Source organism: Fistularia commersonii, chromosome 4, assembly GCF_037954325.1.
Source record: "Fistularia commersonii isolate RoL2024-O1a breed Wild chromosome 4, RoL_Fcom_v1.0, whole genome shotgun sequence".
Classification (NCBI taxonomy): Eukaryota; Metazoa; Chordata; class Actinopteri; order Syngnathiformes; family Fistulariidae; genus Fistularia; species Fistularia commersonii.
In genome coordinates, this window is record NC_141287.1 from 16297280 (window position 1) to 16441458 (window position 144179).

A 144179-nucleotide genomic window follows, 5' to 3' on the forward strand; every position below is an offset into this window, starting at 1 on the left:
TTGCAAGCATGCAAAGATTACAAAACTGAAAAAGCTAGTGTTGAGTCTGAAAATAAATGCTCAATGTTTGCCCGCTGAAACCGCAAGAATTGTGCAAATATCACAATCGATGTGAAAAAAAGATGCTCTTTTGAGTTCCATGTTTTGGTGTGGTTGAACTTAGCTTCACCTCCAGAGGCAGGGCTGAGACAAGGCAGAAAAAACAGGCAGTGCGCTAGGGGAAATTCCTGCCAGGGATCCATGAGTGTCTTAATACCACAGGAATGTACAAAGCAAAATTTAGTGACTGTCATGACAACTGTAGATACCAAGCGAGATCATTTCAGGTTGTTCCAGCATGTCCTGCCATTGTTACCGCTGCTGCTTGCGCTCATATTGCTTGTTTGCTGCATTTATCAGATCACTTGGTTTGTTTTCAGCCAATAATCATAAACAGAGCATGAAACTGATAGTGAGCTAGCCATTAAATTCCTTGTTATAAAATAAACTTTCTCCAAAACATATATATACATATATATGTACTATCAGGAGATTCCAGTGAATGTAATGACACAATGGGCATTTCATGGGGGGAAAAACAGGATCCCTGAATATTAAATTACAGGACATAAATGCCTGGTGTAGCTCGAAAAGAAAGAGAGAAAAAACAATCGAAGGAAAGAGAAAATCTGCCTCTTTATGAATCTTTAATAAATGTAAACCACTTGTATATTTGTCACTTAAACGATACAATAAGGAAAGAAAGAAAGACAGAAAGAAAGGAAGGCAGATAAAAAGAAAGAAATTCATTTTTCATTAGGTTTCTATTAAATGGTCTGGGGCTAGTTGCCAGGCAACCAGCACCACCTAATTTGAAGTTCCAGCCAAGAATTTGTCCAGCACTGACTGAAAATCACCTGTGACTCATTATTTGCAAACTAAGGTTTTCGGGAAAACAAGTTTTTTTTTTTTGTTTCCAAACGTTCCATCACCTTTGAAAGAATCAGGGCGCTTAAAGATGACCGACAGACAGTAATAAATATATCAATCCATCCATCAAGCACTTGGCAAGAGAGGGAAAAGTTTTTCCAACTTGTTGAAATAAAAGTGGAATGTCCACCGGGGAGATCCAAGATCCACTGTGTTTACGGTCTTGAGTTCCTTAATGGTCCCTGTTAAACAAAACCGTGTGTGGATTTTCGTCTCATTTGATTTGTTTACTGCTCAGAATTCAAAATATTTGTTGGAAGAAAAAAAACTTTCAATGACTCAGTTTCTTTAGAGACTAAGATGCTTGTCGTATTTGAAATATACCCCAATAAATCACTCTTATCTGCTAGTACCTCATTACATAACTAAAAGAAGAAACACCTTCTCACCATCAGAAAAAAAATAAGTCTTGCTGATCTTCACCTCTGGGTGGATGAGTTTTTTTCCTCACATCTCTACTGCTTTGGAGAGAAATAGATTGGTCAATGGCGTTGTGGATTTGTGGTTCACAGCACGGTGTAAAACTTCTTATCATGCCTGCATTCCCATTGATGAAGTGGCTCATGAAATCATTTGTCAGAGGGCCCACTAATCCTCGCTTCTCAGTCATGATATACAGTTTTTCTACTCCATTGTTATTTCTCAATACCATGGGATATTTCCTGCTAGAGATGATAAAACACAAGTACCTTCCTCCAAAAAACGGTTCCCCTATGTTTGCTCAGCCCCAGCAGGGGTCCAGTGAAATGCTTTATTAATCTATGAAATGTGTGCACCTCTTTTATTTCGCCTCTCTCAGATGCTACGAGGGAAAGCATTCCATTTCCGACTCCATTTTTAACATGTTTACCACATTTCCACACACGTATCTTCTTCTTTCAGCTCCAACTTTCTCATCTGATGAGTATAGCAGAATAGCCCACCCATTATTAGTCACTATACACGATGGCTGTCTGCCAGGCCCCTCTGGTGAGCCACTCAAAGGGGCCAGCACCAGCCCAAGCCTGGAGCATTCCCATGCCAAACAAAAACACATCAGTAAAGTCAATATTAGTCTTTCATACTGCCAACTGGCAGCAGGAAGAGCCAAATAAAAGAAATGAAAAGGTGATCTAAAGGCTGGATGGACAGATAGATCAGCCAGAATAAAAACAGGATTTGATGAAGTGGCTTTAAGGGTCTGTTTATCCCCACGGGGTTGTAACCTATCACTCTACTGTTCTTACTTCCGTCCATTATATGTGCTGGGATAATTGGACAGTGGGACAAAACCAGGATGCGAATCCTTGCGGTCATCAAGCAGGCTTTTAAATTACAAGCAATTTCCGGTGATATAACGGCCACGTTTCATAGCTCAACACCCCAACCCCACTCCGAACGCTCCGACATTCAGACCAACAGAAATCTGCCCTTTTATCTCCCACATTTTAAATTATATTATTATTCAATGCAAATAAGAATATGTTTTGACAGTCGGTAGAAAATGTCAGATCTGCAACAGCTCCATGGATCAAGGCTCGGAGGAATAGCACATTAAAGAACTCTGACTCATTTACAGTTGGATATCTTCATTCCCAGACCCCACGAGTGTAGCTTTACATTATCCACACTTCATAAAATCCTTTATATACACTGTTATAGGATCAGGATATTCAGCCCCTCACTTTTGACTTTTTGCTGAAACAGGGACTTTTGTTTCAGAACATTTGCCAGGATCACCAGCGATAGGGGTAAGCAACCTGTGAGTCATCAGTGTTTATCAGCTAAAATCTGCTACAAGTAAACTTGTGTGACAAGAGCAAATGTGTGTATAGAGTACTGCCGCAGCAACTGAGTCCATACCCTTGAACTCACTCAGGAACACCTGCTTAGAAACAACACAACAGTGACTGAATATACTTTAACGTAAAATATTTGGCCTAAAGGGGGTTTACTGCTCCAGACTCTTACGATAAATAATGCCTGTTTGCAAATGTGTGAGTTCAACTGGTGCCATCAGTGATTGCTGCATCATTTTAATTTAATGGAAAACACTTCTCGATTGAATGTCTTCCATAGAGTAATACTGGGAGGGCATGTTGGAACTCTATATTTGGAAATTTAACGGACACAAAGTTAACAGTGTGGGTTTTTGCTCACCATGCATTTTCAGCAGAAAACAAGAAAAGGCCAATGTGATGTTTGTATCCATATCTATTTGTAAAGTTATCAGTCTCAAATGAGTTTATAACTTTGGAAACAGCAAATATGATTACTGATACCAATAACATCAGAGACATTCAGAAAATGTATGTTCCTTACGGTGTTTTCATCATTTTATAATTTATGAAACTTATCTATAACTTTCTCAACATTGTGGAGCACTTTTTCCTACCTGGTACAAAAGTAATTTTTTGCATTCGTTTTTTCACACTTGTAAATCAGCTAGTGCAGATCACTGCACATCTCTTCCCCCTTGAGAGTCATACTGGTCACATTATGACTCGGGGGCTGTTTAGTCATAAAGACAAGATGAAACATCAAGTACACTTAGTGTGGGACTTTGTTGGGGTTTGCGTGTGTATGCATGCACACCTTGTAATAAATGAGTTGCTGTGCTTTATCATCCTAACTATAACTGAATCTGTGTAAATGCCAGTGACTCGGGTTGCACTGTGCTGCAATTGAAAACCCTAATAGTTTTCCTCGGTGGAGAAAGATTTTGGAGAATCTGTTGATACTCTGCCACAATTCAGTCCTCTCTTCAGTGGGTCCAGCAGCTGTTGGAAACACCAGATGGGGTCAAGAGACAAACTCTCACTGGGAGCATGTGATATAGAGTGACATTTTTCTTTAAAAAAAAAAAACAACAAAAACACAAAAAGCACATCTATTTTCTCCAAAGGCAGTTGCCAAGTTTTTGACGTGTTCTTTTTGGTCACAGCTGGATAATGCTCAGCTTCCGATGTTTGTGTAGTATTCAAAGCACAAGCAGCTTGTCAAGTTCTTCAAAGGAAAGTAAAAATGCTCACGATTCAGTCTTGATGTGACTCACACCTCTTTTTGACACCTTCATCAAATATTTCTTCACATCAGCTTCCAATCATTCTAGTTATGTTTCTCTGTACCTCTGGATCCAAAAGTCAATCACTGTTATGTTAAAGGTAATAGGCTCTAATCACAGGTTCAGTTTCCATTCCTTGGGCTTCATCCTGGAACTCCCTAAATGGCTGCAGCCAGAATTTTGGCTTAACATAACAAATTATCTATTTCAATACTTTATGACAAGAACAGTCTCAAATATATGACTGAGAAAGCTTCTGAAGCATGCCTTTAAATAAAATTAAAATTGAAGGATTTCAAACTTACTCAGGAAACTTTTGGCAGATGCTGTCATTTATTATATTTTCTTTAAAAGCTTTTGTTAACCACATCTCTTAAACCTGTGTCGGTCTCTAATCTCATCTAAAAAAAAAAATCAGCAGTATTCTCATCCACTTGTGTATACATCCAAAGTTTACAGTACAGGTCACCTGAGAGCCTCAACGCTAGATGGAGGCATGTTGCCATGGTAACCCCTATAGATGATTACCCCTAATAATGATACATTATTACATTTCATTAGATCTACTGTGTCTTATTTTGAAAAACAACTGTTTCCACCTTTGCCTTACTGCCGCACAATTTCACACATTAGATAACCACAAGCTAGTCCTTGAAAAAAAAATGAGCCACAAACTAAAGTCGCTGGAGTTTTTTGGGAGTAAACGAGCAAACAATGTCACAACAAAAGCATCGCAGACTGGTGGCAAAAAAAAGCTGCATTTAAAAGAAAATATCAAGATTGCTACCTAAGTAATGGGTTCATCGCAACAGGTGATATACAGGTGAATGACTAGCTAATGAAGCTATGAAACCTTAAAAACTGCTTCGCCACATTCAGACCGTTCTGCAGAAACATTTTCACGCAAAAAACTGCTTCCCTGGTACAAAAAATGGTTGGAGACCGCTGCTCTAGAACCATTGGCACCAACAGCACTGCATCCACAACAGTGAAAATATATCACACAAATGAAATTCAGTATCACTACTCACATCGTAGCGAAACCCCAGAATTCATTCCAAGTAATGATGACTGTTGGGAGCTTCTTGTGGTTCTGTGTTAGAGAACTCCATTACTGAATAGCTGTACAATTTTTTAGTTGATGTGTGATTCTAACCTGCACCGTTAGTTGTCATAATGTTGGGGTGCACTGAGAAACACCCCCTGGGTTTCCCTTATTTGGTGTTTGTTGAATTAAAACCATCTTCCAAAGAGCACAATCACAAGCACAAGTTATCTTTACTTTGCTAACCCTTCCCAGAAACCGCCCTTGACACAATTGGGATGTTTCATGTATCTTTTTCCAAGCACATATAATGCTATTCTCATTCTCTCTGCCAGTACCCAAAGATTGTGACCAAAGGTGAGAACCGGATCATAAATCATTTTGCAAACCGAGTTTCCTTCTTTGCAACAACAGATGTGCAGCACCTGCGTTGTAGCACACACACACAACCCTACTCGACCCATATCCTCAGTTGTGAAACAGTGCCAGATGTACTTCGGCAACTTCACTCTAGCTCGGGATGAATTGGACTGGTGAGATCAGAAGATGGGAGAATCCATCTTGCCAGGCTTCAGCAAACATGCTTTGCGTCAGCATTGACAGTGGTACAGTTGATCATGGTCAGTTTTAAAGATATAGCAGCAACCTGAAGTAACAGCAGATGGGACTCAAATAATGGTGGCAGTTCTTGAAGAGGTCAGTCTTAATATGTTCTTGATAAGAAGGTAAAGTGCTTTTTGTCTTTCCACAACTGACTTGGAATATAACAGACAGATGGTTGATTTAATCACATGTTCCAAATAACTCCTGAAGACTCATATGGATACGGATTGAGGTCCTTGTATGTTTTCAAATTTATTGTGTGCGGAATATTATCGAGATTTAAGTAGATTGATGGGTCATTCAATACATGCCAAAGATACAAATACAAATATGTTGGCTAAAAAACCCAGTCAGACTTCAAATAGCTGCTTTATTAGAAGTGAATCTCCTGTTGCATTAAGCAAACACTTGAGTCTAAGACCACATGCTGTGAAAAAAAAAAATAATAATTTGATCTAAGCAATATCCCTCCATTCCCAGTATTCACATATTAAAGATAAAATCAGGTGGATTTTCTTTTTATGAAGTCAGGAGTTGAGCTTCACTCAGGTATCATATGACTTAAGATATTTTGATGTAATCTGCATTTTCATTCTTTCATAAGACCATGCTATTGATTTGAAATGTCACTTGCTCCCCTGTGCTCTCATTTCCATTTGAAGTGGCACATTGTGCTCCATAAAGTGCAAATTATGACTAGTGGAAGAGTCCATCTCTCCCCTTAAGGAGATTTTCACAGCCAATTAATGTTATTAGGTAACTACTTTGCTGCTCTGAAGTGTAATGTGGTTGTGATGTATTTAGGTCCTGGATATTAATATAAAAATCTGAAAGTGTACATCAGGATTTCAATTTGAATAGGATGAGCAGTTTACAGGCTCGGTCTCAGAAAAGGACGCAGTATTTGCTTCAGAGTCAAGGCTATGTGCGTGCACGCATGTGTGTGTGTGGGGGGGGCGTCGACTGTAAACTGTACTTCTCGTACAACATTGCAATTCATTCCTACATTGAGGGAGCCACTTCTCTTTTCTGGCAGGTAATGAACTCATTTTTCATTTTTCAGCAGATTTGTAAATAGAATTGAGCTCAGCATCAGTTCACCACGAAATTATTCAATTGATGATGAATCATGCAGTTTAAAATACTGTTTCAGAGGTTGAGGTATTTTTAATAGGGATGCCTGCTTAACTGTTAATTAGCCACCTGTCATGCTGAGATTCCAAACCTCAGGGAAAAGGCTGACGTGCTGCTAAGACATGCTAAGAGGAAATTCTTCAAACACATAAATTCAACATATTTTCATTCAAAACATTCATTCAACATATATAGAAATTAATTCCTGGATGGGAAAAGACACACACTAGAGAAAGCTTAAATATCAAACTGTTTATTTTACAGATATTGTTATGAATTGGACTTTATCAGTGTTAGCTGCAAAAAAAACCTCCTTTTTCAGATAACTGAGATGGATTAGGGTATGCAACCAGAAACCTTCCATGTGGAAGCGCCTCACAGCACGAAGGACCCTGGTTTGATTCCGACAAGGGCACCTCTCTGTGAGGAGTTTGCATTTTTTCCCCGTGTCTGCGTAGGTTTCCTGCGGGTTCTCCGGTTTCCTTCCACAGTTCAAAACATGCAGCAGGTTAATTGGAAAAAGTTGGGAAAATTTCCCTGAATGAGTGAGTGAGTGGTTGTTTGTCTGTATATGCGGTCCTGCGATTGACTGGAAAACAGGCCAGGGTGTACCCCGCCTCTCACCCGATGACAGCTGGGATAGGCTCCAGCATCCCCGCAACCCTGAGTGCAAGATAAGCGGTAGGCGATGGACTGTTCGATGGATGTACCCTTTTTTAGTCATTCCATTCGCATTCAAAAATCCCAAACCTGTTCTGCATTTATGAGACGAGGCATATAACAATGAGACAAAGCTCATTTCAAAATCACAGCAACTAAATCGTTAAACAAATGATGACATCATTATGACTTACAATGTGTGTATATTTCGTAAATTCTATAAAACTGTATCATCTGGTGATTTTTGGCCTTCAAAACAAAATCCAGATATCAAAAGAAAGGGATGACGTCAACAACAATGAAGAACTTATCTTAATCTTGATGTGATGCAGCCTCCATGGAGAGCAGGCCTGTACAGAACTTTGCACAAGACTCTTGCTGCTCATAACCTGAAGGTTGTACTTAAAGTTGCAAAGGAATTTTTTTAGTTTGTTTTTTGTTGATTGGTTCATTTTACTCTCCCATACATTCTCTCTGAGGTCCAGATAATACCCTATAAAAATAATCTAAAATAGAATAGATGAATAAATGAAAACAAACCTAAATGTGGGATAGAGCTACAGTGATTGATAGATCACTCGGTTTGCTGTGAAATTAATCCCCCAGTATTTTGAGCAACAGTTATTTTGTCCCAGTCATCTTGGAGTCATGTTTTAATTGGCGCACTTCAAGTGTGAATTTATTTTTCTGGATACATTTAATTTTTGGACATCTAGAGACATTGCCTTAGATTTTAGAAAGGGGGATTTACATTTTCTTTAACTTCAAGGCAAAGAATCCAAGATCTTCACACAGAAATGAGTCGCAGATTTTTACCCTAGTGTACAAGTTAAACAGATTTTCCAAACCGTAGTGCAGTACAGCAACCTTAAATGCAACAATTTATGATATGTTTAAATTAATAGAAGGAAACCACAAAATTCTGTTTTTCAACATTGTCCCAAGACTTGCTCTGAGTATTGTGTTATTTGTTTATTCATTCTTTCCATCATTCATCATCTATCTCTCATCCTGCACAGAGTATCAGAGGAAAATGTGCTATAGAAAGGCACAAAGAACCACCAATGTATCTTATTAAAGTGTGGCGGCATCGACCCCCCTAAATACCTGAAACCCCTCATCTCTGCAACACCTAATGATTTTTACCCAAAGTCTGCTCTAAAAGTCACATCATCATCCCGTGTCAACGCATGCCATATCACCATGTTTCTGTCACTCCTGCAGTAATGCAATACACGGGCCACGCTCATAAATGCCAGACTCTGTTTACTCAGTCAGGGTGCATAAGTAAGGCTTCTTGTGGACTGGGCCTCAGAGGGCAGAGGAAAAGCTTTTTAGAAAACCTCAGCCTCCTCCTTCTTATAATAAGCAACAGCTTAAGCGCTTCTCAGAAAATGTTGAAACAACTTCAAAGAGAATGAAAAGAAACATGGTGGGAGATATCTCTGAAGAGCAACAGGGAAACTGCAGGAAATAACATTTCAAGGTAAATTTATTCAGGTGGGGTTTTGTGAAACAATAGGGACACAAATTTGAAAACATGTCCTCACCTCGAAGCCTCCCACAAAGACAATAACACTGCAGGATAATCTGTTCAACAAGACCCTGAATCAATAAGCCTATTTCTTCTAAAATGCAGCCTCTAATTTGTTATTGAATACCTGTAATCATCATAATTCAATAACTGTGAACAAGTTCTTTTATGAGGAACAATATATTCAAAGAATGTTTATGGTACGGGCACAACAGAATAATACTGACTGATACAATTGTCATAAAGGTACTAGAACATGACGCAGAGAGAATTTAAAACCAGCAAAGTGCTAGTGGCAAAGAAACACTATATTTTGTATAATTTACACAACTCCTGCTCCGGAATAGGTTATATTAAAAAGAAGGCATTTACTAAAAAGATATGATTCTTTATCCCAAAGAAATGGTCCTGTAATAAACAACCGAAATGATATTACTTGAAGAAAAATAATAGTGTCTTCTTTAGACAGATACGGTTAACAACAGATTTGCGGGATTTAGTCAATATCCGAAGGCCATGTTGAATTTATTTGTTTTGCTTGAAAGCATGTAACGGAAAGCAGTTTCTTCACCAAAGAATCAACAACTGTTCCTCTACGAGAAGCAGAGAGGAGTTCATTTCTTATATGAGAAATGCGCCATCACGTGTCGTGCAACAGCTATTGAAGGCGGAAGTTTGGGGGCTTGAACGTTTTCTTTTTCATCAGGCTAGTTGTTGTCCACAAGACAGGAAGCAATTCTTTCAAATTAAATTTACATGTGAATCGTAAGAATAACAACAATGTGCGATAGATACAACTAAATCAATCATCAAATTGATAAAAAGGAAATGGACCTTCAATAAGAGTAGAATTTTTTTTCCATATTGCTTTAAAATGAGATGTTTTTTGGCCGATCCTACATTTTTTTCAGTATGGGAATAATTTTCTCTGTGATTTAGTTTGACGATACGGAATAAGGAACAGGCGGTGAAATAATACGACTTTACACTTTATGCAACAATGGCAGAGATGTAAATATCAATAGATTGATTTTTTTTCAGTTCTTATTTTACAACTGCAAATCATGATACCTTTATCGGGTCGTGGTTAAGCTGTAAAGTATGGATTTAAAACAAAACTCGCGCATAATGCGCATAAACTCAGCCCCAAGTTTTATTTTGAAGGTTTCAGACGGAATCTGCCCAGGCTCAATACAATTCACTGTTACTCACCGCATGCCTGCCGCTGCTGCTTGGCTGCGTGTAGAAACATAAACCCCAGAGACAGACAGCATGGCTTGTGCTAAAATTGGCCCTTCCATCCTGAGCAGTGACCTGTCCCGTCTGGGCAGCGAGTGTGTGCGGATGATGGGGTGCGGGGCAGACTACCTGCACCTCGACGTTATGGACGGGTCAGTTTGTTACATTAGCTGGCATGTCAAGGGCTAGCATCTCCTACGGAAGTTTGCTACGGTTAGCTAACATCAACATGCTAAGCTAGCTCTTCAGAAGTTAAGCCGGCGGAGTCTCGTTATTAAGATTATACAACTGGATTAATGTGAGTTAAGTGTGTCAGTAAGGACGCTTTTAACACAACAGTTTCAATTCAAGTCTTTTCAGAATGCTGTAAACGAGTTCTTCCAACGTGTTTAAGCTTAAACGTCCTCTCTTATGCAACTCATTGCTGTGCTACTTCTGGACTGCACGATAAGAGTCATCACACATTCCTAGTAAAAGTCTCTTATTGTTTCGTTGAAGCCATTTTGTCCCGAACATCACATTCGGTCATCCTATGGTGGAATGCTTGCGGAAGTCAGTGGGCCAAGACCCTTTCTTTGGTGAGATTAAAATAATAATAAATTTGACATCCCTATTTAAGTCAATCATGAGTCCCTGTTGCTCAGTGGAGTGCAGTGTTGTGACTCTCAGTGTTGCAGACATGCACATGATGGTGTCTCGGCCGGAGCAGTGGGTGAAGCCCATGGCTGCAGCAGGAGCAAACCAGTACACATTTCACCTAGAGGCCACCAGCAACCCCGGAAACCTCATCAAGGAAATAAAAGAAAGTGGCATGAAGGTGAGAACGTGGTTGTAAAAACAAGAAGGTTAGTTTATTTCCTCATTGCTGTGATGACACAAAACAGGCCTCTGAGTGATCATCACTTGCAATGATGCAGTGTTTGGAGTTAACAGTTATAATGTATGAATGGGCTGTTTTACATGAATAAGCTAAATGGAAAGTAAAACCAGCGTGGTGGCAGGTTTTGTCCTCATGGTTCAATTCCCACACTTGCACAGATTGGCCTCATAAGTGTCGTTGATTGTCTGCTTGCTTTGCATGAGGTCATTATTTTGTATTTTTGCAACATGGGTCTTACAGTAATGCTATTTCAATGCTCTGTATGTGTGAACATATGGCAGTATTGACAATAAAGACGACTTTACATCATCTCCCAGTTCCTATAGTGAACTGTGTCGTAATTGTTGAGACCCAGGCAGTTTAGGCCAATATTTTCTTGAAATTCAAGAAAACATTAGGTATTGGAACCCTCCAGACTATTTCCCATGTTGCTACTCCTCAGTTCCTTTCATTGCCGTCTCTCCTTGATGTGGAGTCAAGGCACCAGGTCTTTAAACAAAGTGGGAGATTTATCCTTCGATGTGTTAATTTTAAGGAATTCAATTAGTTAAAGCACAGTTATATCATTTGTCCACTGTCTAGTTAGAGCAACTGTCCTATTAATTATCTCACATTGTTTGTCTCAAGTTGAATTTACTTTTAATTAGCTTAACTAATGAGGTGGATATTTGACAGCAAGCAATGTGACTCATTTAGATGCACATTTAAAATACATAGGCGCTAGATATCATTTATCATACACCCAGAGGTAGCATATGAGCAAATATAATTATTGATACATTAACATTGTTGTTGGTACCATCTGTTTTCAACAGGGAAAAAATAACGTGAACTATCACTGTTGACGGTGTTAAGAGATTCTGATGAGATATCAAACAAAGGTTAGAAGCAGAGACGTTTCGTCAAAACAAGGTACAACATTTCTGGCGCTTCATGATGCATGTTTGTTTGAGTTGAATAAAAACGCTCCTGTGTCAGATGATACTATTGTTAACCTTAGGTGTGTGTGCAGCCATCTGCAGCATGCACAGCCTGCCACGATATATTATTGTATATGTGTTTGTATCAGATATCATGACATATCTTAGTGTCTGATTCTGATTTTGATTATTTTTATTTTTCTGAAAAAAACATCAGTTATTACCCTCCCTAATGCCCCACCCCCACGTTGTTTGCAGCTTTAGTTCTTATTTATTGCTAGTCATATAATTGAACTAAATTGTCTCTTACAACTGTTTGATGGTCTCAGTATAATACATCAGAAATCAGCACCTTTGGTTCATCATCTATTTTTTACCATCAACTATAGACAGGTGATTGTCGTCACACTCCTGTATGGAAAATATCTTATTGTCTAACTTGAAATCTATATCATACCTTTTTTATATGCCATAAGGGCATGTACATTTCAAGACCTCCACATTCCTTATATATTGATGATCTGGTGCTTGAATGACCTCCATTGAGGCTAGTGTCTCTCCTCAGGATGCATTGAAGGTAACGAAATAGCGCTTTCGTATGGTCGGCTGAGATTGATTTCTAGGTCACAGCTGGAACTGCAGAAGACAAAGGAGACGAGAAAGTAAGACAAATTGGACTGGGGTTAAAAGCGTTGTCGAACATTGTGAGGAAATGGGAAATCATTGTATGGACCCGTTGTAACCAACCATAGAAGCACCATCATTTGTTTGTAAAGCAGCCAACTTGCCTGCTTCATTTCTGCTCTCAGGTTCTTTTCTTGTCCAGCCGAAGCATCTGAAAACCATTAATGGTAGTTATTGGGCCTGGGCAGCTTTCCCTCTACCTTTTAATGTGTCTGTGAAGCAAACAACACCAAGCCCTCACAGCCTACATGTCCCATTCTCTCATGCCCACTAATGTATTTTAAATGAAAAGAGAAAAACAGATCAGTGTTACTCACCATTGCCAAAAAATGCCAAGGGGTGTGATTGTTGGTCCTAGGTTACTGTGCATGCAAGCTGGAAGGCTCAATGATATGGGATGGTGTTGATATATTCCATGAACATTGGTATTCAGTTTTTGCTAATCATCCTTTTACTCAGTTTGCTTCTCTGGTTATTTTTTTTTAATTTTTTTAAATGTGCAAGATAACATGTAATTTAAATTAGTAAGTACTTATGTGACCGTTTTTCCATCCTTTGGTTTGTCTCTGTTGCAGGTGGGTTTGGCCATAAAACCTGGCACCACTGTTAAAGATCTCGCACCGTGGGCAAGCCAGATCGACATGGCTTTGGTCATGACAGTTGAACCTGGTTTTGGAGGACAGAAGTTTATGGAGGACATGATGCCCAAGGTATGGCTGGAGGCAGGGGCTGTGGGCAGTACTATAAACACAAACAGCACAAATGGGAGTTTTAAAGCCTCATGAACAGTGAAAGAGCACCATCAAACAGGAAATGACAATGTTCTATTGCATCCTATTGTTTCTCTCAAAAAGTATAGATTCTGACCTGTTGTTTCAGGTTGTTATGTGAATGATCATTCTGAGGTTGTGGTGAGAAGTATGTTTGGACTAGTTATAAGTAGTTATAAGATTTTCACATTTCTAGTTAGTCTTGTTGATATGAATCAGGAATTTGTAATTATATGATCACCTCTCAGTTTGATCAAGGTGTAAATTGGCAAGAGATTTGTTTGTTGACTAAACTCACTATCAAAGGTAACCTGTTATATACCACTTATTGACCCGCCACCGCTCTGGACAAGAACAAGATCCTTTGGTCCTCCTTTGACTTCAGCTTAACACAGACATTGATAAAAGCACTTAGACCTTGCCCTCCTAGCTTTTACAAGAATTTACAGTAAGTAATGTTATTTGGAAATTTGAAATGTTATTCTATTTATTTTGTACTCACTCCCAAGAACTGACAGTTTAGACTGCTGAAAAATGTTAATATTAATTTATACAACAACAGATTATAGAAACCTGTTTATATAGTGAAATACCAAATAATTTGTTTGATCTCCCTATTTATGCATTCACACAGTCTCTGTCTGCTGTCCTTTCTGTCATTGCCTGCAGCGACTGTGTAGCTTGTAGCCTGAATTATGGATTTATTCGGCTTATATTTGTGAAGGATTACTGCTTCTTGGGTGTAGAATGGGTCTTGGCCTCCCTGTGGTTGCAAATGGTCATTTGGTGACAGCAGCACCCCTTTAAATGGTCACACTTATAACTAGATGAGGAAAATGGGGGGTTGATTGAGGATGTGATAATCACCTTTGAGTCACTGCTTGCCTTTTATCATGGCTGTCAAGTGTTGTTTAGCCAGCTCACTTAGAGTTCCTTTGCATGTTTGACTTGTCAAAGCAAAGTCATTAAAACTAGGTGAATTATGGCCTGGACTCAACGGGGTTGCTTTTGTGTTTGTCCTTCTATACACGAAGTAGAAATTATCTGGCCCTTTTTTAGACTGATTTTTCATTTCTGTCTCCAGGTCAGTTGGCTTAGGAGTCAGTTCCCTTCACTAGATATTGAAGTAGACGGCGGTGTTGGCCCTGACACCATCCACAAGTGTGCTGAGGTAAGGATTTTGAACACATCTTTAAAAAAAGAACACCTGAGCCTGAAGTGGAATGTTGAAGGATAATTTATGGATTACTTGTATTTTTAAGGCAGGTGCCAACATGATTGTGTCAGGCAGCGCTGTGATTGGCAGTGACGACCCTCGGTCTGTCATCGCCCTGCTGCGCACCGTGGTGGCCGAAGCGATCCAGAAGCGTTCGCTAGACCGCTGAGATGTCACGTGTTGTGGAAGTCCTCGTGGTTACTCTTTATCTGCTCGACCCAGCAATATAATGGACCACCCAGTGGAATGGACTTAGTTTGAACATTTCGGGGGATTGAATCAAGAGTCATGGGCAGAGCAGGAGAGGGACGAGCTAATGGCCACATCCTAGGAACGAAGCAGCAATGTGCCTCTAAAAACATTTTGAAGTTAATTCTGTCCTGCCATAGTCGTAACCTCTTCAAAGTGAGCAACATTTCGGAGCAACATTTTGAACAGCTGACTTAAGGTTTTGTCCTTTTTCTCATCCTTATACATTCCCAAATATTGTTTACTTGGAATCAGTATGACTTGATTATGGAAATAAAGTGGTGCGGTGAGCTATTTGTTTAGCTTTTTTCATTTTTACAAGGCATTAAATTAGGTTTCACATAACATAGAACTGTTTTGGGCCTTTTAAAGTGTTGTAATGGGGCCTTCTAATGACAAAAACACAACATTACCTCATTTTGTTGATATTTGGACAGACTGCTAAATTCTAGGCTGCTGCTCAGTTGATCCTTCTCAAAGACTTCAGCTGCAATTAACAACAAACCCCTCCCATACACACACACACACACACACACACACACGTATATCAACAGGTTCCCTCAGTTTTAGTCATTAGAACACTCATAAGCAACACGGATAGACAGAGTAAAAACATTGGAGCCTGGATGTCTTGTCGAATCAATTTGAACTTGAAAATATGTGATTACTATTTCATTTGGACTCAAGGAAGAATACAGGTATGATACAATTTCAAAATATTCAATTGAAAGTCCGGATTTTACCTGTTTTACAAATGAGAAGTTGAGGGGATGTTGAACATTCCTTAGTTTTTTGTCTGTACATGAAATTTTTTGTTCCAGCATGTGATACAGATTTTTATTAAACCATCATTTACTCTGTAGTTTCATATCCATGTCAAATTTGCAAAATTGGCCTCTCCAAGGGGAAGGGAGGAATTCACAAGTACAATTGAATCATTGTTTTAATATGTAATTATTCATATTTATTTAAATGTATATACACAAAATAGCATTTAGCTCTGCGTTCATGGTTTGAGAATCAGCAGTTAAATAATTTTGGTGGAAATGTATAAGATTATTCTTCATATTGTTAGTAACAGCTTAGATAATTTCTTGGCAACTATTGAGGTTATTTGTACATATCAGATTGATGAAAGATTGATAATGTATCAGTAACATGCAAAAGTTTTACAATTCTTTTTTCTTTGATAAAATGTATTTGTCCTAGCATTTTTGACATGCATTATTCATTTTTGTTGCACTTCAAGTGCAACAGAATGAGAGCAGGGGTGGTTTTCTGGCTGTCCATCTGTGCACACACCACTCTTTATAGCACTGCATTTTGTCTGACTTATTTTGCCACCCAGCCAATCAAAAGCAGTGCGTTTTACAGTGAGTGAAACTAGCATCTATTTTTGCCGGTCACTATTCTGGCTAGAACTTTTCTGAATTATGAGTGCAGGTAACTGTCTTTTATGATTCTTCATGAAATATAAAAATCTTACATGGACTGAAATGCTTGTTCTTGTCCCGAGGAAACGGAAAAAAGTGTAAATATAAGCCTATAGTATGTCTCATCTCTTGCCGAAAGGATAGTTTCTGTCAATGGGAATCACTCATGACATACTTCAAACTGCAAGCAGCTAGTGCTCAATAATGCAGTGTATGTCTGGGAGGCAAATCACAGGCATTTGAAATATTGATGTCAAAAATCTGTATTTTATTTTAATGTCACATGCCTTAAGAAGGAAGTAGTTTTTTTCATAGGGTGATGTGGTAGAAGTATGGAATGTGATGGTAGTGGTGGGATTGTATGATACAGGTATTTTTGCATGCTGGGACAATCTCCTGTGACCGATTTCCATTCTAATTCATGGTGACAGGCATTTTGTATACTAGTGTCACTGTCGCCTTGCAGAAACATTGACACAATCCAATGTGAAGGCGCAGGCAGCACCTACACACACTCCACACTCATTAGGCCATGGAACACTCCTATTAACAGCACATTGACAGAGGTTCTACACACTATCCCGCTGTTTCATTATGACATTAAAAATGCAAGGAGAAATACGTTAGCCGCAGCAATTACGACATTGATAGGAACGGTGTCTTACACCCCTGCACATTTGTCACATTGTGGGCTGTAAGTCCAACATAATAGTCACTCAGAAGGGACTCCCTCCATTGGCGGCATGAAAACCATATGTGCAGGTATGGTAATTTGTGGATGAAAGCAGTGATAGACTAAGGAAGGAAGAAGACGGAGTGGAATTGTCAGGGATCCAACTGTGCGTGGCCTTTCCTCCAAGTCATACTGGTTATTACAATATATCACTACGCACATACAGATAGACTCTCACTACACACACACACACACACACACACACGAGTAGAAGTAGAAAAGAGCAAGAACAAAAACAAAGATTTTACAACAAAATTGAGTCAGACAGCTATTGTGCTTTTGATCTTCAGAGCACAGCCGTAAGGGAATTCATAGTCCCAGGTCGAGCTATGGGGGGACTTCACGGGTTGTGCAACCACACTGTGAGGGCGGATTGATCACCAAACAGCAGGCTTCTCCAAATTCTGTCACCACAAGGACTACTGTTGACACAGAAACACTCACACAGAGCTGTTTTAAATAGGTGTTAAATCAGGAAATTTTACTCAAGGGTCTACAACATTTCAATTTCAGTTTCTTTAATGATTGGTGGAGCCACTGGATGAAGAACTCTTGTATGAGTAGTCAAATATTCAACAAGCTTATCTACAGATATTGTTAAAAGTAGTTCTTCATCCATGGGGAACATGGTTTTACATTTTCCACGCCTTTTCTTCTCTTGCTCTTTCTACTGCCAATTTTTTCACCCCCATCTAACTATAGTCCCTTTGCCTTCATGTTTTACCCTATCCTATTTCTGGGATCATTATGTAGACTAGAACTATATAGTTCTACGTCCCTCCCACTCTTTCTCACTAAAGGCACATTAGCAAACTCTCTTTGCCAGTTCTTACTCATTCATAATTACTCGGCATCCCACAGGAGCAAAAAGATGCACATTCCTGATTAGCTCACCGTTGTTCCCAGCCTTACTTAAGGAGAAAGGTCTCCTCTGACTGAGTGTGGATGATCTTATTAACAATTAAAAAAAACAACTTGCTTGGAATTCATGTAAAATATTTCTGCGGTTTGCCCTGCAGCAAAGAGTACCGCTGCAACGCGAATGATGGATAACTGAGGAGTTCGTACACAGATGGGGCAGAGTGGAACCGGCCAGCTATTGCCCTCGTTGCATCTCGCGTCTGTTTGTTACATGGTTGTGTAAAATGCCTCAAGCACTTTTGCAGTTGTGATTATATTATGAGCCTTTCTTTTCGTACAGTATGAAATAATCATACTTTTGCATATTTTTTCCGATAGCAACAACTGCTTGACAGTTCAGAGATGAAAGTGAGTGTTCTATCTAAGATGACATATCAAACCAAGGGTTTTTATATTTTTATTTAATACTTTATTTAAAATTATTTATTCTGCATTTAAAACACTATAATTCTGCAAATTAGGAAAACATTTCAGAATGTTGAGACTTGACATGTTAACCCTGGCATCCCAGTGGCCAAGTGAGGCTCTGGGGATCTGTAACCAAATTAATATATAAAAATCATGTTTACGACTATACAGGTCACCACCTTATGGATCTGGTTTTCTCTTTGCCGGACGTGGGCTACTGGGATTGGGAGGAATGTGTAGTGTTTTGTTACTGGACTTATGTGCACATCATAAACTTCCCATAACAAACATCATGTTTAGACAATAAGCTGTGCACATTTGCACCTTGCACCAATATATTAGGCTGCAGTGCAATGGCCGGCTTTGTGGTTGTGTTGTCTGACTTGTGGCACGTGTTCTGAAAATTCAGATGAAGAGAGGGTTGGATTAGTCAACCGGTCACCACCTGGGGATTAGCTGGCTCCGATGGTGGGGGAGGATGACGGTCAGATCTGGCAGACCCAAAAGTATTGTGAGGGTCTGTTGGGAACATCTGACAGAGTCCCCTGTCAGAAAAAAAAGTTTCAACTCCCATTTCTGGCAGAGCTTCCACTACGTCCTGAGGGAGATGGGGACATTGAGTCTGAGTGAACCGTGTTCTGTGCTTCCATTGTCAAAGCGGCAGACCAGAGCTGTGGCTGTAAGGTGGTTGGTGCCTGTTGAGGTGGGAACCCCTAAACCCATTGGGGCACCCAATTGGCTAGGAATGCCATCAAGTTGAAAAAGGAGTCCAACCAAGCCCTTCTGGCCAGTGGGGCTCAAGAAGCAGCTGACAGGTACTGGCAGGCCAAGCAGCTTTGGTGGTTGCAGAGGCAAACACTTGGGTACGGTAGGAGTTCAGTGAAGGGATGGAGAATGACTTCCTGAGGGCTCCATGGAGATTCTGGTCCGCTCTCCGGTGACTCAAGTAGGGGAAGCGGTACACTGTCTGCATTGTGTACAGTGGGGATGAAAGGCTGGTGACCTCCTCCATCGGCGACACGCCTTACAATGAAGAGGCCGAATTAGGGGACTTCGGGGTGGACTCTCCTATTTCTGTGGCTGAGGTAGCACAAAAAGCTCCTCAGTGGGACGGCCCCATGGGTGGATGAGAGCCACCCTCAGTTCCTCCAGGTGCTGGATGTTGAAGGGCTGTCCTGGGATGATATGCCTCTGCAACCTTGCATGAAAGGTGGGGGCAGGGCCTCTGAATTGGCAAACCGGGGTGATGACTGGGTTGTGACTGAAAAAGATACAAGCGGCCAAAATGAGTTTTCTTCACAGGATGTCCAGGCTCTCCCTTAGTGATAGGATGAGGAGTCCAGCCATCTGGGAGCAGCTCAGAGTGGAGTTGCTGCTCCTCCATGTGGAGAGGAGCCGGATGAGTGGCATGGGCATTTGATCAGGCCTCTTGGAAGTCTCCCTAGTGGGGTTTCCTGGGCATGTCCAGCTGGGAGGAGGCACTGGGGAAGACCCAGGACACGCTGGAGGAACTGTGTCTAGGCTGGCCTGGGAACACCCCCCAGAAGAGCTGGACCCAGTGGCTGGGGAAAGGGATGTCTGGACCTCTCTCTCCTGACCCTAGATAAGCAGCAGGAGATAGATGGATGGAAAAGTAATGTGTGATCCTGCATGAAGATCATATTTCTCCTATATATATTTGTACTATACTCAGCTTATACTTAGGTCCTACTAATCCTTAAAGGCTGGGAATAAATTAAATGAAATTTAATGGCTCTTGAGTTTTATTGGCAGTATGAGCTAAACAGCGGTATGTTAACACTGGATAGAAAGAAATAGCTCTAGGGGACATTGAGCCAATGTTTGGCATGCTTGAATGATAATAGCCTCTTCTGAATGGGTGTTTTGTTGTTTAAAAAGCCTTTGTGTATTTGTTAATGTTCACTGCATGTACATTTCAACCACTGCCCTTATATACAGTAAAACAAGTTCTATAGAACATACTTGTACCTTAAAGGGTTTAACCGGATAAAGAATAATTCCATCCATCCATCCATCCATCCATCCACCTTCCCCTGTTCATCTGGAGTCGGGTCGCGGGGGCAGCAGTCAGAGCAGTGAGACCCAGACTTCCCTCTCCTCAGCCAAAGGGCCCAGCTCCTCTGGCAGGACTCCGAACCTCTTACCCTATCTCTAAGGAAGAGACCGGAGCAAACTCATTTCGGCCTCTTGTATCCGCGATCTTGTTCTTTCGGTCACTATCCACAGCTCGTGACCATAGGTGAGAGTGGGAACGTAAATTGATTGGTAAATTGAGACCTTCTGCCTCAGCTCCCTCTTCACCACGACAGGCCAGTACAGAGTCCACCGCACTGCAGGCGCCGCACCAATCCACCTTTCGATCTCCTGCTCCATCCTTCCCTCACTCGTGAACAAGAGCCTGGGAAACTTGTACTCCTCCACTTGGGGCTGTACCTCTTCCCTGTCCCGGAGTGGGCATTTCACCCGTTTCTGATTGAGCACCATGGCCTCGGATTTGAAGGTGCTGATCCGCTTCACACTCGGCTGCTAACTGCTCCAGTGACAGCTGGAGATCATGGCCTGATGAAACAAACAGAACCACATCATCTGCAAAAAGCAGAGACTCGATCCTGCGGCCACAAAACCGGATCCCCTTGACGGCCTGGCGCCTAGAAATTCTATCTTTAAAGTTATGAACAGAATTGGTGACAAAGAGCAGGCCTGGCGGGGTCCAACTCTCACCGAAAACGGGTCAGACTTACAACCAGCAATGGGGATTAAGCTCCGACACCGATCATATGGAGGCCGAACAGCCTGTATAACGGAATTCGGTACCCCATACTTCCGGAGCACCCCCAGCAGGATTGCCTGTGGGACACGGTTGAATGCCTTCTCCAGATCCACAAAACACATCTACTCTGGTTGAGAAAACTCCCATGCCCCCTTGATGACCCTGCCGAGGGTATAGAGCTGGTCCACTGTTCTACGACTAGGACGAAAACCACGCTGCTCCTCCTGGATCCGAGGTTCAATGACTTGGCGGACCCTCTTCTCCAGCACTGCTGAACAGACCTTACCAAGGAGGATGAGGAGTGTGATCCCCTGTAGTTGGAGCAAACCCTCCAATCCCCCTTTTAAAAAGGGCGATCGACATCCCAGTCTGCCAGTCCAGTGGCAGAATAAACAGCCTTTGCAAAAAAGCAGTACAGATTACTTGTTCATTTTGCAAGGTCAATTCACTGATAAGGTAATAAATGTTCATTTACGTTTTCAATAAAACAAATAGAAAAATGAATGACTGGAACAGATAATTAGTTCTACATATGAATCTCCAGGCCTCCCAGGTCCTGGGAGAGTAGGACTAAATACAACGTTCCTTTGGGAATGTTGCCTTGTTAGCAACTGCAAGAGTTTAATCCATCTTGCACAGAGCCAGTGTAAGCACACAAAATTTTAGTTTTTATTAATTATGGATAAGTGTGTGCGTTTGTAAGTCTTGCATGTCTGTGGATGTTTTTTTATCCATAATAGATGATGTGGGACTATCAGTGTTTTTGTTGTTTGAATGTCAGTTCAATCGGTTGAGGCACAGATGCGTGAGGCGCTCAATGTCATTATGGGCAATACAAAGAATGAGGAAAAATATGTTGTGAGCAATCTGCAATGTTGTCATATTTGGTGGAGTGATTCATGTGATGGTACAGAAGAGAAGGTTTATTTCCTTTTGGCAACTTATTTTGTTAATGAGGCTTATAAACAAACAAACACCCTTTTCTGTTGACAGCAAGAATGAAGTCCAAATTTTGCATTTGTGAACCTGTAACATCTTTGTTTGGATATGGCTATTGTTTTGTCATAAGCTGTTTAGGGAACATTTATCTTATGCCAGTAGTTTTGTTCTGCATCTTTAAGAGAACGTAACATCTATGGATCATTTCCTCTATTGCGATTTATGTTTAAATGCATTTTATCCTGTTTTCTGGTTCTTTCTTACAAAGCAATAGATGTGCCTGATGGGTTTGCATCAAAACTGATTCACTGACAACAGCAGACCTCCTATTGGGGGTTTTTGCTCTTTTTGTTGGACTAGTTTTAAATTGATACATTCTTCTTACAGCTGCTACTTGAATGAAAAAAAAATGCAGGGACAGGAAGATGGCATGAGCACAATAAATGAGATGGGGGCTGCGGGTGGAGGGGAAAATTCTCTTTGCTTTCTAATTAAACTGCAGCAGCCATCCACTTTATCATGTTTTATAACAGTCTACATTCATTCATTCATCTATTCATTCATCATGATGATAACATTAGGGGGGTGGGTTATTGGCTATTGGGTTTACAACCCTAATAATTTACATGCATTCATGAGATGTTTGGCTTACAGAGGTCGTGGTAAAATCCAACAAGTTTACTTTAAATGTCACGGTCGGCTGAATGAGTGGGAACTGTGTGAGAGAGTGTGCATCTATAAGGTCTTACCGATTGAGCTATGGCTGTGTGTCACTGAGTGCCAAAGCGTTTTCTGCGTGAATGTGCTTGATGGTTTATCCCTCTCACTAGATTCTGCACATTATATACTAATTTAGAGATTACAACCTGCTGCTGTTAGATCTGTCACCCATTTCAAGCCACAGAAGGTTCCCTTTTACTCCTTTCCCCTCTGCTTTAACCATATGAGCAGCTAACTTCCCATGCAAATGTCCCTTTTTGGACTTTCCTAATGACCTCTCTCCTATACAATATACCAATGTGGTATTTTTCATAGGTGAGTGCAATAAGCCAGTCACGCACCTTTAAAATTTACCTAGGGACGAGAGCAGCATATCCTGCGGATGTTGTTTTGGTGGTTGTGTGTTTTAGTGCCACATATTACCCATTGATATTCACAAGATATGCTGTTAGTCTCGACCCAATTTTTGGATTAGACACTGACCTTGTTGTGATGCCTCTGTGCTCACCATGCAGGCGGGCGAAGACCCATTCCAACTTTGCATTCCCTTCAGCACCTTCTCTCTCACTGGCAATAAATCATAATCTATTTGCCTGACTGCTGCGGATGGTTAAGTGCTGTCTCCATACGTTTGCCCTCCAGTGTCTGCTTCCACAGCAAGAGCTGTGGTTCTGGGACATCAGCTTACTTCATGTAAAATAGAACCAGGCTTTCCTGCTAGTAGTTGAGGAAATGGAGAAAAATACAGGAGAAACTGGGAAAGGGAGATATTGAGATATGCACAAGAAAGATTCCCTGTCATTTCATTTTATGAAGTTGCAACAGAGCTGGCTCACAATAAAATCAGTAATATCGCAAGGCCTACTATTGGCACGAAAAGCCTTAAATAGATATTTGAACATGGTAACACCAGCCAACGTTCAGCCAAGATAGATTATTTTGTTAAGAGCTGCCCAAAATCTGTTACAGGGTAACCTGCATGCATCACAGAGCTCAGATAACGAGCTACCTACTCCAGAAGCAAACACCAAACCATGATTTATCTCGCAGTGAATGCTATTTTCCCCTTGTATTACTGTGATGGAACGGGTGGCACAACATTTGTTCTTGGCTTTATTGGGTATGAGTGCATCAATATGAGTTAATATAAATTCATGGGAAAAGTCAAAGTGAGAAGAGAAGTTTATGCGTAGCATTGACCAGTGACTATTTGTAGTTTCCTCTCTGGAGTTGTGGGGGGTTAGTGGGGGGCCTTTTCATTGGATGAGGCATGCATTTTAGAAAAGTATTTCAGAGGTTTCCAACTAAGTGCTGGCTAGGAGAGTCATCTACAGTCACTTATTCTCTGACATGCTTCATGATTCTTTCACACAAACACACACATGCAACAGAATCGGTGTAAATAAACAGTTGTGTTAAAGGTCTCTGTGGCCACAATCTCACACCCGCTGCCTGCAGGGCGCTGTCCCTGATTTTTCAGTTACAGAAGAACTATATCATTGTGAAAGGTGCTCTGTCATTGCTGTTGAGAGATAAATTGACACCAAATATCCAAATTTATGTGGGTGAAATGAAAACTTGCATGTTCTCTGTATGTATTTTATTGCAATAAACCAACAATAGCAAAGTGCCTTTTTAATGGTCATGATGGCAACTATTCGACAGATTAATAGAAGAAAAACGAATCATAGTCATATAAAAATACATCACTGAGCATCACTGGCTGAACTGAAAACATCACCACAAACTATTTTACACCTAAATCTGGAGCCAGCAAATAGTCGATACATGCACCCCTTAAAATGCAGCTACAACACCATCAGAATGCCTGAATGAATCTTGGAAGGCAGCTGTGGATGTTTTATCATTAGTATTATTGTTATTATTACAACAAAAACACCAGTTACAGCATCTCTGTGCAGCTCCAATAATACTGGCGGCATTGTGACGTTTAACACACTGTGACCACTCCCTCCAATTCCTGGCTCGAGTCTACAGATGTGAAATTGTGAATAAATAAGGTCCAGTAATAAGAGAACACTTGCACCTTTGGGAATGTTCAAGGCTAATAAAGACAACCATTCAACCAACAACCAGCTCCTTAGTTTTCTGATGAAGAATCGCAATCAGATACCAATCAGTATTACTCGTCACTCCAAATACGTGACTGGACTATTTCCCCTGGAAAAAAAAATAGTCTTCAATCCTGCAATTTGATGAGGCAATACTTCATCCGTACGAGTCTAATTTCGAAAACACCCATGAGAGGAAAAACATACTGTGCAGTATAAACTCGAGAATGAAATGTCCGTCTGCATCACAGGATACAAAAGTTATTTACAGATTTATCTTCATGTATAATCACTTCAATATAAACAACTCGTTCTATTTCTAAAAATATACATGTCCTTTTTTTATCTATGGAAGTTCCTCATATTAAAAGAGATTACCAAAGTAGGGGCCACAAGACACAGTTTAGTGTTGTAATGTGTTTGATGTTCACACAAAATGTAGACGTTATTTTGAAACTGCTCATTTAGCCACGATTATTAAAAAGAGGTAAAAATCTAGAAACTAACCTTTTGGATTTTGTAATTATTCATGCCAATTTGCCATGTTTCCTTATTTTAATGTGAAACAATTAAACGTTACTTTGAAAGAAACTGAAGTTTTTACTTAACCCTTCTGACAATTTGCAAGAAAGCACAAAAAAATCCCAGGAATTTACCTAAAAACGGGAAACAAATCATTGCAAAAAAAAATGTCGAGCAGAAAATATCACATTAACAAACATGTCAAAAAGTGCAAAAACGTAAAGAGAAAAATAATTTGATTAAAAGGTTGTATTTATGCCAATGTGTTAAAAGTCTGTGTAGGTGTCTCCGAACTTGTATGCTTCAGCCTCTCTAGGTGGATGGATAGAAAAGGATGGAAACCCATTGGAAAAGTTGGAAAAGCATTGAAAATTTCTATTATTTCCTAGCTGTGTGTTTTTCTCTCACATGGGTGTTTGAATGTCTTAAAGTTCAAAGTCTGTCAAAAATCAGTAAGAACTACCTGTCAGTTTTAAGTAGATGCTGATTCCGTCCTGCACCTGGCCACCAGCTGTTGTGGCTTTGTCATCCACATCGATATCTCGGGTGTGAAAACACTTGTCGGAATCCTGTGTAACATTAGACGAATACATCTAATGAAAGCACTTTTCCTTTGAAGACACTGACAGTTTGGTTTCATCTGAAGGTCTTGTGCGCAGAACCACATCTCTAACTTTCTTGACTTAAAAGCACTAGCTGCACTTCACACAGAATTTTGTGGCGAAAAATGAACTTTTTTAAAAAGAAAAAAATAGCGAAGCAAGTTGAATAAGACAGGTATCGGTGATGTCAAAGTCAAATGGTTTCACAGGTGCAAAGGGTAATCTGGATTTTGGGGATTAAAAAAAAAAATTGAAATAAATTAGGGACTGGTGAATTTTTGACCCAGGAAGTTGGGGGTTTGGGCACCGCTCTGTCACAAACACAATGCTCAAAGAGTTTAAAGTTATAAAACATCAAAATTCCTCTTGTGATATTGTCATGCAATATACATGTTGACACGATTGAGACAACAAGTTTCAAGAGTGTTCATGTCCGGTCTGGCTGTGAAAGGGTTCGGCCCAGGTGGGGTCGCTGGCTGCTCTGAGTCGAATTGGCCAAAGAGACCCTCAGCTAGAATCCAGGATTTGTGAACATGTTTTTACAGTTCAGCTGCAGCCGTCTTTAATCAAACATCCTACCTAGGCATTACATCACACATCACAAAATAAACACGACTTAAGCAAAAAGCATTAAGTGAATCAGTTTTTGTGATTTGTCTTTTCAACTATTGTACATGTAAAGCCACAGTATTTTTCATTATAGGTATAGATATACAGTGTTTTGACACTGACCAAACTTGACAATCTGGTATGAAATGCTTCAAAACTGCACTGTGCAGGACAACTCTAGCATTTCTACATCTACCACACTGCCATCACACAGGCTATTGACATAATCTGCTTGGTGTGGTTGCCAGGCAACACCAGCAGAAAAAGTTCTTTGAGAATTTCAAGGTGGAAAAGAAACAAAAAAACAAGCAAACAAACAAAAAACAACAAATCTCTACAAAGTAGTAAAAAAAAAAAACAACAACAAAAAAAACAATAAATAGAAACATCTTTGAGATGAACAAAAAAATTCACCCCCCGTTACTTTCCATATGATCTGTGCTTTACTACGAAACTGCCATTTTTCGTGTTCAAATCTTTTAACCGATTCTGCATCTTTTCAGTCTCTTATATCCTTAAGACAGAACAAAGTGGTCTTACGGAGGAACTTAAAGAAATGTGCAAGAAATTAAAATCAATCGTTAACTCCCACAGAGTAATCTAAGTAGGACAATTCAACAGATTTAACAAGAGTGGAAAAACGACCCTCCTGCCCACAAGGACTATAAACCCTCAGCAGGACGAAAGAACACATATTTACAATCTGCCTCTGAACCGATCAGCTTCACCCAACTTAGAACTGCACGTGATGACAGCATGGAAATAAGAAGGCCTTGGCACCAAAAGAAATCCCCTCTGTGTAAAGTACGCACATCCTCAGTGGGGGGGGAGCTGTTCAATCATTCTCATTATCTTTGACTGTCCTTCCTGATTTTCTCTTGCTGTCTGTTTACGTAGAAGGGGGGGGGCAGATGAGAGGAGCGGTCTCACCGAGGTCAGAGTGTCTGGCAGTGTTAAAGTGGCGCACCAGGACCTCTTTCTGTGTGCCAAGGCAAATTCACTGTGGAGGCAGGTGGGCCAACACACGCACCCTTAGTGAGGACGCAGCTGAGTGTGTCCTTCCCTTTGTCTCTATGCAGGCTAGCAACCAAGTCATCAGCTATGGAGTCAGTGGGTGCAGAGCATCACTATGGCAACCAACATAGTGGGCCAGGCTGGGGCTGCTCTTGGATCATTGCAGAGACTTTTTTGGCATCCACTGAGTGGTAGAGTTGATTATAGAGTTCCTTCTCTTAAATGTTTTTCCCAGGTTGGACAATAATTCAGTGTGCACAGTTTGCGTTCTTTTGAAAAATAGACAAATATCCGGGATAATAGAAAACAAAAAAGCAGCTATGAGACTAAGTTTCACAGAAAACCATAATGAGAGACACTTCTGATACTCTTGAACTCTCGCTGGCACAATTAAATGTGCTAACACTGCTCATCCACACGCATGCACGCATCCATGCACTCACTCACTCACTCACGCGTGCACGCGCACACGCACACGCACACACACACACACACACACACACACACACACACACACAAAACAACAACAACGTTACACAGGCAGCCATCAAGGTAGGATTTATGAACTGAATGAGGTTGGAGTCCAGAGCCGCTCCCTGAAGTTAGTTTGGCTGGATCCATGATCTGCACAAGACTGCAGGGAGAAGCCATATTTAGTCAACGGAGCCGGGGTGCAGGCTGAGTGCAGGCGGATCCAGACAGGTGGGGGAGTAACTTAGGTGAGGCTCTTTAATCCAAAGAAGCGGCGCGCCATTCTTTCCTTCTTGGGTCTTGCTGTTGTTGCGGCTCTTGTAGCGCACCAGCAGCAATGCGATAAGGAGGATGCCAAAAATAGGGAAGGGGTAGAAGAAGACGAAGTAGAAGAGCGAATCATTGGAGCAAACGACGGACTGGACGGTTGACACTGTTGACAGAGAAAGAAGGAATCAAAGTCTTCAAATGATAGACTGCGCCATGAAATTGTTGCAAGATACCGACGGGGGAGCCTTGAGATGAAATTGAAATTAAAACCAAACATTTGTAAAAAAAAGAATTTAAATCAGAAATATCATCAGTCAGTTATTTGAATTATTACCAAATTAATTGGAGCTGATGGAGCATTAACGTTAACTCACATCTCATGAGCGCCAATTAATTTTGTGATTACTTTTTGTTGATTTGATAAATGATTTGATTTCTTGTTTGAAAACAAAAAAAATGGATGAATGATCAAAATAATATCAATAATTATAAGCCACATACATTATCACCTGGAATCTGTGTCCCCACCAAATCTAATGTAAATAAAAAAAACAATCACATTGAAAGTCTATTTTAATTACATGAATTGAAGTATAGTCATTGTCCTTCAGCCACTCGTGAAGGGTTATGGGTCCCTCTCACCTTTATTTTAGGAATTTGAACCTTAGAAGTTTAAGATAATGGTCTCTTTAACTCTTTGCTTGTTGATATATTTATTTTTATAACATTAAGGATGTATGACATATCCTAGGATTTCCTGATAAATCAAAGCAGTCTTAATGATTTCAAATATTATTGTTATTATTATTATTATTATTATACTGTTGATCAGTTGTTCATTCTCAGCAACACTCTGAAAAGAAAGGTTTTTTGACTCCTAACACACTTGCCTTGTTGCACAATGTTGACAATGGTGAATCCAGAATTATTAGTGGCCAGGCGATACCAGGCGTTGCGAGGGTTGAGAAGCCATTCCTCCACATGGCAGAAGTAGCGACCCCCGTCTGTTGGCCTCGCGCCGAGGATGGTTAGACTGTACAGATCAGAGGTCATTCTCTCAAACTTAAGGCGTGAATTTGGCCCAACCTCTTCTCTGGGGCTGCAGTTTCCATTCCCAAAAATGGCGTCATGTCCAATGGAGAAAACGCAATCTCGCTTGTTCCCCGCCGCCCCTGGCTGGTCCTCCTCTTCCTCCTCTTTAGTGTGTTCCATATACCAGGAGACAGAGAAGCGGGAGTCTCTAGAGGACTGGGAAGGAATGCTGCAGCCCAGTCGGATTGCAGCAGACTCTGGCACCGTCACATTTGACTCAGTCTCCTCTACCTGAAGCCGAATCTCTGGAAGAGTAAAAAAGATGATAAAGAGTGGAAAGACTGGGGGGGGCAGAGATAATGTATTTGTGGCAAAATATTTGTACGCACAAAACCTGATTTTGGAGAATGTACCGGTACTCGGTTTACAGCTAATGTAATGAAATTTAGCTTCATTGAATAGAAAACTCAATAGAATCTTCTAACAATAGTGGAAGAAAAATAGCAGCCGCTGGAGGACATCTTTTTCTTATGTTCAGAAACTTGAAAACTATCTGCTTCGTTCTTACATTTTTACCCTTTTCTGCTCTCTAAAGAAAAAAGGGCGATGTACAAGTTGTCCGACTCATCAGTAACTGAAAGATTTATGGGCAAAAGGACTTTTCCTCATCTACTTACCACTAGAGGAACTTTCAAATCATGATTTGATTTGATCATCACCCATTCATACAGATATGCAAATAATGTTGGTACAGAATTCATACAAAGGTCTTCATTTTGAAGTAATAGACCAAGGCTCCCAAGCCAAGGTTGGCCAGGCCTGTAATAGACCTCTAAATAAGGGCCAATCTGTGTTATGCCTGTCCAAAATCCATTGTGGAAAGTCTTTGTTTAAAAGATTATTTTTAGATTTAACCATCACAATAAAGGCAGCAAATGATGAGGCATTTGACTTGTATGTGGGGAAATAATAGGTCTGTTTGCATTTAAAGGTCGCTTTGAAAGTTTTTCCACATGCTTTTATAAGTGATATATTTCATGCTATGTTGTCTCTAAACGACAAATTATTTTTAAATGCTGGGAATTAATGTGGAAATTTCCTTTTGTTGTTGATAGTATCAGTAGTTTAAACCCTGCTCTAGGCCAGTCATTACTTTTGCAGCGTCAGTTTCAAAGAAATAGCATACCGTTAGGTGTTTCAATAAAATACAACTTGTTCTTTCTTGGTATGAACCATACTTAAATTCCTGCGAGCAACTCAAGCTACTCCAACTACAAGTTAGTTTCAGTTAACCCCCTGTACCAATGCAAACTGTGCCTGTGGACAAGAAATTCAAAACTGTCTAAACAAAAGAGAAAACGGATGCTTTTAGTTTTCCAGCAGTCTCTGGACTCTTCAACAGGGTTAGATGCAACCCAGACATCAAATGGGCCAGGGAGAGGCAATGACTTCCTAGACAAATACGTTTTAAGCACCGTGATGAATTTTTAAAGAGGAATATATTATTAATAGCTAAAATCTGTATAGAAAACACAAATGTTACACCTTCCTGACAGAGTGAGCTTCTGCAAAAAGCCACGTAACTCTTTGAAACCATCAGTGAAATTATTATAGGATAAAATGATACTTCCACATATGGGAAAAAACTCTGGGCTGAATTCAGTTATCTGTATTACAGAGTCATTTATAGTGGAAGCAGTGTTACTTTTGTTGTCTGTACAAAAGACAACCATTTTCTTCGCCCCTCTGGCTTCTGATCATCACACACACACTGGCTGGACAAATGCCATTTCAATTATTTCACTCTGTATTCACACACAGCAACTGAAAGGGAAGAGGAATTTCCGTGACCTTGGGAAAAAGAAACCTTGATACACAAATGCTTTTAACAACTGGGATTAGGGGTCCTTTATCCTTGAACATTTTTAAGGAAATAAAGGAAAACTTTGTAATTTAGAAATAAAGATTTAATTTACTTGTTTGCTCCAGATTGGCTGTCTGACTTTGATTGCTTTCGGACCATTCCAATATAATTACACGATGGCTAGTTTGATGTACGAGCAAGCTGTAACCTTCTGTATTGTGACATCTGGCACATCCTAAAACTATTTTTGCTTCCAGATCTCTGCCATGTAGATGACCATAGATGGACAGGGAGGCACGGCAAACCGAGGAGCGATTTATCAGAGGAGATCAGGTCATTAAAACCTCGAAGTAATCAAAACACGCGAGGCTAAAGTGACGGCTGCTGTTTCCCTGTAGTGCTGACAGATATGTCTCCTGTAAAAGGGAACCGGCGGTTCGTTCTGGTTACCCACCTGGCTGTCTCACCAGAACCTGTGAAAGCCCCGATGAATCCCTGGACTGTCGATACCAGGCTCCATCTGGGTCACTCAGCCATTCCTCCACCAGGCAATAATATGTCCCTGAATCACTCTTCTCTGCTCTGTTCAGTGTCAGCACAAACAGAGAGGGTGACAGCCTCTCAGCCTGCACGCGGCGCCGCAGTCTCTCCTCATCTGCATAGGCGCCGTATTCGAAGGCCCCAGATCGTTCAAGTCGCAGCAAGAGCTCATCGGCTTCCGACCCCGTAGCACGCCTCACGTACCACAGTATGGCAAACTGGGAGTCCTGGCTGGTGTTGGAGGTGATGGAGCAATTGATCCTGACACGACTGTCCTCCAGGTATACCTGAGAATGGTTGGTCTTTTGTACTCGTAGCTTGCTTTCTGCAAATAATTAGAAACAAAGAGGGATTCAGAGAGAAGAAGTCAGAGTAGAAAACCATTTTGATAGTTGGAAACAGCAGTAATGATGATGCATACAAAGTCATTTCTGTTTCACAACACAGAACTTGTAGCTGGGTTTATTTCTGGGCGCAGCGGGGCAATAAAAGATGGTGGAGTACAGGCAATATTCATAAGCAACAAAGGAAAAGGAAAGAAATGAGGGAATAAGAAAGTGCAAAAAATGTCAGACGGTTCAGAGTTTCGGAGATACAAGTTCTGATGGTACTGAGGTAGAAATATAAGGTAAGATTAAATGTAGAGCACCGGAGGAGACAAGGTTGAGTTATGCTGGGAATTGTAAGTCAGGGCATTGATATTAATAGGAAACACACAAGACAAAAGCAGGGGACGGTCTGTCTGAAAGACATGTATTTATCAAGTCATGCAAGGACAGGAAAAGAGCAGTCAATGAGGGAGGAGACGGAAGAAAGGTGTGACTGAGACATCAAGATGAAGCGGAGGTCGCCCTGAGTGCTGTGACAAGATTGGTTACAGTAACATTAGTAGTGGGATAGGATTAGCTGCAGGTACATCAGGTGTGACTGCAACCGGGGCTCCGCTGTCACATGCTAAGTGGAGGATTAGTTTGGCAAAAAGTGCAGAAAAATGTAAAAAAAAAAAAGGAAAGAGAAAAAACAACCCACATGCATTAAAGTATCCTAACAAAATAATGGCTGTAACAAGCATACACAATGGAAATGATTCAAATCTTTCCAAAAAAAAAAAAAAAGGAGAGACAGAATTTCTGAAGTCATGAGATTTAATTCGAAGACATTTTATGGTGAGAATTAAATCTGCTGTATCAGATCCTGATCAAAATGCAAACCTAATGTAGACAGTTACTTATTGGATTGGTTGTACTTTGTAGATGTTTTCTTTATTTTATGGGATGACAAGATGAATGACTTTTTGCACTGTCTAAAAACACAATTCATTTTGATTTGACCTCTGCACAGAAGAAAGACTATACATGTAAAAGACTATATGTGTACAAAGAATGCTAATATTCATTCATTTATTAATTTGTTATCTATACTGGTTTATCAAGCACCTGGGGTTGCAGGAGGTGCTGGAGCCTGTTCTAGCTGTCATTGGGCCAAGAGGCGAGTTCACCCTGCATAGGTTGACAATCCTTCAGAGGGAAGCATATTGAGACATACAACCATTCACTCTTGCATTCTGTTCTGGGCAATTTAGGGTCTCCAAACAACTTTCTTCATGTTTCCAGACTGTGAGAGGAAAATTGACAACCAGGAGGAATCCCCAAACAGGCATGAGGAACAATGCTATACTATATACTGAAAGCCCCCCCATTGGGATCACTGCCCACTCGGTCACTGTGCCCCCCTTGAGAATGAAAGTATATAAATTCAAAACAAGTTGTACAGTAATGTAATTTCCAGACTATTGAGCGAAACCTGAATATAATCCTCACAGGCTGAAAATAATAAAATAAATATATGTGTACATATATAGGCCGCACTTGTCGATCAGCTGCAGGTGTCCATGTTATAACATGAGATATTTACAACGAAAGATCTTAAACTTTTCATGAAATACATACCCATAACATCCTCAAATGTACTGGAAATGCTTTTTTCCGAACAATGCCTGTAACACGGCTGATGAAAAAGATTAATAATGAATAACACAAGGAAGTCCATCTATCCATTTTCTATCCCCGCTTTTTCCTACTCCAGCTGATTGCTATCTTGGTCTTCCTCCTGCGCACTAAAACCACTAAAGTCGTGTTCTTCAGTGTCGGAATAGAACAGCCTTAGAATTTCATGGTAATTTCCCTGGTCTGATGTGACGTGGCTAAGTGTTTTGGCGTCATGAAGCTCGTTAGCACAAAAAAAATACATAGGTGTTAAAATATGAAAAATACGCAGTGTCAAAAGCATGTGAAAAAAGTAGCGGATTTTAGTCTGGAAATTACAGTAATCTATATCATACTGTGAAGTGAAGAAAAGTATTTCACTGTGTCTGCTACTCATTTGATTTTGCTTCATTCGTTCTTTTTCATTGGCCTTTTAAGTTTAATTCAATGTCTTGCATTTATAAAATTAATCAGGTTATTAAATCTGAATTTAAAAAACTGATACTGGAACACATTCTCCGTGCACGGTCATTCATTTTTGAGATAACCAAGCTAATGAAAAGGTTAAGTTATATACATACGGTGATTTAGTATTTTTAAATCCTCCCATTGCCCATTTCATAAGTTTTTACACTAAGGTTTGTGATGACTGACTGGCTTATTGACTACTTTGGGTGAAAGCCCAGGGTCTCGCCATAACCCCTTACCCTGATCCACAGATCAGTGAACCAGCTAAAAATGGAAAGTCAGATTTGCATCAGACATAATAAAGCTTGCGCAAATCTGTTTGCATTTAAAAGGTGCATGTCTAAAAGGCATTGCCAGGCCACCCTGTTTTGCAATGGTATTTCAAGCTTGCATCTACAGTTAGTCATCTTTGTTGCCTCAGCTTCAATCTGGAAGTACTCCCTGAAGAATCCTGGCAGTCCTTTTTCCGTCTTTCCGCAGTAAATAAAACCTCTGAAACTGTGGACATGGACCCAGGCATGACTGGATTGGCATAGTACAAAATCCCTGTCATTCTCATTTGAAGTTTATTCCACGCCAAGGCGAAAATAACAAACCTTGCTGCATATTAGGGATTACAGAAATGCCTTTTCAAAGATAAAATGTGGTAATTATTCAAGCCCCATTAAGAGCATCATAAGCATAAGCTATTACAAGTTATTTAAATGAAGCCGTCACTCAAGCAAACAGGAAGACAAATAAAATTGAATGGGTAGAAATACAGTGGAGTAATGAAGCAAAATGCAACCCAGCACAGAAAACAACCTCTAAGTCCACACTCCCCGTAGATTACACTCGCTGTGAAATGTCACATTCGGAAAAAAGCTATTTCACCGAGCCGCAACTCACATCCTCCGACACGTGTCCACATAGACAGCAAAGATTGTTCACCCTCCACTTTGCAGCCTTCTTACTGTACCGCTCTCATGCATGTGCTGATGCAAGAAGCAGAAAATGAACAAAGATACTGCGTGATGCAAGTACAGTGTGCAGCGTAAAAAGAACCACTGCTTAGGAAGATGCTGCAATAGCACCGCTCACCATGCATGTGCACCCAATCAGCATCATATCTTCACAGTCTTGTCAGGCCCATCTTTGGTGTGTTCAATGAGACTCAATGGTTCATGCACAAGGGTGAAGATACATTGATCGGCACCGATACGTATTGATTAAGCAATCACACTTACCGATGGTTTATCAGTGTGCGTGAGTGGCACGGCATGTCTATGTTTGCCACTATTTCATCGCCTAACTTATTTTGGACACTTGCTTTATCCTCTGCTAAGAGGTCAAGAAAATGAAGTTAGAGGGACTGAAAAGTCTGCCTATTGTTTCAGCCTGTACATATAATTCATGGCCGACCAGGTAGAGACAGATACCCCTAATAAATTCGAAGTAACCTTGAACACCAATTTTGATACCGTCTTGTACATTTTACCTGCACTTGCTGTTTCCAGGGCAACCCAGTCATCATGAGCAGCAGGGGAGGGCAAGGATACTTTTAAAGGCCTCACTGATCTGATCTCACAATATGAAAGAGCAGACTCAATAAAACCCAGCCGGAACTTTTTATATACATCCTGATTGAATAAAATTCAATTAATAGTCAGATGCTTGCTAAAAGCGTGAAAAAAAAATATGAATGCAAAATCTAATGATATGAGTTGTATCCTTGTATTGGCTCTTACCCACAACAATCAGCTCCACAGGAGGTACTTGTGCTTCAGCAGTTTCGTGTGCATTTACTGTCATTACTGTGTACACAAACACTCACAAATCGACACAACACGGGCTCTAATTGGCTCACTGAACCCTTATCTCAACCCTTTTCCATGCAAGCCCGATTTGTCTTGTTTAATAGCAAAACAAAACTGCAGAGCTGAAATCTTTTAGTTTCCTCTATTTTTTCAGCAGAGGTTTGTACGAAAAAGGGGCAAGAAACAGCAGCCTATTGTGATCAGAGAGGAAGTCAGCAAACTGTGGACAGAAAGCTGTTTATGATGCCGAAGGGCAGGATAAATGAGAATGTATTTCAATCATTGGGGAAAAGTATATACAGTAGCTAAGATTGCAAGTGTGGCATGTCCACAAACACTGACCACTGCTATAAAACATACACACATACACACACACACATACACACGCAAACACACACAGATGTGTCTCTTTTGCCTAGCTTCAAAGTCCCTCGGAAAGTGCCCTGCCAAGTGTTTACAGGAGAAAGACAGCCAGAGATTTAAATCAAAGAGTTTTATTTTGAATTTTTTGGCAGAATAAAATTCCTTTACCCTCTCTGTTTTGGGTTTTTCATAGTCTCCTCCCCTCACCCCCCCCCCCCCCCCAACAAACACAAAATAAACTGAATTCATCTTGCACTTCCATGACAGCCTTTTGTTCTTATCAATTTTCACCTTCCCTTGATTTACTTCTCACCTGATCACATTCCGTCTAATCATCTAAAAGTAAAATGAATATTCAGTGGTCTCACCAGTTCGTGAATATTGATGAGGTCTAATGAAGTATCCTTACAGAGGAGCTGGTGGGTATATGCAACTTTTAGTTCCCTTTTTAATATAGTCTAATATGTACTTAATGACATTAATGACCTGACAACTTATCCATTCGACTACATAACCCTATATATCATATCATAACTCCCTCACCAGTTCAAAGGAGGGGAAAATCATGCAGAAAACTCAGTGAAAGAGACATAAGGAGATATCAGGGTTGAATCAAAAAGAGAGGAAGGTAAGCTGGAAGTGAGGGAGGGAAGACTTTTTAAAATAATATGGGATGAGAAAAAGTAGGATCTTTAAAAGATATATCACCAAACTAAAGAGATATTCAGAATTACCTGCCAACATAGCGCGGGGGAGTAAGAGTCAGCGTGCAGTTGGGGGGAAAGGGGGTAGACGAGAGATGTAAAAGAGAGAAAGTAATAACATGCTCCTGGGGGGGATTTTGGAAAGCAGCAGGCAGTCAGTCCAGCTCAACTCCAGAGGACTTATAGTCTTAATGGCTGCCTGCTCCGCCTTTAGCATTAGCTTTAGCACAGCCAGAGGGAAATCCCTGGCCAGGGCCCTGACCATGTCGGGACTGAGGGCTTAGACGGGCCCTGATCCCTAGCAGAACAGCAAACTTTGGCTCGCCGCCCCTCATCAACCTGTGCCACTCGATAAACAAACACACGGCCTGACCCGTCTGGACCTCAGTCACTGATGACAGTGGGACGGTTACCAGGGGCAATGACGGATAGGGTTCCCTTGGCTGAAAAAGTAGTTCGCCTGCTCAACTCCGAGGCTCATTTCTATGCTAATGATGGCGATGTATCTATGATCCCATTGTGTCAGGGAGGGATATTACGTCTCCTTGTCCCTTCCTTCAACTCTCTCCACAATATCATTAAGGCAGGGTTTGTGACGGGGCTCTGTCCAACACCAGCCTTGAACACATTCAGCCAAAATCACACACGCAACTTCCACTGGTGCACTTTCTTATCCCCGACACTGATACCAAAATAAAGTTGCATTAGCTGTTCTCTTCCCCTTTTTCTGCCCTCCTGCCTGAGAGCAGGCTCAGATTGGCCATCTGGCAGTTCTGCTAGAGGGGCCGGCCCACTTAGTGGGCTGCACTGCTGTTTGTACCAGTAATATGCAAACAAACTGTTGAGAGAAAAATGGACCAGACCTGATGTTGAAACAGCCCATCTTATCGGGACTTAAACATGTTTATGGGCCAGTGTAGAAGTTGGAACGATTACCTGTCATGGGTTTAATAAAGGATTAATTGATCTCATGACAATTGCTACGGTATCACACCTCATTTTCAAATGCATCCATTCAAGCACATTCAGAGATCAGGAAAAAAATAACAAACAACTTATAATTCAGTTTCTGCTTTGAAACAAGCACAAGGGCAAAAGTGGAAAAATGATAAAAAACTGATGCTATGAAACGCTTGCGACGACATATTTGCGATTATTTATTAATACTTTCAAACTCACTGTTGATAGTAAAGCAGCCCCTTATCCTGCAATAGCGGTATAAACAGTTCCCCTCAACATCACGAGATGAGGAAGAAGCATTTAAAAATAATCTGGGGACTAAGGTGACATGAAGACAAGTCAAGACACTGTGTCTTGGAATAATTTGGAGTAATAAAGTGAATTCACAAAAATCTGTCTCATTTTAATGATGAATGCGGATTATCTTGCATGTAGCGCGGACAAATTGGAATTGGGAGAGACTACTTTGGAAGTAATTTATGCTTGCAAATTCTTCAATGTGCTTGTAATGTGTCTCACCAGAGCTTGCTGTCTGTCAGCTATTTTGAGGCTTTGTTTGTGAATATCAGTGCGGCGATTAAATGAGAGGGCTTAGGCGTCTGAACGTCTCTCAGTCAAACGTTACCTGTAATACAACGCCTATGTAGAATTTATTTCCTGTTATTGTTGTCGGGGCCCAAATGTGCTCCCCGTTCGACCCGGTCTGAAGTAGTGAATGCTTGATAAAGGAAGGTCCGGCAGAAAAAAACAAACAGAAGAAGGGGATGAGATAAGGGGTCTGGCCAGGGAACTACTGGAGATAAATTGCCCTCAAGAAGTTCGCACAGAGTGCAGAACATAAAGACACATTAGATTGAGCTGTGTGCCTGTGTGTACGTTTGAAAAGGGTCAACCAGTGACCATAAAACACATTATGCTCATTAAACCACTGAGAAGAGGTCTTTCAGTCAGTGCAGGAAGAGGGCCGGTGTGTGAGTGTATCGTACACGTGCGTGTGTGTGTATTCAGGATGCTGCGCCACGATGCCTCTCCTGCTCTAGCTATTAGCTGCTGATTTACATGGGCGGCAGCAGCACTGGAGCTGGCTTTGAGTTACGACTTCAATTACACCAGCTAGACACACAAGAGTGTATATGCACGTGCTCAGCACACAAACACACACATGCTTAAAGCGAGATGGAGAAACACAACACAGAGAATCTCATTGTGTTCTCAAATTGGCCAAACATGGAAATGAAAACTGAATGTTTAAAGATTTGACAGAAAAATATGCTCGTGTGAGAGAGCAAGACTGTGTCTTGTGAGGAAGATGACAAAGGGAGCCAGCTTGACCTTGAATGTCTGAAACCGCTGTGATTAATTAAAAGCCTTTCATAAAATTATTTTCTGTTTCAGTGCACCCATCAAACTTTCATTTATCCCACATCACCCTGTGTGTTTGCGAGTGTAATGCAGGGTAAAGATAAAAAAAAAAGACAAAGTGCATGAGAAAGAGGCAGGCGGTACGCTGCTTGCGTACAGGCAGCCTTTACACAGAGCGATGCCTCGGGTGAACTTGTGGGCCGGCCAAACTACGTGAAGTCAGGCATGGAGAAGATTTACAACACTGTCACTGACAATACCTCTGTGGTAAAGCTGCTATTGTGTGCAAACAGGCACAGCTGCCATATCCTTATAATTAATGAAATACTGACAATGGCAAAAAAGCTATTTGAGGAAAAATGTACACATTATGAAGAAAATTACCAGGACCGAGAAATAAGGGAATTATAAAATATTGAAAAATCACAAGAGTAAGAGAGAAGCTATGGATGTGCATGGAGGCAAACAAGCAGCTAAGTGACAGTGAAGGCGTAGGAAAACATTAAAAGAGACTTATGGGTAGAGTGAGAGGAAAATATAGACAGACTGAAATGGTGGGGGCTGAGTGCTAATGAAGACAGACAGCTCCTATCCTATGTCATGATCGGCACAAATCTGTTCGCTGAAAAGGTTATCAATAAAGGCTCGGTGGCATGGACTTCACTTTGCATAAAAGGAGAGCACACGCGTCATCTTTTAGCCCATATTAGACAGAGAGATAAGCGTGAGAACTGTACGAGAGACGGAGTGAGCGTACCAGCCAGGGCAAGATAAAGTAGCGGGAAAGCGGGGTAAAAAGTAAATCCTCTACCTCAAAGCGCAACAAGAGGATCGCAGAACAAGAGACGCGAATAAGAATGAAAAGGAGAAGGGAGCAATTCCAGCATCCCAATGTTTTATCATGCAAGTGAAAGGTAGCCTGGCGAGCGTAGGTGTGTGACAAGAGATGAAGAGAATCTCTAAGTGGGACAGTCCCCTTCCCCTCCCCCGTCATCATTACCATCATCCTTCTAGCTCAGCCAACAACCAGACACTCTTAATATCCCACTCCTCATGCCAGACACAAATGTGCACATGCTCACACAAAAATGATGAGAAAAATGTATTGAACTCCCCAATCCATCATTAATCTAAACTCCAGAGCCATTAGGAAGATTCAACATAATTAGTTTTGTGTGTTTCCAGTATCTGTGTGTTTGAGTGTGTGCACTTAAAGTTATGAGTAGAAGATATTAGATTGTGTCGTGGAGGCAGAGGCTTCCCTTGTGATCATCCGTGCTGAACACATGTTCGGCTAGTATTACATTTCGGAAAGACACAAAGAGAAAACTCAATCAGGTAAAAATTTAATAACAGTGCTGCTGTATCAGGTGATTTTTTTTTTGTGTTTTTATGGCTAATATTGAAGCCTGTTCTACCACAAGATATTACCCATACAGTCAGGGAGGGAACTCCCCAGCGTGTATGAATGTACTGCACGTGCGCGGGGCCATTAGCATAATGAAGTTTATGCTCCTGTCCGGCTCTCCAGCTGATGCTGGATGATTCAAGCAGCTGCGCAAGGCTGCCCTCTCAACACGGCAATAACGCACACGTATGTGTGGATATGGCTGAGAACTCCTCTGATACGACCCAGGGGACTTGGATAGGGAGTCTGTCTTCTAATGGCAATCTGGAACAGGAAGTAGGCCTGGGCTGCGTTATGGGCACTTCTCTAGTCTCACCAATCGTCACACTGACAGGCCTCTGAGTTGGTTCACATTAGCTTTTATCTATATCCAACTTTCGCTCCTGCTGATCTAAGATGCATGGATGCCGGATCAAGGGTGCCATTTCTGACACTAGTTTTCAGTCTCCGCTTTTGAAGTCATACAATAATTTAATGAGGGAGTCATTCAGTATTTGCACACCCTTTCATGTTAGAAATATACATCCTTTCTTTCGTTCTTTGTTTCTTTCTTTTGAATTTATGATTGCTGTGTATTGGACCCCCAGGATGCTCAAAGAAACCGCGAAATGCAAAATAAGCATCGGAAAAAGCTCTCAGAGACACATCATAAGAAACATGGTTGCATGGTCATTCATGCAAAAACACAGACATGCACACACTATGCTGAAGAGGCACCTCATACATATTGAGCAGGTACCTCTGGAAGCATGAATTAGTCTCTCTCAATTATGTATCTGGTCAGTTGCTGTGTTTATTCACACCTCATTTCACACACTCCCCTTTCTCCTACTTCATCTGATAGAGGAAGTGAAAATGCCAGCCACTCCTTTAGCCAGGGATGTTTAACATTCAGGTACACAGAGAAAAAACAAGAAGTGACTCATAGATGTGTTGTACCTCACGGTACAATAATACAATCGTGCCGTGGTGCCCTTATGCACTGAGTGGTGGGTCTGGCATGGTTACTGATGGTATGGTTTTGTTACACACCTTATCGTATTGTTACGGTTACGGATGGTATTTTCAAGGTAGCTGATCATCTTATCTTTGAGAAGCTGCTAGAGAGAGAAAGACCTACATTTTTTTTCTCTCTCTCCGCAATGCCAGAGTGTTTGTTTATGGGGTGGGGGAGGGCGCAAGGATCCATAGACTTCCTGGCTATAGATAAACATAAACTGCATAGGGGGAGAGGTAAATGAACATTCAGGATAATAACTCAATTTCAAAGTATTACCTGAAGGGGCGCAATGTTCTGCCTCAATGGTAAAGGCCTGTTTACAAAGATTTTCATTTGTGTGAGCGTCTGAATCAATAGCAGCAAAGAGACAATGTCTTTATCAAACATATGACTACCGTGTACTCACACAACGTTTTAATGGTATGCGTATTAAACAGCATCATATTTATACTCCACAGAGCATAAAAGAGACCCTTGGGCAGGCAAAAAGCTTGTCGATACAGGGTTCATTTAAGGATGCCTATAACATTATACCTTCATTACACCGTCATAGGCCAGGAGCTTTATGGAGCAGAGGGTGTGTTAATACAGTATGAGCCAGCTCCTTGTGTCCAACTCAGAAATCCTGCGGTTAACATACTCAGCTCCATTGCATGGATGATTTTATCTACGGTATCATGATTGAATTTTCCATTTCAATTTGTAATGCTATTGGAAAAAAAAAAACAACTTGCAATTTTTCATAATGTAATTGACCTGCCTCCACATATGTGTCACCCTGCATGGGTTTTGGTAGATGCAGATAACGATTACCATTTTTTTCCTCCACTTGTGATGGGGGCCATAAATTTGCATGTGTTAATGTTAAAAAATACATGCGAACATAATTCGAAAAAATCTTACATGATACAAATCCTGCATGAGGTTGTTGAGAATGAACGCTCGAGAGAGTCGAGTATAATTAAATGAGAAATTGCAGGATTTCATCGAACGGATAACGAAATGCACATGATTGTTGGATCATTTCAGGTAGTTTACATACCGATACCAATTTTTTTCACTTGTTATTTCACATGATATACAGTATGTTAATTGCTTATCGGGATGGAAGCCAGTAATTCCCCTACTAATTTGAGTTGAATTTATGCTCTTGGTGCAGCTCAGGCAATATCTTTTTCTTTGACACTTTAGCAATCACAGTGCGGTGAATGCCATACTACAATGTTTTATAACAACAGGATGATCATATTACTCAGGCACATTCGACTAAATAAATAACTAATGATGTAGCATACAAGTTCAACATAAACTGCATGTGTTTATTCGTCGTAGAGTCTGCCTATTTGTTTTCTTAACTCAACCACTAATTGAACTTTTTCCTGTGTGTGTGGCACACACACCAATGAGGGTGGTGCAGACAAATTAATGCCTCGACTGGGGAAAAAAAAGTTCAAGGACAGCTCTCTGACTCTCTTCATCACACTTTCACACTCTGACTTGACTGTCTGAGTCCTTTGCTTGCCTCTACCTCTCCACTTCTCCTTTGGGATACTTTGCAATTCATGCACTGCACTCCATTAGGAGACTCCACCCTGCCATCCGCACATAGACACACATCTAAATGCACACATCTTCTCACACACTCCAATTAGTAGCTAAACCAGAGACTAAGAGCAATTAGAGCAGGCAGAAATCCTATAAGCTCTGCTGAATTCATTCAGCCTGTGTGGGAGAGTATGTGTATGTGCCAGAAACAGTGTGCTGGTCTATGTCTCTTCCAATTAGGTGTGTGTCTACCTGGCAAAGAGCCATGCAGCTTTACCTGGCTGTTTGACAGTGATGCCAAGCAGGTTGGAGGTCCGGTTGGCCACTCTGCTCCAGCTGTTGTTGTAGTTTTGCCTCCACAGGACGGCGGAGCACTGGTACTTGCCCGCCTCGCGACGCCCTGCCCTTGTCACCGACAGCCGAAAGTTTGTGTTGGAGTGATAACGGTCCACTGTTGCGCGGATGGCCAGTCCAGTTAACGGCTTCCCCCACTGGAGCGTGCCCTCTCTCGTGAAAGTCACCAGATCCTTGAACTCGCCCTGACCCTTGTGGCCAGTTTCTGTGCTATCCGGCATGAACTGCCAGGTTACCGAAGTAGGGACACGAGGGTTGTGAAGGGGTTTAACCAGGCACAGGAGGTCAAAGGAATCCCCAAATGTTACAGACGGCGTCCGTGAAGAGGCTGATACCATGAAGGAGGACTCTGGATGAAAGAAGAGAACAGAGTGTTAGACTGTCCTTTCATTTGACTAATAGGGAGATTAAGTACTTAATCAATTAAACATTGTGTGACAATAGCACCAACGTCCTGTAATGGAGAAGATATCAAAGCATTTTCTGAAAGACCATTCAAGTTTATACAAGCACAAACTCAAGCATTTTCCATCGTCAGTATGATAAGTGCAGCAGAGTGAGTGCAAGTGTAAATAAAGCACTTTACTGCATCCTGCGCACATGTTTGTATGTCTGTGTCGGCATCGCCTTGCATGAAGTGATGATTTGTGTGCACACATGATTTGTATGCTTCACCGTAAGAGTGCGCCTCAAAAATTAATAATGATGCAAAAAATACGAGGGAATGATTCCTTCTAAGCAACAATGTTCAATCTCTATCCAACTTCATGCCAAATATAAACCATCCTCATTAAACTAAAACGTTCCCCCAACTCTATGTTACTGCCAAGATACACCTACAGTAAAAATCAAGAAAGACATGAGGTGGAGACTAGATAGATAAGATAAAGTAAATCCCTGTGGGCTGCGCCAATTTGAGGGCATTTCAATAAAAGTGAATCCTGAGACTGAAGCGGAAAGAATACAATAAATAAAAATAGAGTGAGGAAATACTGAAGAGGTTTGACTTTTGCGTATTCTGTTAATTTATTTCCTCGACAATTCTCCATTATGTTCTAGTCAATAGCCTAAATCCCCCCACCCCATCCCATATCCTGCCTTTCTCTGACAGTCATCATCCCTAGTCTCCTTCAGGGTGTGTAATCAATCGCTTTCTGTCAAGACTTGGCTACTGCTGTAAAGCTGCCTGGGGTCATAATTCTCCAAGACACAATAACTCTTCTCCCTAAATCTATCTCTCATTTCCTTGGCTTCTCTTCCTTACATTCGTTCCTCTCACTCCTTTGGTGACAGTAAACATCAAAAATGGAATATACTTGTTTGTTTTTCCATTGAAGTTCTCAATGAGTGTATGAGGTCAATAAATCAAAACAATAGACACGGTAAGAGAAATTTTGCTGAATTCACATCAGTTTTGAACATACAATAACATACATTTTTTTTTACTGTCACCATGACATGACATGGATAGAAAAATGCACAACACAGCATTTTTTTCTGCATGAGATATATCAATTTCTGTCTGCAACTATCTAGGGCACTATCTTAGTTCTTCATCCCAAGGGGCAATCTTCCTGATGTGTTCATGGATGATTTCAGCTCACTGACTTGTGTGATGCTGGTAGTGGGGACAGTGAGTAGAGTGGTGTTGACATCTGCAAGCATCTCTACTGATGGGACTTTGTCAGTGACTCGGGGCAGTAGAATCTGGCTGTTGACTTTACACAGCCTCACAGCTTTCCTCTACGAAGATCGGCTCAGTTTTTTTCTAATACTTGGTTGGGCTCGCATTGTGTAGGAACTGGTCTGATGGCACCCTCCCTCGACTGACGCGAGGGCAACAAGGTACCATCTTCTTCCTGATCCAAATGAATTCCATATGCTCTACTATTGTAACATGCCTTCACTCTTGTCTCCGTGTTTGGATGTAAAGTTCCTGACATCTCATTAGAACGGTCTGGTATATATATATATATAATATAACAATACAGTGTCCAGAGGTGGATTGATGTACATGTTTGTCTGTTTATTTATTTATTTGTTTTTAAACAATAGCATATTTTCATGCCTAAAGCTGTGGCTTAATACTGCAGTATCTATTGCATGGCCATGAGTGAAAAGTATGCATATCAATTTTCAAAGAAACCACTGGGATGCACCACTGAAGGATAATAAGTGATTAATAACATTAACTATCGCCCTGGAATATTAAGGTGGCCCAGGTGTAATTTACCAATTACACATATGTTCACCTATAATTACTTTCATTATTGGTGCTGTGAGCAGGGCCAATATTGTCTCTTTTTTAATTGCAGATGAGTCTGTCCTTGGCCTCCAGTATCCCTTCTGTCCACATGCGAGCCTCCCTTTTGTTTCCCCAAACATTTTGAATCTTGAACATCCTTACTTCTTTCCAACATCCTGATATGATCATGTTTTATTTCCTGTTGTTTTTATATACTTTAGAAAGCATATCCATCTTCATTGAAAAAAGCCTAGATTCACCTGAAGGGCAAACATTATTTCTTTATAAAAAAAAAAGCAAAACAAAAACACACAAGCTATGCTTGACAGATTATGACAATGTAAAATATAATCCTGAGCATGGGGCGGTCTGTTAGTTTACCCCGAGGACAAGGCAATGTAAATCTTGTTTGGAGCATGGAAAACCAAGAGAATAAAATTTCTTCTCTCTCTTTGAAACTTTTAGCAGAAAAAAAAAGACAGACAAAAACAGCTGTGCAGTTCAAGAACAGGATCTAGTGATACTATAACTTGACCGTCACACAACATTGAACACTTAGAAAACACTTTGATCAACAAGCATAGAGAAGAGAAGTAGCGCATGTTACGGAGAGTAAAAGGGGAGAAACATGAGGCTGCGAACCTTTTTTTCCCTGATCTGCATGATCTGTTCCTTGTTCCACAAACTGTTTCTGTTGTTGCCTGGACTTAGCAAATGGCCACTTAAAAATTGACATCTCTTCACTGCAGCACATGGTGTGCTGCTACTAGGAGCTAATCCACTGGCTCAATGTGTGTACGGCTCTACGTGTGTGTGTGTGTGTGTGTGTGTGTGTGTGTGTGTGTGTGTGCGCGTAGGGGTATTGAGCACGTTGCTTCTGGCCTGCCAGCTTTTCACTGCTCTGCTCCAGTGGTTTCCTCGGCCTGCACCGAGGATGTTCCGCTCAACTCTGCACCGACAGAGGAGACCCACAGACTGTGAAACACATTTCCACTGCATTTCCATTCTAATAATTCTAGCTAATCCGTATGTGTTTGTGTCTGTGTGTGTGTTTGTGTCTGTGTGTGTGTGTGTGTATCTACCATTGGTGTCACTGAAGCATATGACACTTGATGTTTGGCAGGTGGTGTAAGCGTGTCTGTGAGTGTCATAATATTTTTTTCCCTTTGGCAATGGACGAATAAACCAAGGTTTACTACTAAATGTGGACTGCATGTTATGTTGGACCCATTCATCAGTTTTTAGCAAATAACATCTATTTAACACAATATCATATGGTGTTCATGCCAGAAGACGTGCCAGATTGAAAGTTTTCTTGTCTGGCTGAATTTAAGACTACAGGAGTAGAATAAAAAAATAGTCTTACCGACAGTCTTGACGGAGATCATCTTGGTGGCAGACTTTTCTCCTACCTTCTCCAATACATCATCCATCTGTAGCCATTCAGTAACTGTGCATCGGTATTGTCCTTCATCTCCAGGCAAGGCATTGTATAAGGATAGAGTGAGTGTGTCGGTTTGCAATTTCTCAACGCGTATCTCGCCATAGCTGGCACGCTCACTGTAGTTAGAACCGTGCCAGATAGTGCCATCCCGATCCAAAGTGGCTATCTCCTGGGCCAGACCAGTGCCTTTCTTGTCTGTCCACTGCCAAGCAACAGCCAGGGGACCTGAAGTTGACTGGACCGTGCATGTTAAATGCACCACGTTGCCCTCAAGGACCTCTGAGGAGTTGCTCGACAACAATACTGTGATGTTGCTCTCTGAGAAGGAAGAAAAAAAAAAGGAGAAAGACATCGAGATGAGTGGGAGAAGCACAGCGGTATATCTAAGACATGAGATGTTAAAAAAGGTGATGAAATAATGGAAAAAAAAAAAAAAAATCTCAAAATCAGCTCTGTTCCTAACACTGAATCCCAAAGACAACAGGAATAACGCTTCCTGTTTTAAAACATTCAAGAGAACAGGGGGGCCAGAGGCAATAAAACAATTGCTCCCTTAGCCTGTTCATGGCCATATCACACACACATGGCTGTGTTCAACTATTGTAACCTGTGTCAAAATGCTGTGTATGTATGTATGTTTGCATGCTAGTGCAAATGTGCATTTGTCTGTATACACACACACACACACACACACACACATATGCATGCATATATATATATATGCATGTATACACACACACACACCAACATATATACATACATACGTACATACACATATATACACATATATATCCACACACACATACATATATATATACATACACATAGATACATATATACACACATACATGTATATATATATATGTGTGTGTGTATGCATATACAAACACACACACACACACACACACACACACACACACACACACACACACACACACATAATCATAGAAACACGAGACGAGATGTAAAACTGTCCATTGTGCCAGTAGTTCGGTATGTACTTACATGAGGTATATATTGAGAGCAAAATGAGTACTAGTGAGAAATGATATACATTTTGGAACCCATTATCAGTAGTTCATGGGTTGTTTCAGCCATTTAACACTATACACCCTCCACAAAGGTGGTCAGCTAGAGGTTGATCAGGTGTGAGCTTGTGTCCTATCATTACAATGTTAGCTATTGAGTGAGTCAGCTCCCTTGAGCCCAGCAGGGGTGCTTCCGTTTTATCCATATCCACTGGCTGCTTCTTTCAGCCGCTTCATAGATGGATCTAAGTGTCTGCCAAATTGCCTGTCCTTGAATATCAAGGTCTTTGGGGCAGCTTGATGACAGAGGAAGCCACAAATCCTTTATATCCCACCTCAACAGGACAGACTTTTGCACAGTTTCTTGCACTCATGGGCCTCTTCAACCGCATTCTTCCAGGGAATAGTAAGTTCAATGATGTACACAGACTTCACTGATGGGGACCAAAGTATCAAATCTGGACTTAAGGTAGTAGATGTGATTTCTGGGGGGAAAAATTAGTTGCGGGCCAAGATTTTTTGGCGATGAGAGTACATCATAGATAGCTCGGATGATGAAGCTTAGGTTGTTTGCCTCCATCTCCCAGATCTCCCTCCAGCTGAGCTTTTTTCTCTCAAGACCTTTTTATTTCATCCATTGCCCCCGCTTACCAAGAGAAACAGCCTTTGCAGTTCTATTCAGGTCATTGACCAGGTCCAACCTTGTAGTTCCGGGGTGATTCCTCACCTTCCTCATAATCATTGATGCCCCGCGAAGTGAGATTTTGCCCCAGAGCCCCAGAACAAGGGAGATTGACCGTCATCTTGAACTTCTTCCTTTTTCTAATAATTCTCACCAAGCTGCTTGCTTACTGTCCTGTAGCCCCTCCCAGCCTTGTGCAGGTCTACAATTTTATCTCTGATGTCCTTACACTGCTCTTTGGTCTTGGCCATTGTGCAGAGGTGGGAGTTTGTTTGATTGAGTGTGTGGACAGGTGTCTTTTATACAGGTAACAGGTTCAAAGTGGTGCAGTTTATACAAGTAATGAGTGGAGAACAGGAGGGCTTCTTCAAGAACTAATAGGTATTGTGAGAGCCACAATTCTTACTGGTTGGTAGGTGATCAAATACTCATGACATGCAATAAAAAGCAAATTAATTACTTAAAAATCAGTCAATGTGTTTTTCTGGATTTTTGTTTTAGATTCCGTCGCTCAGGGTGGAAGAGTACCTATGATGAAAATTGCAGGGATTCACATGCACTGCAAGTGGGAAAAGCTGAAAAATCAGCAATGTATCAAATACTTGTTCTCCCCACTGTATGTATGTATGTATGTATGTATGTATATACACACACACACACACACACACACACACACACACATACATACATACAGTATATGTACATATAAATATAGAAATAGAGCATACAGAATGGCAGGCATTTATAATGCATAAAGGTCTTTTGTTGGAAAAATAAAAACTCCCATAAAGGGAGTTTCCCCAGAGACCTCTGCGGATTCTGGGCCATTGTTTTGGGCCTATTTAGCAGGAGGCCCAGAAAGGTCATAATACAGTAGCAGTGACTGCTTAAGACAAGATCCTAATTCGTGGTTATTAGGCTTTATTATGTGGGCTACAGCTGGCTTCACAAACCGTTCCAGTCCTGGAGGAAAACAGTCGAGAGGCAACTAAGCAAATGACCTGGGGTGGAGAAAGGACGTTTTCCTTCCTGTGCTTCGGTTATTTGGAGCAGGATCCAGCTATCTCATTAATCTTATTCTGAAGTATGCCTTATTTTAAAGTACCAGATATTCTCGAGGTGTTTACATCTATTTCTAATAGAATACTAATTACGGAATAGATGCAAAAAACAGTAAAAAAAAGGATGACCAATAATTAAAAATACATTGAAGATATGTCTGTTGAGGTTCTCAGTCATCCAGGTCATGGTGAATTCTTGTCAAAATCTTCTTGTCATGGGAACTGGACTTGAATTTCTCCACTTGAAGACGTTTCACGACTCATCCAAGAGGGTCCTTCAGTTCTTATGCTGAAGATTCTCGGAGGTGAAACGTCTTCAAGGGAAGAGAATCAAGTCCAGTTGCTACGAGAAGGATATTTTGACCAGAATTCATGGTGTGTTTAAGGTGTATTACATTGTTATTTACTGTATTGTGACATTTTTTTGGTTAATGTGATAAAAAAAAAACAAATTACATGTCAGTTTCTCATTCAGGGCACCACTCGTGGACTCAAATACTACTGAATGCTGTAAAAATAATAAACATTATATTAACAGTGGAATTACAGCGATTGGTTGGAAGACCGGCAGTTGCCAACCATGCTTCACCAATTTGAATAGGCCTGTCCTTGCAGAACCCATTAATTTAGTCTGAAGAACCTCTTACAGAGTCCCAGAGAACAAAGTGTCTGTGTTATTTTTTCCTCTCTCAACACTTTTATTTCATGGTTGTTAGTTCACCCTCGATGAGTCTAGACTCTTCTGCTCTCTATTATCCTAGCGTAGTAGTATAGTGCGACATTCCCCGAACCCCCACAAATGCCAACTCACAACTAAGCTGATGACATGGGAAGTACCATAAATTTGCATTACAAGTCCATAGCGATCCACTCAGAAAACATATGAGAAATAATAGCAGTATTATCTTCTCCCTATTTGCTCTCAGCTAACAACAGTGCCTGCAAAAGTAGCTATCTGTAATAAGCCACCTTGGAGAAGGGAAACAGGGAAAACTGGAGGTGGGCAAGGGAGAAACGCAGATTGACGTTCCATACAGACAATGCCTATTTGAGGCTAAAACTGCTGTTATGAATAGCTCATCATTCTTACTACAAGTGACAACTATGAAAAGGACAACTAGGCCGGTGGCCCCGAGAATAGATATCTACTCACTGAGCGGCTGGACCGTAATCTGAACATTGCGGGACCTCTTGCTGCGGTCGATGAAGTCTCCTGTGGGCGTCTTTTCCCGCTCTGTCACACGGCAGATATATTTTCCGGCGTCTTCGTTGCGTAGATGCTGTAGCTTCAGCAGGTGGATATTAGGGCTCTCTTTACGCACAGTCATCTGGCCAAGGGCCTCACGGGCGATGTAATCGGGGCCCAGGATGGGCACAGCACTGGGGCCCACCACGGCCACCGGCAAGCTGCTGAAGACCCACGACACCGAGAAGAAACGTTCCGGCACATTTTGGGCCTCGATGGTGCAGCGAAGCTCCAGCGGCTCACCGGCCGTGAAGGACCGCCGTTCCGTGCTCACCTGGATGCTGAAGTCCCGATCTAAGGGGGGGAGGAAGGGGAAGAGCCATCAGGGTTAAAAGAATGTCAAGTTAAACTATCTAGAAGTGATTGTGCTTGACTGCCAAAGTAGAAAAGAAGTATGATGCATGACATTGCTCAGTTTTGTGTAAAAAAATCCTAAACATCAATGGTAAATTAAGGAGTAAAAAGACATAAAAACTTGTGTGCGTGTTTGTGTATGGGGGATGGCATTTAAACTGTGCCAAGGAGAAAAAAAAGACACAGAGAGAATAGAAAGGAGAGTAGGTTGAGGTCACATAGTGGAGCACTCTGATAAAACGCTGATCTTTCAGAGTGCTCTGCTCTATCTCCTCCCTTGCTTTCACCTCGCCAATAAAAACAAATCTAATTAAAATTCTCTTCGGAAGGCTGAAACTGAGTCAGGCTCTCTCCTCCTCTTCCTCCTTCATAGTCTCACACACAGAACAAAGTATCAAAACCAGTTCTACCCCTTCGCTTATACTCAAATTATGCTCTCAGTCTACCCATGTGCGTGTATGGCTGTGTGTTCTGTCTTATTTGTTATATTAATTTCCAGATGATGAGTGGTTTCGGCTATGTATCGGAGACTGCTGCCGCTTTGCCCCACTGCGAGGTGGTAGCCTCGAGCTGTAATTACAAAGACTTTAAACAAACTTCCTGAAAAACACACCCAGCACTTGTGTGGAAATGTTGGAAGACTGCCGCTGGTGCCGAATATTATTAGTTACAACATCATGATGGGAGGGAGAGGGATATCGATAACAGGCATTCACACGGACAAAATATTGACATACAATGCAGAATATTCAAAAACATTGTGATGGTTTATCAAGATAACATGATATGCTCTGTGTTTGCAGATATATTTATATTCACACGTGCACATAAACTCACTGTATGCTCAGTTAGAAAAAGCTTCCATTATAATCAATAATTCAAACGACCTTTGTGTTGTGGTACTATTATAAATGGTAGCATTTATTCAGATTTTGTACCTAGTATCTCCTTCGATGTTTATATGATTATTTAAACACACACACACACACACACACACACACACACACACACACACACACACACACACACACACACACACACACACACACACACACACACACACACACACACACACACACACAGAAATGGAAGCCCATCCATTCAAATCATTGCTGTCGGTAAAACAATTACAAGGTAAAAACAACAGCGCCCAGACACAAAAAATGAAACGAGACGTGAATTTTTTGTTATTAAACCTGAACGTGACAACTTGTAAGTGATCGGTCATTGCAGGAACAGATAACCAATCAGCTGCGAGCTCCTTTATTAGGATGTTTGCTGCGAGGGACCCGGGATTAAACAAATGGGTCTCGCAAGTCCAGAGTGTGTTTGTGTTTAGGGCTAATTAGAAACAACTCAAAAGCACTGAACGCCAACAGCAGACTGGGTAAGTGAGGGGTGAAATAAAGGAACAGAAAACATATGAGGGTATCAGGGAGGGGGAGGGGGCGGCCATGATGAGATGTTCAGACTACAGAAAATTAGAGTGATGTGAGTGCAGGGGACAGGAGGAGGGAGAAAGGGAGGCGGTAAGAAGATGGTGGGAAAAGTGGAAGCGAAAGGTACATTAGGATTCCGCCTGTGGCTCCAGTCTTTGATGCCAGCTGTGGGTGATTAGCTAGTGATGGGGCTGTCTTGAAATCCACTCCATCTTTTATGATTGGGACCTAATGGAAGAGCTGCCCCTCTTTCTTCGATCCTTTCTCCCCAATGCGCAAATGACGAATGCAATGCTGATCACACGGCCCCTGGAAAGTTTTGCCCTCCGCATGTTCAAATACAGGAGGGGAAAAAAAAAAAAACCCAAAATAACAACCGGCCCCCGTCGGAAATTGAACTCTCACCAGCGAACACGCACGTCAGCATCGGTGTCTTTGTCACGCAACAACACTCCCATCTATTATAGATTACAAGGAAGACTGAGAGTGACGAAGATTGTTGAAAGGGGAGCTCTTTCTTGCTTTTGTCTCCTCCCTGAAGAAGCAGGGACTCATCTGATAAAATATCTGAGTTCCAATCCATTGTGCGCTATCTGAGTCGCCATCATGTCAGAGAGGTCAAGAGCCCGATCTGATGCTTAATGGATAATTCCGGGTATTTTCCTCGGGCCAATTATACCATGATTTGGGATTGAAAAGAATGATAGAGACTTACAGAGAACAGTATGGTCAGCAGCCACAAGAAGGCTGAAACATAATCCTATGAGGCGATTGTCCGCATCAGGCTGGCCATTAAATGTTCCTGTTTTTCCACCAAGCAGCTAAAATTATTATCATCGGTGCCTGGCAAAGTCTCCTCATAGATGCAAGTCTATCATGTGATTAAAGTCTCATTCAAAATGTTTTCTATGAAATCACATACAAGAGGAGATTCTGCCTGAAGAAAACCATTTCCCCAAAGTGGACTGTGTTTACTTAAGTCTGTGGAGGTTGAATTAAGACTTTTTGGTGAGGTAATGAGCTTATTGTGAGATACTGATCAGCAATCAGAGGAAGTCAGCCCACACGATTGTGTCTAAGACTGTGTACGCTGACGTCTCTGCATGCTCTGCTCATGTTTCATTTCAGTCTACAGATGCCCTCCTCCCTCCAGTTGATCATGATTTCCACTATTGTTGTCAATCAAAACCAGTCATGTCACCAGTCATGAGGGTGGGGTACAAAAGGGAGGGAACGGTATCATGGCACTTTGGTATTCACAAGATGGCCGACAAACGAATCCCCTCTAAATTAACTTTTAGTTTGTTTTTAATGACGTGGAGGGCTTCTGAAAAGCCTTCATTGTGGATACGCATGTGTTTACTATACTTCTAACATGATATAGCAAGAGTTTCAGTGTGTAATTCAGGGGTGGGAAAACTGCGGCCCGCGGGCCACATCTGGCCCATTGGTCTTTCTAATCCGTCCCGCCAATGATTGGTACAGAATTCATACTTGATTTAAATGATTGAATGATTGGATCAAAGAATGTGGGAGTTCAAACAGGAGATTATTTCATTTTTGGAGTTACTTGAGAACACTTGAGAATTTCCCTGAGCTGAATGACACAGATTGGTGTTTGTGATTTAGGCTTTTACGGTGGACATACCGACACACATGAATGAGCTGGATGTGAAGCTACAACGGAAAAAACACTTTTTGCATGAAATGCAAGCAAACGTCAGAGCCTTCAAAACCAAGCTGGTTCTATTTTCAAAACAATGTCAGACGATTCTGATATGTATTGTTACCAAATGTGTTATTTCTATATGTGTCGTATCTTGTGGCGAGCCGGCCCGTCTGTCAAATTTTAAAATTCAATGCGGCCCCTGAGTCAAAAAGTTTGCCTACCCCTGGTGTAATTGGTCCTCTGTTATATCTATGCTTCCATTGGCAATCAAACTAAATGAGGCTTTAGTCCGATGCAAAAATAAAAGCCTCCAATAACCTCAACCTCCTCATGTTGTCTAATAGACTACCTTCTCTGTGACTTACCGGTGGGCTGAATTTGGAGCTGAGTCTTGTCACTTTGTTTGCGGGTCATAGCGAACCAACTGCCATCGGGGTCCTGAATCCACTCAGCAGCTTGGCAGTAGAGCAGGCCTTGGTCAACCGGCTGCAGCTTGTGGATGGTCAGCCTGTACGATGTGGCACTGGTTTTGTCAAGCCTGAGGTCCCCGGCCCCCATCCTCTGTCGGTATGGCCCCCCAGACCTCAGAACAAAGTCCCTTGAAAGAGTAACTAGCTCCTGAAGCGGAGTAGCTGCATCCTCTGGGGTGCGCAGGTACCAGCCTACTGATAGATGAGTGTGTTGCATGGTGGTGCGTGACACTTCACAGCTAAGTTGCAGTGTATCGCCTTCCACCATGGACAGAGTCTGCGCTGGAGCTGTCACTGACAACGAGTCAGCAATAACTGCAAGAAGAAGAAAAAAGAGAAAATAACAGTTTAAAGTCAGCACTGTAGAGGGCAGGAGAGAATGATACATTTTGGAAAACTGCTTTCCAGTCTGAGTTTATAATAATATCTCAAATAGCTCAAATGTTGTTGTTAAAAGCGGAGGAGTAGCTTCAATAAAGTAGACTATTTTAGTCAATGCCAACTATTATGGAAGTGAGGATAAACAAGCCCTCTGCTACTTTGTGATCTTATTTACAAATCAGTTTGGAGAAAAGGTGATAATGTCGCAAAGCTACAACTATTTCCTTTTCTATTCAAGAGATTCAACAACAGGAGCATATTATCGATAAGGTTTGAAAAGAAACACAATGCCTCCATATTGGCATTTCCTATCTGCACTCCCATCTTACAAAGCTTCCTGGTAATATTTGATCACAAAAGCTAAATATACTCACAGTGAGTTAAAAAAGCTATAATGAAAATTGCTCCTATCCAAACAACCAAGAACAAAGTAATTGGAGACAAGAGAACACGGGTGATGACAGGGAGATAGTGAAATGCAAGTAAAAACATCGGCATCAAAAAATTTAAATAAAGTGATAAATTCACCCAAAGCAGAGAGGAAGCAATCTCATCTACAGAAATAACACAGACAGCTTCTAAAGCCAGCCTATATTTATGGAAGGTACCGGTATATTTAGGTCAGAGTTTTTAAAAAAAAAAAAGAAGTATATATTAGTATTACTTCAACCCTTGGTGGATGTTAAGTGACATCATCCTGTTTATAAATGTATCATCCTTATTGTTATTACAATGGCCATTCATAAAGATGACATTTCTACATTACAGTGCAATTGCAGATGAAGACAATGCCTTGAAGAATAGAACATATTAAACTACATTCACATATACTGCTTACAATAGAAGGCACTCCACTATTTAAACTCAGAGATGAATTAACTTATTTAAGATAAAGTGAACAATGCAATCAGAGGCTTTTTTCCATTACATTCTGGTAACTGTGAGCCCCTCTAAGAAGTTCTTTGTGCGGGTTAACACTAGTGAAATGCTTTGTCAAGATGTTTGGCTGTGTAGCCTCTTTAGAGGTTGCCATTGTGAGGATGATAAATCAGCATGTTTGAGTTCTGCGCCTCCCCTCAAGTCACCCTCTATTATGAATAACATATTCTTCAAAATCCCATGGATTATCAACAACAGTATTTTGTGGTTTGAGGAGAAAAGGTAACAATATTTGTGGCATAAGTCTGAAAAGTCTTTTTTAAGTACCACCAGGGCATGCATCAGCAATATATACTGTAGCTGAATATAGCAATAAGGTTATTTTTAGAAATATTCATATTTTCCCATAATTATAAAATATGTCAAAAACACTGGAAAAATTCCTTATACAATGCTAAAATATCAATGATAAATGAGGATATGAATGACATATACAAAAGTAAATGAGTAAAAACTGATAGAAATTTATTTAAGAGAATACCTGGATATTTGGAGTTTTTTACCTTCACAGTGGAAACAATTTCTAGCACCAGATTGAGAAATAAACTAATCAAAAAAGTAACAACATTTCTAATTTTATAAATAATATTGACCTAATAAATATTTCTTGACACCCTATAATTATTTAAAAAAAAATAACTTTCACACTTGAAGCAAGATTCATTTACAGGCGCTCACATTGCACAGCCTGGAGGCCTGGGTGACTAAGCAGAAGACCGCAGGCGATGCTGTAGCAATTCTGCAGGCTGTCACCACCACCACCTTACAAGGTGATGAGATGCCAGCAGGCACTTGGGCTGGGGTTGTGTTTATTGATTCTGATCAATTTGATCAGAATTATTACAAGTTACCCAGCCAAAATCCCTGGTGTGCTGTGGCACAAGCATTTTTAATTCCAAGTTGTCAATATTAATGGCTGATGTACATCATTTGTTCTATGCAAACATAATGTGCTTCAAATAAAATATTTCTGTCCTGAAAAGAGACAGAAGAAAAATAAAAGGATGGGACAGCGAGTGCAAAAAGTTACCTGTACTGACACAAACAGGGGAAGAAATACAGAGAGATCAGACAAAAGAAGAAAGAAGAGAATGTGAGCGGAAGATAACAGATGCCAGAGTTGAGCAAAACACTCAAAGTAAGAAACAGGGAAACTCTGCAAGAGTCAGGAAAAGAAACTCAATAATCAAGTGGGTCAAAGCCAGTACTTTAATGAGGTGCTGCATTCTCCTGCTGTAAAGTACACTCCTAGGCCAGACTGAAAGAAACAGTTGCAGAAGTTGCAGTTGTCAGAAGTGGTCTTGAGAATACTAAAGGGTGAATTAATATGCCTCCTAAAACACTTCTCAAATGCCTAGAGAGCTTGATAAGTTTTCCAGGATGGAGAAATGTTAGTCATGGGTATTTTTTTGTTGGTTGAATTGCAAAATCAGTAATGTGGGCCTCTTACTAACCTCATGTTTATTCTCAGATGTTTTATTTATAGCTGGTATAGCTGAGAAATTCAGCAATTGCCTCTCCTGCGGGTGAAAAAAAATTCTTCAATATTATTAATCATAAACTTTCATCGAAGTCAGAGGGTGATAAATGTTGGTTTCATAAAGTTGCATAAATAAATTAATGACTCAGAGATTAACAATCGATTATTTTGGTCTGTGACTTTTTGAGGTCTTTGTTATTTTAGTGCAGAAATTAGACTGAAATTCTTGACCATTAGTTTGATCAATGTTAGATATGACTGTGCATTCTCCTGCCTTGACGGGATACATTAAGCAAATTACCAAGCCTTTTTACAATGCATGCAACTTCATCTATTAATGGAAACGTTTGACCAAGTCCTCTCTGTGAGTGGTATCCTCACATAGACTTTTACCACAACAACACTCCTACACTACAACCTGCCATTTCCATGGCAACAAACCCAATGATGCCATGAGCCTCTTTATAAAAAGCCAGGAGTTACTATATAAAAAAAGCAACCCCCCGCCCACAGCACCAAACCAATCCCAAAGCTTACATCCCTTCTGAAGACCCAAATGAAAACAGCCAGCTGAAGACTCAAGTCCTATAGCCCATTTCTCAGAGTGGTATTTAATGCTTTGACTTCACTGTAAGTCCTCTTGGCCAATCAGCTACAAACACACAGATATGTCTGAGAGAACGCTCCAATCAGATACCACTATCCAATCTAAGCGTTTTGAAGGGTCGGCTGAGGTTGTAAACACACTGAGATCTTCCCATAGCCCCACTGACCTCAATCTGGGAAGGATTTAGACCAGAATGAAAGGCATTCTAGGGCACAAACACTCATTCCTGTCACTCAGGAGAAGACGGTCTTACTTCACCTTGGTACGACTACACCTACGTGATAGCCCGGAAAAATTGGAAAAGAAATTCAGATAATTATTTTGACTTGATTTGAGTTGCGCCGATGCCCAACACCTTGTGGATGGCTCATTTCATTCCACTTTTTAAATATTCAAAGCACTTGACATAGTACTTTTTGAGTGTGCATCTCATTGGGAGTGATGTTTTTAGCTTGAAAGCTAAAATGTGTTTTCAAAATGCTCATTATAAATATGACTCCTTATTCATATAAGACCATGTACTTTTCGAACTAGGGAATGAGATTATCTTTCCTGTATGGCAGGGATGTTCATAAATGTTAAAGTAAAGAAACTTTCTCTGAAGAAACATGTATTTTGTATTGAGACACTTAACTGTCAGTCCTTTGTAATGCTTTAAAATGTTTTTTTCTCCTGATCTACCTTATCTAACGCATTTTCTGTTCATGATCATTCACGATTCTGTGGGCGCTCTGAAGTATGTGATGTTGTTGTGCCTTAAGCTGGCCTTTTAAGTCCAGTCACAGTGGGATAGAAGTGTTGAGGACACAGAACACAAAAACAGTGGGGAAGATGAGAGAAAAAAAAAGATCATTTATTGACTCTGATCTGTACATTGTGCATGCATAGAAATCATTAGCCTCTCTTTCCACTGTGTGAAATGTCATGAAGATACAGTGGAACACAGGAGTCCTTGTAGAGAATAGAGAACAACCATGAAGCTTAAGATTTTGTTTTGTTTGATTAAGATTTTTTAACATCTGCTACATGATCGATTGTCTGAAAACAATGGCAAAGTGAATCAATTACTCATCTCTCTTGGTCTCTCAAAAGCGTTATTAATATATAACCATGTATTTGTAATAAGAAATTGACAAATTAAATACTGATATTGGGTCCGTGATGATAGATCCAATAGATTTCTCAGTTGTGTCTGTTTGTACGATGTTTTCTCCTTTCTGATTATACCGAATAATTTGACTTGCTTATGTATTACTGAAGATTACTGATGAAGTGTTACGATTCATCAGGATCAAGTGTTACATCATTTGTGTGTATTTGATGCAGTTGTGTAATTTATGGCAAAATTCAATATAATAAGTCATAATTACTTAGTGACAAATCTGTGCATTTATTTGTTGTTACATGTTTAAAAAAACGTCTTTTTTTACATCAAGCCTAATGTTGCCTTGCACAGATAAGAATGATCCCAGTGTCATGAAGGTACACACACATAAAACGACAACAACTTATTTAATCAATTTAATCACAGCTATCGAATCAAACTTTTTGTATATGCTGATAAGAAAGCGTAGATATCATATTAATATCTGTACTGATAATAAAACAGCAAGAGTCGTACTGAGGAGACAGAAACCTCTGGGCTTAGAGGTGCACTTTTAATGAACCTGGCTGTGGGAATTTCCTAATCAATGTTTTTTTCTTGCTTAACTTTAAGTGAATGTATTTTGCGGTCTAATTATAGTCCCGCTTAATCCAGACTAAAGCTGGAAATAGTTTTTTTTAGCCACACTCACTGCATCGGAGCATAGCAATATTAAAGCAGTGAGGTCCTCCAAGTTTTCCACTGCAGTTCAAAGCAAACCAAAATATTAACTTGTCACTAAAATAAAGATTTCATTTTAGATGCATGCCAACACGCATGTTGAAGCGAAAGACTCAACATGCACTCTCTGTCAAAAAAAAATGACAGCGATGTCCAGATCCTCTTGGCATCAAGTGTACGAGAGTCACAACATAAATGCTTGGACCAGTACCAGATGTTCAGCCACAGCTGAAGTAGCTTCCGTTATTGGTGTGTAATGGTCTTAAGTGCATGTGTGTGTGTGTGCATGTACATGTGTGTGCGGCTGTGTGTGGCCATTTGGAAAAGTCAGTATGGTAATTATTGTTAATTACTTTGGTAAACTGAGAGGACTGCTGAGTGGAAAACAGCAAGTGGGCGATCCTACGCTCTGCTTCACGAGAGTCCACACTCATAGCTGAGCAGACGCCATTTACTGACCTAAGATGCCTGTGACACATGGAGGCTAAATCAGGTCAAGAAGTAAAAGAAACAGAGATTTATAAATAAACTGCCCACACATGCTACTTTTATACTTGATATCCATCATCTTGCCCATTCAAAACCTCTGTTTTTAGCTTTGTCTTTATGATAGTTTTAAAATACTTAGACTAAGGAATGAAGAAGTATAACTGATACACAAGAATAAAGCAGAAATGAGGATAGAATAGGAAGAGGGAGAAATAGGAAACCACAGGAATAAGAAAAACAAAGATGCAAAACATTTCCCAAATGTTGTACAGGAAGTGAAACAGAGCTTGGGATAGCTTATTAGTGCCCTGTTTGTAATCTATATATAGATAGTACTTGACACTCTTCAGTGCAAACCAAAAAAAAATATGCTCACACAAATCTGTGAAACACAGCAAACACTTTCTCACGAGACCGGGGAATCAAGAAGAGATACTCAGCAACTGCTTAAAACAAAAAAAAAAAAATCCAAAACACTGAAAGCAACAAGTACAGCAAACTCTAACAGAGTTCTGCAAACCATCCCAAGAGGTAGTGAGGACAGATATGGAGTATATCAGGAGATAAAAGGGCAGACTTCGGATTATGGGAAAAGAGACACACGGGATCTCCATGTAGCAGAGGGGAAATTGTTAAAAAAGAAAAGAAAAAAAAAGGTTGAAGGCTGCAGTGATCTGGGTCCTCAGCAGGGGTTACATCCATAATACAACACACGCCCAGGATCAGAGGATCCCAGCAAATTATTAAATCTCAGATACAGGGCGCCACTTCATCTGTTTCCCTTCTTTAACATATCTATCCATGTGTTGTGCAACACAGGCATGATTGACGTGAAATGTATTGACCCAAAGAACCACTGTTATTTTGTATCATGCATAATCATCTACAGTGCATTTGACGGTGATGCGATTTTACGAGGCAATCCCTTGCAAATACCCAAAATAAAAGAAAAAGTTATACTCTATGGCGAGGTTGTGCCAGTAATATGTGTACTTCCATGCTACAACTTTCTTAAATGACAAAATGTTTGCCAATATGCAATTTAATTGCAGATAATGTTGGGTGAAGAGGTTTGACGAATTTACTTTGCATTTTTGTTTTCCTCAACTAGTCCTTAATGATTTACTGCCTACATTAAGACATTTTAGTAAAACATTTCGAGAAGCTAATCAAATTGTCCATCATTATATTTTTTGCTTGATATGGTATAATGTAGTGCTGTCTACAGACATGAAGGAATTTATGGTGTAGAATCAATTAATGATTACAATTTTCAAGTTAATTTTATTTTTAAATTGTGGCAGACAACAAAACTTGGTCTGAGGAACACCAAGGAATCATTAAGCTGCAACTGAATGTCACAAAACTCAGCTCTTGGTTAAGAAACAGATGGCTGTTGAGGATGGTTGGCCTAAATAACACTATATGAGAAAACATTTTATGAACAACCAATATTCAAACAAAAGGATTTAAGAACAATGTTCATTCATTATCATTACGCCTTTAACAGTTTACACTGGGCGAGAGGCTAGGTTTAACCCGGACCGATCAACTTTGAGTCACACGGCAATCACAATCACACAATCATTTAATCTCGCAGTCACAATTTATAGTTTTCGATTAATCCAGAATATGTTTTTGTCTTTAGGAGTAAACAGGAGAGCCTGCAGAGAATGGCCTGCAAAAACCACTGAAATTGTGAGCCAGTGTGAAACAAGATATTTCGAGAATATTTGTTATCACAAATGGAAAATATAACATATATAAGTAGTTAATTTAGCTCCCTCTGAAAAGAAATAAGGATATGAAAGAGAATGATAAAAAAAGATAAGTTGCTGCTGCCTCTCAGCAACAGGAAGGTTCATTGTGTGGAAAGAGCAGAGAAAAGACGCCCATTATTCCATGTAATAATAGCACACTTGATTGTTGATAGAAAGAGGCTTTTCAATTACTTCTCCCTCTTTTCTGGAATTAATACACCTGTATTTCTAAGTGCTACGGTCATTACTTAGCTTTTACAAAGGTATAAATGAAATTAAATTCACATGTGGCGTTAAAAGAAGATTGACTTTGACTTTTCTATGCTAAGTCGAAAAAAAACCAACTCATTTTTTTTAAAAGAGTCCCACAAAAATACTGCAAATTATGTTTTCAGCTGAACTCATGTCTTACTGAGAGATTCCAAGCTCGTATCAGGCTCTCCTAACTTGTTCTTTGCTCATTGAAAGTCATAGAATTTAGTCTGAGCAATGAATATGCTGTGCTAAAGCTATCATTATATTTTCCTATATATGTGTAAATATTAGTCTAGAAAGGGAGTTCAGTGATTATTCCTCCAGCATGGAAATAGTCCCATAGATTTTATGTGAAAAAATCAATCAAAACCAAGAAAATATCCAAAATATAGCAACAAACAAGGGTTTCCATTCTGGGCTTCATATGACCCTCTACTATGAGATGAATGCATGAACACATGTTCATCAGGAATAGGGAAATTCTTAGCATGTTTCTCAGGTCGTATTCATTGATACCTTTGATTATAACATTTAATTTGACACATTTGCTCGAAGGTTGCTGAAGGAGGTCCAAAGGGAAGTGTGAGCTCTTCCCCCAGCCTCTGCAGCCAGGCTAATGTGTATCTGGATTAGAATATTGCAAACAAAATAATCTAAATTGTAATAATCCAAGAGTTGGTAACTATAATATTGGCATTTCATTATGTGAAATACACAGAGTAGGAACCACAAAGTCCCAAATAAATGTTACTCTTCCCGCTAGGTTAGGATCTTACATGAAAAACCTGCAGCAAACCAGGATAATAGCATTTTTTAGCACAGTTACAAAAAAAAAAAAAGCAACCCAAAAAGGAACAAAGATGTCACCAGGACATGCACGTCCCATTAGACATGCTTCCAATTAGTCCTGTGGAAAATTATCTTCACTGAGCTTTTCAGCAAGATACCAGCTACCTGCCCCCGCCATCCCCTCACCCCCGGCCACACACAGCTGATAAAACTCTAAAATGTTCTTAGCCAACAACTTTACCTCTTTTGTACGAGCTGGTTACACATTTGTGACCGGTCTTACTTTTCGCATCGTAGAATGTCTTTCTTACAAAGTCTTCTAAATAAAAAACTTTGGTCATGCTGAGCAAAATTGATTTCTTTATCTATCATTTATTCATATAAGTTATAATTTAAAATGCCATTAAACATAGAGATGATGTGGCTGCTTACAATATTCCACCTGGGAATTATAGAATACTGTTTGTGCAAGTTTCTAGCCATTAATTGCCGGTCTTCTTTCATTTTATATGGAGAAAAAAAAAATCTGCAAAAGCTTTATGTATTGGTAACTCAGTGTGTATGTGTGTGTGTGTGTGTGTGTGTGTCTGTATCGTGATGACATTTCTGGCCTTATCAGTCAGCCCTGGTCAGGATCGCAAAATATGACTGAGGAAATACAACCTTATCTATTCCTCATCAGGTAAACAGCCTGATTTTTAATTTTCCTCAGTCAAACTATTACAATTTGAAACAAATGAATCCAGAGTTTTAAATGAAGCACCGGGAGCCGAATCTCTCACATTATCCAAATCTGATTAAGGAGATTTCCCCAGTCCTATCATAACGTACCACATTCAATCTTCTAAAAATCTTGAGAGATGAAATAGGTGGGGGGGAGGTGTATGGAAGAAAGGGGCGACGGGACGGTAGAGATCTTACAGATGCTGTTATGAGATTCTCAGTCTGGAGCTGTGAAGTTCCTTCCTAATGGAACATCACTCACAGAGGGAGAGTGTGTGTCCCGTGCTGTAGCATAGAGGTCACAGTGACTGAAAGGAAAAGGTCTTTTCATTTAATAAAGGGGTCTGTGATGCATCCTTTCCTGTGTCATCACACTGTCATTCTTCTTCAGGCCCTGTCCTATTTTGCTCCCCTCTCAATCCCTCTTCCATTTATGCAACCCCAATTCACGCACCCTTTTATTCATTCCACTGCATTATTTTGAGTCTCCTCCCCGTTTGACATGTTTGTCAGCAGCCAATTATCACATTTCCTCTGCCTCCACCTTTCACGAGTCTTTACGACTTTCGGTACACACAGATGGCCCTCCCTAAGTAGCATGTAATACTCTTCATGTCATTCAGACAAAAACCCTTTTTTTTTCGTACTTGGCTGTCATAAAATTATCTGAAGGATTAAGATTTGTGGAGTGTGTTGGTGTGTATGAGAGCTCCTTATCTTGAAAGGTTGAAGGAGAGGCGCGTAAAAAATCGTCCAGAATTCCTTTCTTTCGTGTCCTTCTAGACACAAAGTTGAGCCAGAGGGGACAGCGGCTCTCTGACATACACAGTTGTATAAATGACTTAGGTATGCCCTCTTTTACTTTTACAAATTTTTCCTACAGAGCTGTGACTCAGCTGTACTGGGTCACTGAATCACACAGTATCAGGACATGTAGTGCTTATTAACATTAGTTCACAAAGCAAAAGCAGTCAGTTAACAATAACCAGCAGACATGTTTTCCTAGATCCGAATAGTACGAAAAAATGTACTTTTAGGCTACAATTATCAACATGGCATAACACACACACACACAAATATATATATATATTTACAAAAAATGTTCTTCCTGTTTTTTTTTTGCTTTAATTTATAATTACTAAGTAAATCTTGATACACCTATGCTGGAAAAACAAAAGAAAAATGGCAACACCCACACTTGGTTGCCTCTAGGCCCATTCTTAAAACAAACTGCTTAATGGTGAATACACAAACACACACACGGAAAAAAAAAAACACTCAAACATCAGGTTCCTACTTCCTTTTAAGTAGCTGTATAACAATCACAGTTACCATCCTGTCGGATTTATTTGTTCACCAGCTGATCTTTTCCCCACAGGATCACGGCTCTGCTGATGTGAAAACCGTTTTGTGGCAGAACTCACCGGGTCTCACGGCCCTCCAGTTTAGGCAGAGAGGCCATTACATAATCTGTGCCATTAGATAGTACCTTTTAATATTCCTTCCCACCTACAAACTTACAACCTGCTACTATGTGCTTGAGTGTCTCAGAGGTGTCCTTGCACAGCCTGCAACCAAGCGCTTGTCTGGTGTTGATGGTATTTACCTCAAATACTCATCTACTATCAGAGTCTCTATGTTGTCCTTCCATTCAGCCTTAGCTGGTACATTTTTTTTCAATTTCAGCACCAATCTTCTATCTGTGGATGCTACATCCCATGAAGGAGCTTAGTTTTCATGATTCCTCCTCCACTTCCTCACCACTCTTGTCTTTGCTGAGTGAGGTACTGTCTAAGCAGTGTGTCCTCAGGGGCATCTTTCTGATGTACTTGTGGATGTTCTTGTTCCTTCCTGGATAGTAGCTCTGACATTCATTAGCTCTTAGCTGACATCTTTTAACTGATCTCACCGTCTCAGCCTGCTTCATCCCTTGGTGCAATGCAGGACGTTTTCTGATATCCGATCTCTAGCTCATACTTTAGTTAGGCTTTTCTTCATGCTGGATGTCTGATAAATGGAAGGGCAAGTGTGTTAATGGATTAGATACTATTATTGCCAATGAACTGTAGAATTATCATAATTTCTGTGAGTGGCTGTAGCTAACCTTATTGCTGCTGACACATTATTTCAATTTGTCTATGGGACACCTGGGGATATGTAAAGCGTGCGCACACACGCTCACGCACACACGCTCACGCACACACACACACACGCACACGCACACATACACACACACACACTTGTTCCTCCATGTATGGGTGTGGATTTATTGTGGGGTTTGCTTTGGCTGGTAGGTCTTGGTAGTCTTAGGAGACTATAAAAAAATCTAGACTACACAAAAATCTCTTAAATGTCACAATAAAGAAAAAACATTTATAATAAATTAAAGACGCACATAGCCAATGAAGAGCTTGATTTTTTTTTTAAAGGAAATCCATATACTGCCCAGCCCAAGGGAAAGGTAAAGTGCCTCTAGTGAGTGAACACGTAACAATAAAAATAAGCACAGAGTGCATACAAATTCATTTGAAAACACACGCACCCGCACACAAGCACACGTCAAGCTTCGCATGCAGCAGCATGCATTTTGCTTTTTATAGGTTTACAATATGTAGCGGTAAATGATTAATAAGGCCATGCACTACATGTTGCACCACTTTGTTTTCTTGAACTGTGCATGTGTCCAGGGAATTCAGACTGGACAGGAGAAGGAGAGGTGGAGATTTCACAAAAGAGGAAAGTGGGAGAGGAAAAAACAAAAATTGAAAGACTGTAAGACAGCAGTGGGCTCTGTTATTGTAGCAGAAAAATGGTGACGTGGATTGAAAGGGGTGAATATTGTGATAAGAGAGGGATCTGCGGTGAGAAGAAGCTTTCAAATACATTGCATTGTTTACACAAAGGGAGAAGAGGAGGATTTAACACTAACTAAGATGCACACAAATATATGGGCACGCACACACATGTACACAAGATGACACTACCTCTTGCTGAGACCCAGCCAGGAAATGAGTCTAAGTGAGTGTGCAGGAGAGATGGAGAGTAAGCGGGAGATTAAAAGGCAAGGCGTTAGAGGAGGGGTAGTCTGAGGAGAGGTGGGAGTATGAAAGACAAATCTTCCTAAGAGCGCTTGAGAAGAGCTATGTGCAAAGCTATCGTTGACTAAAATCCTTCGGAGAATCAAAGATTTATTCATCATGCTCAAACACATGAAATAGCTCCCACTATACTATTCAGAATCACCTTCCCTGTTTTGCTTTCCAAAAAAAAAAATTGTCTAATTTTTTTTACCAAATACAGGCAGACTTTTTTTTGCTGCATCTCATCCAAAACATCCTTCCTTTAGCAACTGCAGTCTGTTCCTGTATCCAAATGACATTAATTACAACCAAGTCACTGCCGGAAAAAGAGAGTAATGCATACAGCCAGACCTGTGCATGTCTGTGTTTCTTCCTCATTTCTGCTGTCTTGATGGTTATTATCACGCGTTCAAGGTTTGCCTCCATCTGCCATAACAGCATCATTGCCTCTATTCCTCATATTCTAAATGCACACACAAACGGCATACACGCCAGTATAGCTATAACTACTTTAAAACACATGCGAATGCAAACTCATCGAGTAATCAAACTCAATCCTTCACTTTGACTGTACCTCACCTATACAGAATAAACACCATTTATCCAGTATATTATGATTAGTGGATGTGCAAATATTGAAACTAATAGGTTTAATCCCAACACTGCACCTCCCCACCTATTTTGCACAACATACCATTTACTTGGGCTCCCACCCTCTTCCTCCAGTCCTTCCTCTGTCCATCTCTCCAGCCCCAGATGGTAAAGCACTGTGACCAATTAAAGACCTCCCTGAGGACAGAACCAGTTATAGCCCAGCCATCTGACCATTTCTGTGTGCAAGTGTGTGAGAGTAAAAACATATCGCTCTGTTTAATCAGTGTACAAAGCCTTGTATTTTGGCCAGTTCAACACACCTTCTACCTACAAAAAGTACATTAACATTCCAGTCCAAGTATATAGCCAAAGCCGTATGTGCTTTGCACAAGTACGATAATGAGGTACACAATAGCACTGGGACCTCGTGTTGATATTAATCAAATTCACTCTTTGTATATAGGATATTGGACCGCAATCAACAGCCCACATACGTATCAAAACAAAAACAAAAACCTGCCAACGAGGATTCACTTTCCTTTTCTAGCAACGAGTGTCACATTTAGAACTGAGAGTATGGACTCTTCAAAAACAAACCCATAATAATCAATAAAACAACAAACTTTACCATAGCGAAGCTGTTCATTTCTCTTTGCCATCTGTCCCGCTTTCCTGCACATACGGTTGTGTGAGTGTGAGTGAGTGTGTGTGTGTGTGTGTGTGTGTGTGTGTGTGTGTGTGTGTGTGTGTGTGCGTGCGTGCATGTCTGCAGCGGCGCTGCAGTAAGTCCCACTTGTCATTGGGAAAATGACAGATTCTACCTTTAACTAATCACAAGTCAATCACAGGGCCACATGTAGACATACAACCATTCACTCTCCCATTCACAATTTGTAGTCTTCTATCAAGCTGCTAGAGGAAGACAAAGTACCAAAATAAAATCCGCACAGACAATAGGATAAACTGCATCACAGGAGGAACTCAATCGGCCACCAGAATTGAACCAGAAACCGTCTTACTTTGAGGAAACCATGGCAGCTACTGCATGTCCCATGTCTTAAAAAGCTGCAAAATCTAACTCTTTTATTAACACTATAGCAGTCTATAAAGCTGTCAAATCTATCATTAACACCTACCCATAAGAAGGGGTTGTCCATGCATCTTTGAGTACATAGTAGTGTCTTAAGTAAGCACTATAATACCACTTCTTTTGCTGCTCTAAAAAAAAAGGCTTTTCTTCCTCTTTGAACATGTATTTTTTGTGATTTTGGAGCACCAACTTATCCAATAATAAAGTAAATAGATTTTGTTGATTTATAGAATAGGTTTTCTGATGCAATAAATCTTAACATGATTATTCAGTCACATGATTATTACAGGCTTGGGTAATGACATTATGAGCTATTATCTGTAAAACGATATTTAAAAAAAGAAAATTATAATAATGATCTAGTGCCTGTATCGGTTTCCAATTTAAGAGCTAGAATCCAATTACACCCAGAAAGAAAGAAATGGGATGGTTGCATGTTTCATACAGAGCACAGGTATAAAGCATGGGTTGAGTGCAACATAAATGTCAAAAGTATTAACTGTTGCAAATTGTGTGAAAGATAATGTCATTATGAGAGGATAAGGGGGGGGAAAAACAAACAAAACACAAAAACTATGAGTATCAAGGGAGATGGTCAGCTCTCAGTGGCCTGGCATCCATCCAGAGGGGCAGCAGATGAGGCAGCAACTGTTTGTCTGAGCTGCCAGCTCTGAATGGAATTAGACATATGCCAACCCCACTCTATCCATACACTCAAACAGACATGTATCCACTCCCACTTTTCTACCCACATCCCTAGGTGACTGCCCTGGCATGGGGCACAGGTGACAGCATATGTTTGCTGTTTACTCCATAGTCAACAGAGAGGGAGAGGGAGAGCCCAGTCATTCCTCATCTGTTTCACCCGTGCACTAGTGATGCACAGGGAACAAGTTAAATTCCGGTATCCTCACTGCCGATGCGTGATTCGGACTGGTTAGGAATAATAAATCAGCAATGCATTAATTAGATGATTTAAAACATGACCGAAGCGAAGTTAAGGTTTGCTGAGAAACCTTTTCTTGCGTTTAGTTTGCCAGACTGCCAACATGTACCTTTGTGTAATCGCTACCTCAGCGATTTATGGCTGTTTGCTTTTAATGTCCCCATATAAAGTGTTGTACTTGCCAAAGATATTGAAAACTATGTTGCTGGTCAGATATAAGAAAGAGAATCTCAAGATTTTACAAAAAGTGATATTTTGGGCACCAAGTCAATCGCAAGAGGGATGCGATTCTTTGGAATCTGACACAGATAGACATTATACATGAACTAGTGTCTGAGGACACTGATAATGTGAGAAAAAAAATCTACTAGGACAATGACGACAAGCATGTTCAATACTGATAAGAGCAGCAGCAGTGAAGGCTACGCCAATAGTCGCACTCCTGTTTAAAAATTCTTTGCATACTTGGCGGGTCTCTGTATCACCAAATCAACACAAAAGCAAATATGCTACCTAAAATATTGACATCCACTCATGCACAGAGAATTCATGGTGATTTTAAAGATATGTCAAGGTTGAATAAAAACCATGTCAAAAGTGCTATGTTTTCCTGCAATATAAGTTAGAACTGCTGAAAATCCCAAAATATTCCATATGGTGTGAGCTTCATTAACTTAATAATGGTTGCTTATTGTCATTACCACACTCACTATTCAGTGGAATGGAACTACACTAATATTGGTGTGCAAAAGTATGTTTTTTTCAAAATTAAGACATTCTCAGTATCGAAAGATAATCGTCTGTTTGAGACCCTGTAAGTCTAGACTCGTCCGGAACCCGCTGCTTGGTATGATTCAAAAAGAAACAGACTGTGTTATGAAACATTGAAGCAAGCAGGTGAAAGTTATAAATGAAAAAGGAAAAAAAAAAAAAAAGGTTTCTTGGAGGATGCTACTGTGACTCAAACTGCTTTTTTGAGGTATGAAGTGGTGCTAGTCTGTTAGCACTACATACTATGTAAGAATATCACCTTTCACATCTTTACTTTTACACTTTTCTCTTTACTTCCATGCAAGCACTCAAAAATAGCCCACAGCTGACTCTTACGCCCAAATCCAAATTCACAGATTCTAAGCGAACCACTGTTCCCAATGCAAATATCCAGTATTTGCACCACAGATGGAAAATGAAGGATTGCTCAATTTGTCATATAAAACAGTTTACAATTTTCCTGCTTGCATTTACGCTTAAAGCCGATTCGTGGGTTACATCCCGAGAAGATAAGCATCTCTAACTGTGTCAAACGACCTTCTTTGAGACAAGGTTCTAGTTCCATTTCCTGAGAATGTGTTTGAATGAATTTTCTGTGAACAAGTTGATGTCAGAGGGGGTTATCAGATGTGTAACTTCAACAAAGAAAATGAAATCCTGACCCCTTGTTCTAAGATAAGGCTTCAAAGCTACTGAAAATATTAAACACAGCAGAGGCAGCTGTCTCGGACCACGCTTACATCCAACACAATTCCTGGAGGCAATTACACTGAAAGTTCCACTCTTTCCTAGCCCACATTCTAAAGACACCAATACAAATACTTGTTAGTGCATCCATTCTCATCCATATTCATAATAAAACTGTGCCTCTGTTCTGTTAATCTCACAGAGAGAGGGTGGGGGGGCGTTAGCACTTAGCTAAACTAATCAAATCAACTGGAGGATGTACACTCGCACATCTTTAGCCCATTATATAAACATTAATAAACATGTGTAGAATTCTTATCAACCCAAACATATTTATTTGTTAGTATATTAAATCCTTTCTCATTAGCCTAGTTCCCTTGCGTGGGCGCTGAACTGAGCTAAATGCGGAGCATTTGGCATAAATTGATTATTTATATCGGTAACAGCCAAAATTTGAAGGAAAGTGCATGTTTCAACATGTGTCTATGGGCTATTAAAATATTAATCTTTCATGTTAGAGATCATGTTCAACAGCAAGCACTGTTTATCTTGTGCACTGCCAAGATATTAGAAGTCTTCTTCGATGATCCATAACCTGACACTGGACCCGAGCCGGGTCGATCGAAAATTATATTTAGAAATGCCGTTTGGGAAGGGTTAGTTTCTCTTTATCTCCAGCACTGCAGTGTTGTTTATTGTAACAAGCAGATCCCCTAATTTATTTCGCCATGTAAATATCAACCCAAGAGGGTTGAGTAGTTTTCTACTCTGTTTAATTTTTTTGCCTACTTCACTGCATTTATTTTGAATCTCTTGTCTAAATTGTTTAAGCTGCACAATTGAATATTCAACACTTAACCTGCCCATTGAGAGTGTTGATGAGAAAATACTGCGGTGTCATATTTGGGCATTTGCTGTGTGACAGCTACTATTTTGGAAAAAAAAACAAACAAACCAATTTCGCTATCATTCAACCTAGGATTTATTATTGCTTGACATTATAACATTAGAAGATAGAAAGTAAAATGTAAAATCATTCTGGTATTTAATTACATCTTATCTAACGGTCCCCTAATCGATGAGAAAGTGGTATTTTTGATTTCTTGGGGTTAACCTGTAACATTTATGCATTAAGCACAACCACATTAAACCAGAAATTTGTACCATTTGTGCAGACATAGCAGTCACAGCTTGCCCTGTGGGACTACAGAGTCTCGACAGCTAGTTTCATTTATAGTGTGGCAGGTCAAATTCAGCAGTTGTATTGTCTAACACGGAGTTGCAGAAGGTCGTTAGAGACCGCGTCAGCGATCAGTAGAAAGCCGGGAGAAACTCTTCAGAATTGTCTCTTTTAGACTCAATTATAGGTGTGACATTTGTCCTGACTGACAGGTTGTGCAATTCAGGCTACATTTCTGTTTTTTGTGCTCCGTTTTAAGTGCATGCATGTCTTTGTTTATGGTGGGACAGAGTGACAGTAACGTTACAGAGCTGAAATCTTTGGCTGCTAAAGCAGATGAGAAGTGCAAGGATGTGGCGATACAGACAGAGATAAAATCTCCTTCCACTTGGAGTCATGCCTGGTCCAAAGCTTAGAGACAGAATGTATGAAAGGCAGGGAAGGGAATGTAATTGTAAATTAAACTGAGAGGTAATGTTAAGGCCAGGGAGGAGAAGAGATGTGGCTATCACTCCAAGACGAGAGACGAGAAACCAAAAGGACTCTAGTCCCAATCAATACCCGTAGATGTCAATCATCTGCTCATCTATACTCACTGTCCTCTTTTGATTACTTTGCCCGTTTGTTAAGATCACCAACTCTATTAAACATCATCTGCCACTTTCTTCTGAATGAAGCAAAATGAACTGACACATTGACAAAGTCATACACCTGCTTGTGCAACACTGGCTCAGGGCTGATGCAGGAACAAGACTAAACTAACTCAGGAAGTTTGGTTTGATGAGGAAGAAGTTATTCAGGGGGGGAGACATGTCAAGGCCACGGTGGTGAGGTTCTGAGCGTTTATAAGACGGAATGTGAGATGACATCTCTCCCTTCGGTCCATGTCATTAGAAGAAGTAGAGGAAAGCACCCTGGTAGAAGACTCCCTGGTGAAAAAATTGGCAGAAGGATGGATACAAATTAAATAAACACACACACACAGAGATACACACACAATACTGGCCTCTGCACAACTGGTCGCTGGCAAAATCTCCATTTTTTTTAAATCTGTGAACACTACAAAAAACACACACACACCCCTTTCGTTTCCTCCTACACACATAATAGAGCTACAATGGCAGGAGGAGAAAACGGTCTGACCTTGTACGATCGCAGCTTCTTATAAGAGACTGGTATTCAGCTTCTTCTTAAAAGGGGTCACACAGACTGAAAGAATTATATTCTTCTTTTAGAGTGTTGAAAAATAAATGAGTGCATGTGAATATAATGAAAATGAAAACGGAAACTGCGGGATTATATTTTGTGATGGTAAGTTTTGAAGTCGAGTTACCCCTCAGCTTCTGTTTGCTTCAACGGAAATTGCTGGGTCTCATGTCAACATATTTCTCTTTTCCTCAACCTCCTTAATTTGCACTGACTAATTGCATTTAGAACTTGTCGTGCTTCGAAACAGCATTAACCTTTGCATTGGCATCAGGCAGAGACTATTTAAAGCACACTCCTATAGAGTCAGTTGTATTGTGGGTAATGCCTGGGGGAGGTGTAACCAATCAGTTGAGTTGAGAAGGAGAGCTCATCAGTTATTGGTCACACACTATTCAGCATTGCCCTACTACCATGTCTCTATTTTCCAATTTCCTAACCCCGGATTTTTGCACCGTCTTACATTTCTTTCTTACAAACCCCTAACAGTTCATGGAAATGAATGTTTTCCTAGTTTTTTCCACATCTGCAGATATACAGTCTTCTCTCCTGATCAGGGTATGGTGAAAAACAACAAAAAAAAAACAGTAAGGCAAGATGTGCTACATTACTATGTGGCTGCCTCCAAATGTGGAGGCTAGAGTCAGTAAGTCTGCCAGCACGATGACTCCAGCGGTCCTTTTAACAACAGCAAGGGTGAATGTAGGAGCAGTGTGATGCTTGTCTCACTGAGGGTTTCTTGTTCTGCTAGTTGTTGGACTTGCTCACACACAGGCTGGTGCGTAGGATAAAGAAAAGCATAATGGCCATGTCAGGCTGCTGTCCTTTTCTTTTGAAATCTGATGAGTAGGAGGAAGTCAAACAGACAAATATGCAAGCACAGAAATGCACACTCCAATGCAACAGATGGAGGTTAGTTGATCTTTTGGGACCCGATCTCTCTTTAAACTCCACGATCAGATAATGGAAGTATACACTGTGGAACTACAAGTGACCTTTAACCTAAGAGAGCTTCAATATCTTAGGAAAATTCCTCGATTTCCAGCATGTAATGACTGTGAGTGGAGAACAAATACACAATACACCCACAGTAGGAAAGATGAGTTGCAACAAAACAAAGACAAGAAACACATCAGCTCAAATTGTGGATGACTGCAACAGCAAGGCTTAAGCAAGGCTTACAATACACTATGTATGAAAAAGACAATATTCACAAAGTATTTTTGCCTGAAAGGGCTATGGATCCATTTCAAAACTTATGTGTGAAAAAAACACATAAAAGTAAACCATAACTACAAATGCCTCTCAATTTCCCTCTATCTTTTAGTTAGAATAAACCAGTATTTGGGCCGTTATTGATAGATATGTTCTCATGTGTCTGAAAGTTTTAGGCAGAATTGATCAGTGCCTGAGCAGAGCTATATTTTCATTTCACTGATCTAAGTTTAGCATCAGAGTGGATATTAAACTCATAAATAAGTCGAACTACAGCCTGCTCACAACCTTCAAACAAACAAATTCATTTCTTATCAATGAAACTCATGACCACAAAAAGTACTCCTTTCTCTGCAATCTTCCGCAAACATTCGACCTGTCTGATCAGGCCATAATGTAACAACACAACAATATAATCAACACATACCTTCTTAATCATGCAGTTTTAAGGAAAGGTTTCTTGCTTTCAAAAAGTTGTGGAAACTCATTCCTGCGAGACAGTCGAGAGCAGCAAAGATTGAAGAATGGCCTTCCAGTAATTAACCTGGCAACCCCATCAGATACACGTGCGTGCGCACACACACGCACACACACACACACACACACACACACACACACACACACACAAACACACACAAACACACACACACTTCTTCTCTCTAGTCCCTCCATTTTGGCCCCCCTCCCACCGTTTGCAGTTGCGCGTAGACATCATCTTTGTAATACGCATCTTTAAAAAGGCAGCTTTATCAAAATAGTGTCCAAAAATTGAAGAGTCAAGGACTCATAAACTGAGACAGAAAGATCTCAAAGCGGGGGATACATGCACCAGAGGGGTGGAGGGGTTGTCTAGAGGTATTGTTTGCCCACATGGTACATCAAGCTGTGCAGCTGTTAAGGCTCACTGATGGACTTGCAGGAAAAACCCTGCACCTCATGCCCTTTTAAAATAACTAGGTTAAGAGGTTAGATATATAGAAGGAGAGGGGCCAGATTTAAAAAAATGTCTCCTGACACCTCCACTCAGATTCCCCCACTATTTCTCTTGAACACAGATCTATAAATACTGTGTGCTATCAGCATTGCTGTTCTACACTTCCCCATGCCTGGGCCTTGCCCCACATTCAGAACATACTGCTCATGCTATAGATCCAACTGTTGAGCGTCTAGTAAAAGTATCATTAAAGTTACAAGTAGAAAAAGAAGAAAATCCCTCCAACTGAAGTGGTAATAATACATTTTTTAAACTTCTTTGGATAGTGATCTGCGAAGCTCTATCTTAAAGGAATATTTTTTCTGCAATGAGTGTCATGGAAATGCTTGGACAAGGATATGTTCAAATTGAATTTTCAGGGAGAAAGCATTTAATTTGCACTTTGACCCCTAAGAGGCAGGTCAACTTAGCATGACAATGCATGAATATGAATGGGGAAGGGAATTCCCACCTATGACAGCTGTGTCCTTGCTGTTGTGAGCCTGTGTGTCTTGGGGAGTGAAACACATGGAATGGAAAAGGGGAAACACATCCTGCTGCTTAAAACTCTCATACATTGTGCCAAAATTCCTGCCGTATTAATAAAAGAGCTCTGGGAAAAGAAACAAAAAGGTATAAGAATGGGGAATGAGTGTGAGAAAGATTGAGTGTAGAACAGGTGGGAGTCTGTATTGCATATCCTCTTTCCACAAAGTGTACACATAACAGCTAGTTTTTAAAAGATTTGTGGTTACTCATTTAATTTTATATATTTTATTATGCCTGGCTGTCACTGACTGACTGAAATACAAATCATCCTTTTTTTTAACCTAGCAAGTCATTATACACACATAAACAGGACAGCTGCCTGAGGCTAAAATAACCCTCAAGGACCCAAAATGTCCTCTGTTAAAACTTCCTTAATATACTTATGCATATACTTAAAAAAGTAATCGGGCCTTAGGCAAGGTATTAATACAGATTAAGATACTGGCTGATTTTTGGGGATGTTTTAAACATGACAGCTGCCATGTGCAGTGTATATGATGTGGGAAATTGTAGCCCTGTGATTCGATAAATCAGAATAAGCAAGAGGCCCAAAGCACAACCTGGCTAATTTAGCCCCAAGTTAAACATTTGAACCGCACTTGTATTAAAAATGTATGTACAAACAAATTCGCATCGCTAAGGTTGAATACAAATTCCAGCAAGAACCAAGACATAACTCAAAGCTCAATGTTTCACAGCATGGCCAGATAAAGTGTTCCTGAATCATGTTATTTCTATGGTTGGATATTTCCATCATTTTTGGTATGGATTTGTGTCTCTTGTAAAAATGCTTTCTTTCCCCAGTAGAAAATTACATTATTTTACTCCCTTAGCAGGATAGACTCAGTACACACATGGTCGCTTTGAATCCCCTAGAGACGCCCTACAGAGAGTAGAAATTATATAGACGTGGCACGAGGATGGTTCTTGGTTAAAGATTGTTTTTTATATCTGACACAGCTTTCTATGATGTTTATGCACCCACACCATCTGAGAATAGTCTTGGCCATTTCGCTTTCGTAGTACATGTTGGAAAGGGCTGTGACAATGCAAACGTTGCTCGATATTGCTCCTAGTGGTCCAAAGCTCCTCCAGGAACAGTTCAAGTGTGGCCGACAGGTATTTTGCCTTTGGTTTTCAGTGGATGGTAGTCAGTTTCATGCTCCATTTTGCCTGCTTGTTTACCGGTGTTGTTTTGCAGGATCAGAAATTATGCAGCAATCGAATAATACTTACTGTGGCAAATCATGACCTGACGCTATTGAAAATAGATCGGCTAGCAAAGCTGATGAAGGGGTTGGTCCTATAAAGGCAACACCGCAAATGCCCGGGTTCCCAAGACGGAAAACTGCTTTGTTTCCAAATGTTAAACGTTATTATTAAATGATGGAAATAAGCAAGGGCATTAATGCATCCAAATGCTGTTTGATTCCAGTTTGCGACGCAGTGGCCTTGTCATTGCATTGCTGTTCATTAGTTTCTACCATCATCATTTATTCAGTAGAATGTGTGCTGTGTTGAAGTGTTTAACTGGATTAGCGCTCATTAAAAAGATAAACAGGTAGTTTGAACCGTAAGAGTGTCAAAGGGAAGAATATATTCTTTATCTGTATATTGACATTGGGTTTGTGTAGTTTCCTTGAACACTCACCTGTGAGGTTGGTGCGTGCACTGTAGGAGCCAAGGTACTGCCCATCTGTGTTGGGTGTGTAACACTCAAACAGACCTTGATCCTTGGCCTGTACCTTCGTAATATGAAGCAAAGCTGAATCGCGACTTAGCCTCTCCACGTAGATTTCTTTATTCTCCACCCTCTGGGCATAAACAGCGTAGGCATAGTTTGGCTCAGCCGTGCTCACGATGCGGATCTCCATGTCTGGGGCCGATGCCAGGTACATGGACCACTCAAAGTCCTGCTGCACGCCCTCTTTGTAGCCTGTCACATTGCACCAGATGGTAACATGGGAGCCCTCCGTCCTTACCAGTGGTCCACTCTGTACAGTTACCACTCTCTGAGCCAAGGCAACACCAGCTAGAGGAGGCAGAGAGAGAGATAGAGAAAAGGGAGAAAGAGGGGAGAGTTACAAAACAGCCCTTTAAATATTGAACATTTGAAAAAAAATTACTTATCCTTAATTCTCAAGAAATATAGAAACGAATGTGCAGATAAACCTTGTGGAAGACCGTTTCTAAGATTCTCGTGTGCAGTTACATATTGTTTTTGACAAATGTAAACACACACTTTTTCTTCCTTTCTGAAAGACTGCTATGTGGTAATGTAGAGTAAATTATATGGATTACAGCTAAAAAGACATTTAACAGGTTCGTGTATATAACCCAGTCCTATCATGAGAGGTGGTGGTGGTTTATCCTGCGGCAGAATAACTATAATGTTGAATACATACCTATTTTAATATTAATTATGAGGCTCAAAAGTTAAGCTGATTGTAACTTCAGGGTTTTCCTCAATTAAAGCACCTTTTTCATTCACATTAACGGATTAGCAGATGTTGCAGTCAGGTTTTCTGTAGTTAACTGTGTTTTGGAGAAATCTAATTAAAGACAATAAATATGAAGATGTTTCACTAAAATAGAGAACACTGCACATTTTTTTTTTTTAACAAACAGCCTTTAGATTGATTTTGCGGCTTTTAGATATGAGGAGAAATTATTCCTATTACTTACATATTAAAAATAGTTCTTATAATCATTTTAGCTCCTACATTCAGGGATTTCAGCAAATCGAAATTAAGTTCTTGCAAAAAATGTTCCAAAATGTTAACATCTTGATCTCTACACTAATTATTGTTGAAAACAGAGGTATAAATCTAAACCCCCTAAAGTGAATACTGATTAGCTCTTTGTACATGAGTTTTGTAATCTGTAAAGGAAATGCGAGTTTTGCCCCGACCCCTTGCATGCACACACAATCACATGCATAAGACACACACACACTAGCACACACGCAAGTACATGCATGCACACCCACACACACACACAACATTGACCATTCAGGGAATAACTACAAACATCCCTCTCATTTGGGTCCGACAACAGAGCACTTACACATACCCTAAAATCCAGACAGAGCATCAAGTACGCTGTTTCCTGTCTGCTCAAACAACTGGGGATTGCAGCTGTGTGTGTGTGTGTGTGTGTGTGTGTGTGTGTGTGCGCGCAGGCTCGTGCGTCTGTGAGGATGTGTGGGAGTCTGTAAGAGGTTGTGTTTGAGGACACAATGCTTGGCATTAATAATTCACCAGACAGCTTTTTAACTTCAACATCCTGCCTCTTCCCATAGTATCTATCTCTCACTCTTACAAAGCACCCCCACCTTTCATTCACTGTTATTAGTACAAGTCAATTTAGGTCCATGGACATGAGTGTCTTTGTGTCCGTTGCAGCAATAAAAGCCTGCCAAGTTGAAAAATGAAAACACCTTTACTTGTGCTCACCAGGAAAGAAAAAGACTGAGGAAAATGGGAAGAAGATTATTGAGTGTTCATACGTTGACGTATGTGCGTGCATGTGTGAACGCGCGCACACATGCAGATGTGTGAACGTACATGCGTCTTGTTTCCTTCCTGAGCTTCAAGCTTCAAGTCTTATGTCAATTGCTTGCATCTTAAGGCTGATTCTACCCATGAGCTTACAAAATCCGTACAAATCTCCTTGGATTTCCTTTGGAGCCCCTTAGTTGATTGGGATTTAAATTCAGTCATTGTGGTGAACCAAAGTGAAACCTGATTAGGAGAACAATGCCTTATGGCTTGATTTTTCTCAAAGGACCCTTACAGAGCTAATGAGGATATAAATTTGCAATTCACTTATGAATGCATCAACCTAAAATTGAAATATGTTAACTCTATTCAGAACAAATTAAAAGTAAAGACATTACTTGGCCCAGCTACACATTTGGCTGTATGTTAACTTGATTGAAGCTTGATAAGGGCACACTTTTAATTTTGGAAATGACACAGGATCCCTGCAAAACATCATTTTATAGCATAATTATAGAATTATTCATTCATGAATTACTGAAAATAATTTCAGATTGAAATTGGACATCAAATGCTCGGTGTCCATTTGTTTGTTTGCCCATTTTGCAAACAGGCTGAATAATTTAATGCATCTTGGTGTTTTGACAAGAAATGTATACAAAAAATTACCACTTAAGAAACAAATAATTGACAATCTAAAATGAGAGTGGGAATTCATTTCAAACATGGTAATTTTATGATATTAGAAAACCAATAACTGCAATTTAACAGTATGTCACCTCAGTCACATATTTGACAATCTGAACAATCTGAACATGTCGCACCTCAATGAATCTACACAAAAACCTGTCTTACCCAAAGACCATTTGGCAGCTGAACTTTAACACACTAATAGAAAACCCGACAGTGTGATTAAAAAAAAAAAAAAAAGAGGAAGTTGAGCTAAAAATGTTCCGGATATTTTAGGTTAAAGAATGAACCATCTATTCTGACTAAGATCTAAGTTTGCTGTTTTTGTTTGTTGTGATGTCAGCGTGCTAATCTAGCGGCTTCCAGTCTACCCACATCCAGCTCAGAGCAGCTCGGCGCTGTACCGCTGCATCACCGCTTCTCATGTTGCAGCAACTCATCTTAAATCTGCTGGAAACATATTACTCACATATCCCAAAAAAAAGCACACTACTCATGCTGTGTTGCCACACTAAGAGCTTTCCTTAGCCTTCCTGTCTCTTGCTGAAACAAGCTGCCTCCTTACTACTGATTATTCTCACTCCTGTCCTCCATATTTCACCCATTATCAAGCCTTCCCTTCTTCTGGTTCCGTCATTGCTTCTCTCTAAATATTCTTCTCTCGTCTCTTTGCCTTGTGGTTTTTAGGCAGGATTTAAAGCACATCCGTGAAACTTCAAAGTTCCCGTCACTCTTTGGGCTGTTTAGAGAGGTTGACAACGACATACCAAAGCCCGCAGACTTACAAATGACTGCTCCATTGCAGCGCCACCCTTGCACAGTAATCTCGTGCCCGCAACCACCCCCGCTTCTTCACCTCAAGCTGCGATGCCTCAATCACCAAATGCCCATATTTGCTTGAGAAGGCCTCAGGTTTTCTATTATTAACACTCATCTCCATCGCTGCATACCATGAATATTGGCCTATTACTCCTACCACACACTTCCTCCAGCACTTCATCTCATGGTTACTGCCAGCTGCTTCCCACACGGCTTGTTGGGTGAATACAGGGAACATGTGTCCCATGGAAGGCGATGGTGTGTCCGCACACAAGGTATCAAACGGACCGTACCGTACAGACCACATAGAGTAGACGACTCCAGACACACACACACACACACACACATACGCACACACACAGCTGCAAAGAGGATTATGCTAAGTGGAAGTGGGGGGGGGGGCACTAATCCAATCATTTGTGGCTAGTGTCTTATTCTCAGTGGAACCAGCGGTGAGGCTACTAGCATTCATGCCTACTCACATCATCACTCTTCTATGACACATGGTAATTATACACCTAGAAAGGTGTATATTAAAAAAGTCTGAAGGGTGTTAAGTAATAAAGAGGACACTCAGGGCAGGGGACAAAAGTACCATTGTGTAGCTTTGAGCTGTCTATCAGACCCTCAATTTTATACACAAAATTGCACAAATATAGAAGAAAAAGGACACAATATTCACATTTTCTGCAGGCTGACACCCCAAGCAACAAAAGTGTTTTGATTATTGATGTGTCTTGTTGTACCCACTTTTGTTTCAGAGCTGAGATTCTATCTTTTGTTGCACGCTTGTACAAACAAACATCTCATTATTTCATAGCACGGAGGCGTGCAATCAACCATTATTTCATGTATGTGTGTAATTAAATGTAAATAGTGAAAACATATGCATAATGCCCGACAGACAGCTTGGTGGCAGTGACCATATATTCATTATAGTGTCTCATAAACTATGATGTTATAGTTCAGGGTAACTCTGCCAAAAAAGGCCAGGAGCCACTTTAAAAGCCCTCATGTTTCTGTTATGATTGATTGATTCCTATATAAACGCATAATTTTCTGGCAAGGCTAAAACAGTTTTTTCTGGGTGAAAGACCTTTCTATTTGTGCTTTTATTTCTGTTCTTGCCACTGAGGAAGATGATGTTGCCTTGAGTGGGGAACATAATATCATATCAATGTCTATTCAAATTTATCAGTATTTGAATAAAAAAAACAGACAACTTGGTTTCCTCTTACATAGCTTGCTGTGTTTTAAACACACTCCTACAGATGATGTAACTTGCACATCGCATTAGTGATTAACAAAGCATCAGTCCCTTATGAGTCCTCCTGGTCTCAAACTGCAATTTGTCGTGAAACAAGCAAAAAATCCACAAAAAAAATGACACGAACATAATTGGTCTGGTCCTGTCTGTCACTTGCACCAACCATACAGTATTTCTACAGCTGACTTTTGCCTTCTTACAGGTGCAGATATTCAGCCGACTTGATGTCTGTCTATCTGCTTCTGTAATGCAACAGCGAGGCTTTCACAACCTTGAAGACCTCACACGCATTGCAATCAAGTGCTGGTTTTGACTTCTGAGCAAAAGTCAAGGTTCTGGTGTTATGGTTTTAGTCAGCAATTTCAAAAAGGTCATTGAGCTTAAATTCAGGGCAACAATTAGTATGACCTCTGTATTGGATGCTTGTGCTGTATAATCAACAGTAGACACATATTTTACTAAAAATGACAAGATCATCAGATAACACAATGGGACTGTAATAATGGATAGTATGTGACCTTTCAATATTCATTTTTCCCATTTGAAATCAAACTTTACGACAACTTTTTTGGCAGAGTCCATCATTTATACGGATGTTTTCTACATGTGGGAAGGCTGGGATTCCAATGGACATCCTGGACATCTGGATGTCACATCTGCTTGCTGTGAGTGATATGATAAACTATCTAACCATCTTGTACATTAAACAATATTTATTATCATGGTTGAATTTCTTGTTTTCTACTTTTAATTTAGATTACACTTATGTACTCTTACATGCAAATGTATTCCCTCATGGCAACAAAAATTTGATTAATTGGATACAATTTCTTGAAAAGTCAGTAAATCTTTTAAGCGCTGTCACACACCATTGAGCGGTCAAATCTCACTGTTGCCATGGCAGCATGACCAAAGATGTCATGTCTTCACAAACCTTCACATCATCTTATAAAACCATTTCCTCTATCCATCTCTGTGGCGATCAGCTTGTGAAATACGTGTACACTGTAATTCTACAACATGTCATTATTAACAGCATTGGCAGCATTCAGCACATTTCTCAATGTTATTTAATAAATGATGACCAATCTCTTTTTCTTAACTATAACTCTAACTGTTGCCTATGCAGTCATAAATATTACAGTTTATGAAGAAGTGCTGGGGATTATTTGGTACAAAGTTAACCACTTCAGAATCAAATATACCAAGATGTTTGAAATAAAGTACTTTGGTTTTGCCAACTCATTAATTGTTTAAATGAGTAAGAGTTACTCAGCTTTTAATCTTAACAAAACTTTCTTCAGGAAAGTTGGAAAAGAAAGGGATCCAAATTCAGTCTGGCCGGTGAAATATGAATTAATTATGAAGTTGTTTCTAAAATGAATCCAGTCAATGTCCCATCATCCCGAGGGAGGTACACATTCATCCAGCAGATCAGAAATCTTATGAAGAGTCTCACACAGTGAGGTAGCAATGGAGGAAAAAAAAGGAAAGTATGGTAAAGGGAGAAGACATGAGGAAAAGTAGGGAAGCTAAAAAGGGAACGACAGCTGCCTCAGGGGTGCTAAACACCACAAAAATGCACAGAGCTAAGTGAATATAGAAGTATACCACTGCCTTATATGTGGTGGGTACATGTGTGACAGAAAGGAATAAATGCTGGAGAAAGACGAAGAACAGAAGAGTACTTTCCTCTCCACACTTCTTAGACTCGCTTAACCACTTTTCTAAATCATGCCACATCTTTCTCTCTCTATGCCTAGGAAAGTATTTGACCGGTTAACATCATTACCAGCAAGCAAAAGTTTGACAGTGAAGAACCGCAGGAGGTGGGAAAACTGGAGGGAGAAAAGCATTAGAGAAAGTACATTTTCATAGGATGGAAAGGTTAACATTCAGGGAGAGTTTGGCCACAGAGCACTGCAATGTTTGTTTCTTCACATCAAGCTACAAAAAAATGGAATCTGCATGGATGAACATATACTTTATCTCTTTTGGGTTTTCTTTTATATTGAAAAAAAATTCTTATCCATTGTATCAACTCCAAAACTGAAACCACACTTTCTCCTTAAGTGGACAGTAACTCGATTTTGATGACTGAAAAAAAAGCCTTCATTGGGAAGTTTATCCTGGGCTGGAGTGTGTTAAGAGTTAAAGGAACACGTGCAAGCAGGTTGGAGTAAAGTGTAAGGTGTGTTGGAGAAGGCTGTGGTGAGACCACTGGTGGTAGCACTAAGGAAAAGCCAGGAAGCAGGGCTGGAGGTAGCAGATGATGCTGAGGTTCTCTTTAGCCATGATGAGGATGGACAGGATTGGGAACGAGACGGCACATGTTGGATGTTTTAGAGATAAAGTCAGAGGCCAGGCTGAGATGGATGGACATGTACATAGGAGGGATACTTAATTTATTGCGAGACGGATGCTGAGGTTAGAACTGCGAGGCAGAAAGCCGAGAGGAAGAGTAAAGGGGAGATTTATGGATGGAGAGAAAGAGGACAAGGAGTTAGTTGGTGTGAGAAGATAATGCAGAAAATAGGGTTTGATGGGGGCAGATTATTTGCTGTGGCGACCTCCGACGGGAACAGCCGAGAGAAGATCCTCAGCTGTTCACACACCTGATTAGGTGTGTGTCAGCCTGATCCAAAGATGAAATACAGCAGAGGTAATGCCCCCCAAAGCTCTCTGAGATTTCTTGAATACTTGATTGACGGGTTGGAGGTAGCTTTCTTATTAAAATTCAGGTTCTGTTATTTATCTTTGATTACCCCCATCTCACCCACCCCCTGCGGCTATCTACATTCACATCAGTATGTATAAATCATTGTAGTAAAGCTACCCTTAGCAAATACTGTTCATGTAGCTTCATAACCTTGAGCAAAAATCCCTGATCCACAGCCTTAATCACCAAGTGGAATTTTAAAAGACCAATGAATTAAACTGTACTTTCTACACCGTAGGTACAAAGCGAAATGAGGTTTCATGCTCAAATGAAAACATCCTAGCTGCTGGATGGCTGTCAGCTGGTGAACAGGTGTGGATGAGGGATTGACATGAAGAAAGATATCAAGAAAAGGAGACAGAGGGCCAGTTGGATGGGGCTGCCAGCCGCTCTAGCAGCTGACAAAGACTTCCAACAACTGCCCTTTACACCCACACAGCTTTCCTCAGAGCAAAAACAAGAGAGTACAGGATTGTTTGGGTGGGGTGGGGGATCAGGGGTAAACTTAAGGTCAATGTTTTTTTGACTAAAGCAAGGATAGAGCCTGTACGTACTAATAGTGCGGATGTGGGATAGCATGACAATGGATAATATATAATTCATTGAGCAAATTCACTGCACCTCCATCACTTTCAATAAGATATCTACCATAATAGTCAAATACGGTAACAGTCCGACAGTAATACAATATGGTGTCTAACGTGTTCCAACTTCACAAAAACACTAGCGTATTTAAGTGAAGAAACAAAAAAAAGCAATAATCGGAATGTGGAGGTTTGACGGAAACCGCATGATCTGCAAAAACAGAAACGATGCTAATAAATAAGTTAGTAAAATCATGGGTGCTCCAAGCCTCTGGGGGGGCCTTCTACTTGGTTGGATGTTTCAGCATCAATTTTAGACCTAAGCGCGAAAGGGAGAAACCCCATGAAAAATAAAAAAGGTCATGTTAATAATGTATTTTTTCTCAAATTGATTGTTATCTTTACATTTCTATTGAAATAGGATTAATTAGGATACAGCTTCCATGATTTTCAAACAACCCACCCACTCTAATCCTGAGTTGCCTGGAGGCCTTCAGTGTTTCTAATGTTTTGACTGTAAAATTGTTGTTTTGCATTTTGGGAGTTTTTACTTAGGCACTGAATGTGTGTTTTTGCCATACAGAAAAACACTTTAAATGTTTTTAAATCTTTAGCACATCTCTACACCTACATTTTGAGGGTTTTAGCAAGTTACTTATAGGTTCTTTGAAGCACCTTTCGACTTGAAGACCACCAGTGCACAACTGACTGCTGCAGGTGTTTGTGCGTCGTGTCCCTGCACTGGGACAGTTCCAGAATACAACTGAAGATTTCAGGTTTAATTTCAACACTGAAATAGATAAATGTTCATTTTATCATTGGCTTGTATTTTTGAAAAGCAACTATGAAAACTAAATGTACAGTTTACCAAATTCAACCAATTCTTATCCATCCCCCCTCCCATAGATATTTATAACCAACAAGCAGGAGAGCAAAAGGATTACAAAACAAACACCCTTTCCGGTATAATTAACCCTGTCTGTGGCCTAGTATCTTAGGTTACAGTGCTTTTGAAAAAACTAAATCTCAGGCAAATAGTTCCCTTCATAAGAGAGCAAAGCCAAAGAGTATCATGCCTCATTCTTCCTTATGCATCAACTGAGAGTGATTCTTCAACTAGAGTGCAAAGACATCTCTTCTTTCAAACCGGAACTGGTTTGAAAAGGGAAAAAAAAATACCCATGAAGCACTGAATGAGCAGAGGAATATAAGTGTGGATGTGTAAATAAATAGTCTGGTTCAGTCCAAGTGTAAGAAAATGGATCCAAAGATCCCTAAAATAGCATCATTTCGATAAAGCAGTAAAAAAAATAAAAAAAGGATTCCTAATGACCACAAGATATGGGTTCACAAAGATGAGCTGGACCTTCCTGAGCTGTGATCAGAAATTATCTCAAGTCTCTGCTGTTTGCCAAGAAACCTGACAGCGATGACAGTAATTCAGGAAGCTGATGCACATAGCCTCCAAAATGTTATTTACTGTCGGACAGATCCGGGCAATCAAATTCCAAAACACTGAACTTTCTACTGGCTGTCTTTCCAGACTTATTATAAGGTGTAAGATCATAAAACATGGATGGTTTTACTTTTAAGCCTCCTGTCTGTCAAGTCTCAGTAATCTCTATGCTTCAGATATCGAGTTGCAAATCTGCAGCTCGTATCAGGACTCATAGATTTTTAAAAAATATATATATTTTTTTTTACACGTGCATCTCGCCGCCTCCTGCTCCCACGTCTTCTCCTATGCTTATCAGTACTAAGTTATAGGCCCCCGGGGCAACAACCACCACAACCCCACCTGCGTTGTTGCACAGAACAGCTGGTGAGACCAGGATGGAGGCAACAGGGGGTTTCATGTCTGATTCATACTTCTGAGTCAATGTGTTGCTAAACACAGTAGGAGTCTGCTGCTCCTGCACTGTAAATGTAACAGAGTGTAGGGGCTATTCGTGCAGCATAAATGTGATTGGTCTATTCGGGTTGATTCATCATTTCTCCTCTACATTTCTGGTGCCAATAGAAGTTAGTCGTTGGTGTCAACAGCATACACCGCATCATCCCCACTGAAGAGCTGCCTATTCTCTCCTCCTCCCACACAATCAGCTGATTCACTTTCCTTTTAGACTGTCATGAAAACAGTCTTATAGAATCAGATTGTGTAATACTGAGTGATCGTTTGAAACAGACGTTCAGCACTCTTGAGTCTTCAGAACTTTTAAATTAAAATTACAAAAGACTTTCCAGTACATTTCCCCATCACTGACACCAACTCAATTTGTTCCCCGATCCAAGAAAAAGGTTGTTCATCAAATGCTATCTTCAATTCCAATCCTCTTTTTCTTACAAAACACTCCCATATGTTGCGATGTATAAATGAAACCGTGTTAGTTTTAGACTGTCGTTTATTAACTTTATAACAAACAGACAATTGAAACGGAAAGAGCTAAAAGCGGGCAAGAGTGATACTCTTACTTGTGATTGTATTTTGGATAGTACAGTTAAATTAAATTCACACCTTCTCTCACAGGCTGGGCCATACCGGGACAGATCAAGGGACCAGAATAGACCTGCAATAAAACTGTTAAATGACAACTATCTGCAAAAGGCAGACAAGACGTCCACTCAACCTTGCAGCGACAATGGGAGCATTTGATCAGAGGGAGTACCGAAGGACAATAAACTGAAATATACAGGAAAGAAACAATACTCTTCAGTTTCTTCCTGTTACTATCAGCAAAGCACAGCAACTACACCGTATCATAGTACAAAAATATAATAACGTGCATTGTGAAGCTGGAAAATAGATCCCATTATTGAGTCAATTAGATTGTGACCGCCAGAACCAATGAAGACCCACACTTTGTCTTAGTGTGGCTTGATTGGCTTGTTCACTGAATGCCTCACTATACTGCATTTAAAAGATATAACAATGACTTAATTCTTGGCATAGCGTAGAGTCTATAGAATCAGAAAGTAAAACGTGAGATGCAAGTAAGTGGTCCCGAAACTGGTGCATGATCGGTAAGGAAGAAATTAATACAACATCTTACTTTTCCTTTTCTGTAATTGTTCCCAAATATTTAGGGAGTGGATTGAAGTTTGAAGTCCTCTGTTGAAAAGAAACATGCGCTAACTGTATCATTATACCTAGGGTGAGTTGTTTTTTTTGTTTTTTTTTTCTTCTTCTTTTTTTAACATCTAGACAGGATAAAGTTATATAAAATGTCAGTTTGTATGAGATACGATACACTGCGGTTGCTTTTATATTACAGAGCACACAAAGTCTTCAGAAATCGAAAGTTCGCTGCCTTGCGTTTGGTAAATATTTACAGCCTGACCCATGCTCACTGTAAGCTGTCATGAAAAAAAAAAATATTTAACAGGGCTGAGCCGGTAGAAGAGCTGCATGGAACAGCTTCGGCTAGTGTTGTTAAGATGGCAATCACCCTTTAATGGCATGAACAGCCATTATCCCACCTACTGTTTTGTTAGGTTTCTAACTGTGTGGGAGACAAAAGAATCAAGATAGGAGACAACGGTAAATTGTGAAACCGGTTCCCTAGCTTACGCACGCACACATGCACGCACGCACGCAGGCAGACACCACTAAGTGCCCCCAACACCAAATCCATTAACGCCATATGAACACCTGCTACCCCACATATTTCATATCGAGCCACCCCACTTCCCCCCTGTCTGACAAAGCACCATGCATTCATGTCTGTTGATCTTTGCATGTGGTGTAAAACAAAACAACAACAAATATTCATACTATCCTGTCATAAGTGACTGTTAGAGCAGAGGCGACAAAGCATTTGCTGTAATTGTCGAAAATGTAGGCAAAGCTATAAAAACATTTCGCTATCTTCCCTCACTATCCATCTTCTGCTCATGCACAATTAAGCCTGACAGCTGTATCTACTTTATGTACAGTTGATATTTTTTGTGTGACTGGCAGCTTGCTATCAGTTCCCACGTTTGCGCATTAAGCTGCAGATTGGAAAGAAAACTAATTAAATATTAATTAGTCTGCTTCAAACAGACTTTTCTGCCATTGTCAGTCATTTTGCCTTTGAGGCAGTCAAAGACATGAGCCTATAAATTGATGCATTTATGAATAAGTAATTTGACAGACAAACACACATGCCACTCTTTGCTTTTATTTGCAAAGCAGCCAAAAAAATATAATTAATAGGTAAAACATCTAAGAGAAATGGCCTCCATAATTGCAAAATGTGCTTTTTAAAAAAAAAAAAAGAAAACAAGATATGTATCCACATATTCATCAATTCCCACACACACACATGCACACATCTTTAAGTATGCACACAGAGAGAAATACATGCTACTAAATATGGATCAGGTGCTTTCAGGTTGGGAGCGGTCGTCATAGCTACAACACCTGGCATGTATCCCCCCAGTGCGGGATCTTCTTGGGTGGAGGAAGAAATGGTAATGTGCTTGTGCTGAATGACAGCAACTCAGGGCGCTGTAGGTGCTTGTTTGTGAGTGGAGGCCGGCCTGTCACCATCAATTTCAACACAAGACAAAATCCCAGAGGGAGGAGGCTGGCTTCCTCTTTAAAGTGAGAAAGTAAAGGTGATTCTCAAGAAGATTCTGAAGGTAGATACAGCTGTTTAAGATGTGACAGATTCCATCTCCAACAAGGACGTTTTTTTTTAAAAAAAAAAGAAAAAATGTTGACGCAAATCACAACATCCAAATCATCGGGGGTAATCTCACAATCATAATGACCAATCAGTACCCTGAGAAAAATGAAGTCTGATTCTGAGAGGTGAACTTTTTCCACAGGATTATAACGAAATACAAACATCTGCTGCCGAACGAGCACAATTTACGGACCAGCTGAAGGACAGTTTAACATTTTTGTTTGTACATTAGTGTTAATTGAACACATTTCATTTCAAGGTGAAAGGTGACACACTATAAATAATCCATTGTTTCAGCTCAGACCCACTGAGGCTCAATAACAAAGGTGTCTGGGTCCAAATTCTAGATTGTATTCGGTTGAATACCTCCCGCCCAGCTCATCAAGGTTTGTCTGTGTTCACTCAAAGCCAAGCTGGCAGCCTGGATGAGAGAAGCTCTGTGTCAACAAATAAACCTCAACCAGGGCAGCTTCTACCCAAAAGGAATGCTGTGTGTGTCACGGGGACAAAATATGGCTTCTGTAGGAAACCGCAGAACAAAGAGAAATTAAATCGAACCACAATCAAAAGAATATGCGTATATAAATATGCAAAAAAAAAATGCTCATTAATCTTGGTCAATGTGAATTGTTGAACAGAAGTCTACACTTTTCGCTTACACGTTTATCTTGTTTGATTAAAAGGCAGAAACATGCACCTTTTAACACTGTTAAAAGAAGAAATATAAATCCAGCTTAAACTAACCCTTAAGCCGGACCTTCCGAGGTCACTGAGCCACACATCCTCTTCCTGATCGTGCCTTATCGGTCCCAAAAACAATTATTCCCTTATTTTCACACCTAGCTTCACAAAACCCCGCAAAAGAAACAGTCATCAGCCCCTATATAACTACGAGCAGGGACCCTAATGTCTACTTTATGGACAATAAATTAGAGATATTATAGGCCTTATTGTAGGAAGCTGCTGTTGTGCTTTTAAATTCTGTTTTTTTTTCATGCCACAAGGTATTATTTGTATGTTTGGTTTACAGTTCTTCTTCTGTTTGGACACTTCATCAGCACACCAGCCCCAGTGTCCATGAGTGGCCATGGGTTACATACTTTCAGGTGTATCAATAAAGCTAGAGATTACTTCTGAGACTGTCTAAATCACTTGCCTGCGAGGCGATGGTTATTGTTTTGAAGCAAAACCGTATAACTGTGGAAAATCTCCCTTTGGATCACACTTGAGGGCAATTTGTAATTAGTGTTCTTTTGAGGAGGAGGTGGGCTGAACATGTTGAGGAAAGAGTGGGGGAGGGAGGTCAGGGGCTATTTACTGTAGGAGGAGTAGGAGACAGATGGAGTACTACTGATGTCAGACTGAGGAGAAGCAGCGATACATGGAAATCAGATGAAACATCCGTTTACAAACAGAATAACTAAAGGTTTTGGTTGCTAGCGGAAAACAGGCGATGAAATTTCAGGCATGAATAAATGTGATGTAGAGACTGCTGTAAATATGGCAGGGAGTCGTGATGGGGTTGGGATGGAGCGCATTGGCCGGGGCACTACAGTTAAGCAGAGGCGCTCCGGCAGAATCAAACACAAAGCAGATACAGCCACTGCTCCGGACACTCTCGAATCTCCGTCAGCCAGGAAGCCTCCCTGAAGAACTTTACTTCACTTTTCTCCATTGGTGAACCGGAGTGACACCGCCACTCAGATCTGGGTCACAGGAGAGGATTACGTAACAAACATAACTCCATGAGAAGATTAGTTGTGATTATGCAAGTTACCTCAGGCTTTTGATTTATTACTCTGGTAGCAATTATTTTTACGCAGTTCAATATCAAATCTTTTCTGCTTAATATCTTCTGAGAGCAACATTGTGGAAAAATATTTCCTCTGGTAGCACTAACTTTTCTCTTTGAAAGGTCATCAGCACAGGGATAATGAGAATTGGAGGGAAATTGTACTAGTAGTCAGGTGTAAGTTTCCATGGCGGACTGTGAAGTCTGTATTACGGGGCAATTACTTGCCCTGAGGGTTGGATACTGGAGGCCAGTATTTTGACTTGCTTTTAGGTGGGCTCACATCTGATGCAACAAAGTCAGCAAAGCACAGAAAGCGTGCCCCGGCTTGTAGGATCACAGATCCCTCATCCAATCCTATTGATCCAAGGACTAACAAGACATCTCAGGGAAATGAGTTGAGCTACCACCGCCCGTGTCTTCAATATGCGTCTAAACTTTAATTATTATGTACTGGAAAGAATCACGCAGTTTTAAGGATAAAAACCAAGCTTGTGTTAAATTTTCCATCGCTTGTCCCCCTCCCTCAGTTGAGTCAGGATTGTTACATGGAGAAACAATAGCAAAGAAGGCATCTTGTCATGGGTATACACAAAGACATGCTTATGATGCAAACAAGCTGACATGCCACTACAGAATACAGCAGACAGGCACAAAAAATAACAAGGGGAGCATACAGAGGAGAAATCAGACAACTACACGAGGCTGTATTTCTACCAACAAAGAGAGGAAGAGCCTATCTGCTGGAGACAACGCTAGTAAAACCTTGATGCAATCACAAAAACTCGCACTAAACTTTTCTCTAGTGCACATGTAGTGCTATAACAGCTACACTGGTAACAGGTAAGACTGCGAGTTTATACATTATACAGAGCTCGGGGTCTCTCTCATGTGTCAGTTGACACAAATACATGGAAAACATTCTTGGAAGGGGAACAGCTGACATAAGATGCGCACCAGGCCACGCACAGCTTGACCACACACATCTAAATCCCAGGTCATGCTGAAGTTGGAGCTACCAGCTGTCATTCTTATTTGGGATGAGGGTGGGCATCAGGGAGTGGCAATGCAAACACCGAATACTTACAATGATTGAATGCCAAAGAGATGACCGGAGATTTCCTCTAAATACCAATGTGAAGTACATCAAACCTCAACATTGGATTTCATCTTCAATTTAGTGTAAGCAGTTTAACTGGTTATGTGGATTCCAGACATGTGCTATTTGCTCCAGTGTCCCATAATACTCCTGACACATTTGACAGACCACAGTCTTGATCTAAATGTATTTCTGATTAAATGTTTTTTACTAGATAGATATGACCAACAAGACCTTACAGAATTTACATTTGAATGAACAAGGGACCAAATTTAAGCTCTTGTAAGAAAAAAAAAAAGTCCCAGTAAAACAAGAATAGTCACTGAATAAATAAACAGCATTAAGCACTACTGTATGCCTGAAATGGAAATGAGCTCTTCAGTCTTTTGATACTGTTTAAGTGAACCAATTATGGAGGATCATTTATCTATCTTCAAACTCTTCACCTCTCAATCAGTTCCAGTGATTTGTCACAGGATGAAGGGCTATTGTTCCAGCTTTCCTAGTGATATGAGGCGAATATTCAAAAATAGCAACGACAAATATCACCCAGACGTGATAACTAAAAAGGCTTTTACTTACTTCCTGACAACAGATGTATCCGACATTACCATTGTGCACTGCTGAAAGCAGGGAAGGGATCCCTTATTCATCTTACAAAATGAACATAATTTTTTATCTAATTACCTAACTGAAAAAGGGGCCCAGTACTGAGGTGGGTAATCTGAAAAAAAAACAACTTAAAAACATACAGCAGAGCAGGATTTAAATAATAAATAACATATAATATTCATAAACTAAAATATGCAGAATCCTTAAATCCTTTAATCCACTGACTCACTCAATAGCGGGACTTGAAGATGGAGTCATCCGTGTGATTATGGCACCTTTATATAAACAAAATACTGTATCAGTTAATAGTTGCTTAATTGACATCCTCCGGTCTGATGCCAAATTCTAGTAGAAGCTGATGGTTAGCACTTGATATGTGCGAAACATACAGTTGTGGCCTCCTTATGGTTAGTTATTTGTGCTCACTTAAAGATGCATGCTGAGCTTTTGCTTTTAGCACAATAAATAATATGAGTGCAACAATACATGTCTGGAGTATGACAAAACACTGTTGGGCTGTAGAAGAGGGCGGAAAAAAATGGTTATTGATCCATATTGTGAGGAATCACAACATTTTTTTATTTAATCTGAATGTCTGTAAAAAATATGTTCAATTCCCTTTAAGTCTGTTTGATATTATTTGAAGGTATCTCTAAATTAACCAGAAATGAACTGATTTAGTTAAGTGCTCTCTAATATTCTGCACTTGAAATGAGCTGACAAAATAATAAGTGAGAACCTTAATGATCACATCCGCAGAGTTGTGCATAAGAATAAATGAAAACTCAAAATATTTACTTTGTTTACTTTAAACATGTTAGAAGTGAGCCTTGTCTTGAAAGAAATAATGAATCAACGGTTATCAATACACCACTTGTAAGCTGGAAAACTCACTGACAAAATGGTTATACTTTTAATCAGCAGCTGTTCTCACCGTTCGCCTAGAATTATTGTAATTAAATATTTGTTAATGTTAAGCTTAGAAGTTGCATTTCTTCTGAATGAGAGGTCACACCCAGCGCGACCCCCACCTTTGCCAAAGGATATGAAAAATGTATGACTTTTTTTTTCTCCCCCAACAATAACCTCCATCAAACGGATTTGCATTCATAAGATATTCAGACACAAAGAGTCAGAACGGGGCAAAAACACCGAGTAACTTGGCAGAACTAATAACGAAAAATGTAAAAACATCCGATTATAACACTGAAAAAAGGCAGGTGGTGGGAAGTACATCTTTACAAACAAAAAAAAAAGAAATAAGCTTTAAGACTTTGAACCGAACAATATCAGGCTGCTCTGAGGCCGGCTGATAAACAGGTCCAGTGGCAGCTCATCTGAGCCGCCTATTGCCGGCCATTCTGCTGTCAGCCCACTAAATGGAAACCACTCAGGCATTTTGCAGCCTAACCGGCCAGTCTCGCCCATATTACACTTTCCGTTTAGTTGAATAAACCAAGACGTTGGTCAGTTCCCCATTTAAAACATGCACACATTCGAAGAAAAGTGTGCCGATCAAAAAAAAAGAAAGGACCGCATAAAAACCTGTGTTTGCAAAGCTTTAAAATGTGTGGTCTGTTACCACACATGATCCCACTCCTGCACCAGAGAAGAGTTGATTCAAGATTTTCTTGTTAAAAAAATAATGTTAGTGCACTTTTGGGTTTCTGAGAGACTTCGTGCAAATTGCTTTGCAAATTTCAAAGTGAAAAAAGAAATGAAAGAACAATGGCTTCTGATTTATAACTGATAAATATCAGACAACTGACTGCATAGGAGTTCCATCTGCACTAACTAGCTGCTTTCATTTATGTGGTTTTCATTTCCTCTATTAATTAATGAATCAATGATCTGATCGGTCTATAAATCTTCTTGAACACAGTGAAAAATATCAGCATTTCCCAAAACCCAAGATAGTGTCTTTAGACACTCATATCCTAGAAGGGGTAACGGGAAATAAACCCATTTCATGAGCTGGGTAAAGCGTTTTTCCATTTTCTCTCTTAGTATTTGACATAAACTGATTGATAATCAAACTAGCTGGAGATGAAGTAAAAAGTTAAGAACGATATGAATAAATGATTAAACATTGCACTCCTCCAAGGCTTATACGCACATTAGATATGCAATCAATTATCGAGGCTTGTTAGACATTCACACCGACACTGGTGTACAGCTACATTCGTCACTGATTGACATTGAATACACACACATATATACATACACACACGTATATATATATATATATGTACGTGTGTGTATATATATAAATATATGTGTGTGTGTGTGTATATATGTGTGTGTGTGTATATATAAATATATGTGCGTGTGTATATGTATATATATGCATGTGTATATATATATATATATATATATATGTATGTATATCATGTCAACTTTTTGTAAAACCTGTTTTCCAATATTGCTGCTTTGTTTGTCAAATCTGTTCCGATGAATGGATATTTAGGATATCTGATGTGAAAAACCTTCACAACAAAATGAGCTATTTAGTTAACTATTATGTTAATAATAAAACAGATGGAGCTGGTGAACGGTTATTTTTTGGGGGCACGAAAATCATGTGATATCGATATAGAAATTGTTGCCAGTTAAATGCCTTTTGTCTACAAAATATGCTGTTTTAGAAACAAGTCACATGTGGCTCAATAACAAGTCGACAATGTGGAAATTCCCATGAGGTTTGCTTAATCACGATCCACAGACTCCACATTACACAAACCCTACCTTGTCCCATCACCTGAAACACCCTTCTCCTGCTCAAACCACTTTTTTCGATGTACGAATCCCGACGATTTCGTAATATCAAACCCATCTTATACCTACTGGTAGATACAGATTTACTGAATTAAAGCCAGGACGAGAGAAGCGCCTCGCCTTTTCATTTTATAAAAAAAAATCGCCTTCGCTCTCCTTCGTGGTGAAAGTAAGCGAATGGGACAAGAAGGCAAAGCGAGGTGCAGACTGGTAATCCTCTTGGCCAAGTGGGGGCCTCCAGTGGGCCTGCTTCCACTCCCCCAATCCCCTCCACCTCCCCTTCACCGGCAGCACTGACAGACCTCCCAACCAGGAACAGAAAAGCCATCTGGTGTTTGTTTGGGACACGTCTCAGGCAGGTTTTGCTGTATTTGTGTGCCAGCAACAAGGCCTGTATGAATGCAAGTGTGTGTGTGTGTGTGTGTGTGTGTGTGTGTGTGTGTGTCACGGTGTCATGAGGTGTTAATGCCCGGACCTGCATTTGTCTGTGAAATCCAATAAACTGCAACTGTGTGAAAACAGCAGCTCAAGGGATGACTTACTGTAAAACAAACCTCTGTGACTTCATATCCTGAGCTGACACACGAGAACCAGGTGTGCCCATGTGTGTGCGCATCCATGTGTGTGCACGTTTGAGAGCACTCATAATGAATGTCTGTGCATTAACTACAGACAATAGCAGGTTCTACACACAGAAGGTCAGATAGGAACTATAGGGTTAATCTGTGAGTCCAAATATCACATTAACCTAGTTTACCACACACACACACACACACACACACACACACACACACACACACACACACACACAGCTGTTCACATGTATTTGGTAGTATGGCAGTGCTCATCGATGAACATAATTTGCACCTGACTCACGATAAACAAGTAACCGCTGTCACACACACACACACACTCACAGACACACACAGACACACCTGACTGGCAGGAATCGGTGTCTCACTCAAGTGTCACTGAGACTGCCGAGGCTTTGAGAGAATACACACGCAGACCCTGGGGGTGGGAAAGCTTCTCCGGTGACTTACCGAGCAGCGTGCAGGAGAGGAGAAGAAGAAGCGCACGGGTTGCCATTGTATGTTTTGCCACGCAAATTCACTTCCAATATTCCCTTCACGCCAGGACGCGGCGGCTGAAGCGGGAATCCGAGGCGGCACCAGCGCCGGTTCTGGTCTCGGGAATCAAATCCAGATCCGTCTGACACTCACACACACATTCACACACACTCTCACACACACATTCACACACACTCACACTCACACACTCCCTCTCTTCTTGCCCCTCGGTCGCCGCTGCTTCTTCGCTTTCACCCACGCCGCTCGGGATCTTCTCGCTTGTGGTCGTGCGTGCGTGTGGGCGCGACCCAACCCACTCTCCACGCACTACTACGCATCCGAGACTGCGGAGGACACGCACACTCGTCCGCCTCCCCGGATGAACACGCAGGTCCCGCCTGACTCGCAGGTACACTGGATGCCTGCTCGAAGAAGAAGAGGAGGAAGAGGAGGAGGAGGAAGATGTGTGGCGGTGGCGGTGAATGATCCGGGGGTCCGAATGAAAACAAAGGGCCTCTTCGATCCTCTCCCCACGGCAGTCCGAGCTGGGTCCGGGTTTCCTCCGCGGCGTATCCACGGAGACTGATCAATCTCCGGCTACCGCGCCGCAGAAGCCCCGATGGGCGGGCGCTCCAGATGAGCCAGACAAGGCTTTGTGCTCCGGTGCAATAAATCAGATGGCTGGATGGACACGTTTGTCTACAAATTGATGGTGTGTTTATGTTTTTTGTTTTTTTTTTTCTTTGGGGTGATTCGGATCGCGGTGCGCTCTCACGCACGCGTTTCCACTCCTGAGTCAAAATAACTCCCTCGGATTCTCCTGTGCGTCAGATTCCGATCTGCGTCTCCAAAAGAATAAGTCCAACCGGTCGAGAATCGCTCTCCTCGTTTCCTGTTTGACGAAGCACTTTGTTTGCCCGACAGTTTGAAAAAAAACTTAACAGCGTGCCGGCCGTTCGTCTCCACCCACAACCCCGCCTCAAGCCCCGCCCCGCCCCGCCCCGCCGCGCCCCGCACCGCCCGCCAGCCTCCCCGGGACTTCTGGGCCATTTTTTTTTTTTTTTTTGCATTTCTAAATTCTCAGTTCTAGGCCAGTAGGTTGGAAGGTTTGAATAGGTTAAACGAAGAAAAGAGTAATTACCCCCCCCCCTCCCAGCCCCCCAAAGTTGGCAATTTTCTCAGCAACTGTTTATTTCCAGGGCAGAGTTTAACCACCTTTTTTGAAGCCCGGAGAATCATTATATTCACAGCCGTAGCCTATATGAGGGTCTTTCTAAGGAAGCTCTAGTATTCAGCTCCAGGCTTTTCAATTATGACGCTCGCAGTCTCGTTGATAATTTTCGCAGCAGTCTGTGCATTGTGGAGACATTAGATATCCCCCTCCGTTCCCCCCGCAGAACCCAAAGCGAAGCCACAATAACTGGCAATCAACATAATGAGCAGCCACTCCGCCTGGGATCTGCAGCAGATATCAGAACAAATCTTTTCATTTTTTTTCTTCTAACTTATCATGTTAGAGATACAGTCCGCCTTTCAGGGACTTGCTTGTTACAATTTCTATTCATCTTTAATTAAGATCATAAGCTAAACCAAGCGGTGCCTTGACATACGCTAGGATTTTATTGATATGCCGGAGTCTGCCGCATCATGATGATGATCTGGAAATAGCAGGCGTGAATGGGAGTAAAGAAAATAAGAGTGATGAGATAGCGCTGCTTTGGTGGCGGAGCTCTGCATTGGGTACAGGGCTGAAACACAGAACCCAAAGAGCTTCAACTTAGCGAAATCCACAGCCTCCTCCTGTGTAATACATGAATAAAAGAGTAGGCCTTTGCATGTGCGCACAAAAAGTAATCGCAATGAGACATCTGGTATTCAGTTTAGCAACTGGGAATTGCTAGTTTCAAACACAGCCTGAATGTAACATGAATAAGATTTTTCTTTTTCTTTTTTCCGATGCCTGACTCTCCTCTGTTTGGTGTGTTTGTGGATTTCGACTGAGATGCAACTTCCTGAACACCCAGTAAAGTAGAGTCTGGTGTTGCCCAAAATGTTTACGGAATAGAAATTGCTAATAAAACTGTTCTTCATATCATGGTCATGAACAGAACTCAGTTTGCGTTCAATTGACTTAAATTTTCTCGTAATTTACAAAAAGGAGAGACAGTATTTAGCACTGGGGTGTCAAACTCATTTTTATCCGGGGGCCACATACGGCCTAATTTGATGTCAAAGGGGCCGGACCGGTAAAATCATTACCTAAAAGTAACACTAAGTCCAAACTTTTCATTTTTTTCAGTGTAAAGGAGGTAAACAGGTAAATAATAAAAATCTTTATAGGTTATGAATTGTTCCTCTAAAAAATGCATGGCGAATCCATATTAACATTGAATTCATGAAATTGCACCCTAAAGATATGGTTGAGTTGAAAGAAAAAATCTTGTCACTGTGGGAAAATTTGCCACTAGAATTTATTAGAAAATTGATTTGTAGCATGTATAAGAGGAGGTTTCATGTTTACAAGGTGAGTATTCTGGTTATTAAATCAATCTTTTTGATTTTGCCCGTTGTTTTTCTTTTTTTTGCTATTATTTTTGTGGTTTTTGGAGAAATAAGGAAAGAAAATATCATTTGAACAATGTCACTAGACATTTTTGCATCAAAAAATCATTTTGTTTTCAAATTTTGAAGCAAAAAATACATTGCGGAGTTGCTTTTTTTATTTTTTCCTTGCCCGTTTGTTTTGGAAACCCACTGTAAAACCCACAGATGCATGAGAGAAAAAACTAACTTACACAAAGCTTTGACTCCAGGCAGGGGGCGACAAAATATTTTTCCGAGGGCCGCAGTTGTCTGAGTCTGACACCCCTGATTTAGCATGTTCCGTATACAGTACATGCCTCATATATATTTTTCCTTCTTTGAATGTTGCTGACTGCAGACATCCCTGATGTAGAGCAGGTTACATGCCACCCTTCCGTCATTAAACGTTCAACCCTCTCGAACTCACACTGCCAAACAGAGCTGGCTAGGAAGGCCGTCTGCATTACACCTGGTCTGCATACCGCCGCACCTAAACTTAGCTCAGTTCTCCGCAGATTGCTGGGCTGAACGACTGCACGTTACGAAGCTAAATGGCCGCTGGAACACCGTTAGAGCGATCGGATCACCTTTGACTACTCCAGTAGGTTTTTGGCAACTATCCTCAAATATGTTTGCTTGAAGGGGAAAAGCATTCAGAAGAATGTTTGCAAGTGGGTGCTGGGGACCTTAGTGGTATCCATGGAAACACAAGAGTCTGCTTTGTGTGCAGCACTTACCAGGGTCCTGCGAATATTTTGACTCCCTCAGACCTTATTTAGAAATCTTTACATCACTATTTGTCGTGCCACTGTCTACAAGGTTACACGAGAGGGTTGATAGTGGAAGAGGGCAGTGATTTATTACACATTTTTCATCATTCACATCTGTTATCCTGCTGAGAGAGACAAATGTACTATGGATGTAACATGTACCCGCTTTGTTGATGAGTCATGCCTATAAAGTGGGGTGAACAGACGATCCGATGGGTTCTGTTACGTAAGTGACCTCTGAAACAAATGCAAAAGGCATAAATAAAAGAACAAAAGCTTTTTGTCGTGATGGAGTCAAAAATCAAGAGGAAAAACTTGAAAATACTTCTAGCCAGAGGCTTCCCTAACAGGGACGAGTCAGCTCGACGGAGGGGGGAAATGATCCAGATGGCGAAGATGGAGGCAAGATAAACAGAGAGCAGGAAAGCAGAATACTGCATTGTCAAACCAGAGCGCACACCTCCACCAAAGCCCTGCAATTTTCTGATTTTAATCAAATCCCATTTAAAGCTTCCCAAATTTTTCCACCTGGTGGAAAAAAAAAAACCTTTCAATTGAAATTTGACTTTTGACATGAGGGATCTGAGTTTAAATCTCAGTTTTTATGTGATGATGCTCATTTTTTATTTGCTTTAGAGAAACACCACTGCTGGGAGATCCACCTTGATCTGTAGCGTATTGCCTCGACACCTTCATTGTAAATACTTTTTTATACTGTCAAGTTGAGCAATGAGGGCTTTGGTGGTTTGGCTTCTGAACAGTCAGACCGACACCTGCTCTTTCCCCTTCAAGCTTCATGAGGGAAATTCTTTCACCAAAATGTGCAAAGTGGATGTTTGGTTGGATGATTTATACTTAATGGCTACTGAGATGGAACATGTTTGATCATAATATCATTGATGGCTTGTATGGTGCTGTGTATAATCAGGACCTGAGCTGAATACAAACCCCCTTTGGTCACAGGGACGGATGCGACCAGAACATGTGTCATGATACACACATACGTGATTTGTGTTTAAAAATAGTTGCCATTGCTGATCGGAGGATGCATGTTCAGCCTTTTTTTTCTTCTTTTTTTTACCAATGGTGCTTCAGCTTTTTTGGTTCCTCTTCTGAGAATACCCTGCTTAAGTTCCTTTCCGTGGGTATATTGTATGGAAAAATATTAACGCATGATGTCGTGTTTTTTTGACACAGGACCATGCACGAAAAGCAACATTTATGGCTGTTGGCACAAGTTAAACCAAATGTTTGGTATGTAAACAAAAGCGAAGAGTCAGTTATGATTCGTCCCCAGCTCACAATCCTGCCGTCGGACAGAAAACAGATGCAGGAAAGAGCCTACTTGGCAACAGTAATGGAAGTTGCGTTGAAATATATATCGGGCAGGGATGGGGACGGGTCAGAGAGAGAGTCCGTTTTTTGAATTCTTTATCAAATAAGTACGAAAGTCTACAAAGAATCCATCTCACTATTTGCTCAAGGACAACAAGAGCAGGCACAAAAAGAGCCAAATAAGAGTAAAAGACAAATTAAATAAACAACTATCGGCAATTTTTCACAAGAGTGGAGATTACGAAGGAGGGTGATTTTAGGGTCAACAGTCCAGTACAATGGAAAGTACAGAAAAGAGGGGAAGAAAAGGGTGCAATCAGGCTGCAGCAGGTGGGGAAAAATGTCAGGCATGATATGTAATAAAAGAGTACCAGCCAGAATGAAAGGAAAGGTGCAGAAAACTGTGCTGAAACTAACAACGTTGCATCATTTAGAGACAGTGGCACTGAGAAAAAGACGGGAGGAAGAGCTGCAGGTAGCTGAGATGAAGATGTTGAGGTTATCTAAGGGAGTGATGAGGATGGATAGAATCAGGAATGAGTCCATCAGAGGGAGAGCACATGTTAGATGTTTTGGAGATAATGACTGAGACGGTTTGGACATGTACAGAGGAGGGATAGGGAATACATCGGTAAACGGATGCTGAGGTTAGAACTTCCAGACAGGAGAACTAGAAAAAGACCAAAAAGGGGATTTTATGGTTGTTTCGAAAGAGGAATTTAAGTTATGTTCTTTTTCAAAAGAAGAACTGAGGAAGCCTCTTGGATGACGGCTGAAACGTCTTCAAGTGAAGAACTTCAAGTTCATAAGCTGACGAATGAAAAGAAGATTTCCACAAGAATTCACGCTGAGCTGGACAACTGAGAACCTCCACAGACAGGACATAAAGTTAGTTGGTGTGAGAGAAAAGAACGCAGGGTTGGATGGTGGTGGATGATTCGCTTTGGTAACCCCCTGAAGGGAACAGCCAAAAGGAAAAGAAGAGGGAGAAGAAATTTCGAGAGTAAAATGTCAAGGCTGTTCGCATTAAAAGTTGTACATCAGGTCAGGTCAGGCATGTTATTGGACAAACAAGCCCTTCAACCAGATATTCAGCAAATCAGCAGTTGAACATACAGTCAAAACCAGTTTTCACCTATTGACATTTGCATAGTTAGTAGGCTCCATATTCACAGAAACCTAAATATTAACTGAGTTTTTAATGACAGGTATGAAAACCGCAGATGGGAAAATCCAACACGAGTGCTTGAAACAACCCGTGTCAACTGTTTCGTTTCATGTCTAGATTTAACGTGCGCTGAGTAACACAAAGTATTACAGCACAATTTCTTACACTAGACTTCACAGCAGCCATGAAGATGACACACTGTGCGGTAGCCTGTGATTATATACAGCTGAGACTGCTGCTGCCATAAATGTAGTTTTACCTTAATATTTCAGACCCTATGACGCTCTGTAGCTTTCAATATTATTTTTATCATTTTTATTTTTTTAACAACAAATTCAAGCACCTTTGTGATATCCTAAACCACTGCTCGACTAACCGGTGCTCATTCATAGCCATATCCAGAAGGATTATTTTACACTGCATTAGCCTGCCAGGAACACAAATCACTACATTTTCCAGCAGATTAATTATTCATCATAAGAGCTCTTAATGTTGAGTATTAATATGGAAAGACTGTCAAGTTACAATTTTTTTGCATTCTTCCTGTCTTATTTTTATCGTCACTCACCTTAGGCAGCCTTTTCCTTTCTTTTCTCTGTCATTTTGTGACTTGTGTGTCAGACTTCTATCTCATGCTGCTAAGATTGATGTTTCTCCTTGAAAACTGATTGCTTTGATTGCCAGGGTGTGAGGGTGTGAGTTAATGTGTGTGTGTGTGTGTGTGTGTGTGTGTGTGTGTGTTTATAATTGGTATTCATTATTTAGCTATTGCCTATAAATGCTAACTGAGATTTCTTATAAAAGTTACGATATAGCGAAGTTTCATGTCTGCTCAGTTTAGGGATATCAGTTAGATGTGATGTTTAGGTTAAGCATGAATTGGTCAGGGTTAGAGTTAGGCTGTTCATATTATTTGGATAACATTACAAAATCCTAATCAGGACGTGTTTGCTGTTCAAACATAAGAACCTTTTTAAACTGCCATTTAACAAAACATTTTGATAAAATGTTAACAGTAAGCAGCATACAATTATATTAAATAGAGTCTTTAAATATGTACATTTATGTTACGTTTGACTGCTATTTTCTCTCTGATTTTCCGTCTTTGTCCTTTCTCATCTTCATTATTATATGGGTGCTGCCTGACTTGAAAACACAGCTGAATGTCATACGTGAGTCATTATTTGGTGGACCCACACACACATGCACAAACACAGGCATACAACCTTGCAGTTTTCACTAACAACAGCCAGATACACACTGTAGAGATTATCTGACATCCTTTTTTTCTCCCCAGTACAATTACCACATTACACAACACACATACGGCGCGTCTTGCCGTCACGTACAGGTACAGGCTTGTCCTTTGCTATTGGAGAAGAACAACAACACAGATGCTATCAATCAACTCCAGGCAGAAAAAAAAAAACATCATTGGCTTATCATAGTCACACTTATTGGAGGTTTTAATTTGTATTTTGTAGGACAAGCTTGAAAAAAGAAGCCAGAAATTACAGTCTCAGTGTTCTATGCCTCTAGCAATCAGTCACTTTGCTATTCACATACTGTACATGTCTGCACAAATTATATTAAGTGTGTGCCTATATACTAAATTATGCTATTGATTTTTTCTAAGTGCTTATAACTCACCAAAGTTGACCTTTCACTCTCAGATATTATTTGTCATCTCTGTATCTGTTATCTAGATAGATTTTGGTAAATTGTTATCATAAACAGTTTATGGATTTGGGACTTAGGAAAATAAAATCCATTTTCTCCTGCAGCAGGGAGGTTTGACCAACATACGCTAATCAGGTCATTATTGAGCCGCTGGAGAAGATTCAGTCAAAAAGTTTGATTATCTATCTATCTATCTATCTATCTATCTATCTATCTATCTATCTATCTATCTATCTATCTATCTATGAATCATGTCTGTTTCTGTGTTCTTTTCTTCCTCTTAAACCTCTCAGTGTGTCACCTCCTCTGAATTGTAAAGTTGGATTCAGCCAGAAGCAGCAGTGTGATAAACGTGGAGACTTGGGGAGTAAAAACAACAATACGATGCCGGATGGAAAGGTCCTCGACATTGTAGACATTGAATCACATTGGTGAGGGATGAGCACTATTCCCTCTATCATCGTGCTTGATTTGATTATGGTATGACAATGCATGATGGGTAAAGGTCTAACAATGTCAGCTTGTAAAAGATTGGCCTAATGATGGGACAAGAAGGATCCATTAACAATGAGCCTTGCATAAGACAGAATCTAGGTCGTAAACACAGGGTTGTTGTCTTCTTTGGGAAATGGTATTCTACATATCTACCTGCTTGCTTGACTGTCTGTCCAACTATCTTCTCCCGATCAAAGCGTAATGTCAACCTTATTTTTAGTTGCATTCACTTCCTGAGTAAAATCTCAAAAGTTTTCTCAGTATGGTGACATTTATTCAGCCCTTTTTGTAAAGATAATCTGTCTCTTGAAGAGGTGCAGGATGTAAGATGGAATCAGTGAAAGGGCACATTAAATTCTCCCTGTTTGTGTTGGGTCCCAATGGTACAGATGGCGCAGGTCAACAAGGAATGAGGAAATGTTGAAAGCAGGGATGTCAATTTAACGGGCTGCTGCAGCTATCAAAGTTAATTTTCAAGCGATTCACCAACTTGGAGGTCAATTTGAGCAGTTTAGAGTCACAGGCATGGAATTACATGTCTACCCAGGATGTGTACCATGTGCTGGGACATGTCCAGACGGCAGCGTCAGAAATCATCTCTTGCCTCTGTTTGATCAACCAACTGCAACATATTTAGGCTTCAACCTAGATGTGCATTATACAGACACAACCCCAGTAAATACAGGACTGTCTCAGAAAATTAGAATATTGTGATAAACTTCTTTATCTTCTGTAATGCAATTACAAAAACAAAAATGTCATACATTCTGGTTTCATTACAATTCAACTGAAATATTGCAAGCCTTTTATTATTTTAATATTGCTGATTATGGCTTACATCTTAAGAAAACTCAAAAATCCTATCTCAAAATATTAGAATATCATGAAAAAGCAGTTTTTATTTTTTTAATTGCATTACAGAAGATAAAGAACTTTATCACTATATTCTAATTTTCTGAGACAGTCCTGTACATGTGCATTCCACTTTTTTTTACAGACACTATATCAGTTGACATACAGTATAATAGGTCTAACAGTGATAGAAGTCAAACAGAAATAACATCCCATCAGACATAGTTTCAAATTAAAACACACGAGAGACTCTCAATCATATATCGCTGTTTCTACATCAACGTGGTAAACACTGAAACTATGTCTTCACAATAGATGACTCTTTTTACTTTAATTAACTTCAGCAAAAAATATCAAACACTTTGACTTCAAGCCTCCAAGCCATTTATAACAGTAGCACAAAAATCAAGGAAAACGAACAAATCAGCAAGTCTGGGAAAAACCGAGTGCATTGAAATTCTCTCCGTGGGATCTGAAGCTACGAAGAGGACAGAACAAAACCATGTTGAAGTGTGACACGTCTGTCTCCTGTGGGAGTATGGCGTAAGACCAGTTCCTCAAACAGCTGATAAAACGTTTTGAAGAACCTCAGCACAAGCAGTTTGTAGACACCCGACAGAAGCCGGCTCACGAGCGTCTAATCTGACTCATGTCCAGTTTAGGAAAGTGGTAGCTCATATTCAAGGAGTCTTGCAACATTGAGGAGCCTTTTCTTAAATGACAAAACCCATTTTCTCCTCCATTATTCAGCTGTTGGTCAACAAGTATGACTTTGTCTTACTGAGTGCTTTGCTGCTTCAGATGTTGTCAAGGAGCAGCAAATGACATTATATTGATGCATGAATTGTAGTGTCAGAGTTTGTCATCAATATTGATACAGCTGCTGAACCTGAACCATCTTAGTGAACCTGAATGAAATGAGATGAAATTGTCAGACACCCGATAGTTACTAATTCACAACTCAATAAATGATAACATATTTTGTAAATGAAACAATACTGCCATCTTAAAAATCCAAGTGAAGACAGTTGACTTAATTTTGGCCACGTATTTTTTTCTTTTCTTTTCTTTTCTTTTCTTTTCTTTTCTTTTCTTTTCTTTTCTAAAGCAAATATTGTCGTTCCAACAAGGTGACACCTACGAAGCATGATTGTGTTTATATGAGTAAGTAGTTAAGGGGGGAAAAGGAAAGATGAACTCAAATATAGCTGACTCAGCAGTAACTGTATAAGTAAAGTGGTATTAAAATAAGCCTCCAGTCTGTGGGTCAAGTTAGTTGCTGGAAAAGTGAACTTGACTTCCTTATCTATGTTTTGCTGAAATGCTTAAATGCTTTCCAGTTATCAATCAGACAAAAATGTCTGGGAAAACAAGATAACCGTAGAAATCCTTATTTTCAGAACATATTGCTACATATAACAATGTTTTGTTAAAACTTTTTTGTCAGTAAGCAATATGTAATTGCTGTATTATACTTTTGTTGATGCTCAAAGGACCAAGTGCAGGTACACAATCCTTTACAGCATCTCACCAATGTTGATAAGTAATGAGTCAAACCCACCCGGTCTTGTTTCATCACAAAGTAAAAATGGCAACAAAGCATAATACAGAGCAATTTTGATTCAGATCATAGAGATCTGTTCACTGATATAAAATCATACTGGCATTGAGCGACAACAGATAAGTATTTCTGTGCTGGTTGTGTCCGCTCTGGGGTGAGCTCAAGCCCAGAGCTTCTCAAATGATCCGGTCAGTCCGTTCTTATCTCTGCTGCCTGCCAAGCAGAAAAACATGAGCTGCCTGCCTATCACAGACTGAGTCATGCACTTCACCCTCTTAAACAAACATGTTTGCGCATTCATCTTCCTCTACGTGCTTTCGTAAAGAGCCATGTGGGGAATATGGTACATGCCTGTATACACCTGCTAAAAAATGAATTTCAAGAAAAGGCAATTCCTGTTATGCTTTTGAAGCTGCTCTTTTTTTCTTTTTGAAAGTGTATTTAATCTGCCAGCTGTCATGACGGACATTTTGGTGGCAGATTTCCAAGAGAGAAGGTCTTAAAATGGTGACAAAATAACATGTCAAAGGAATGTCAAAGTTCGGAAAGAATTCCTTCAAATGTGATCGGCGTGTAGAGACCTGCTGACAGACGTGCATACCAACACACACAAGCTCAAAGCTCACACCCCTTGCACAGAAAGTCAGACCCTGCTGCAACACACTGACACACCTCGCTTGACTAGTATTATGACGCTGTATGCCGTGAACTCTTGCGCAACTAAAAACAATACATCTTATGAATCATAACAGTTTGAAAAGATTTTGATGTTGTCATCCGTCATGATGAAACAAAACAAAAAACTTGCCCTGATACAAATACATTTTGGACTTGGCTCAGGGGAGACTTATAAAAAGTAATTTTTTGAAGCATTGCTATCAAAGAATAAGTAATTATTTAATATCGAAAGATGTAGTGCTGATTCAGCTATATTGTCGCAGGTCTGCAAAACAAGTTCTCTCAAAGCTATTTCTGAATTGCTGCAATTTTCAGGGAAAATGACAATTACCAAAGAACTATATACATTTTACTATAATACATTTGCACAAATGTGAAATGACTGATAGCTGTATAATTCAGTTCAATTCAAACCATGCTAAAGTGACTTTGACTTTATTTTTCAATGTGATGAAATATTTCTTGTCCAGATAATGATAATCCACACTTGACCCGTGAACTTGGAAATCATTTGAGAAACAATAAAGCTTAGATATGCTATCCCAGCTTCACAAATCAGCTACATAATCATGTGAAATATCTTTAGTTAAGCACCATTTATTCAATTTATTTTTAAATGCCTTCACTGGAGGAGCCCACACTAAATCCCCTTGAAGCTCATTCCATGCTTTCTTAGCACCGAGTATAAAGAAATATTGCTCGTTTTCGAAAAATACATCAGTGGGAAAAATGTCTAAGGAGTTTCCTTGGATACTCGTGCTCCCTTGAGTAAATAACGGGCTGAGTTTTGACTTCACACGTCCTATGAACAAAGCGCTAAACCTCAGTTATGCGTCATCTATTACTCCTGTGTATGACAGTTAGTAACTGTAATTTTCCTGTCCATGGGTCACATAAAATGTTAGACCTTTCATTTATTTATTCACTCCAATTATATCTGAATTTATTAATATAAAAAAAGATCAAGTTAAATTTTATGACAAACTCCCATCCATTACAAATGATGATAGAAATGATAACAGTTTGAAATTTCCTACTGATTATAAGAGTGAGAAAAAAATTGAACCATCAGCCCCAAAGTTTCATGTACTTTCAGAATTTCGCTCACTCAATAAATGACTGTAATTCATTTGATTTACTAATTAATTAATGTTCATTAAATTTAATTTTAGTAAGCAGTGATGATACAAATTACTCATACTTTTTCTCCCACTTGCTTATTTATTTCTCCTCTTTGCTTATTTAGGCTTATTCATATTAGGCTGGATAGTCCATGTCCTTCATAATTATTGAAAACATCTTTATACCATCTGCAAAAGGCTTTGCACCACATCTAAACACACAAGTACAGCGCCAGGGATAAATTCCTGTGAAACTCAAAAGGGACTGTTTTCTTGTCGGATGTAGAAACCATCCACCAGAACCTGCTGTTGCCTATTACCAGCCCTGCATCAACTTTACTCTGCATTCATCCCATGTGATTACAATTTTCACAGCATTTTTTTTTTCTTTTTATAAGGAACTGCATCAAAGGGTTTTTTAAAGTCCATCTAAATGCGGCCCATGACTGTCCTTGATCCAATGCTCCAATTAGCCAGTTTGAAGAGTGAAGTACACATGTCCTCTCTTTTTTATTTGTTCATCCCTGGAAAAATACTGTGAATCTGCCTATATTTATGTTGCCATTCATGAAGCACACCTGAGTAAAATTGGCCCAGTTTTACAAGCCATAAATAAAGTGTAATGTGAGCTGAAATACATGAGGTGAACTTAATGATACAGCTGAGCTTCGTGAATCCAGGAGTTACTCTCTCTCCTCCAGCATATTCCATCTCTGCGTTTCTTGATCCACATTCTGCAAATGACTCAGAGAGGGGATTAGCTTTTCCATTTTGAACTGGGCAGGGCTGTTAGCAAAATGGTGTTAATTGATTCTTATGCATTAGCTGTTGGGAGTGCCTCTCACTGTTAAAACATGTTTAACAATGAGAAATCCAAACATTCTATTATCATATCAAAAGTGCAGCCACCTTCTTGCCACTTGCATAAACTGAGCTACCAATTTCGATTACCCACAGCATTTCAGGTGCTAATTTATGTTGCCTGTGTCATGCGCCATCACATGTGCTCCAATCCTTTTACTCATGCCGTGTCATGCTTATCCGGAGATAATGAAGAGGAGTATATAAGGTGCAAGTATCACATCTTTTACAACAAAAAATTTATAGCTTCTTTTTGTTCGTGCGTTCGTTTTCCAACCGGAAAGCATTAGAATATGACCACCCTCGCACATGTTTATCTCAAAGAGAGACGTCACTCAGGTTCAGTCATGTGGGCTCTGCAGTGCCGGTAACTGTCTCCCATACCACACGAGACTCCGGGATAAAGAAGCTACTTGCCAACAGAAGTACCAATTACTGTACACTGCATCATGAGGGCTAATGGGCCTGCTGTGGTAGAGAGATGCACGGGATGAAAGACAACCTGCAGCTTTCTGCGAGACTATTCAAACAACACATTATAGATGTTGGGCTACAATAAAACTTTTTTATGCTATTCTTGTTAAGGTTATTTTAAATAAACTATTTAAAGTCAATCAAATAACAGTAGCTGATAAGTGAGGTGGGCATCCGCACACACCCTCAAGCATTGTTGTTTGCCGCCCCCCCCCCCCCCCCCCGCCACCCCCGCTTCAGAGAGAGAGATCTGCCTTACATCTCGGGTTTCGCAGTTGCAACGATGCAAAGAATACAAAGGATTGTGATGTAGATGTACCATATGATTAGATGAGTACCCGAACACTTCAAACTAAAGATAAAATAATATACCCCTTACCTAAATAGTATATTGTAGATAATTGGGAATGCCACAAAATGAATATATGAAAAATAAACTCCGCACCCCTCTCATTAACTTGGTTTTTACTTTGCGACTGGCTGTTCCCTGAGCCAGAAAAAGACCTACATATAGACATTGGCCAGACCACGTCTCAGCCCTTGAGGCTCATGTGTCACACAGTGAGACCCTGATGCTGAGCGACAGGCCTGTCTACCTTACTGTCACATCAACCAGCTGTTCACATAGAAAGAGACATGGGTGAGAGAGTGAGAGCCAACGTCAAGTCTTTTTTTACATATGTCTGTATGACCTTACATGACTTTACCAAGGATAGAGATGGATATAATGATGGAGAAAATTCAAACAAAATGACCTAAACGCAATCAATATTGATTCATTTTGATTCTGGTTATTTCTAAATATTTGTTTTCCAAGGGAAAAAGGGGATCGTCAATCAAGTCCTCGTGCCGTTTAATGTGATTTTAAGATCTTAATACATCTTAGGTTTTCTTAATAATGCTCTGCCACTTTTACAACCAAATATACTGAAGCGGGTATGAATAATTGAATGCGCATTTATTTGTGTTTGCATACACAAACATCTGCATTGTAAATGTACCGCCAGTGCTTGAAATGTACCGTGCTTGTTTGCTAATTAGAAACATGGGTTAGTGTGACTTCATTTGTGACCCTTTTCATTTGTGACTTCGTCTCACTCAAAAACAACACTTGATCGGTGCTGATGTGCTCAGCAGAGCATTGTAGTTGGTTACCGAGAAGGAGGAGGACAAGGAAGAGAAATAACAACATCTAAACCTCTGCTAATGAGGACACCAGCTCAGAAGCATCACTTAGCCAAAGGCAAAACTGCCATCAAAATTGACATTATTATATAAAATAAAATGATCAGACAGCAGAGGGGGAATAGTCACAAGTATACATGCCTGTACAGATTTACAAAAAAAAGTGACTTGTCAACAACCAATCAGTTCCCAGCTGGAGGAAAAATTGTGTCATGGTTGCGTTGTGCAGTCAAATGTACAGAAGTAAACTTGAGAAAACAGCAAACACTAATTTTAGAAGTACTAATCTTACTTCTTATGCGCCTTCTTATCCAGGGTATGCTGGCAAATACAGTCATCTAGAGCTGCTGGAGTAGGCTGGCGAAGGTAATTGAAAGTTTTACTATGTTATTAGTAGTGACAGTCCTGACATGTTACCATGGCAATTTGAAGACTACAGCATTGAAAGTAAACATACACCTCACAAAGGGGCTAACATTGGCAGACGCATTTTTATAGGCTTTAAAGGCAAGGGACAAAATAGAGATCAATAATGATTCCATCAACACCTCGTGAAAAAGTTACACAATCCAGCCACATACAGGTAATGCGTGAAGCAGGATAAGGGGCAATAGTGTTTCATTTGTATTTCTGTGCCTGTCCTGAAAACATTATGGTTGAGAGATTCTGATAGGAAAGCTCTAAACGCTACTGATATATTGGCCGATATGCAGCTGGCATGGCCTCTGATGATAGTGTTCTGTAATAGCTGTACAGCTATATTTGTTCCCCAGCTCTGATATACCAGTGATTGAATGTTTTGGAAGTGGTTGATGTTTTCTTCAGCTCTCATCTCTCAGCTAAGAGGCCTCTTCCCTGCAGGAGCTCTGTCAGTATCAAAATCAGATAACATGAAACCACTCATGGACAGTATTCAACCCTCTTTCCTCGGTCAAGGGAAAGGAACGTCCCATCGACGGTTAGTCATAAAACCGAGTTTGGTTGTGATCAACCAAAGAGTTGCTTGTTGACTTGATGCTGGAGTCACTTTGTCGTGTAGATCAACACACCGCAACTAGCATTGGAAAGGCACCTGCAACCCAAAATGGAAACATCAAGAGAATTCTGCAGCAATGTTGCATTTAACACCAAAAGAAAAGAATTCTCTCTGTTTTTGTGAGGAAGCATTGTCTCTGGTTGTCTCTGGAGAATCTGAGAGACGTAACAAGAAAGAAGAGATATGCTAAATCAAGAGTCGGTAAAGATTTTTGTTTTATTCATGAGCAATGGGTTTAATATATACCCCCACTAACCAAAAAGAGGCAGATTTCATTTTGTCACATGAATCAATACGTGTTTCATAATGCTTCCATGATGAACGGTCTATTTTGCATCTCTCCGCTGTCAGGGGAGACGCGGCACATTGCAAATATGATTAAAAGCGGCAGCAACAGCACAAGAAATGGACAAGCAGCCATTTACAAGCATCTTCCTTTTTTTGGTGAACTGACATGACATGAATTCATCTGTGCAGTTGTAGAGTGGAAGGAGTAAAAGCTGCAATAGAGAAAAGGGGAGCTCTGAGACGGTTGAGGGCTCTCCAGACAGGCAGCAGAACAGGCTATTACTTCATATTGCACCATTTAAGTTGTTTTTATTCTGGACTCCCAAGCCCCTTTTACAAGCCGCCGCTGTCTTCAAGGACGATAATAAGGCCTCGATGAGAAAAGTTAGGCGGCTCTCAACAGTTTAGAATTGTATACGGTAGGTGCATCTAAATATTGTGTGCGAGACGGGGTAAACAAAGTAATCCACTCTCTGTGTTCGAATCTTGGCTTTGCTTCTACTTTTCTTCTTCTGGGTGACACTCCCCATGTGGTAACATGGAACCGACACACGCCTCGAGACATTGCGTTGACTCTTTCTCTGAGCCCATACTGTTTTGTGAACTTGGGAGAATTTTTTTCTTTTTCCGGAAGGTAGATAGAAGTCAAATCACCATATAAATCATGTGTTTTCGGGGTGACAGGCTGCAATTTGGCATTTATGATAATGGGAAGCTCCTTCACTCCTCTCTGTTCACCTGCTTGTCTACATCTCCGTCCCTTTGAGTTGCAGCTCCCTCTAGTGCCAGTAGGTGGTAGTCCTGATGTGAGAAAGAAAGACAAAAAGAAAGAAAATAGGGGTGCAGACAGAGCAAAACCATGAATCCTATGATTCAGACAAGGAAGTGAGAGCAGTCCTGTCAGGCTGTGCCCTCTTCTTGGGAGTAAAGGGAATATCAAAGTAAAGACAAGGCCAGAAGGGAGGCTTGGAGGAATCAAGGGTTTAAGCAATGAGATTCAGTCAGTTGAGGTGAGAAGTTGCAAAGCATGCTTCAGACAAGATTTTTTAAATTTCATTGCAAGGTATCTCACAATTCAAGCAGATGATCGTTTGATTCTGTCACTTCCTTGTCACATTTTCTTTTGCCAGGACACGTTATCAACTTGTCCAGGAGGGTCGTTCAAAGCCAATGCTCAACGATATATCAGTGAAAATACTTGTCGAAAGTTAAGCGGGTGATAACCAGTACATTTTAAAAAGTAATAATTTGACCCTCAGAGAAACAGGATAAGGGGACATTTGCCGTTTGAGTAGCAGCATCAGCTCCTTTATAGATGAACGCTTCAGTGACTTCAAGATCTGTTAAGAGTCACATTCAATTTGCACATTCAGTCTCACCACTCCAATTAACCGGCATGAACACCAAAATATATCATATTCTGTATTATGCATTAAGCAACTTGTTTTGCTTATTTTTAGATTGCGGCACGTACCGTGAAACCTTCGGACAGAATATCAGATGTGCAATTAAAACTGCAAACAGAGGAACCAATTACTTCACATATCATTTGTTGAAAAAAGGCTTCACTGTAAGAGAAGCTTTATGAGAGCCGTGAGAGGAAAGTGAGATTTTTATTCGGGTGATATTGTAGATATTTCGTTTTAATCTCCTCTTTCCCAAACAAATAAATATATTTATAGAAGATAATCCACAGCTCGACTTTGGCTGACACCTGTTGCTTGCTGATCAGCTGGATCAATTGTGTCTCGCTCAACCCACTTGATCAATAACTCAAAGGCACTGCTTTCCTTTATTTTATACATAACTATTCATGCATTTTCAACCTCATTTCATGACTTTTCCAGAAGATGTTTACATGCTGGTTTGACTAAAAAGTTCATTTAACATGGCCAAATTAAATGAGCATAGAGATCATACAGATGGAGCCTGATCTCGTACTGTTTGAAATAGCCGTCACCAACATCAACATGTCAGGTAAACAATAAACTAAGCAAGCATTAACCGAAATATTAACCCATGTTAAGTTTTGACCATATATTCAGCACACAAGTACAAATTAGGAAACTGATCCCTATTCACAACGCAATAGAATACAGTTATTTGTTTTTTGTTGTCAAAGAATAATGGCTATCAAAGAGAAGGATAACATCTATCTTCGTGAGTTAAAAATGTAATGCATGTCAAATGTGAGTTTAATCATGTTCATATTCTTGCTTATTCTTATAAAATGTTTAAGTTAAACCCTAATATTGTTTCAGTCATGTGTTTGTGGTTAAAGTGAAGTTTGAATTTCCTCTAAATGATAACAAAAGTATGCATACTTGTACTGTATATATGTATTAGGGCGTGAGCATGAATTCCTGTGGAACTGTTGACATGTGTGTAAATAAGGCATGATATAAGCGGTATGATATTAAGCACTTACTGTTTACTGTCAAAAGGAGGAAATCTGACACCCCAACTCGGACCCGTGACAAAATTCCAAACATAATAACATGGCCAATGATATCGAATTGCTTCTGAAGTGTGGAGATGATTAAAGAGCCAAGACCTCACAAAAAACGGAGAAAAAAAAGCCACAAGAAGCTTTGCATGCTGAATTGTTCAAAAGCATACTCAGAATTCAAGGACACAACGCCAGGAACACATGCGGAGCAGAATTTGGCCAATGTGCTCCAATAATTAAAATTCAAGAGCAGTTCATGAAATTCTATAAACATTTTCGATCTATAAACCCCTATTCATACCAGCACACAGCTCTTCACTGCCAGGAGCCAAACAAAGATAAGCAACTCTGTGCCAGCTGGTCCTGAAGCTCTGCCCGCACACAGCGGGGCTTCATGACAGATACCAAACAACCTGGCCCCATCAAAGCATCATCAAAACAACAAAAATGAATTTCCTTTCAAATATTGGAGGAAAGCCATCAAATTACAAAGTAAACTAGAAATGGATTTGACGTTCAGGTGTAGACAGTTGCGGATTAACTGACAGCCCCAAAAGACACCAAACTGGGGCTTGTTTTGACAATATAAGGGGGACGCAAAGTGAGAAGATCTGACTTTTTCTCATTGCTAGATATGTTATCCATCCACCCGTCCATCGATCGATCTTCTGTCACTTATCCTGCACTCAGGGTCGCGAGGGATATGTAAGGATCGATCTTTTGAAATGCAATTGTAATCCAGTTCCTAAATGTCATCATATTTGTGACATTTTTTTATTTACGTATTCAACTATCAAATATGTATTGCCAATCCTTTGCTGGTGTTAGTTTTCTGTGGTCAAACAAATTCATATTCAAATATGAGCTTATTAAACCACAAAATCAATTTCAGGGGCAAATATGCACACATTTCAAACAAAAACTCTTTCAAAGCATGATAATTAACAGGATTGAAGCCAATAAATTTATTTATATTCTTAATTAACCAGTTTTACTTTTATTATTGGAGTTGCTTCGATGGTGGAAGGTTTCTGATTCCATTCCCGGCTGCTCAGGGGCCATTTGTGCATGAGTGTGCGTGCACGTGTTTGAATGGGTGAATGATGTCTGGTGTAAAGTGCTTTGAAAATGCAAGGTGTGAAAGCACTCGACAAGTTGAGACCATTCACTGGTAAGCATAAATAAATAAAAATCATACAATACCATGAGGTGTACAATTCATTTGCACCGTAAGAAACCTTCAAGAATACAAAAGACTGCTTATGAGAGATGAGTTCTCATCTCAATATGAATGGGATGACATTTTTTTATTAAAAAAATCCCATTAACAGTACATGTGACACAAACCCATGTCAACAGATGAAAAGACAACCATGTTTGAATTTAAATGAATGAATTAAAAAAAAATGCAGTGTATAACATTCCTTTATGTTTTCTCAGGCAGGTCTCCTTTCTTTAGCTCAAATATTGAGAGTATAATTCACTGATTTATTAAGAAATAACTGAGTTCTGATACACTTTGTTTGCAAATCAAGCTCAGATGGCCTGGGGGACATATCACGCAACAATACGCTATACCTTGGAAACTGTCTTGCTAGAGACACTTGCACTGGTCAGTACAACACAGTGCAACGATGCAAATACATGAATGTTTTATCAAGACATTAACATACTGATGTAACATTTTCCATTTGATGAGAGCATCTTACATGGCCTGTGTTCGCTGCTCATCAGCCCATCGGAATGTCAGCGACAATTTTTTGACTTCGCCTTGCACAGATCTGTGCAGATATTTCAGCTAATTGAACAGTAAAAAAAACGGTCAAGAATATTGCACCTTTTAACTCATACAGTATCAGGAGGATATACACCCTTCAACAAGCAGAAGGAAAGTGAAGAGGTGAAAAACTAAAAAGCTTTATGTGAAATGTATGTGCCTCGTTGAGGATTTCATATTTTACACTGAAAATGTAAGGCAATGAAATGTATATCAGTAGGTGGATGTTGGTTTGGGATGGCAAAGCCTGTCCTTTTTTTTTTTTTTTTGGGGGGAAATTGATATTTAATTGATATTTAAATAGTATCAAACCTTCCCACAGGGTTTAGCCTCTTACAGCCTCTTGATTGAATATTATAGAGAGTACAAAACAACAGTGGAGACAATGGTGGTTCCTGATCTGTGTTTGTCTTGAACAACTTAATTGAAATGAGAACCACTGAGTTTGACAAAATGCCTTTTTCAGCAAAAACTATAAACTATAAACTAGGAGTCAAATACTGTAAAAAATTTGAGGTCCTGAAACTGGACAACAGATAGAGAAAAATAACTGTAAACAGAGGATGCTGGTTTTGGAGATTTTTGATAAAAATGGTGAAGTACGATGGTAAGGTTAAATTAAATGATTATTTTGACAGAATGTGAGAGAATAAACAACTTGAAATAATGTCAAAGGGACGTACAGAGGAAATTTATTTTTTGTCTCTACACCAAAGAAAAAAGATAAGGCCAACAGCAATGGCTAAAGCCTAGAAATTAATTTAGCCTATAATTGAATTGGAAGTGTGTGTCATCTTACATTACATACTCTAGTCCCTTCACTTTTCTGAATTATATAAGTCAAACAGGATGTAAGATTTGCTACATGTGCATGAGTCTAGAGTCTGCGGTTTACAGATACTCATAACATTGCCTTGGAAGGACAGATGGTTAGAAAAGCACAGCACTCAGATACATTTCCTCTGCTAAAATTAATACATTAATATTTACAGAGAGATGCCGAGTTTATTGCTTGCCAGATGCAAAGTGGACAGATCTGCTTTTGTGGCTGCTCACATTTTAAATTTTAATTCCAGCATTGTCTTTCCCCTAGTCTCCTTAATTCTGTAGACATCAGACCTCTCCTGAGCTGTCTTTTCACCTGCTGCTCTGAATTTCTGCTACATTATGCTAAAACACTCCTGAGTCCATTCTAATGTTCCAAGTCCAGTAAACACTTAGCAGCACATTAGCCGCTCTGTGAGGCTGTGAAGCAAAAAGCAAAAGACCTTTTAGAAAAACCAAAGAATTTGAAAAATGCAAATTCTGACCAGATAAAAGAGAATGATTACCTGGTGGCAATTCTAAATGGAAAGTCAGACGTGAATGATGGTACCATAAAATTGGTAAAAGTGTCAGTTTAGGCAGGAAAAACAACATTCATGATAACAGGATCAAGAAACTGAGCTCAATGACTGAGATGGAATGTTGATGTTTGTTGCACCCGATGACTGACAGGTTTGTTGGGATGTAAATTGAAGTTATTTGCTTATAGATCGAGCTTGCATTCACTTTCCAATTATTCATGACCAAATTTAATACAGTTTTGATCATATAAATTCAGTGTGGTGCTCGGTTTCTAGATGCATGCAAGACACTGCTCAAGATGTTATGAGGCTATAGCCACACTATTTTATTAGATCTAGAACATGAAAGATGGCACATGAAGGAAAAAGCATCAAGCCTATTACAAATCACTCATGGAATGAGATCATAGTAATGGAGATAACCAGCTTAAAGCTTTTTAGCCAGATGCTGATAATCTGAGAAACCAAATGTCATCTGCTGTGGACATGCTGAAGAAGTAACATGAGAGATGAAGGTAAAATCCCAGACTGCCCTTTTGAACAATAGTGCAAAGTCAAGACAGGAACTACATAGAAGACTATAATATGGTGGTGTTTCAGTGTATTATGGCAAAGAGCAGGGGGGAGGCATTGTGTCTGTCAATATATGTACAACTTTGTCAATGTGGCATTCAGGCTTTCGTGAATATTGATTTGTCTCCTGAATTCAATGTTGCTTTGTTTTCTCTGAATAGCATTGCCATGGAAACGCTAGAGAACAGCGTTATAGTTAAGTTAAGGGTGAGGCAATGAGAGGGAGTCAGTTCATCACCCTGTGAAATCTGGTTTAATTCAAAGTCAACAATATTGCTGTCTGCCTGAGAGGTGCTCTGTAAACCTCCTGTCTATGACGTCTTTAACAAAACCTCTGTGGTTTTTTACCTTGAGTTGTACATTACTGGTGTATACTTCGGTCAAGAGCTTTTCTCTGTTTGAGGGTATCTTGTGTCTGAGCCTGTTTCCACAAAAATGAGAGGGAGAACTGGAATCTATTCTAGTCCTCAACACAGACGGGATGTTAAACATTGATAGGACTGACGCAGGGGGAAGACAGCAAGAGATAACATTGTTCTTCCTTGGTTTTGGTTTCTCTACAGCACCTAGTTATACTGCATTAGAACACTTAAAGAAAGTAATGGCAAAATTGCAAATGTATTTAATGGATGACGTTTAAATCTGAGAGAACACAAAGAACATGCAAACTCCACAGACAGATCCCCTAATTATTATTATTATGTTATTTTGATATGTTGTTATTTTATTATTATTATTATTATTATTATTATTATTATTGTTACTACTACTGCCACTTAATTAAATCACCAAAAACCCAAATATAAAACTATTTTTATGAACTTTCTTGGGATGTCATTGAGAAAGTGACAGGACCTTATGACTTCCAGGCCTTGGCACACAATTACGTCAGAATTTCATGCTGCATGGCTATGGCCCTTAATAACTGTTAGCCTTAAACATTGAAGGTGTATATGTATATTCCTTTGAAGAAACAGGACCAAGAGTTCCTGTGGTTCGACGAAGAAGTTGCGTGCATGGCAAATTTTTCAAGGAAAAAAAATGCTGGACTGGCAAATGACAGTGATGAAGATAATGCTGATGTTTGTAAATTGCGTACATAAATAAAGGCCTCATTATAAAGTCCATGTTCAGACAAGGGAAATATGCTGCCCAAAGGGCAAACTTAAGCTGAGGCAGGACCAGAAAACAAAAAATGTAAAATAAATCTAAGTTGTTGAGATGATTGAATTGAATCAAGAAGCTTTCTGCTCATTCTTGTTTCTCAAAGTTAATACATACAAACACATGCAGCACTGTCATACAACTAAGTACGTTCTACATGCCTGCACAGGAAGCCTATAACCACAATAATGCTGAGATTGGCATTTAAATCAGCATAACACACACACACACACACACACACACACACACACACACACACACACACACACACACACACACACACACACAAAATTAGCAAGCAAAAACCTGTTCTATAATGACAACCTCTGGGTCTCCTCTTGTGTAAATCAATTCATATAGAATCAAATTTGTAGGCTATATTCAAAATCAAGTAACAGCAAAAATGAACACAAGCAAAAACATTCCTCGCATTGTCAAATTCTTAGTATTTCTTTGCTGGTTATTGTTAGTATTTCTTGAGGGAGCCCCTAGAACAGTATGTCCTCAATTAAAAAGAGTGCACTGTCTGCAAAAACATAAGTTATTTACATGTCTCAGTAGATATGTGGACCACATGGTGACTTTGTAAAACCACACCACTTCCTGGCTGCATCGCTCTTAAGCTCACTTCTCACAGCGTGATCCACAGTTCATTGAAACTTCTCACAAAAAAGAGAACTCAATGCCTAGCATATATCTGCAAACATGATATGAAATTCAGAGCAGAGATCTTTTATTGGGGGTCAACTCTGGGTCTGCCCAATCTGTCTGTAATTTCCCAAGCAGAAATTTTGGTTGATTAGCCATTTATTTTAACTTCTCTTACCACGAATCGAGATATTGTGGGTCATTGGGGGAATGCAGTCACTCCTCGTTTAATGATGATGATCCATCATTTAGCCAATTTGTCAAAGGATTCCCTTTATGTCACCTCGAATCGTCATACATAAGTAGTATACTTTACAGCCTTATCCTACTGTAGCCTAAAAGTGAGCCTACTGTCGGTGAAAAGTTACAAGTTAGCCTAGCCTAAGGTTGACAAGAGAGGTGTTGTTATTGCTATAGATCTTTTATTGTAGCATTATCTTCCAATTCAAACAAGTATTGTAAGCTTTTGATGTGTTTTTGATGCAATGAAGAATATTATAATTCTTCCAAAAATCTTCCAAACAGTCACTACACCATCCTGTGTTGCTGCTACCGTCTTGTGCGTCGATTATGCGCCTGGGTACACTTACACTCTCAACTGCGCTGCTGCCGTACTCCGCGTATATACATTGACATCCTAACTTCGATGATATTTTCCTTAAATTAGTACTGGTCAAAGTCACAATGCCTGTCGTAACTCTGAGTTGTCATTAACTGAATATGTTTTTAAGTGAGGAGTGACTGCACTTCAAAGACTTCCTCAATCCCATTGACAAGCCTTCCAGTAAGGAAGTAGAATCTAGGGACGTGGGGTATGTCTCTCCTTTCTCTGGACCTAAAGTTGCCAAAGTGGTTAAAAAGCTTCTCAGTGGCAGGGCCTCAGGGATTGATGAGATCCTAGAGGGTGCATGGAAGTTTGTCCAACCAGTCTACATACTTTATGACGCCTCAGGGTTTCCTGTGAGGTGTGCTTTGGGATTATTGGTTGATACAGGTCACTGTATGGCAGGTGTCATTATTTGGTCTTGAGCAGCAGGTTGGATTCGTTTCCAGTGAGGACTGGACTGCATGGCTGCCTGCTGACATACATTTTCAGTCATTACCTTCATAGGCTAAATTTCTAGACACAGTCAGGGCGTTGAGGAGATCTGATTGTTTGGCCTGAGGATTGGGGCCATTGGGATTGGATCGCTTTCTTTTGCAGATGATGTAGTTCTGTTGGCTCCATCCAACAGTGATCTCTAGGTTTGACCGGAGCAACTACAGCCGGATGTGAAAAAGCCAGGATGAGGATCAGCACCTCCAACTGAGCCCAAGGTCCTCGGTTGGAAAAAGTTTGAGTGGCCTTTCTGGATCAGGGATGAGATCCGGCCCTAAGAGAAGAGTCGAAGTATCTCTGGCTCTTGTTAGTGAGTTGGAGAAAAAGGGGAGATTGACAGTGTTGGTGCAGTGTCAGAAGTAGTGCTTACTCGGGTCAATTTTGGTAAAGAAAGAGCTGATTTGAAAGGCAAAGCTCTCAATTTATTTGTCAATCTACATTCCAACCCTCACCTATCGTCTTAGCTGTGGGTAGTGACCAAAACAATTAGATCACAGATACGGGCAGATGAAATGAGTTTCCTCCACTGAGTTTCCTCCCCTGCTTTGAGAGGAGCCAGATGAGTAGGCTGGGAGATTTGGTCAGGATGCGTTCTGGATGCCTCCCTGGAGAGGTGTTCTGAGCCCATCCCACCAGGCGGAGGCCCCAGGGAGGACTGGGGACACACTGGTAGGTCTCTCAGCTGTGAACAATAACCTAAAATGAACCCTCCAGACACTAACCCTCTGGATACCCCTGGAAGAGTTGGATGAACCAGCTGGGAAGAGGGAGGCCTGTGCGTCTCTGCAAAGGCTGCCGCCCCTGTGACCTGACCCTGATAAGCAGATGATGAATATAGATGGATGAATAGAACAAATGGCTAAATGGAGGTTATATCTCAGTCAGTAATGCACACCATTCAGCAACACCAGGAAGCTTCTCAAGCTGGGCATCGATTGATTCACGGCACCAGGTTGGCTTTAAAAAAATGAAAATACACAAGTACGAATCTATCTGTTATTTCAGCAGCATAGAGTTGTATGCAAGATGACATGTATGTTAATGCATGCTAGTGGAACTAATTCGTACACCTGTTTTTTGTTGCCACATTTATGGTAAAAATAAAATTGCCTATTTGAATAACTTGTGAGGCAGCACGATGTTGTAATGGTTAACACTTTGGCCTCTCATCATGAAGGACCCTGGTTTAATTCGACCAAAGGGGACCTTTCATTGTGGAGTCTTTTTATGTTTTCTCTGCGTCTGCATGGCTTTCCTCCAGGTTCTCTAGCTTCCTCCCACAGCCAAAAGACATGCAGCATGGTAAGTGGAAAAAAATGGTGAAAAATTGGAAAAAATGAGAGAGTGAGTGAGTGAGTGGTTGTCTGTCTACATATATGGCCCTGTCACTGACTGGAGACCAATCCAGGGTTTACCACGCCTCTAGCTCCGATGACAGCTTGGGTAGGCGCTAGCATCCCCCGTGAGCCTGAGTGCAGGATATGTGTATGTCTGACTATCATGCAATCGGCAGTTGCTTATGACAATATTTGTATCAGCATTAGTTGACAGGGTATGTATATAAATGGAAGTGGTGGAGCCACTCTGCTCAGTTTACCTTGCACCTTATTAATATAAAAACCTGAATAAAGTAACCTGTGTGTAATTTGGATATCTTAATACTGAATGCACAATACTGTAGAATGTTTTACATAGCAGTTGGTCCAGTTTGATATAGAACACACTGTATACTATATATAGTTGGGTGTCCTTGCTCCATCTCTCCATCAGTTCAGGGGTCCTTGAAATAACATTTAAGGCCCCTGATTTAAATTACGGCTCAAGGAATGTAAAGCAACAAACTTATTCTTCTATGCTCGGGTGTCTACAGTAGAAGCGAGTGATTATGGATAGAATAGATGTCAAACATGTAAAATGTAATGTCTATTTAATATGGAACGTTAAATGAGATATGTTAATTCAATTTATTAATACTTGGTGGTATACAGTAGAAAATTCCTTTAATAACAGATTCATAAACATTTATTGTGTTTGAAATTAAATTGAAAAAACAACAATCTGTAATAAAAATAGGCAAAACAGCAGAATGATCTGAAAAACTATATATATCGTAGTTCACCAAATTCAGTTCTATGTACTTGGCTTTGCAGCCATAAGATCCACCTCTGCCGAATGGGATCGACCCGATTTTTTCTTCGATATCTTGGCTCTGTGAAGGCACTTCAGCTGCACAATGAATATGACTACAGAGCAGATGATGACACAAATGAAAAGTCCTGTCCAGAGATCAAACTTGCATTCAGTTCCAGTGTTACTTTCAAACTCCCCTGCAAAAAGGGCAATAGTATTACAATTTATTTCATACAATTTTGAGAAATTTGAGAAATTGAAAATGAAAATGAAATTTTCTCCTACCATCTGGTCTGACATGGACAGTCATATATCCTGACGGTTCCACTGCAACTCGCCTCCAACCATTAGACAGAGACGGCAGCCACTCCTCTACCTCACAGGAATAAATGCCACTATCCAACGGAACTGATTTCAAGACAGTGAGATTGAAATGGCCGTGCAAGGGGTGATCAAATTTCAGCCGATCACCTTTGCCATGCCTGTAATGATGTGTAGAGTTTCTGTAAACTGTGAACATAGGAGATTGTGCAGTTTCTGCATTTTCTTGACGAAACCACGTGATCTGGAACTCTGATTTGGGGCTGGATTGTTTGACGATAACGCAGGATATTGTGAAGTCCATGGACGTGCTCACATTTAACTCCATGTCTCTCTTTGCGATGGATAGTTCACTTTCTGTCAAATAGCACAAAGATAAAAAAAAAAAAAAAGCGCAAACATGAATTATTCATCTCAAGTTCCAGGTAAACCAATCAAAGAAGCTTAAAATCAAATTCCTGTGCAATTATTCAGATAGGAGGCAGGATGGAGTAAAGCGACAGAGTGAAGATTAGGTGGATTTTCAAAGACACAACAGTCTCCATAGAGCAGAAAACATCCCATTATTTGCATACTTGCCAGCCTAAAAAAAACCTTAGGCCAGCTGGCACATAGAAATTTCTTTATGCTGTGCGCGAGTCCTGAGCAAAGCTTTTAAAAAAAACTTTACAGTGTTAAATGATTGCATCCTGCTCTTTATCAGTTTTAGGTAAGAATGAAATGGATGGAAGAGAAATCCTGCAGGTTTCAGAGACCACCCCTCTCATCCAGCTGTAGAGGTAGTAGTAGTAGTTGTAATTGGTTAGCTAAAACCAAGTTAGTACTTATGTGTCAATATTTAATGACATGCCCATTACTTATGTTTTAGATCTAAAGAAAATGTATTTTTATCCTGCTGTCACTCCCATCTGCATAAATTTGTTGTTTTTTTTTTTTTGATGACTTTATAGTGACAAATGGGAGCAGCTTATTTGGATGTAGCTGTTGAACCCTTTATTCAAAAACACCCACATTTTGACAGATACACATTATAGTCAGACAACAGATAATTATTCACAAACCCTCAGGCAGAATCTATGTTTTCTTTTTTTTACTAAGCATCCATCGAAATATTCACTGGAGTTATCTGCCACTACATTTTCCGTCTTTGAGTATATCCTGATATTGGTATAAAGCCAGAAAATCTACTTAATAAATGTTAGTGAATGCAGAAGGACAGTGTGTGTGAATTTCCTCACCTCACACTTTTGGCCCGTTACAAAATGAAAACATTTTTGATTCAAATAGTCAAACAATTAATTCATATGAACTACTGCCAGTATCATGGAGTCTTGTAAATCAATGAAAGGAAATCACATATTAACATTTAATGTATTGATGCTTGGACTTGCTACGTTTGTGTGATTAGAGCTGCAAATGACTCAGGTTATGACTCATAACGCAAGAAGAAAAAAAAAAACTGTCTACCTGTTTCATGAACTTTGTTATGCTTATACAATAACAAGATGCAATTATAATTTTTGGATTTAGTTTGATTTTGGAGATGAGAACATTTGGATCATGCCTTTTGAATCCCAAAATATTTCAGCATGATGCAGGAACGGTAGAGCTCCCAAAATCTTGGCAACTTGATTTTGCTATTTAAAATTTTTTAGAAACCATGTTCTGATGGATGTGGTCTTACCTGTTAACTTCACGGACAGCGTGATGGGATCACTGCTCACTGAAGCTTTTTGCTCCCAGTGACCGTCGTGTTCCAGCTGATACTGCTCCACCATACACCAGTAGGCTCCGTGATCCTCCTCATGGACTTGTTGAATTACCAGGCAGAAACTACTCTGACTGGGTCTGGAGAGAATGAGCCTCTCCTGCAGGCCTATGAGGTCCTGATGCTCTGGGTACACGAGCAGGCCTGTGTGATCGAATTTCGCTAAGGAGACGTTCATGTCGATGGAATCCTTTTGATTGTAGAACCATGTGACCTTGTTAAATAAAGAAGAACCGGATGGACTTGAGGTGAGGGTGCACTGGAACTTCACCTCTTCTCCCTCCTCTGCCTCTTTCAGCTGCTCTGTTTTTTCCAACTGAAGGTCGTTGACTGGGGTATGAGAGATTACAATTAAATATATCTGAGTTTATACTGTAGTTTCATGCCAAATTATCATGACAAAGTATTGACAAAATCATTTGATATAAATGTTGGTAATACTGCTTGATGAAATCTTGAGACATTTGAGAGTTGAAAATACACAAATTAACATTACATCACATTACAGTCATTTGGCAGACGCTTTTATCCAACGCGGTTTGCAAAAAGTACTATTCAGTCACCGAAGATCCAAAGTACCAGTAGTCGGCAGTCAGAAGTCAACACTCTACCAAATAGCCATCTCAAAAGCATAAACATACATTGTATATATGTATACATACAATGGTTTAGTGGATTGGATTAGTGGGGTAGTGCTTGGTGAAAATGGTTCAATAAGAATGAGATTTGTGGCAATTGTGACTCCTGGGAGCTGATACAATTTCTACTCATGCATCAAATACGTTATATCTTTACTCAGATGGATAGGATACTCATTATTAAACATATAAACCAGTTTCTTTTAAGAATATTATTATTGAGGCTTCAATAATTCCAGTATTACCAATTTGAATTGGGACAGACAGAAATATGTATCATCTGTTGGGTCCACATTCACATCGCAAGTTTGCGATGCAGGACGTGTTGCAATAACTTTGCAACTGCTGAACTGTACTGCCTCTGGACAGAGACCGATGATATCGGTAAATACATCATATTGAGATGTATACGTATGTATAATGTCACAAGCTTGGATAAAATCAGGAATGAATAACCTAAAAACAAGAAATCAATTAAAAACATTTGTATTCTTAATCAAGTAGGTCACATCAACCCAGTTTCCTAACTGAAATGCATCTAAATACAGCTTTAAAAATGCAAAGGTGCTGCTTCAATGCTTTCTGCCATGTTAGCTTTGAATTTTATCTTTGTCTGAAAGTCGAAGCGCAAGGAGACACCTTTTGAGGCAAAGCAATCTCGGTAGACGAGTATGAGAATTTTGGCAGTTGATATTACTGCTGTTTACAGTGCTGAGTTCTTCTTGAATTATGTCCAATTTAAATCATGTTTTTTTGTTCTGTTTTGCTTTGTTTTAACCTGCAACCAGACAGAAGCATACAGATAAAAAGTTAAGGAATGTTTAACAGCAGCAACAACAAACAGATATGATGCGTGAATGCTTGTCATACTCAGCCTGTCCCCCCCCCCCCCCCCGCGTACTAAACTGTGACCGAGGTGATAGCTACAAGAAAGTTCGAGCCTTGGAGCTGCACCCTGTTCAAAAGCACCATCCTGACCCCGATTCTGAACCCATGCTCTGCAGATATACTCTCCCCGGTCTTCTCTTCTTACGTGCTGCCAATTCTCTTCGCTCTGAGCTCTCCTTTCTTTTCCTGGTCTTTATATTCAAGTCTTTCTGACAAAATACCCCTAGGCCCAATGTGAGCCAGCTCAACTTTCCCCCCTGGAGCCAAACCACAGAGGAGAACTTTGCCTCAAGGTTCTGTGCATCAATGGCGCATGATAGTAACAGCTTTTGTCCCTCCTGCACAGTTATCTGCTGTGGTGACACCTGCACCACCAGAGAATCCTCATTTTGCAACAACTCTGGTTATAAAAAAAAAAAAAAAAAAAAAAGACACTATGAGAAAAAAAATAGGCTAAAGATGATTTCAGGAAACCACGAGTGCTGTGGAGAGGAAGAGCAGTTAAGCAGAACATTTCCACAGAAAATTATAATGTTCTAACCTCTGCCTTTGACAGTCACAGTAGTTTCCCCTGCATCCTTCTGTGAGATGGAGTACCAAGAGAAGTCAGGATCCCTGATCCACTCTTGAGCCTGGCAGTAGATCCTTCCTTGGTCTGAAAGCTCCAGCCGAGCAATAGTCAGCTTGTACATGGCCTCACTTATCTTATCTAACCTTACGAGTCCAGCTTTGTAGCGCCCTTCAAAACCTGACCCCGGCCTCAGTGTGAAATCTCTGTCGAGGGACATAATAAGCCGTGCTTGTTCCTCGTCCTCTTTATGGAGATACCAGGCAACAGAGAGATGGGTATGCTGAACAGTATTGCTGAAAGCTTGGCACGATAACGTGAGAGCGTCCATTTCATTGAAGCTCGCTGAGCCGGAGATGGATGGTGAGACCGTCAGCAAGTTTTCAATTACTGTGGCATCATGTCAAAGAAAGAGATAAAGGTATTTACTTGGTTGATTGGGGAAAAAAAAAAAAAAGTCACCTTAATGATGAAGATACTTCTTTGCTGTGTATTACTCACCTTTTACTGAAATTTCTGCATTGTAGGTTCCGTAATATTTCAGTTCTGTGTTTTTTACCGAGCATTCATACATTCCCTCATCACTTTTATCCAGGTACTTTATCACAAACTGGACTGAGTTTGGTGATAAATGTATCAGTGTAATTTCTTGGTTTTCCACCCTGTTCCTGTATTTGCCATAAGTGAAATATTTGTCATATGTGCTAATGATGTTCAAAGGCTGAATACTGCCCGGCAACTTTACACGAAAATCAAATTCTTTATGAACGCTTTCATCAATGAAGCCGCTCACATTGCAGACAATTGAAACTGAAGAGCCCACTACCCGATACAGGGGTCCAGCCTTAACTTCTGTGAGCACTTTGGCTTCCCCTGAATGCAACACAGACAAAACAAATGAAAGATTACCAAGGATACAAAGGTGACTGGACTTGCAAATGAAAAAGCAGTTCAGCTTGTACTGATACAAATTTGTATGATATTAAACAAATATTTAATATGAATTAAGATGACATCAATAGTTTCACGCTTTTAAATTCAATTTTAGAATTATTCATAGTACTAGATTTTTTTCTTGATATCTTTATTAAGTGAACTCCTTACCACATCGCAAGACTAGAAGTTCCAGGCAGAAGAGAAAATAAGGCACCCAAAAAGATCGCAGGAGACACTGCATCCTGAATCTGTAGTACTTGAGATCCAGCCCGATAATTACCGACTTCACTGTCTAAGAAGAGACTTAGAAGAAAGAAGGTTCCACTTCCTCTTGGTGCACTGAGGGGAAGTGCACATAAATTGCAAACTCAGAATGTTGTCAAACTACCATGCATCAAGATGCACTTCCAGCAAAGTCAATGTTCGTTATGTGTAGTAACTTCATATCGAGCAATTTAAAGGATAGGCAAGATTCGCACAATGGAATCCAAATTCTCCTTTCCATTCTCAATGAAGGACCTCGGTGATCATTTCAACAACTTCGCCCAACTGAAATAAAGTCAAATCTGTTGTGTAGGACTAGGTGTTGGTATCCCTTGATGAAATCATGCCTAAGGCACCGATGAGACTCTGTGGGGTTTCAAGTGAGCGATGACCTCCTTCGGGTTGTCAAGTGAGCGCCCTCCTTCATGGATGTTTCGCTGATTGGCCCACGACATCTCCAGATGGTTCAGCAGTGAATCCCAGCGACCCAGGTTCACTCCCTAGATGCCATCAGCTCACCTGAAGGCCCACGTTGGATCTCTTCTCTTCAGCCACAGGCTCCCGTTCTCAGCAGCCCTGGAGAGGTCCTTGACTGCCTGTCTGTAGGCACGTCCTTTAACTCCCATCTCCCTGAGTAGCCTCGATGTTGACGTGGCTACGAAACCTCTGCAGCATACTTTTGAACCTTTGCTTTCCAGCCTTGTCGCGGAGCATCTGTGACCAGTTCAGCATATCTCAGCTTCTTTCGTTCATAGGCCTCCTCCACGGCACCCTCCCAGGGCACCGTGAGCTCTATGATGTAGACGAGCCTGAGAGAGGATGACCACAGAACAAGGTCTGGTCGCAGGTTGGTGGATGCGATCTCTGGGAAGCAAAGTCTCTTGTCCAGGTCCGCTAGCAGCTTCCAGTCCCATGCACTGGCAAGTGGCCCAAGGTCAGTTCTCGTGGGGGGGGGGGGGGGTTGGCTTGCCCCTCCCGCACGAATGGAGTTGTGTGCCAACGGGATGACGGAGGAGGAAGGGCGTGAACAAGGGATGGGTCCTGGTCGTGGCAGGGCTCTGCAAGCCACAATGGCAGGACTGGGGTCCGGCCGTGGCAGGACTGGGGTCCGGCCGTGGCAGGACTGGGGTCCGGCCGTGGCAGGACTGGGGTCCGGCCGTGGCAGGGCTTCACAGTGGTCTGTGAGGACCACAATCCCCCGGCGCCAGGCAGAGCGTGCCACTGCCCTTTATAGGGATCTTGATTAGCGGCATCTGCTGCAGCTGGCGCCGATTACAATGGGGATCAGGTGTGAACCCTGACACCAGGCCGCTGGCAACCTCCTTCCTGAGCTGCTCTATTTGCTCTTTGTCCTTGAGGGAGGCGTCATACCAGCAACCTCGGCTCTTCACAGGCTTCTCCGAAACCATTGGAATTGGTTCCTCGCCAATGTAGAAGCGGTGGTCTAACAGTTTCCCCTTCACGATGGAAATGCTTCTGGACTTGCTCGGCTTGATCTTCATGCGAGCCAGCTTGATGTTGTCTTGGAGCTTGCCTATTAGCCGTACTGTGCAAGCCTTGGTTGTGGTGAGTGTTGTGAGGTCATCCATGTAGGCTCTGACTGGTGGCAGCCTCAGTCCGGGTCTTATTCGCTGACCGCCAACCACCCATCGTGAAGCCCGTATGATGACCTCCATGGCCAAGGTGAAGGCCAAGGGGGAGATGGTGCAGCCGGCCATGATCCCCACCTCTAGCTGCTGCTATGCTGTGGTGTACTCTGCAGTTGTCACGCAGAGCTGACACAAAAAATACTATGTGGGTCATATTTTCAAAACACCTTTATTTGTCCCATATCTGATTAAACTGAATAAACACAGCCTATGATTATTGAGTAGCGTAATCAATAAACAGAACTTGATAAATGAAAATCTGCGGTGAAATTCGTTGCTAGGAAACAGATTGGGTCCTTTGGAGGGTCTTAAATTGAAGTTTAATATAATGTTTTAAATCAGTGAAGCAATAGTGCCTCTCAGTGGAGAAGAAAGCACCTGCCTTTGTCAGCTGCGTAAACAACAGCTCCAATTTCATTGGATGACTCCAGTACACCAGAGTCTTCTATTCTTTCCTTTTTTTTTTCATTCATTTCACTTTATAAGTTGATTACTTTTCAGCTGTCCGATCAGCCAATTCAGTTAAGGAAAATATTCCAGGGTTTTAGGGAGGCTTTGATACCTTCAAAAATATTAAAAATAAAAATATTTGCTTATCCTACGGTTAGGGTCAATGAAGACGCTGGAGCCTATCTCAGCTGCCATCAGGCATGAGGAAGGGTAAAACTTTGACTGATCGCCAGTCAATCGCAGGACCACGTGTATAAACAATCGTTCTGTCATTCACACAGAATGACACTTTTTCCGATTAACCTTCTGTACGTATTTGGACTGTGGAAGGAAACTGGAGATGCCCACACAGACAACATGTAAAGTCCGCTCAGAAAGGACCCTTGTTGGAATCAAACCAGGGTCACTGATGCTGTGAGACAGAATATACCATTGAAATGTACCGTAAAGAAAAGCCACATGCCCAAAAATGCAACTGCAAAGATGTATGAGTTATCCATGTAATGTGGGAATTTTATATAGTAAATGATATATTCAACTATTAAATACAATCAAATTTGTCAAAATACAAAATAAATTGTGGTATAGTATCCACACAAATACGCAGCAGGACAAAATACGGAAAAAAATACAGGTTGAATATTTATATAACAAGGTTCACTCTTGACGAAATTACACTGTAACAACCCCAGGTTGTTGTGTAACTGCATACTGATCCCATACAAGGCAAACGCTTCCCTGGCAGTATTTAATTGTTACCAGTTAATAAAACTGGTAAGCTTTATGAGCAAACTGTTTCTGGCCTAGACAGGAGAGGAAAACCCAGTTACTTGAGGGGAATTTTTTCATGCTATAAGAAGAGGAAGTGTCTTGATAAGTTCGTTGCTACGTGTGCAACAGAAATGGGAAGTATTAAGCGGGCAGGAAAAAACAAATCCACAACTCAAAGCAACAGAACTGCTGCAAATGTAAACCGCAGGGTTTAACGAAGTGTATTTTTTTCTTGTTTTGTTTTTTTTTTTTTGTCAGTGCAGGTGCACCTCAAGTGGTGGACCCAACTTTACAGGAGACAGGACAACTGAGAAACATATGTAAAGATGACCGAGTCACTGGAGAAAACTACAGATGCCCCCTTGCCTCTTGTTGAAGACAACTCCGGCCTAGACGAGAAGAGAAGGAGTATTACAGGCTCAAGTGAGTTACACTGGAACGATAAAGGTCTACCGGAAAAGCTGCAGAGAGGTATGGAGACCCTACGAGTCAACCGAGAACTGACTGACGTGACACTGTGTGTTCAGGGACACGCTTTCCCGTGTCACAGGGCCATTCTTGCTGCTGCCAGTCAGTACTTCAGGTAGAAATGTTTGATTATGAGTAAAATTTAAAATTATGGCACTTCCTGTTCAGCTACAACTATGTTTTTGTGTGCTCAGGGCAATGTTTTGCAGTGGCCTGAGGGAGAGCCACGAGGAACAAGTAGAAATAAAAGGGTTGGACAGTGGGACGATGCAGACACTCCTGCAGTACACCTACACCAGCCAAGCATACTTCACATACTCAAATGTCCAGAGGGTGTTAGAGGCTGCCAGTCAGTTCCAGGTAAACAGTATAGCACATTAAATTAAATTTAATGGGCAACTTAAATACCCAACATCTGTTACACATAAAGCACCCGTGTCAATCCAGACCACATTTATTTCATTTTTTCACATTATTGTTCAGTTTCCTTTAGCTTAAATATTTATTCTGTAAACCATCTGAGTATCATTAAATTTACTTTAGAATAATTACAATTATTATAAATAATCAAGTATAAATATTATCACAAATAATGAAATGCTAAATTACAGCAGATATAGAAGTACAGCCTTGAAAAATGATTGCAGATAAAAGTAAGCCAGTCAGTAACTTTATTATTTTTTTAAACAATTTTACATTTTACCAATTTCTGTTCTAATTGTGATGGATTTTATTGGCAATCACATTCTGTATTACCAGAATTACTCATTAACAGTATCCAATCATGTTATCTATATCTATTCTTTATTTATTTTCAGGAAAATGGGTCAAAGTAATGAAATTAAAAAAAATAAGGATGTTAACAAACACACATGATCATGTAGTTAATTTACATCAGCAAATCTATAGGTGAAATAAAGGAATAGGGAAACTTGTTGATTTATCAACAAAGACTTTAGAAGAGCGTTGCCCTCATTGTTAATCTGCTGTCATGTTTATTAATGTACCTACAATTTGACAGGACATTTATTGGCTTCCCCTGTTTACAGCATGACACACATCTTGCTGGCTAAGAGATGTGTATCTCTAAAAAGGAAGTGAAAGTTGCATTCTTGTTTACACTTAGGATAAGTTTTCCATATTGGTTCAAATTAACTTAAACACAGCTGTCATACAAAACACATGAGGCAGGTGTTTTGGGTTCCTCTAAAACTGTAAAGGCGAAAGCCGGGTTTTATATGAGGGAAGCTTTAAGAACTTATTTTTAAAAAGTCATGTCATATTAAAAGGCTGCCAAAAGCCGATGTACAGATGGGTGATTTTGATATGTTCTTTTAGATTTTATTTAAAAAAAAAAAACATAAAAAAAAAATATTGCAACTTCTTATAACAGAAGTTTGAGACATTATTTCAGAATAAAGTAGATATTTAAATGTAATTAAATGCAGTTGTACGTGCGTGTGTGTGTATTTATGTGTGTTTGGATAGACTATACACACTCACAAAGTAATTAAGGTAACTTTTATTTTGTGATGAACTGTATTTTAACATTTTTTTTATCATTTTCAAACACAAGTTTTGAGGCTAGGATTTAATTGTTGTATCCATTAATTAATAGAGAACTGAAGTGTATGGGGGAATGGCTTTGAAAGCACCGTAACATTTAGGATGCTATTTCAGATCCCATGTTACAAAAAAGATGCTGCTCATTAATGAAAGTCATAATCTATTTCGAGCGGATTATCTGTTTGTGCTCTCAGTTCTTTTATATCGCGCTCTTGAATTCAAATTGATAGCAACTGATATTTCAATCTGTTTTTAAAATGTTATTAAACTTTTTGTATCTATTTGTTTTCTTGTTTAAACTACATGGCAACGTTGTGTTTTGCAGTTCGTACGTGTGGTGGATGCTTGTGCTGGCTTTCTGACCAAATCTATGGATCTAGAGAGTTGTATTGGCGTCCTCAATCTGGCTGAAAACCATGCCCTGCCATCTTTGAAGACAAGTGCTCAGGACTTCATCACATCTCAGTTCTCCCAAGTAGCCCTGCTGCCGGATTTCCTGGAATTACCAGCGGAATCACTGGAGACAATCCTGCAGAGAGATGATCTTGATGTTAAGTTTGAGGAGTGTGTTTTTGAAGCACTCATGCGCTGGATAAGAGCTCAGCAGGATCAGCGTTTTCCTCTACTGGCCAGGCTGCTTTCATGTATTCGACTGCCATTACTGGAGCCGGCCTATTTTGTGGAGAAAGTGGAGTCTGATGAGTTGGTTCGCTGCTGTAGTGAGGCTTTCCCTTTGCTGCAAGAGGCCCGCATCTTCCATCTCTCTGGTCAAGAGGTCAGTATATTTGGTGTGGTACAAAAGTATCAATTTACTGTTTCATACTGGATCCCTGTCTATCCCAGTGTTTTATCATCTCCTATTTTTTGACTGGTTTAATATGTTTTAGGTGGTCTCAGAGCGCACCAAGCCAAGGATGAAGCTTTTTCTGTCAGAGGTGTTTCTGATTATCGGAGGCTGTGCCAAAGATGAATGCTTCGTATCCACCGTCACATGCTTGGACCCGTTACGACGCAGCAGGCTTGAGGTTGCCAGAATGCCAATTACAGAAATGGAGGATGAGTCCCAGAACAAAAAATGGGTGGAGTTCTCTTGCATAACCTTTCGCAATGAGGTGTATATATCAGGTGAGAAATTTTACTGAAAGCTTTTTATATGGAAAGGCCTTGTGCGATGTGATTTCTCTTGTAAAATATTAATTTTCATTGGATAGTTAAGGGCATTAAATACTAGTAGGAATTGACCTAATATGTAGCGAACAAAAAAAAAAAATGAAAATAGAAATAAAACAACTATGGGATTGTAACATTAAATCACAAACATTTAGTCAATGTTTTTCCCCTCTGATAGAGAAACAAACATCTCTATGGTTTTGTTACAGCTCAGTAATACTCATATTATGAAACTTACTGGGTCATTGGCAAGCAAGATTTGAATCTTGCTCAATCAGGCGCTTTGTCAGATTTTGTGTCACAAAGGGTTCTGCAGAGAACTAGTGTTTCAACTGAGGAATATAACATTTTCTCTGTCAATGTAGGAGGTAAAGAGACAAAACAAGATGTTTGGAAATATAACGGTGCACTAGACAAGTGGATCCAGCTTGAACCGTTGATAACTGGTCGCTGGAGGCACAAGATGGCGGTCCACAGTGGGAAAGTGTATGCAATGGGTGGATTTGATGGAGTTCAGCGACTGGACTGTGTTGAGGCCTATGACCCGTTCCACAATCGCTGGATGCAGGTGAAACTAGACTGCTGACACGTAACTTGAGACACACACTTGTGTGCGTGTGTGTGTGTGAGTGAGTGAGTGAGTGTGTGTGTGCCACTTCTACAGGTCAATAACCAGTAATCTTCACGAAGAAGATACTGCCATGCACAGAAGATGTCAAAATATTATGCCATTCAATGGTTTCCACTTCAAAGTGGCCAAACGATCAATTCCTGCTGGATTTTAGACGTTATTTGTAACTCTGAAATTAGGGATCCTATTTTTTTGCATCCAGGTGGGGCTGCAAACTAGGGATGTGTTGTACAGAAAAAAGAAAAAATTAACAGCAAAAAAATGTCAACAAAACAGATTATCATCATTTATAGAGGACTTTATTTTTTACATTGACGTCGATATATTTCATGATATTTGCTATACATATTTATGTATTGTCCAGCTATATTCTCACCATTATTTTAAAGTGTACAGCATAGCTGTCAAACTCTGGCCCATAGGCCGAATTTGGCCCGCACTGTAATTATATTTGGCCCGCAAAGCCATACCAAATGACTATTAGAGCTGTCCCGACGGTACAGTCTACAGTGCATGCACCGCTAATTCTACAAATCCCAGAATTTTCTGCTGGTGTTTTGGCACAAAAATCACAACAGGACCCATAAACGCCCTCTCCTCTGTGTACAGTAGTCATAGCGACCTTATGCTAATACTGGCACCCTGCTACTTAGGCAGAAAACAGGATTTTGGATGTGTGCACTATAAATTTATAGTATTAAACTATGCCCGTTCCATATTTAGTTTTTAAGAAAAACTTGTTTGGGTCCATATGAAAACATTCATTATTATATCTGGAGGAAGATTTTTTTCAATAAATATCAATGTTGGCCCACAACTTTGTCCCAGTTATGAATTTTGGCCCACTGTGTATTTGAGTTTGACACCCCTGGTGTACAGCTTATATAGCTGACATATAAATGTCTTTTTTCCTTCGCTTTACCTCATTTAACTTCACGCAGGTGGCTCCTCTTGCAGTAGGCGTGAGCTCCTTTGCAGCTGCAAGCTTTGACAGATGGATATTTGTGATTGGTGGGGGACCAAATGGAAAACTGGCAACCGATAAGGTTCAGTGCTGGGAACCTACAATGGACCGCTGGGAGCTGCGGTCGCCCATGCCCATAGAAACTAAATGCACTAATGCAGTCAGCTTCAAGAATTGCATCTATGTAGTGGGTAAGTTGGTGTTTAGTGAGAGTATGAATAGTCAATGACCTCAGTATAAATTCTCTTAAAAGCCAATTCAATCAAACTTTTTTGTTCGCCCAATTGATGGCAGCGGCGAGATGTGAATGGAAGTATTTAAGACGCTTTCTTATTCATGTCCAATCCTCTAATTGTCGTCCAAGGAGGTGCCATGCAGGCCATTTACTGCTATTCTCCGCTGTCTGACTCCTGGTCGGTCGTGACTCGCCTCGGGGAAAGGGCAAGTTGCGCCATCGCTGCCTGCAGCAACAAGCTCTTCATCACCGGAGGCCGGGACAACAAAAACCAAGTAATCTCCACAGTGATGTGCTGGGATGAGGAGCAAAGACTGTTGACGGAGGAATGTGTCTTACCCATGGGAGTGTCACACCATGGAAGTGTCACACTCATGAAGTCCTACTCGCACATTCATAGAGTAGTGCCTTCTTCACAGAGCCAATGACAATGGGTGCGGTAAACACTGTTTTTATTTTTCAACGCTTGAAAATTAGATGCCAGTTGCATTTGATAGCTCAGTTTATAAGGGTAACTCTTTGGAAAAATGAGCTTACCCTAGGGTTGAGTCCAACATACGGAGACAATCCTTATCCTAAATGTTTTATTTTAAATCCTCAGAGAAGTGACTAATTAATTTAACTAGCATTGTGAACCTCAATGTACCAAAAAACAATAGATGTACAAAGTGAAAGGGCAGGATGCTGTGCTCTTTCAAAAACAACTCACACTTGAATATTCAATTACCGACTTTCAGTCTTGTGTTGTCTTGGAAGAAAAAGACAGATGGGTTACTAGCCCATTCGTAAAATTACCAAACTGATTAAACCATATCAGCTATTCATATTTAATTATAGCAGAAAACTTTGAAATGTTCATACTTTCATGTTGCAAAAAAAAAAAATGTCAGCAGAACAAGTCATACAATACTAATATAGTCAATAAAAATAAAGAAAATTTACATGACCAGATAAGCAAATAAACAAATATGCAACTCATTTTCCCTGCTCAGTGAATTTTGCTATCAAGTGGTGAACCCTCATTTTGGCGTTGTTATGTATGTATTCATGTATGTGTGTATTTAATTATATAGTCATTTGCTCATTCATTTCCATTTTTTTATGTACAATTTCATCTGTGTGAAATTCGAAATGACGCCAAAGAAAATTTGCAATATATTTCAATATATATTGCATACATATTGCAATATATATAGTATTTCAGTTGAACTAGATTTTCAAACTATAAAATTGGATGGACTCTATGTCCTATATCTTTCTTTTGGGTCGTAAAATATTGCAGAAGTGCTCAACATCAAACGAGCCCTTCACTAGTACCAGTAATAATAATAGTGGTAGTTGTTTTTTTGTACTAGTTAGACAAAACTGCCAGATTTGTAAATGTTTATTGTAATTATTATTGTAGTACCGCTGCGCTCTTATTGTGAAGGAATCTAAAAGTGAGACTCCGGAAACACTCAGGTGTTGAACCACCTGCTTCGAGTGAAATCAGTTTTGAAATACACCCTGGCCTGGAGAAAAACACGCAGTTTTCTCCGTGTGGACTTTTAAGCCTGTCTGGGCGTGTTTACTCAAAAGAATAATTTGACAAAGAAGAAAGAAGATCGTATTTTTCTGCGCTTCACCTGCGGGAAGCGAGAGTCCGCCGAGCTGCTCCAGCTGCCATGATTCATCGACACATCTCAACCTATTTTTTCTGCAGTGTCGCTTTGGGTATGTTGTCTGTTGTTTGTGTGTGTGTGTGTTTTTTTTTTTTTTGTTTGTTTTGTTTTTTTTTCAATTTATTTTCTCACTGTTTTTCTTCCTAATGTTTGCGTTCTAGCGCGGTTCTGAAAGCCGCTGTGCAAAGAACTTCAGGCTGTCCTGGAGTGTCTCCAAACTGTAATGACTGTTGAAAGAGCTGGTTTAGAAACTTTCTTCAACTTCTCATCTTCATGTCCACTTTAAACAAGCACACCCTTGTTGACATTTAATCTCAAATCTGCCTCTATTTCTTCTAGTTTTCCCTCTTATTGTTGTGTTGGACTGAATGCTATTTGATAGGTTTGAAAAGGTTTATCTACGTGACCTACTTTTCTTTCTGGTTGCAGGTCAGTTGTCCTTTTAGTCCACAAATGGCATTTACTTTCAAAAGCACATGGCTTGTAATTTCCCCCATGAATGAGTATTCAATTATTTGAATTGGCACTCCTTAGTCAAGTCAAGTCAAGTCAGGTCAAGTCAAGTAAGAATTTTTTGATCATGGCCCCAAAGCACTGAACAGTTGTCTTATGACACATTATATGTGGGGCAGCATTGGACTGCACTCTTTCCAAAAAATTGTAGCGAGTCACAAATGTTGGGGTTTAACGTGATGTTTGATTTCTGTGTGATTTTGGGGGTCGCTGGGAATTTTGTGGGTGTGGTTTGGCCTGCAATTTTACCTGGAATTGAGCGGGAACAGTTGTATTGCAGGCTTGTGTGGCGTGGCTGTGGCCAACGACAGCTATTGTTCATTAAATAGACGTTTTACTGTTGCAAGCATGACTAAAATGCTACAGTATTTAGAGCAGGGGTGTCAAAGTTATTTTCACAGAAGGCCAGATCAGCATAATGGTTGCCCTCAAAGGGCACCATGAAACGGAAACTGCATAAATGAAACTAAATGTAATGTGAATGTGGTCATTGGTATTTCTCAATTCCACTTGTTGAAAATGGCATTGATGCGGATACACTGCGATCTAATGGCGGGATGCCATCGCCTCATGGGTAACATGATCGGTACGAATTGTGGAAAATGTAGTTTATGGTCAATGCACGTGTTTGACTTATTTATTTTAAGACAATCAGACCTTTTAAGATGTTCTGGCGGGCCACATAAAATGACGTGGGGGGCCACATTTGGCCTGCGGGCCTTGAGTTTGACACCTGTAATTTTGAGAAACCCTGCATTGGCTCATGATCGGAGTTTGGTTACAGCCAAGGAAACACTGCCTTTTACCGGGCAGCAATTTGGACAGATACAAGGTCAATGTGGGCGGCCTTCTGTCACTACCAGATGGAGTAGAAATATATATATGTATAAAGAGAGAGAAGAATAGAAACATAGCAAGCAGGAGTGTAATAGAGACAGGGAGGGTATGAGGGTTGGGATGGTGGGCGGGAATAGTCATTCTAATAATAATAGTGGTGCCAAGAGTTACTGGTAATTATTTACATGATGTAGTCATAGGTTTAATATTCATAAAAGAAAATAACAAAGGTTGGATCACCTGAAAGACTCTGCAGTTGACAAAACCTAGGCCCTTGGGAACCTGTGAAATGAGTCCAGGGAGGTGATTGTTTTGACCCAAACTATGAATTGAATTAGAGAAATTAGAATAAAAGGCAACTTGAATTATAGAGATGGTTGGATTACATGACTTGTTTATTTATTTCTAAATTTGAGTGACAGCACCTCAAAATCTTAAAAAAGTCATGGCTCAACAAAAGTGTAAATTTTTTTTTTTTTTTTTTTTTTTTTTGTGTTTTTCTCCTCCCTAATTTGGTCCTATTTGTCTTTAAAAAAAACAAAAAAAAAAACCGTTCCAAATCACCTTGCAAGTGACACCAGGCACGGTTACAGTACATCTTTGATACCAAAAGCAAACAAGTTACCTGTGACTAACAGATCGTCCTGTCTCAAAATACAATTAGGTGGTAACAATTAAGATCCACGAATAGTAGTCCGGAATTCAAGAGGTTATTTCTCAGATGAAGGAGCACTTGTCATCACCATGACAACCCATACAGTTGCAGCCTCCCCGCTGGTTCGGATCAGCTAATTTGTCGACTTTCTCGTCAACACTTGCTTTTGATCTAATTCCTATTTCAACACTTCCCTGCCAAAGTAAGCCTTTCGTTTTTGCTTTACAGTTTGAATCAAACGTTGCAGTCAAAGCTCGGTGCTGCAGTTCACTAATCAGACAGCCTTCGAATTTACTTCCATCTATCTGCTACTTCCCCAAACTTATCCAGAGGGATGTAAAAAAATACTGAGCACTTACTGGAAGTACTTTGATAACTGGAGTATTAATCATTCAGACTGAAAAATGGCGAAAAAACGGGATATTGTTTTCCACCTCCATTATACACATCAGGGATCACCGTGTCCACCCAGTGCACATCTTCTGGTGCTTGCTGCACATCTGATTCATCATTACAATCACCCAAAAGGGATTCTCAGTACACATAAAGCTCATACACACGGCTCACATAGGCATATTCAAAATAGATATATACAAAGTGAATGAAATGTTTTCCTAATGGAAATCAGGCATGAATGGATACTCAACATATACATACACATACACACACGCGCTCACACATATATATATGTGTGTGTGTGTGTATGCTCACATGTATACACAAACGGGTGTGGGTGTATATATATAAATATATATATATAAGACAGCAGAATAAAAAATTCTACTGAAGCAAATTCAGACACAAAATCTTTGTTTTTTATTATTAAAAATCATTAAAAATTATTAATTTTTTTTGTTTGTTTGTTTTTTTTGTTTTTTTTTTTGCATGACACATCTACAAGAAAAGTGATAGAGCATGCTATAATTCAGTATATTCTTGAAGGTCAGCCAGTTCCCAGTGTGCTCCAATGACGTTAGAGCAGGTTATCCAAAAGTTATCAGCTTGAGAATGCACTGCCTGCCTGTTCAAGTTGACTTTTCCAGTCGGAGTCAGGGTTGCTCCATAAAGCTGAAAATCCACACTGATATCTTGAGAGGAGACAAAGACTCCTCTAAATGACAGAGCTTTGGTAATCCTGGATGTATAATAAAGCGTACGCATTCCTTGAAATTTAGTGGATTTTTTTTTTTTTTAAATTGCATCATCTTTTGCTTTCTTTGTCATGATAAACTACTCCATTACCATTGGCTTTGACAGCATTTGTTCTTTGTTGAAGAAATATTGATGCTGTGTGCTCATTTTCCAAGCGTCATCAAAAACAAGAAAATTAGGGAGAATAGCAATAAA

The 144179-nt window shown here is 40.2% G+C and overlaps 5 protein-coding genes across 6 annotated transcripts in view; 3 read left to right on the forward strand and 2 right to left on the reverse strand.

Moving 5' to 3' along the window:
- Positions 1-10218: 10218 nt before the first annotated feature.
- rpe (ribulose-5-phosphate-3-epimerase) lies at positions 10219-16392 on the forward strand. 2 transcript variants are annotated; one of them, XM_086144645.1, is made up of 6 exons: positions 10219-10379; positions 10726-10805; positions 10905-11044; positions 13287-13421; positions 14566-14652; positions 14748-16392. In XM_086144645.1, the coding sequence occupies exons 1-6, from the start codon at positions 10261-10263 to the stop codon at positions 14757-14759; spliced, it is 573 nt and encodes a 190-aa protein (XP_086000771.1). In that variant the 5' UTR covers positions 10219-10260; the 3' UTR covers positions 14760-16392. The 2 variants fall into 2 exon arrangements, with proteins under 2 accessions (XP_086000771.1, XP_086000770.1); XM_086144644.1 differs by having other exon boundaries at positions 14744-16382.
- Positions 16393-27880: 11488 nt separating this feature from the next.
- igsf3 (immunoglobulin superfamily, member 3) lies at positions 27881-99543 on the reverse strand. Its single transcript, XM_086145589.1, has 9 exons — positions 98580-99543; positions 78661-79041; positions 55366-55785; positions 51446-51832; positions 47444-47839; positions 43756-44181; positions 31802-32212; positions 29342-29788; positions 27881-28614 (listed from the first exon to the last, which is right to left on the reverse strand). The coding sequence occupies exons 1-9, from the start codon at positions 98623-98625 to the stop codon at positions 28364-28366; spliced, it is 3165 nt and encodes a 1054-aa protein (XP_086001715.1). The 5' UTR covers positions 98626-99543; the 3' UTR covers positions 27881-28363.
- A 26150-nt stretch (positions 99544-125693) lies between these two features.
- On the reverse strand, positions 125694-131298 carry LOC147234908 (immunoglobulin superfamily member 3-like). Its single transcript, XM_086144646.1, has 6 exons — positions 131167-131298; positions 130564-130935; positions 130036-130452; positions 127885-128298; positions 126165-126557; positions 125694-126076 (listed from the first exon to the last, which is right to left on the reverse strand). Exons 1-6 carry the CDS (start codon positions 131237-131239, stop codon positions 125880-125882), a joined length of 1866 nt encoding a protein of 621 aa, XP_086000772.1. The 5' UTR covers positions 131240-131298; the 3' UTR covers positions 125694-125879.
- Positions 131299-134321: 3023 nt separating this feature from the next.
- On the forward strand, positions 134322-140446 carry klhl6 (kelch-like family member 6). Its single transcript, XM_086145590.1, has 7 exons — positions 134322-134715; positions 134795-134960; positions 136492-136941; positions 137054-137291; positions 137702-137904; positions 138909-139122; positions 139296-140446. Exons 1-7 carry the CDS (start codon positions 134459-134461, stop codon positions 139592-139594), a joined length of 1827 nt encoding a protein of 608 aa, XP_086001716.1. The 5' UTR covers positions 134322-134458; the 3' UTR covers positions 139595-140446.
- Positions 140447-140682: 236 nt separating this feature from the next.
- Positions 140683-144179, forward strand: part of LOC147234910 (uncharacterized) — a 10617-nt gene continuing 7120 nt past the window's right edge. The window contains exon 1 of the mRNA XM_086145591.1: positions 140683-140879. Within this exon, the coding sequence (XP_086001717.1) occupies positions 140831-140879 (49 nt within the window). The 5' untranslated portion in view covers positions 140683-140830. The remainder of the gene's footprint in view (positions 140880-144179) is intronic.

Bases quoted from the DNA above. Each gene is read 5' to 3' on its own strand.
- rpe (XM_086144644.1), top strand. From the start codon at position 10,261: ATGGCTTGTGCTAAAATTGGCCCTTCCATCCTGAGCAGTGACCTGTCC. The intron at 10,806-10,904 runs GTGAGATTAAAA...TCAGTGTTGCAG, and splicing joins GGGCCAAGACCCTTTCTTTG to ACATGCACATGATGGTGTCT. The intron at 14,653-14,743 runs GTAAGGATTTTG...TGTATTTTTAAG, and splicing joins CCATCCACAAGTGTGCTGAG to GCAGGTGCCAACATGATTGT.
- igsf3 (XM_086145589.1), bottom strand. From the start codon at position 98,625: ATGGCAACCCGTGCGCTTCTTCTTCTCCTCTCCTGCACGCTGCTCG. The intron at 51,833-55,365 runs GTAAGTCACAGA...TCCCCCCCTTAG, and splicing joins GCTCCAAATTCAGCCCACCG to ATCGGGACTTCAGCATCCAG. The intron at 29,789-31,801 runs GTGGGTAACCAG...TTACTCTTCCAG, and splicing joins GGTTCTGGTGAGACAGCCAG to AGATTCGGCTTCAGGTAGAG.
- LOC147234908 (XM_086144646.1), bottom strand. From the start codon at position 131,239: ATGCAGTGTCTCCTGCGATCTTTTTGGGTGCCTTATTTTCTCTTCTGC. The intron at 128,299-130,035 runs GTTAGAACATTA...CTCATACCCCAG, and splicing joins TGTGACTGTCAAAGGCAGAG to TCAACGACCTTCAGTTGGAA. The intron at 126,077-126,164 runs GTAGGAGAAAAT...CCCTTTTTGCAG, and splicing joins TGTCCATGTCAGACCAGATG to GGGAGTTTGAAAGTAACACT.
- klhl6 (XM_086145590.1), top strand. From the start codon at position 134,459: ATGACCGAGTCACTGGAGAAAACTACAGATGCCCCCTTGCCTCTTGTT. The intron at 134,716-134,794 runs GTAGAAATGTTT...TTGTGTGCTCAG, and splicing joins GCTGCCAGTCAGTACTTCAG to GGCAATGTTTTGCAGTGGCC. The intron at 137,292-137,701 runs GTGAGAAATTTT...CTGTCAATGTAG, and splicing joins CAATGAGGTGTATATATCAG to GAGGTAAAGAGACAAAACAA.